At 35.8% G+C, this 109,356-nt stretch overlaps 13 protein-coding genes and 1 non-coding gene across 27 annotated transcripts; 9 read left to right on the top strand and 5 right to left on the bottom strand.

Moving 5' to 3' along the window:
* The first annotated feature begins 384 nt into the window (after window positions 1-384).
* Window positions 385-6,896, top strand: LOC147536580 (GPCR-type G protein 2). The gene is made up of 13 exons (XM_086640779.1): window positions 385-887; window positions 1,086-1,186; window positions 1,804-1,905; window positions 2,515-2,635; window positions 2,867-2,996; window positions 3,726-3,804; window positions 4,113-4,201; window positions 4,882-4,974; window positions 5,218-5,244; window positions 5,398-5,484; window positions 5,615-5,686; window positions 5,874-6,007; window positions 6,464-6,896. Exons 1-13 carry the CDS (start codon window positions 673-675, stop codon window positions 6,615-6,617), a joined length of 1,404 nt encoding a protein of 467 aa, XP_086496905.1. The 5' UTR covers window positions 385-672; the 3' UTR covers window positions 6,618-6,896.
* Window positions 6,897-7,703: 807 nt separating this feature from the next.
* Window positions 7,704-12,181, top strand: LOC147536581 (uncharacterized). The gene is made up of 5 exons (XM_086642439.1): window positions 7,704-8,083; window positions 8,757-8,852; window positions 8,957-9,005; window positions 9,270-9,401; window positions 10,590-12,181. Exons 1-4 carry the CDS (start codon window positions 7,739-7,741, stop codon window positions 9,362-9,364), a joined length of 585 nt encoding a protein of 194 aa, XP_086498565.1. The 5' UTR covers window positions 7,704-7,738; the 3' UTR covers window positions 9,365-9,401; window positions 10,590-12,181.
* On the bottom strand, window positions 9,542-11,228 carry LOC147536582 (Prefoldin chaperone subunit family protein). Its single transcript, XM_086642441.1, has 4 exons — window positions 11,103-11,228; window positions 10,948-11,001; window positions 9,923-9,992; window positions 9,542-9,814 (listed from the first exon to the last, which is right to left on the bottom strand). The coding sequence occupies exons 1-4, from the start codon at window positions 11,199-11,201 to the stop codon at window positions 9,765-9,767; spliced, it is 273 nt and encodes a 90-aa protein (XP_086498567.1). The 5' UTR covers window positions 11,202-11,228; the 3' UTR covers window positions 9,542-9,764.
* Window positions 11,464-12,181, top strand: PAM68 (PAM68-like protein (DUF3464)). Its single transcript, XM_086642438.1, has one exon. It carries the CDS (start codon window positions 11,464-11,466, stop codon window positions 12,052-12,054), a length of 591 nt encoding a protein of 196 aa, XP_086498564.1. The 3' UTR covers window positions 12,055-12,181.
* Window positions 12,182-18,464: 6,283 nt separating this feature from the next.
* Window positions 18,465-22,585, top strand: LOC147536584 (transcription factor MYB4-like). The gene is made up of 3 exons (XM_086644266.1): window positions 18,465-18,791; window positions 19,875-20,004; window positions 22,024-22,585. The coding sequence occupies exons 1-3, from the start codon at window positions 18,641-18,643 to the stop codon at window positions 22,529-22,531; spliced, it is 789 nt and encodes a 262-aa protein (XP_086500392.1). The 5' UTR covers window positions 18,465-18,640; the 3' UTR covers window positions 22,532-22,585.
* LOC147536585 (thioredoxin-like protein YLS8) lies at window positions 22,438-24,386 on the bottom strand. The gene is made up of 2 exons (XM_086644267.1): window positions 24,172-24,386; window positions 22,438-23,034 (listed from the first exon to the last, which is right to left on the bottom strand). The coding sequence occupies exons 1-2, from the start codon at window positions 24,289-24,291 to the stop codon at window positions 22,726-22,728; spliced, it is 429 nt and encodes a 142-aa protein (XP_086500393.1). The 5' UTR covers window positions 24,292-24,386; the 3' UTR covers window positions 22,438-22,725.
* Window positions 24,387-30,401: 6,015 nt separating this feature from the next.
* On the top strand, window positions 30,402-36,544 carry LOC147536586 (protein Brevis radix-like 1). The gene is made up of 7 exons (XM_086642659.1): window positions 30,402-30,761; window positions 31,304-31,436; window positions 32,140-32,288; window positions 34,429-34,817; window positions 34,913-35,042; window positions 35,138-35,514; window positions 36,204-36,544. The coding sequence occupies exons 3-7, from the start codon at window positions 32,187-32,189 to the stop codon at window positions 36,280-36,282; spliced, it is 1,077 nt and encodes a 358-aa protein (XP_086498785.1). The 5' UTR covers window positions 30,402-30,761; window positions 31,304-31,436; window positions 32,140-32,186; the 3' UTR covers window positions 36,283-36,544.
* A 1,589-nt stretch (window positions 36,545-38,133) lies between these two features.
* Window positions 38,134-42,469, bottom strand: LOC147536587 (Protein kinase superfamily protein). Its single transcript, XM_086641246.1, has 15 exons — window positions 41,889-42,469; window positions 41,728-41,806; window positions 41,554-41,622; window positions 41,383-41,472; window positions 41,134-41,272; window positions 40,607-40,709; window positions 40,480-40,532; window positions 40,319-40,385; window positions 40,050-40,158; window positions 39,820-39,885; window positions 39,337-39,405; window positions 39,156-39,219; window positions 38,922-39,041; window positions 38,697-38,816; window positions 38,134-38,618 (listed from the first exon to the last, which is right to left on the bottom strand). The coding sequence occupies exons 1-15, from the start codon at window positions 41,894-41,896 to the stop codon at window positions 38,371-38,373; spliced, it is 1,404 nt and encodes a 467-aa protein (XP_086497372.1). The 5' UTR covers window positions 41,897-42,469; the 3' UTR covers window positions 38,134-38,370.
* A 5,883-nt stretch (window positions 42,470-48,352) lies between these two features.
* On the top strand, window positions 48,353-55,570 carry LOC147536588 (phenylalanine--tRNA ligase alpha subunit, cytoplasmic-like). Its single transcript, XM_086641247.1, has 18 exons — window positions 48,353-49,402; window positions 49,553-49,675; window positions 49,856-49,948; window positions 50,453-50,509; window positions 50,677-50,732; window positions 51,269-51,361; window positions 51,764-51,854; window positions 52,252-52,289; window positions 52,391-52,429; window positions 52,578-52,654; window positions 52,748-52,832; window positions 52,904-53,000; window positions 54,011-54,107; window positions 54,356-54,427; window positions 54,624-54,690; window positions 54,839-54,964; window positions 55,160-55,214; window positions 55,302-55,570. Exons 1-18 carry the CDS (start codon window positions 49,256-49,258, stop codon window positions 55,353-55,355), a joined length of 1,467 nt encoding a protein of 488 aa, XP_086497373.1. The 5' UTR covers window positions 48,353-49,255; the 3' UTR covers window positions 55,356-55,570.
* A 1,674-nt stretch (window positions 55,571-57,244) lies between these two features.
* TRNAQ-CUG (transfer RNA glutamine (anticodon CUG)) lies at window positions 57,245-57,316 on the top strand. The gene has a single exon. It is a non-coding gene; the product is annotated as a tRNA-Gln (tRNA).
* Window positions 57,317-61,171: 3,855 nt separating this feature from the next.
* Window positions 61,172-61,729, top strand: LOC147536590 (uncharacterized). The gene has a single exon (XM_086642682.1). It carries the CDS (start codon window positions 61,172-61,174, stop codon window positions 61,727-61,729), a length of 558 nt encoding a protein of 185 aa, XP_086498808.1.
* A 1,519-nt stretch (window positions 61,730-63,248) lies between these two features.
* LOC147536591 (uncharacterized) lies at window positions 63,249-66,326 on the bottom strand. The gene is made up of 11 exons (XM_086642245.1): window positions 66,188-66,326; window positions 65,621-65,944; window positions 65,418-65,521; window positions 65,067-65,207; window positions 64,914-64,949; window positions 64,416-64,746; window positions 64,223-64,320; window positions 63,944-64,084; window positions 63,809-63,826; window positions 63,565-63,696; window positions 63,249-63,454 (listed from the first exon to the last, which is right to left on the bottom strand). Exons 2-11 carry the CDS (start codon window positions 65,913-65,915, stop codon window positions 63,449-63,451), a joined length of 1,302 nt encoding a protein of 433 aa, XP_086498371.1. The 5' UTR covers window positions 65,916-65,944; window positions 66,188-66,326; the 3' UTR covers window positions 63,249-63,448.
* Window positions 66,327-71,423: 5,097 nt separating this feature from the next.
* LOC147536592 (uncharacterized) lies at window positions 71,424-74,680 on the bottom strand. Of its 5 annotated transcripts, none has more exons than XM_086639244.1 (11): window positions 74,409-74,680; window positions 73,855-74,177; window positions 73,665-73,768; window positions 73,320-73,460; window positions 73,166-73,201; window positions 72,685-73,015; window positions 72,491-72,588; window positions 72,214-72,354; window positions 72,088-72,105; window positions 71,838-71,975; window positions 71,424-71,747 (listed from the first exon to the last, which is right to left on the bottom strand). In XM_086639244.1, the coding sequence occupies exons 2-11, from the start codon at window positions 74,147-74,149 to the stop codon at window positions 71,742-71,744; spliced, it is 1,308 nt and encodes a 435-aa protein (XP_086495370.1). In that variant the 5' UTR covers window positions 74,150-74,177; window positions 74,409-74,680; the 3' UTR covers window positions 71,424-71,741. The 5 variants fall into 5 exon arrangements, with proteins under 5 accessions (XP_086495370.1, XP_086495371.1, XP_086495369.1 ...); XM_086639245.1 differs by having other exon boundaries at window positions 72,515-72,588; window positions 74,409-74,640; XM_086639243.1 differs by having other exon boundaries at window positions 73,855-74,161; window positions 74,409-74,636.
* Window positions 74,681-92,279: 17,599 nt separating this feature from the next.
* On the top strand, window positions 92,280-104,475 carry LOC147536593 (uncharacterized). 10 transcript variants are annotated; one of them, XR_015224934.1, is made up of 13 exons: window positions 92,280-92,422; window positions 92,717-93,034; window positions 93,134-93,237; window positions 93,451-93,591; window positions 93,709-93,744; window positions 93,909-94,251; window positions 94,348-94,445; window positions 94,534-94,674; window positions 94,792-94,809; window positions 94,923-95,054; window positions 95,145-95,212; window positions 95,802-96,514; window positions 96,634-97,051. XR_015224934.1 is itself a non-coding variant. In XM_086639247.1 (11 exons), exons 2-11 carry the CDS (start codon window positions 92,737-92,739, stop codon window positions 95,148-95,150), a joined length of 1,317 nt encoding a protein of 438 aa, XP_086495373.1. In that variant the 5' UTR covers window positions 92,280-92,422; window positions 92,717-92,736; the 3' UTR covers window positions 95,151-95,339. The 10 variants fall into 10 exon arrangements, 5 of the variants coding, with proteins under 5 accessions (XP_086495373.1, XP_086495374.1, XP_086495375.1 ...); XR_015224937.1 differs by having other exon boundaries at window positions 92,720-93,034; XR_015224938.1 differs by having other exon boundaries at window positions 92,284-92,469.
* The last annotated feature ends 4,881 nt before the right edge of the window (window positions 104,476-109,356 follow it).

Consider the following 109,356-nt stretch of genomic DNA (forward strand, 5'->3'; position numbering starts at 1 on the left):
GGTTTTTAATATAACATGCTAACGTAATAAATGAAGATATATTTAAATTAAACACAAATTTTTCTTTTTCCAGACACCAAATTAGCAAGTCACACAAAAACGACAACATAGATGGATCATAAACTACCACACATACAAGTACCCACTATGTGCTATTAGTCACCATAGTAGACTTTCGATCCTTCATTCTCGAACACGAAAAGCCATCCGTGCTTGAAATCAACCATTTAATTTTTGTCCACCTCCACTTCACAACTTTCTTTTGACTCCCCGTCTGGCTTTCCCTCGTCCATCGCCACACTCTCTCTCCCTCTAATGATGTCTCTCTCCAATTGTAAGTCTATCTCTAACTACATTATTTACACTCAAGCGCGATAATTATGTATTGTGGAAACCGAGCTACTAGTTGTTGGCATAGCATTCGCTGTTTTGGCGGGCTCTAAGCGGTTTAAGAAGGCTAATCAGGGGCGCCTATAAAATTTCTAATTGCATCCATACCGCGAAACTCAAAAGGATTACAAAAAAAATCACCTGAAAAAACTGCAAAAAGAAAATGCTTCGATAGATCTGAGATTCTGAATTCCAACAATCTAGAGAGAGAGAGAGTGATTAGGTTTTATTGATCGATGATCTAGAGAGAGAGAGAAAATTCGAAGGGTGTTACAGTAGAAGATGGGATGGGGACGGACGATCTATGAAGGAGTAGTAGTATTAGGGTCTCTATGTTTACTTGGATGGGCAGGTCTATGGTTTCTCAATCGAAGATTATATAAAGAGTATGAAGAAAAAAGGGCTCTTGTTCAGATCCTTTTCAGTGTTGTTTTCGCATTTTCTTGTAATCTATTTCAGCTCGTCCTCTTTGAAATCATCCCTGTCTTATCCAAAGAGTAAGAAAAACCCCTAAATTCACTTTTTCTTGTGTTAATTGCTAATTGTTTCTAGGGTTTTCTTCCATATAGTAGGTTATGCTTCATTTCAATTTAAAATTCAGTTAACTCCTAGTTACTAAGTTTGAAATTTTTACTCCTTTAGGGTTCAGTTTGTTTTTTATTTACCTGAATATATTTCATTACTTTTGGTTTCAGGGCTAGATGGATAAATTGGAAGGTGGATTTGTTTTGTTTGATAATGTTGTTGGTGTTCATGTTACCATATTATCATTGCTATTTGATGTTACGAAATAGTGGTATGTCGTCTTTTCTTGAATTTTATTTTACGGTTGTGCATTTTACTGTAATTGTTAGTTGGCCTTGTTAAGAATGAGTGAAATGCATTTTGAACAACTTAAGGGATTTGTTGATTTTATAGATGAAGATATCAAATTGGGTATGTGATAAACACAAACTTAGGAAGGAAATATTGAAACGAGCGGTAGTAGAATAAAAACTATGGGAGATTCAATATTAAATAAAGTACGAAACTATTTTGGACCAAACTCATAATCTTCTGAATCAATTATAGGAACTCCTGATTAGAAAATTTGGACTTGGTTTGTATTATTTCATTCGCGACAAATTTTGAGGTTCATCTTAATAATGGGGATTTTTAACAATTTCTACTATTTGTGGAAGTAGCATATATTGTTTTTTTTTTTTCCATGTGAATATATGGTTGTATTTATGAACTCACCTTTACGTGTTGTTTTGTGCAAACAATTGATTGTAACCGAACTTTTATAGACAGCAACAGTAATTTGCAAATTATATTTTATTGTTCACTTGTTTGGGACCAAATTGTTCGAATTAATGCAATTCGAAACTCCAATATGAACATTATTAGCAACCTCACGTGTTTATATTGCAGGAGTAAGACGGGAACGAGCTGCACTAGGAGCTATTTTGTTCTTGTTGGCGTTTCTCTATGCTTTTTGGCGGATGGGCATTCACTTTCCTATGCCTGATAAAGGTCTGGTAGTACTCTTATCCTGCTTTACTCCATTAAATGAAGCATATTGGGGCCTTCTGTAGGAATACAAAATTCGTTGTATAAGAACCCATTATTTTTTAAAAATTTAGATTTTTGTTTGACTTTTTCTTAAAATGAGTTGGAGTGGAACCTCGAGCGCTCTTGTTTATGGGTTTTAGTCGTCTTCCATTTGTGTGGTTTCATTGATTTGTCATTTGTGTATTGTGTTGGTCAAAGAGGTTTAACTTCGCCATGCTCTTTGATGTAGTTTTGTGAACCATTATAGCTTCTTTATTGGTCTTCTTATTTCGTGATGGTGATAGTATTGTTTTATGTCTTTAGTCTCATTTCTGTACTGATAATATGGAGCCGCAGTTATTTTCCGCAGTCGACAAGGCTGTAATAATGTCTGCAGTTTTCGCATGTAAATGAGATCCGTACCTTTGGAAGCCTTACACTATCCTTTTCCTTTCACTTGTATTTTAATATCCATGTTGACATATCCTTATTTTGTTACTAATCTATAGTTTATTTGAATATCCATATTGACATATCCTTTTTTTGTTACTAATCTGTAGTTGGTCAGTTTCGACCTTTTCCTCTTCTCAGGCTTTTTCACCATGGCTCAGTTGGTTAGCAGAATTGGAGTAATAGGTGTCACTGTAATGGCTGTGCTATCTGGTTTTGGTGCCGTTAATCTGCCATATAGTTATCTATCTCTCTTCATCAGGTAGGAAATATTGGAAATATAATCTTCGGCACTAAACACTGGCGGGGTGCAGTTAAATGCACATGAACACGTAGCTCTTTTAAGATATGCTGCATTACCTTGTTAAGTTAGTTGAGTGGCTTATTAATTGATTCAGAATAGAAGATGGTTTTTTCATATGCACACGTGAAAGAGAGTTGATCCTGATATGCTTAACGAGAAAAATATAATTTGTCTATTTGCATGATGTAGGGAAATTGAAGAAACAGATATAAAGGCTTTGGAAAGACAACTGATGCAATCAATTGAGACTTGTATTGCGAAGAAAAAGAAGATCATTCTGTCTCAAATGGAAATGGAGCGAATTCAAGAATCGGAAGAGGTATTACAATTGAAGTATTGTTCTTTTCCATATGCTCCTTTGTGATGGCTTCTACGTCTTTGATATGATAAAAGGTTAAATAACAGTTTAGTTAGTTTCCTTTTAATTTCACAGTGAATGTTTTGATAATTTGGTGAACTTGGGTCTCATGTGTTGGACGCTAAGCTCTTTTTGCTAGTGTTTTCTTCTTGTACAAACCTCTGTCAGTTTCATTGTTACTCCTGCACATCGATTTTTCTAGATAACTGTGTTTCTCTTATAAATACTTTTTGACTTCTGAAAGCAATTCTCCTTTAGTGGTTTGTTACACTCAGTTGTAAAATTGAATATAAATCAGAAAATCAGCATAGTTGCTGAGAGTTTTGGAACCCAATTGTAATCCGTGAATCTGAGCCAAGAATTATAGTTTTCAAATCGATAACCTAGAAATTACTTATGAGAACTAGAATGTGGAACAAAGCGTAGGCCAAGATTCCGTGGGCAAGGGAGAAGGATCAATCATCAATATGTGATCGGCAGTTCTTGTTTTTCGGAAACTTTGGAGTCATGTCAGCATTGTTCACATTAAAAACGACCATCTGAGTACAACAAAAAGATTTAATTGTTTAACAAAATATATATATTAGTGCATGTGTGTGTGTATATGTAGACTGAATTTCTACAGTAGATTTTGTACCAAATAAGTTTTAGTCTTTTAGGTATAGCTTATACAAACTTGCTTGTTTGCAGAAGACGAAATCTAAATCTTTTCTGAAGCGGTTTGTTGGGACAGTTGTTCGTTCGGTGCAGGAGGACAAGAAAGAGCAGGGTGCGTCTTTTATACTGGTTATCTTATTACATTAGTTAGTTAATAGATTTCCTTTTGATGGCGTTAATGGGAGATATGGGCATGCTAACTATCTTATTACATTGTATTGTTTTCATGGGTCAGCTTTGTTGATTTATCTATATAACTGCGATGTTTGCATTGGGTACAAATTGTACCAGACCTATACAATTTTTGTTGTATTGTCAGGAAAGAGAAGTTATTCTTCAGCATAAGCATCTTAATTTGCAGCTATATATAGATATGCTTCTCTTTCTTTCACCTCTGATCTGTCTCTCAATATTACAAAGATATTAAGAACATGGAAGCAGAGGTACAAGCATTAGAAGAACTCTCAAAGCAGCTATTCTTGGAGATTTATGAGCTCAGACAAGCTAAGGTTTGTACCTACTGAATAAACGAACTATTACGAGTCTCTTTTGCTAATCTCATGCAGCTAGTTGGTGTATATTTTACATGCAATGAAGTCATCATAATGACTAGAAATAGAGAGTTCTAAACTTACAGGACATCCCCTAGGTTTGCTGTCGTAATGGCAAGCCCTGTAAACAAGTATATTATTCCAAACCAATATCAACTAACCAAGAGAGTCCTAAATTCAGGGACTCAAATAAACGTCTCATCCACTTGCCTAAATACGTTTAAACTTATAATACATCGAAGAAGTGAGCTCCGAAGTACTTAACTCAGAGGATAATTGATTGTAGATAGTAAAACACTCAGGATGAAAAATAATATATCCGTTGGCTTCTTATAATGGTGCTTTGAGTCATGGTTTCTTTCATACGCCAAATATCGCCCTTCGTGTGTTATTCACACATCAATTCAAGATTTCTCCCGAGTCAGAGGAATAGGGTGTATGAACTTACATTTTTCAAAGATGGGTAATCATTGGAAAAGAGGAACAATATTTGAAAGTTGTTATTTGTACTGGCTCAAAACTATAACTTTATTATGGAATGATATATTTAATTAGTTGCACGCGGTAATGTTATATGAAACTAGGCAAAGTGTTCCATAATAAGTTTACTGTCTAACTGATTATGTACACTTCTCCAGGAAGCTGCTGCATATTCTCGAACCTGGAAGGGTCACCTGCAGAATCTGCTAGGTTATGCTTGTTCTATTTATTGTGTGTATAAAATGATAAAGGTACTCTGCCCTTCTGTCTACACAATAATATTGTTATATTAGAATAGCGGGTACATTAGTTGACCAGCTCCCCCAAATTTTGCAACATAGTGGCTTGCAATGTTTATTCGTGTTGCTATGACATAGTTCGATTTTGGTAATTTATCCGTAAAACAGTTTCTTTTAACATGAAATCATTTTGATCTTGGTTAATAGTTAGTGAATATAATATAGGTATCTAACTGGAGTTGTTGTTTTTTGCAGTCTTTGCAGAGTGTTGTTTTCAAAGAGGTATGGTTTCTCTTAATAAACCTCTACGTCGAATTACTAGATTATGGTAACTTGAAAATGTTTTTCAGATCATCATATGTTGGCAATACAAACTTTCACCTTGACGCTGTCGTATCTTACCTAAGTACTTTGAATTTCGCTCTTGTTTGTCAGGCTGGTTCAGTTGATCCTGTGACAAGGACTATCAGCATTTCCTTGCAGTTCTTTGATATTGGCATCAATGTTTCCTTGTTATCACAAGTAAGTTCTTATGACACTATCATATTGCATGTTTATGTGTTGAAAGGTGGAACTCTATCCTCTCTTTCTACCCGAGTTCAATGAGTGATAGTCCTCTTCTCTTATTTGTTTTTATATTTCTTATGTGCAGTATATCTCTTTGTTATTCATTGGGATGTTGGTTGTGATATCTGTTCGAGGTTTCTTGACAAATCTAATGAAGGTAGCGAACATTTTCTTTTATATTTGTCTATACTTCTTGAGCTTAGTCTTTAAATAGGTTACGGGTAGTGGGTGAACAGAATTTGAAAGTCGAACGGACAAACTACTGAATACTAACGGAAAAAACTAGCTGCTTCTGCTAATTGCTTCGTTCCATTGTTGACCTTCTACGTTTTCCTCTTTTGCAGTTCTTCTTTGCAGTTTCCCGAGTTGGGAGTGGAGGATCGTCAACCAATGTCGTACTCTTTCTGTCTGAGATAATGGGAATGTATTTCATTGCATCCATTCTGTTGATAAGGAAGAGCCTAGCAACGGAATACAGGTACTCTCTTCATTACTAAGATTTCCATTCATATGCTTGAGTAAGTTATCTTCGTAGCATTCCAAAAGTAACTAAAAACAACAAAGCATTCTGAAAATAGGAAATTAAGTTTCCGGGTGTTTCTCAGTGCAATAAAGTAACGTATTCGTTGTTACATCGGGTTTGATGGTGATGTTTCGACATAACTAGGTTATATAAGGGTATGTTAAAGCTAGGCACTGTTTTGATATAACCAGAGTACACTTACAATGGGACAGCCATTACAAGTGATGTATAACAGTATAAATATGACTAGGTTATACAACGGTTTGGTAAAGTTAGATATTATTTTGATACAACAGTACACTTTCTTGCACTCCACGACACAGCTTGTATCTGCGAAGTGCAGGTTTTGCTTAGTATCAAGCTTTTCCTTTCATCTTGATATAGACAACTTATTAAGCGTTCTTTTTACAGGATAATCATCACAGATGTTTTGGGCGGTGAGATTCAGTTTGATTTCTACCACCGATGGTTCGATGCTATATTTGTGGCGAGTGCTTTCCTTTCTGTGCTTTCACTTTCCGTTCATTACACGACGCGACAGGCTGACAAACACCCCATTGATTGATCTGTTTAAATCTTTGCATTTCTTCATATATAATTTTTGTAACACAACAAAGCAATCTATTCATCATCTTCTTCTTCTTTTTGAGTGCCATTGTTGTTATTGGCAAATTTGAGAGCCCTTGTGTGTTTAGCTTATGGGGTCAATACCATGTTGGAGAGTATGGGTGGCATGAGTCATTTCTTAGTTACTTCTATGTAATAGACAAAATATAGAATTTAAGACATTACATTGTCAAAAGTTCAAGAGAGATTGGAAATGTAAATTTTTTTTTGTTTCTTATATTTTATCCGCTCACTGTCTAATATTTACCCGTTGTTATGTTACAGTATATAGTGACGTATCTTTCTCATTCATGTTTTGATTATCGGACGTCGAAGTTTAGTCACATCAATGAACATGTCGGATGTAATTTTTATCTAAATAATCTCGAACTGAACAAATAAGTTATCTTCTAAAGTTGAACACCTCCTTGTATGTTTATATGCTGTCATAATTTGTGTAATAGTCTTATCAATTGAAAAATGATATACGTATCGCTTATCAATCATGGAGAATGCTGCTACTATCTCCTAATATGTAAGATATACAAAGAAGTGTTACTCTTGATGCTCACTTTTCCTTACCAATCTCAATATTTTGAATCCATGGTTCACAAGATTCCACCGGAGGTGATGTCCGATCCTTTCAATGTAATCTAACTTGTCTAACTACACTCAGAATCATCCTGAAGGTGAGTCAAATGAGTCAGACGACGCGAGTCAATAAAATTAAACATTCTGAAATCTGAGTCAATACAATATATAACTTGAATCAGAGTTCAGATATTTGGTGATGTATCACTCTTCTGAATGGATTTTGGGGCCATTTAATTTGAAAGAATTAGATGGAAGCAATGAGAAAAACACAAACCCGTTAGCCTGTGAGAAGCATTTTCCACTCTACTTTCATTTATCTGGCACTTAAGTCTCTAATATAAAGGCAACCGAAACCCATCATCAAGTAATCACGGGCATTCTGGTCATTTCACTTCAACGTTTCAAAACAAACCTCTATAAATAGTGAAGTCCTTCGGGGAAAAGAAAAGTTTGATTTCGTTTCAGTTTCCCTCGCAAAATCAAAAGATGAAGAAGAGACCAACAACAACGAAATCAAAGGCAAATCTTCTAGTTTCTCCAATCTTACTTGGAACTCCAAATCTCTCTCCTCAAAAGTTCGATTTCAATCTCAATGGATTCAATAATTCATCATCTCCTTCCTTCAAGAAGAAGAAAACAATCGCTTCTTCATCTAAACTCGTTCGATCAAGTAACAGATCTCCTTCTCTGATAACTCCAGTAACTATTTCAGATCTGAAGGATCAAGTTTCTTCATACTCTGATTCAATTAAACGGAATCTCGATCTTTCTCATTCTGAAATTATTAAGGAATTTGAAGCTTATCAGTCGAGACTTTCTAAAAGATTCAAGGTAATTTGAATGTCTTAATTTCTTCTTTTTTATTTTCGTTGATTCTATGGTTTAAATAAGATTTTAGTTGATTTGTTCTGTAAAATCATTATCTGAAAGGATTTTCCTGGATCTGATCTTCTAATCTGACTGTGAATTCTGTTATTTTGTTTACCGATCACTTTTTCAGATTCTGGTTACTATTAGGTTTCACTTGTGGTTTTTCTCGATCTCACTTTGCATCTGCTTGATGATTTTAACGATATCTTGATCTTACTCGTATTGTTTTTCCTCATTTAGGTTTCCTCCTAGTTTCTGATGACAATAATTGCATTGATAGTGAGACGATTGGTCATCTTTCTAGGATTCAATATAAAGTACTTCACGAGAGTTTACTATTCTGTTTTGATGATTCTGGTGGTTTTCATGATTTACTTGTACAAAATTGATCAATCGCCTCACTGTTTATGTACTATGATAATTTGGATCTGATTTTGTTATGGCGATGTGGTTCTGTTAAACACTAGGTTAGGTTTATGAATTGCTTCTGGTACGTGTATTTGTTGATCTTACTTCGTTATGATCTATAACTTGACTATTTTCACAATTACTTGCCAATTTCTTAGTGATTTTGGAAGAATAGTTACTGATTTTAGAACATTGAACTGGTCTGTTTTATTTATATTTGAAACAGATTCACACACAGACATGCCAGCAAGTGATAAATGAATCAGAGAAAGAGAATAAGAAGTTGTCTGATCGAATCAGTGAAAGCGTTGATGCAATGATGGTAAGTGCAATGTTTACTCGTTCATCCTGTAAAAAAATTTAAACATTCAATAACTAAATTGAATGTTTATCACTAATACTTGATTTTGTTTCGTTATGTTTTAGGCTTCATATTCAGAGTTCATCAAAGAATCGCAGGCCTCAGCAGCTCGAGGTATATTACTTTTAACTACCACAAACTGGTTCGAAGATTGTTCACTTGCATATTTAATGAAATAAGAAGAATAAGCTACATATCACTAACATAACTTCAATCTTCAAATAATCAATTCTTTTAATCATTTAGAAGAATTTTCACGTGCAGTACTCTAGACAAAATAAAGATCTATAACTTCAATTCTGAGCTCCGAATCTACAGATTACAGAAACTGTTAGTTAGCTTGATAATATTGGTTTAATGGTTTGTCACTGTTACCAGTTTGCAAGACTTCAATTCCTGAGCTTACACAGTCTATGGAGAAATCTATTGAAGGTTTACGAAGTCGTTATGGGATCTCATCAAACTCAAAATAAGAATGCTATCCTTCTTAATCACTGTCAGTAATACTCAGTGAGTTGCAGTTTTCACTTAAACCCTTATTGTTTTTCCTGCTGAGTATGAAATTCACTTTTCAACATTTGTGTAGTCTATACATCAATTAGTTAGCCATTCGAGCATGCATGATATAATAACCTTCATCATCACCATGGTTTCTAGTGGGAACCGATAAACCTTATAACATTTACTATGACCGAAGAAGTAACTACTCACAACGACAAAAAAGAATTAGTTAATAAAATCAACAAGCAGATGAGTTAACTATTTATACATTTCTGCTCAATATCCTAACTTGATAGTATCAAATTTGACCCCTTTCACATTCACTAACACAATGACAATAAATCAATAATTGAGAAATAGCTTTCAAGAGTCTTAGTTTGTATCGAGTTGTTGTATTTTAGCCTTAGTCAGAGCAAGTAGTCCTGTTACACGAAAATATAACATAAGAAGAGCGATATGAAAATGACGCTTAATAAGAAACCAATAAATTTCTAGGAATTAGGATGCCCTGGAATTAGAAGATATCTTACGTTGTTCATTTGCCACTGCTTTCTGGATACTAGTACGAAAGAAAATATTTCCATTCTTTTGGTAGACGCCCTGTCAAAATAACTAAACTTTTTAAGTACAAACTGACAAGGTAAGTAGGATAACTCGCCATTAAACTAGTTACTAAGCTGTTGGGGGCGGAATCTCACAGGGGTCAATCTCCATGATCTGAGCCAAGTAACTTGACCTAGTTGTCATTAGCTCTTATACCTTAGGCCACAGGCTACAGTCTTAACAACAAAAATTGAACTCCAAATAAAAGTTTCATGAATAACAACTAACTTCAGGGTTCAACACGAGATCTGCTTGGGCAGTCGGGCTAGCCCCAATCCGCTCACTAAGTTACTCGTGTGGATTGATCGATCCCAACTATTTCGACCAGTTAAGAGATTCTAATTCGTAAACAATGTTAAATTAACATGGCATGTTAAGGGAAAAAAAACTATCGCAAACATAAACTTCAGCTGAGCTACAGCTTATTCATTTAGATGTCTTTTCTTCATGATCCCTGCTTTTTTAAACTGTTAATCTTATATCTTGGAACAATTATCTTTAATTTAGATTTAAAGCCCAGATTAAGGGTAAATTTTTTAGCTTATTTATGATTCAAATTGGTTTTTCTGAAATCATATTCATCATTGTTTATAGGAACAAGATTTTGGGGAAGAGAGATACAACCATATGGAGGTTCTACACTTGCTGCTATATAAGAACTGCTGCTAATAAACTCCAATTGTCTTCGAAAATATGCCCAATTGGATATGAACTAATTACTGAGGTCAATTTACTTGACTTCTTCATTTCTTTACTTCAATTTTAGGAGATATATGTTTTTCTCTTACTGTTTCCGTGTTCAGGAATAAATAGTATAGTAGTTTTAATCAAGCGTTTTCTATCATTATTCTATCTCCCTCTTTAGCTATCTCAGAGAGCAGTAAACCCTAATATAGTTCTTATAACAGTAAACCCTAATTTAGTTCTAGTAGGATTGATGAGGTAGACTTACACGAGAAGAGGAGAGACTATTCAATTCAGCAATAGATACCTCATGACTTCTCATCTGAAACAAAAATAATCACAAAATAATCCTATTTAATAAAGAAAAAGTAGAAGCAAAGATTGCAGTTAATGAAGCTACGTTAATTGTAATAAGTATAAAACCTGTTTAAGAAGCTCGTATTTGGAGTCCCCCACACCACCACCACTAGTGGCGGAGGAAGAGGAAGGAGGGACGGCGGCGGTGGAACCAGAACTAGCCATCTATTTCTTTTGTTTTCGCGAATGGGCGAGAGGACTTGAACTCATGCCCTCAAATTTATTTTTCAAGACCTTGGCTGCCTTTATCTGATAACGGAGTGTCGATAGTAAATGGGTTATATTGGTAAATTCAACCATCAATCTTGAACAAGATAACGTTTTCCTATCTTGAACAAGATACCTAAAACAAATGGAAGGCAGAAAAAACTAACAGAGAATTCCCCCCCTCTTCCTTTCACCATCTTTCTTTCTCTCTCTGACATCAATGGAATCCTGCTCTTTCTCAAGCAGTCCAATCTTTACATCTCCATCTTCTTTCTCTCTCAAACACAAACTACTCATTAAAACAACATCTCATAGTTTCTCACCACCAAATTTAACCATCTCATCAGCTCTGAAAAGTGGAAAAGGATTTGGCCCAACTCCAAAGAAGACAATAAAGAAGAGTATCAAGAATGAAAGCAAGAAGATAAGTAAGAAATTGAATAAAGAAGATAGTGATGATGTTGATGATGAAGAAGATGAAGATGGAGATGAAGGTGTAATACCAGAGATAGTAACAAACAGGATGATAAGTAGGATGGGATTATCAGTGGGAATTCCTTTGTTCATTGGGTTATTGTTTTTCCCATTCTTTTATTACTTAAAAGTTGGGTTAAAAATTGATGTACCAACATGGGTACCATTTATTGTGTCTTTTATTTTCTTTGGTTCTGCTTTGTTAGGTGTTAGTTATGGGATTGTTTCAGCAAGTTGGGATCCAATGAGAGAAGGTTCTTTGTTGGGGTGGACTGAAGCAAAGAAGAATTGGCCTGTTTTTTGGCAATCTCTAAGGGGTAGATCAACAAAAAACTAGTTAGAGAGAGAGAGAGAGAGAGAGAGAGAGAGATTTGATGTATTTTTTTACTTCAAATTGGATGATTAAGGATTTTTTTTGTATTAGTTTTAGTTTTTCATCTACTTAATTACCTATTTAATTAAAATTTACTCCTCTACTAGTATAAAAGAGTGTGAAAGCTTATTAGGTCTAATTCTCCTCGAAAATGAGTTTGCATTGCTTGGCAAAGAAATAATTGTCTAAGGTTTGTTTACTTTACCATTTTAATGATAGCAAAATTCACATCAAAGAAGATAGTAAGATACTTTGGAGTTTGCAACCATGTTTGTGTAGGGGTGTACTCGAGTCGAGCCGAGTAGTAAGATGTTCAAGCTCGGTTCATGTATTTGACTGTCGAGCTCGAGCTCGTTCGAGTAATTGTCCACTTGTTCAAGCTCGGTTCGTACAAGTTTGAAAGAGCTCGAGTTCGAACTCGAGCTCGCATTTTTTTAAGCTCGTTTATCAAAATACTTCAAATGAAAACTTTCTAAATTATCAAAATACTTCAATGATCATTTGTCACATACAATAATAATGATTAATGATTCATATTCCGATAATTTTTTAACGGTTGATATTTCATGTACAAGTTTCAATACTAATACGTAATTATGTACTACAATATTATAAGAGTATGTTAAACGAGTTGTTCACGAGTAGCTCGTGATACACTAAAGAATGATCACGCTCGGCTCATTTACATAAACGAGCATGATTTTGGACTCCTGTTAAGCTCGTGCTCGTTAATATTCAAGTCGAGCACGAGCAATAGTCGAGTTGAGCTCGAGCAGCTCGTTAAGAGCTCGGCTCGTGTACACCCTTATGTCTGTGTGGTTGAGTGTTTTTAGCAAAAAAGAATCTCCCTAAAATCTTTGGGCGGTATTTGATTGGCTTTTTTTCAGGCAGAGAGTATGTTATTCTAAAGAAAAATGTCAGAGAAAAAAAAGTTGGCCGACTGTAGATACTTATTTAGTATACCATGATTCGTGTTTTTTATGATTTTGACCCACTCAACTCACAATAAACTACACTGGACTTCTGCCCAGAGTTATGTGACTTTTTTATGATTGTAGTTATTTCCCATTTGGTAGCTTTTCAAGAGAAAATACCTCAATTACCGAAAACTTTATAGCTTAGAGCCTCTAGCTTCCAACTTCAAGCTCTTTACTTTGTTAATTTGAACGGATTTTGGTACGTGTCCTCCACTTCACTCGGGTACCCCATTGATCATTGTCAAAGGCTTTCGGGTACCTTCTAGTCTTCAACACAAATTTAAGGGTGCTTGTACCAAAACTATGCCTTGGACAAACTGGAGGTGTCTATAGACATTTCCTTAAACAGTGAACAAGAGAAAGATAAGCCCAGTATCAGAGCTAATACGTAATTGAGGGCAACCCTTTTTTTACATGGAGATGTCTAACTCTCGGAGGAGACTTAAAAAGGAAAATTGTTATATACACTTTTTTTTACCCCATAACAAATAGCAAAGAAGAACACTCCAGGATAATTTTGATAAGTTTTTGTGGATAAGATGAAACCGTTGTTATACTCAAACTGTCGAAAAGATGAAACCAGTGTGTAACATAAGACATCGTTACAGTCCTACAGAAAAATAACATAACAACATTTGAAGAGAATTTGATAAATTTTTCATCGCTAAGATAAAACTGACCTGTTACATTACATATCGGTATCTTCTTGTCTACCTATAATGCAATCTTTCGGGCTGAGACCTGTGGTAGGTTACCTTTATCACGTGCGCCCCAATTTCTTGCTATTGGCCAAAATTTGTGAAAGGTTTATCAATTTATACTCAAGAAAGGATGATAACAATAAAGTGGGCGCCTATGTTCCAATGATTAAAACATGTAGAAGAACGAACTAGTATGAGTTTACATATTAAGAAAAGGCTAAATGTATGAGAAGATACTTCGTTCAAACTTTTACTTAGTAATGTTACAGATTTTAAGAGTAAAATAGTAAGACAACATTTCTACGTACTCTTTTACGTTTGTGGCAGATAAAATTTGTAAACATTTAAGTAAACTTGACTTCGGTAGTTATAGTAGTCGGCTGTTCACTTACCATGAAAACACAAGAAAGAGATCGTGATTAATTCAGAACAAGTGAATAAAACGTGTCTATGATGAGTTGATATTTTAACGCCTTTCCGCTATTTAACTTTAGAAATTTAGTAATCGTAACAAATTAAAACTTTAGAATCCAGTCACAGACTTTATAGTTATGAATTCAAATTTTAGACAAAAGCCTGTTAAACTCTGGAAGGGCTTAAAAGTATTCAAGAAAAAGTTGAAGGGCAGAGGGTCGATCTGCATGATATTGTTTGTGGGGTTGTAAGAAGAAAATTGGTTTGATTTTTGCTTCTTCTTTTTATGGTCAAGCTTTGTACTGACTGTTGAAGGGTCTCTTTTCCACCCTTAATTTAGAACTATTGTTTTCTTTTTTATGTGTACTATTTTAAGCCCATAATGCTATTGTCATGAAAATGTTCGGCGAAACCATTCATACAGCTTTAAAATAATGGTCCAGTTCGATTTCATTCAGTGTAAAATGATAACTAAAAAATGGGCGTCTAAAGTAGGCGAGCCAGTAGTTTGATGCCGACATGAATGGATCTTCGATGCAACTATCTAGTACTTCCTAGTTAGCTAGCTAGTACTTGCTTCAAAAATTGTTGTTTAAATCGTTTTTGGTAATGACGTGACTCAGAAAAATAGGTTTGACCCACCTTTCGTGTCACAGCCCAACAAGTTGATGGATGCTTTTAATTCGAAAATTAGACTTGGGCAGACCCTTCTGTGACATGGATGTTTGTGAGTGAAATAACTTCCTCTCCCTAAATCTTGCCAAGCCAGAAGATAGAGCGGATATTCTATCAGTTTTGTTGGTTGGTTAATTGGTCAAAATTTATTCATGAAATGAATTGGATTGGTATTATTTCCAACTCCGTTCACTTACCAACTTGCATTTTTTTTTCTCGAATCCTTTACTTAGTTGCTTGTACTTGTAACTAGAGTGTCTTCGAAAAAAGAAAAAACTAGTTCACTCACAAAATTCTAATTATTATTCTATTAATACTAGATTATTGTTACATGATCTTTACTCTTTATGATTTCCATTAATACAATATGTTATCAGAGTAGAGGACCAGAGAGAGAGAGGGAGACTAATCTGTTCATCATGTTCCATGTGTAAAGGGAAAAAAGAGGACCATTACCCTATGCACAGAAATTGAGGAAGACAATGAAGACTAGAAAAAGCTTTCTTACTTTTCTTCTTTATTCTGAATCATATAAAGACAATGACCAAAAAGTTAATAGTAGATGATCATTTTAGAGAGAGAGAGAGAGAGAGAGAGAGTATGAATCATAACATGCATATCACTCTACTCTCTAGAGATCACTATATCCCTTTCTTCTAGACGGACTGACTACTGGAAAAAAAAAGGTGCAGCTAAAGGCCTCCGCCGAAAATACTGTAAGCCTCTAGATTAAACATAAATTGTGAGAGGTCCCATGTGTAATTCGAGGATTTAACAACATTTCCGCCAAGGGCTTTAGCCCCTCCAAGAAAAACTATAAAGATCACTTAACCTAGCTAAGTACATAGTAGGTGATGATTTTAGAATGTCAAATTTTACTTCAATTTTTCTTTGTGTTGATGGCTTGGGCGAAATCTGATCTTCCACTTAGGATTCTAGTCTGATCTCTAACCTGTTTTTTCAAACATCCTATCACCATGGGTATACTGTATGCATGTATAGGCTGTTTTACGTGCATTATCTTTGCAGCATAAATACATGATGAAATGATGCATGAGGATGAATTGTATAACCTAAAAATACATATATGACTTTCTGGATTTATAAGGACCCAACCAAACAATTGCTTGACGATATTTCAACTATCTATTTATTATAGTATTGCCTATCTATAAGACATTATTGAGCACTTTTTTATTTTTGATAATAATGATTCCATAGATAAAACAAAAAAAAAAATTATCCCTCCATTTCCGTCCCTCCCCCAGCCCTCCGCCGATGTGGCAACATATTACTTGATTATATGTTCTCACAATTCTCTCTCCAATTGCTCCACACTCAAGTGATAGGTTGCCACATTGACAGAGAGTTGGGTGAGGGACCGAAGTGGAGGGATGAATAGAGTTTCTCTTGATAAAATGGTGACAAATGTCATCTAAACGTTTACAAAAGAAGCTATCCCGTGGAAAGATGACATTGACGTAGAAATTAAAGTCTGCCAATTAAATACCAAATCAAAAAACAGAGTTGTTCTCTTCCAATCCATTGCTGTACTCCAAAAGAAAATTAAACCTTCAAGGAACACTATAAGACTGTGATCTGTGATCGTATCCATTCCAATCAAGTTTGGCATGTTACAGTCTCATGTTGAGATAACTATAACATGACAAACCCTACCAAGGTTGGATGATGTTTAAACCATAGTAGTAGCCAATATAAAACTAGACTACTGATGGGCAACAAGTGAACGTTCCAAGTGTTGCCGGTCTAATTCAAAAAGACACTCGGCCATAATTAAAGTTAAAAAAAATATAGATATACTTTTTGTTCTTAGAATTATGGTTGTATGATGGTGGTTTATTGGTTAGTCTTGTGTAATTTGAATTTTGTAGTAAATGGCCCAACGCCTCCCTATATTCTATCTTTGGGGAAGCTTCAAAAAAACAACTTAGGTGTTACGTATTTTTTTGTTAAACTGGACTCCAATAGTCGTTACATTCACATAGGGGTGAGCTGAAATCGACCAATCAGCCGAACCGCACCGATCAGTTTTTGGACCCAACTAATCACTATTCGATTCGGTTTGATCAGAAAACCGAACAACCCAAACAAGTTTGGTTTGGGTTTCTAGAAACTGCTAGAGTCGAACCGATCGAACCCTAAGATTCTTTTCAAAGTGATCGGTTCGGCTTCGGCTGACAATTTAATCAAACTGTCATTTAGTGGTTCGACTTCGACTGGAACCAAAAACGAAAAAAACCGACCCCCGTACTTTTACATGTGATTGTTAAATTAGGACCTCCTGGACTTAAGAAGAGACGTCCCACCCCCTCCAACATTGAGTACTGGACAATTTTGGTGTTTTGAAACTTGGGAAAGTTTGGTGACTTAGTTTTTTATGTTTCTAGAAGAAAAAAGGAGCCGACTTCTCCAATCCCATCGACACGCGTTCTGATTGAAAACAACAGAAAGTTACAACAACTTACTACAATAATCGATAATGCACCCCACTCTAAGAAATTGGACTATAGTTTTTAGAGAGAGAAAGTTTAATTGTCACAAATGCATGGTTGGTTAATGCCCTAATTCTATTAAGCAAATTGATTCCTCATCAACATCACAAAAGAAAATCCCACACAACCCTTGTTCCTCTCTCTCTAGCAACCTCGTTAGGTGGGATTTTTTATCTTACTCTCATAATTTGAATGGTGGTTGTAAATTCTCTTTTCCAACTTTCTCTTACCCTTTTACCCCCTTCACTCTTTTTTTTTTTTTGATGAAGGTACCCCCTTCACTCTATAAGTACCAAAATAGTATTCAAACATGAAAAATCATGTGCAGGAATAGCCTCTAATTTAGAGGTAATTCTATTGATGTTTGTCATTATCTTGATCACCCACCATCATGGAAATAGTATTTAGAGGTGAATGATTAGAAAAAAACAATATTAAAAATAAGTGGGAGTAGGATCACAATTATAGATGGGTTATGAACTAGTCATATAATTGTTAATTATGTAAAAGTTTGTTAATTACCAACTCGAACCTAATAAAAAAATAAGTGGACATGACCTAGATATTATATCCAATATTTGAAAACATACCCAAAATTTGAACGGAGCTATTCTCACAAAGTTTGAACGAAAATATACCCAATATTCGATATTTATGACAAGGATGATAGATAATCACAAACCCTAGTTATTTACGTGGTATCATCTATCATCTTATATATATATATCGCGCCCAAATTCTCTTTGCTTCACTTGTATCAAACATAATTTATTTGATTAGTTTTTTTAAAATGCAAGGAGGACTTTTTTTTTTTTTTTCTTTAGAAATGTCAGCATATTTTAAAGATTATAATTCCATGTTTTGAACCCTTAAGATAGAAGGTGGAAACCAACTTGATAACAACTCCAACCAAAATGTTAACGAGTGGCCATACTCTCTTTACTAGTTTACCACAAGAGAAGTTAAAACGTGGAAGTTTGAAAGGGTATGGGGCTTACAAAGTTTGATGTGCCTTGGTGGAGCAAAGTTAGTTGGTTCCTATGTACCAGCCATTCTCTTGTACAATTACCAAGAGGTAGGGAGAGAGAAAGAAAGACTATAAAAAGGGAATGTGATGGTGGGCTGGCTGGATGAACTGAGGAGGGTGCTTAACTAATCATATAGAGAAGAAAGAGAATATATAGTGACACAATCAAAAAAGATATATATATATATATATATATATATATATATAGAGAGAGAGAGAGAGAGAGAGTTGTGAGTAGAAAAGATGAAAGGTGGCAGTAGTAGTAAGGGAGGAATATCAAAGATTAAGAAGAAGATAAACAAGGGAGCTTGGAGTGCTGAAGAAGATAAAAAGCTCTCTGATTTTGTTAATACTTATGGTGACAAAAGATGGAGATCTCTCCCTCTTGAAGCTGGTATGGTATCTACTCCCACCTCTCTCTCTCTCTCTCTCTCTCTCTCTCTCTCTCTCTCTCTCTCTCTCTCTCTCTCTCTCTCTCTCTCTCTCTCTCTCTCTCTCTCTATCTCTCACACACCTTTCTCTATCTCTCATGCTATATTTGGATCATGAAAAAAGAATCTAAGAGAATATACAAAGTGATCATGTTAGGGTTATACTAATTCTCTCACTTGGAATATTTATTAAGATAGCATTATTCAAATTTCAATGTCAACAACCCCCACATGAAATTCACCATCACTAACAAGAATTCCTTTTAGTATAACTCAAGATTAATTTCACAAAATTCTTAGATCTCCTAAACTAATCTCTAACTTCTTAGGGATACATGGTTATATTTACTTTTTTAAATTAAATTAGATTCATTACATTATACACATTCACTATAATTTACAGCATTTTAAAATTAAATTAGATTCTTGGTCACTCTATTAGGTTGTTCAAATGTAACAAATAAGTAGAAGAATGAGAATTCGTCCTCCCAAATTAATTAAGCCCAATGAATCATTACAAATAAATCTAGATGCTACGTATATGGAGAAAATGGTTCTTTTTGTACATCTGAATTGCTCACACGATAGTATAGCTCGTTCGTTTGGTTGGACATAATAAGGGTGAAAGAGGTATTCAAGTCAAATATTCCTACCCAAGAAGTTCAAAGGAAATATTCTCATATATATCTCCAAGATATGAATATATTAGAATTGTGATTATTCCTATATCTACGTTATTTATTTCCATCCATTGTAATTCTCTTCTAATATAAATAAATATGGAGGTATATGGTTTTCCTCAAACCAAAACCTAAATCTTTTAGGACAAGTTCTAGTCTAACCAAACGAACGAGCTATATATCTGTATTTAGGTCATCCATTTGTACAACTATATCATCTCTAGTTATCACTTTTTTTTTTCTCTTAATATTTTCCTTAATTGGTATTAATTTTATAACTATTTGTTCATTGATGTCATTGTCTTAGCTTCATTTAGTAGTTTATTTTATCAAGCTAAGATTTGTTTTTTCTAATTAATTAATCAGGACTGAATAGATGTGGAAAGAGTTGCAGATTAAGATGGTTAAATTATTTAAGACCTGGAATCAAAAGGGGCAATATCACTGAAGATGAAGAAGACCTAATTATTAGACTCCACAATTTACTTGGTAACAGGTATATACTTAAATTAAAAATTTCCTCTCTCCCATTACAAATTAAATTAGAAAATAATCATGCATACAAATATATAATCTTTGTCATTTGGAATGAATATATCCACCAATACTTTGTTGTCCAATAAGAATCCTGGCAATTGTTTTAAGGGTAAACCCTAGATAAGATTCAACATAAGGAAATTATTGAGATGAAAATACAAATTAGTTAGAATTTAGGGTTAAAAGCATTTCAAGTGTGTTGTCTTTTGGATCTTTCTAGGGTTTAATAATTGATAGATATGCCTATAAAGTAGTACGCACTCCATCAAATAGTAATTGATGTGATGAAAATGTTTATATATCAACTCATTTGAAAGTCTATATTCAATGATCCCAGCTAAGAATGAAGAAATATGAACTTTGATTATCTCTCTTAACTCTTTTTTTGATTGTCAATTGAGGAAAGACAACAGTATCAAACAGTATGTTTATTCAAGAATCCAGATGTGATTTTTTTTTCGATAACACCATAAGCACAAACAATATCAACACAAAATTTACAAATCTGAATTTCGGGATTCACACCATTTTTGCATTAACACTTTGTTTTGTGGTTCACTAAATAAATCATTTTTGCATGACACCGTTATCTTACTGCATTGAACTTAAAATAAATGACCTTAACCTTTTCAGTGTCTAATTTCATGCAACTTAGTTTGCCTTGCGTAAAAAAAGAATTTGTTCGTAGACAAATCTATACCTTCACTTAACAATTAACATATGAGAGAAAATAGACATGTTTGGACACAAATTTACACCTGAACAATTAATACATCAGTGATATGTTCGTATATTTGCATGAGAAAAAAACTCAAGGGATTCAGATAAATGAGTTTATTACCTATTCAAGAATAGGGGGTCTTGGCCAAATTTTCTGTTCTTTTTTTTTTTTTTTTTTGGAAGTCGACTACGATCTTCGTATGTCGTTACATTTGGCACTTAATACATCATAGATGTGATAAGCTCGATAACCGCCCACTCAAACACTAACAGAACCGGGCCTATAGCCCAACAAGACATGGCCTAAAGCCCAACAACATTATTTACACCCTAATAATCCCAATTCAAATAACCAAATATTCCACCTTCTCTGAGATTCGAACCTGGGACCTCCAGGGCTTTCTGGAGTTTATGTCAACACCTTGGAACCACTTGGGCTACCAACTGTTGACCTGTTCTTTTATTAACTTTGGATCTTTAATCCATCGTATAATTTTGGACATGTTGCCCACCAACCCTAAACAATATAGTAGATTGTCCTTCAATTATTTTATTTTTTTTGTTGAGATTGTCCTTCAATTATTTTATTTTTTTTGTTGAGATTGTCCTTCAATTATTTAGTTTTCTCCAATTATTTTTACATAAAAGCACTGTTCTTGCAGCCAAAATATATAATTTGTTTTCCTTCAATTATTTTATGATATTTGATTTGATCTTTTCTTTATTATTTTGTTTTTGTCAATATTACCTATTTTTTCTTTTTTGAAAAGGTAAGATTCAAGTCATGGTCTATTCAGTAAAACGATTTACACATGTTTTTTGTTTCTGAAATCGATATTTTTCTAAAAACAATTTTTAAATACTAATCAAATATCGTATTGTTAACAAGAAAGTTACCTAATTCAGATTTGATTAGTAGTTCTTGATATCCATACTTATAATATCCACCAGAGACATCACTATAATCGTATTTTTATCTGTTATTAAAACGACGATTAAGCGTGTGTAACTCTATAGGCTATAGCCATTCCATATATTTTCTTAAGAAGTATGAGGTGATAAATGGTATAATTCTTGAAATAAGCTTGGAAGTCCTTATCAACTTTTACACCAAAGAAGTAATAACTTATCAAAAAAGTGTTTTTTAACAGCTTTTTTCGACTGTTTCTTTCTCTCTCCCCCCTTCATCACAATTGCAATTTCAAATTGAGGTGATAGTTAGTCAATGTTTCTCAATATTTCATTTCTTTTACTGCAGATGGTCTCTAATAGCTGGAAGATTACCGGGTAGAACAGATAACGAGATTAAGAATCATTGGAATACCCATTTGAGCAAAAAATCTCTAACAATCGATGAACTTAATCTCAAATTAAACAAAAAACTTGAATCAAATATCAACTCTAATTTTCATGTTACGACAAACGTAGATGGGGTTGGTAGTACACAACCTGATGATAAATGGATGTCGAAGCAAATGAATGAATTCTTCGAAGAAGAAATAGACATTAATGGGTTCTTCAATTTTTCAGTTGCGTCTTTCTTGCCAGAGTCTAAACTACATGTTGGTAGCTCTGAATCAAGAATAACAGAAGATAGTAACTTACAAGGTGAAGAGAATTATCACAAGGTATTCGATTCAGATATGATATTAAACGGAAGTAGCCTTGGAAGTTTAGATGATCAATTACGATATGATAATTATGATTTTGAGCAATTATTGTATTTTGACGATGACAATATATTTCCCTCTTTCTCTTCAACTTAAAAATGTAATAATACATTCATTAATAAATTGATCTTGGCTTCTTTGTTAAGCAAAGATTCATGGCATGCACATGAATGGGAGAAACTACAGTTCTAACCAAGAAACAGTCGTTACAACAATTATAGTTGAAGACAATTTCCGGAAAAACAAACGCTACTTGCCAAATAGTAAGAACTGAGGAACAGTAAAAGGTTCTAGTACCGATACTTGGTGGAGTAATCTTTGGGAGCAATGACTAACCCTCGGCCTTTCCTGGCTCCACGAAAAACAGTTTCAATGATATCGATGAATTCTTGCTTATCTTTAAGAGCCCAATTGATCTTGTTGTTGTTGCCAGTACCAAGATCGATCATTATGTGTTTGTTTCGGAAAAAGAACATGACTGTTGAAGGATCATAGAGTTCGTACATAGTGTTGAAGTCTGGAACCTCTGTAATGTCCACAAGATAGATCACAGCGTAGTTCTTTATACTTTCTGCAACCGAAGACAATACTTCATCCATCTGCAGTAATTCATACAAAACCATACCCGTTAATGCCCGAACAAAATTATTTAGAATAGCTCATATTGGAAGTGATGACATTAAGATCGAAAAACGGAACAGAGAGGCAGTAATAGAGGTTAGTAGAAACTCCTATGGCTATTCACATAATTCACAGATGAATATGGTTTTTTATCAACCATGAAAGGAAATTGAAGGCTTTAGTGTCTTGAATAAAAAATTGAGGATTCAATATTGTGCTTTTCGTTCCAATAAGAGTGTCAGTAGGACAATTAAAAGAGATAAAGGAAATGAAGGCCGAAACGTCGGTGTTTAGCCACAAAAAATATCTACAATTAAACTGAATAGTGCCAGTCTAGTGACTTTTCACGTGCAGCAATCACATCGGTGAAGGTAAGCTAAACGAGAGCAGGCCAGAAGAATATTAGAATAATTATACGTAGACGGTACTACTTGCTAATTGTTTTACACCTAGGCTATGTTTGGGGCACTGGAGAGCAATTCAATTAGCAAGAATTGAAATCCAATAATGTGATTCCTAGTAACTACAATACCTTCATCGTTTATTTTTGCCAGGAGTAGGATTTGGTAGAGATTGATTTTGTCTGTAGATTATTTGTTAACGATTCCAACGTTATTGCAAACCCACCCACCCCTAGATTTGGGATTCCCCCTCTGCTGGAGATGTGATTCCTAAATGCATTTCTGTGTACCAAACACCATACTGGAATGTGATTCCCGGGTAATCGCATTTGATTCCCGCGCAAAGATGACGTTACTGATCTAGGTTCCCAAAAAAGTGAGACAAACAAAATCATTGAAAAATGGTACTTCCTAAAATTAATAAAATGCTAATAAATTACTGTATAACCCCTAACTAAACATTGATATATATGTGAACTGAACCAAGGGTTCTTATCTTACTCAAGGAAGTGAGTCTAAGGATTGAGTCACATGACTAACTCAATAGTAGTTTAAATTACACATTTAGGTCAAATTCTAGAGTTGTGAGAAGCATCAAATTATCATGGATGTATAAACATAAGCATCGATAACTATCGTGGAATTAAAAAAAACCCATCTTAAAACCATGAGAAGAAAACCAAAGGACATAACAATTAGGGTAAGAAAGAATACCTGCATACAGGTTTCATCCCAGTCATGACCAAACCGAATGACGACGAGACGTTCTTCCTCGGCAAGGATAGCCTGATCGACCGCCCAACCAGAATGCAAGTGAGGAAGAAGGTAAGACATCCTCTTTCACTTCCTCTCTTGAAACCCTAGATTCTTCTTAGGTCTAAACTTCAACTTGTAGAGTCAAGAGAGAGAGAAAAATCCCCAATTTGGAGAAAGAGTCCTAAGAATCTGGTATATATAGTTTTCGGCTCGAGGGAAAATTCTACAAGCACCGCCTTTTCTTTTTCTTGGGGTTATTAAGGGATGAGACTTGGAGTAGTGGTTGCCTATAGAAAACTGAACAGGCATGGGTCAACTAATGGGCGGCATACAGATAATGGGTATTTGGCCCATGAACTTGCATCCGCTCCTAAGCATCTAAAGTCTCAAGTTCGAGTCTTGGTAAAAGTAGTTTATCCTCAAGATTTATTCTGTATAATAGGCACTAAATGAAGTAGCGGTTGTCTTGATGGGTTGTAAGGCCCCTTAATATGACATGTAAGGGTCTTTATATGGGCTTTTAAGGGTCCAACTTTCAATTATGGTGGTGTATATGCGTGCTCATCCAACCCTCGTGTTGTATTGTCAAATATTGTAACATTATGATGTAATTAATGTTATATGATGAATGCAAGGGCTCTTGGAAGTCCTTCGCCAGGAGAAAAAACATTTGGGCCTACACTTATGTTTTGGGCTTAAGTGTGCTCTATATCGGACTTTGAATTGAAATAGATAGCCAGTATTCTATAGACGGTACTTCTAGTCAATTTTTGTTAAAGGTGTATTTAGCAAAACAGAACGTCTTTTGGATTTCGCATCAAGTGGTGTGAAGGTTGGTTAGCAAGTAAAACTAATGGTGCTTAAAGATCATGTTATCTTTACCTAAATAGTTTAAAAGCACGACCTCGACCTAAAATCATTTCATAAGGACACTACTTTACCGGATAATATAGTCTTTTATGCTAACCCACCTTACCCCTCCCGGATAACACAACATTAAACTGCACGATATTCACTATAAACTATAAGACATTCAAATGTACATATATGAAACAAAGAAAGAAGTACCTTTTGGTGATAAATATTTAAAAAATAGGGCACATTATGAGGTGAAGACCATAAAAATAAAGAAAGAATTGAGGGAGGCAAAATCAAAGTAATCAAACCTTGGAAACAGAGAAAAGAGAAGGGGGGAAGGAATTGAGATCTTAAAACCTGAATGATGATTGCTTTTATCATCTTTTTTTTTAGTACATTTTAAATTACACTCCTTAACCCTAAAAAGAACCTTCTTAACCAAATCTAATCCCCACAAAAGCCTTTCCCAAATTCTAAATTGATCCATTCCTAAAAACATCACCTTTATTTAATCAAGAGTTTATGGTTTCACCATATATTTAGTTAGTTAGTTTTGATTGAACAAAATATCAAACTATTTGTATAATATAGAAACCATGACCCGATCACTTTAAGATAAAAAAAAAAAGTATTGTAATCTACGGAAGTATACGATTGATTGGAACTAGAGGTGGGAATTGTACTCGAGCATCCAATACCCATGATGGGAGTCGGGGTCAGAGAAAGTCCGTGGGCGCTCACACCCAAAGATGGATAGTCCCCGTCCAGCCCGATAGAATCTAGTGGACAGGCTCGGGTTGAAAGGCCTACCATGCATCCTGTCCCCACGTGAACCAAGTGGCACAGTCCCGACGGGCAGAAGGTACCTATATACCCGCCTGAAGTAAAATGTGTGAAATGTTAGATAGAATTTATATGCCTTAGTTAGATTTAGGGGTGGTCTCTTTAGGTTGTCTTATTTACAATGTGCAAGTTCTAATTGTTTATTCTACGATGTAAAAACGTCATTAATCTGATGAGACTCTTAGAAAACTAAAATAAAGATTGGTTTCTTAAGATACTAAAGTAGCAAAAATGATTACTGACGTTTCGAATTAACTGTAAAGAATCTAAGATCAAAATGAAATGTTGTAGTACAATCGAAACAAACCTTAGACAAAAAGGAATTACATGAAAATAAGAAAGCTTAAAAGAAAGGGGAATTTTGAATTTGCTTGTAAGGGCTAAACTAAAGAAATGGACTTTGGGTCTTTGACTATGCCTTTCTTTGCTAACAAGATCTATACAGTAGTATATATAATTAGATCAAAAGAAAAAGTTTAACCGTTTAGATCTTTACACGTGTCATATATGAATACTGAATTTGTCTCTCTATTCCAAACTTTGCTTTAAATAAGACAACCAGCCCCAACGAATAAAGCTTAAGGGAACAATAGTATCTAAAGTTAAAGCTCTCTCTCTCTCTCTTAACTCACTTTCTCTCTCTAGAATTCATTCAGCCGGAAAACTTGTTCCCTTACCGTACTCATTCTGACCTAACACTGACCGGAAAACTTGGAAAGACAATTCCATTGAGGGATTAAGCAAAATTAGAATCTTTAGGAAACTTTGACAGTGATTCAAAATCTTGAATATATTCTTACTTCTACCTCATATTCTATTTTGATACGTTACTAGGGCATCGGGTTTAGATGTCTTTTATGCGTTTTTAGCCCTTGGATTTGTTTGTTAGGAATTAATTTGTTAATCTGATGAAAAATTGACGGTTTAGATGATTCTACTCGTCATCTCAAAAATGATAAAGATATTCTAAGTGTGTGGGACTGTATAAAAGATACTACTTGTGTGGAAATGTAATTTTGATGTCCTTGTACTTTTTTTTTTGTTGCAATGTCTTTGTACTTATTAGGCCATGCTTGAATTGACGATTCATATTTCTTTCCTTTTGTATATATGACAAATTCTTTAGGATATATCATTTACATACCAACAAGGGTATATAAGTTTGTCAACAAAAGAAAAAAAAACAAGGGTATAAGTTGTCTCTACGAAGTCTCTATAATCGCTATTGTTGGAGATAAATTTAGGGGGTTTAATTTTAACTATTGAACAAGTTTGGAGGATATAATTTTAATTTGTGGAAGTTTGAGAGACATAATTTTTGTATTTAGAGATAAGTTTGGAAGAAGTAATCTCAACCCTTTCAGATAAGTTTAGGAAGTAGTATCTTAACCATTGAAAAGAAAAATATATTCTCAAAAAATATTTTCTTCTCTTATTATATAGATTTAGCAAATTCATGATCATCTTAGCTAGTTGTGCACTCCTGTCGAACTAAGGAGACGTCGTGTGCTTGATCCAACAGATTTTATAGTTTATAAAAGATAGCGGGTACTATTTGGTTGAAAACTTTTTCCTATTCTACCGAAACAGATTCAAATTAAGTTTCATTCGATTATGTTTGATTTAGTTCAATTTGACATAATCTGTTCGTCCTACCAAATAAAATACTAATTATTCAAAAATTTATTGGATGTTTAGGAATACCATAGTTAGTTATATACCGCAAATTGAACTATGGAGAGGACATGTCCTCCGTGCCATAGGTTGTAGAGTTTACTAAAGACGGTGAGTATCGTTATGTTGATGATCATTTTTTATTTAAAGTGAAAATGAACCAATTAAGGTGTCACCCAATTACGTTTGGCTTAGTTTCATTTTACTCGGTCGCTTGGTCCTACCAAATTAAAACATTAATTATTTTAAAAGCAAGGGTTAATTCCGTTTTGGTCCCCAATTTGTGACTGGAGGCCAATGAGGTGGCGAGAAGATGAGGTGGCAGAGAGAGGTGATGAGATGGAGGAGAGAGAGTTGATGACTGGATAACAGTGTTATAACGGTAATTCGAAAAGGGAGTCATCTGGATATTTTTTATAAAACAGAGGGCTAGACAAGAAACCGGTCATAAAGTTGGGGCTATTTTGAAAATAACCATGAAATTATATTAGGAGAACAGTCATCCTTGGCTAGCCCAAGGCCCCAAGCCAAACACCCCAATCCATGGAAGTATCCAACATTGCTTAAAAATAGTGCAGTTCCATGATATATAGATATCTCGAGGTTATAACTTTTTTTTTTTTTTTTTTTTTTTTTTTTTTTTTTTGATTCAAAAAAAAAAAAAAAGTTATAACCTCGAGATATCTTTATACACACATGTATCAGAATCTAACGGTACAGATAGTTTGCTTTTGGACCCACTTAATCAAATCTGTTATCCTAAAATCGAGCCAGAAAACACAGTGGGACCCGAAACGTCATCTGATCAAATTCAAACAAAAGATATAAGCCGTTCGATCACTACATGGTAAGCTTTTGACTTTATTTAGAGCTTATTCTTTATCGTAGGACGGACCTATATGAAAGTAAGCAACTAGTACGGGATTCAGGAATAGTTATTTGCAAAGACATGTTTTATTATAGATTTTGAACAAGTACAAAATCTGCATCCCACAACACTCTTGTATGTTGAAGGTTAAATTATTATTGAGTTTTCGATCTGTATCAAAGAGTTTCTCCAAATTATTAGTACAACAAATTTGCAAAAGTACTGCAAGTTTCGTTTTCAGTTTGCTCAAATAACAATGAAATTTTAAGAAATCAAATAATGTAGTACTTATGTTACAAAGAAAATGAGTGATTTTGTTGTTCAAACAAAAAACATGCTCTTGCTGCGTTCAGTGTTTTTATTTTAGTTGGAGAAAGACCCTGAAGGCCGATGTTTAGATACTCTAATGAGCCCAATCCCGAGAGTGCTCGTGAATTTTAAACCAAAGTTGATATCACTTGATCAGTGCTCGTGAATTTTTAAACCAAACTTGATATCACTTGATCATACCCGAATGTATGAGTTGCCTTACTCTGATATAATATTTTGTTTGATAGACCCTTGGAACTTCCATGCCTAGCACACACGAGGTTCAAATTGAGTTTGGAACAATTTTTTTTGAGTATTACCTTAATTGGAATATATAGCATATACATATTGTAACGAAATAAATAAAATTATTTATCATGAAACTAATTTTACTTGAGTTGTAGTTGTTGTAAACCATCATAAATCGATGGTCAGTCGGAGTTCAATTCTCCTCATACAATATTAAGCACCCTTCCCTAGTCAGACCTTTTAAAATCCTGAGGTCTAGAAGACTAGAAGTCCCAAAGTGTACAATATCACTCCAAAACCAGAAATCTGATCCGCATCATCTTGTAACACGAATCTCAACACGATTCACTCTACTATGTTGTGGTATTGAGAGACTGTGTTGTAAACAATCTCACATCGATGGTGAGGTCGAGTGTTTTGTTCATTCTAACAGGTAAAACACCATTTCCTAATGAGACTTTTTAAAATCGTGAAGTTCATAAATACTAAAGAAGACAGTATCACTATAGGGGTGAACATCGGTTGGATAACCGACTCTTTCGGCCAATCCAAAGTCCAAACCGAAGGGTCGGTTTTTTCAAATCTAAATCCGAACCAATCCGTTCATGGTTCGGTTCGGTTACCGATCCGAACTATACATGAACGGTTTGGATCGGTTGGATAACCGAACCACCTGTGATATTTTACCATATATAAAATTTCGCACTTCCGACTTAAAAACGTGGAACTAACTTAACTGTTGAATTAAGCTACAACTCTCCACGCCATTTACTTATGTTACACATGCATTAAGCTACGATATTAACAAACATAGAACTAACTTAACTATTAAATCTCAACCGTTCATCATTCCTATCATTTATATTTATATATATAATATATAAAAAAAATAACAATAGATGGTTTGGTTCGGTTATCCGTCAACCAAATCCATAAACCGATCCAAACCACTCGGTTTTGCTATTTTAACATCCGAACCAATCCGGGATACTATTGGATCGGTATCCAAACCGTTGAAATCTATTTGGATCGGTCGGTTTGGATACTAAATGAACACTCCTATATTCACTAGCCGTCCATCCAGAAGACTAGTTTATATCATCGGAAGAATTCTTATTTGATTTATTAGAGAGACCAATGTTGGAGCTTTTCGGTTTCTCAATAGACTTCCACACCTAACTAGGTGGTGTTTTTGGTTAGTCTAAGACTATTAGGTACAAATTTTAAGAGTACATGGAAAATCCGCTGTATATTGTCGTTGTAACAGTAAAAACGATTCCGTACAAATATAAAATAACGTTACGATATTTGAACTAGAATTTAAAATAACGGTGTTACGTCATTGGGTTTGTTTTGTATAAATAAGAGAATGTGTTGAAATTGTAATGCGCTTTTTAAATTTCATCGTCCTCTTCCCCATTTTGGGTCACTGAAAGTAAAAGCCGGAGTTAACTCAGCTTTCCGTTTTCAAAACAAATCGAAATTTTCCCCCAAAATCCCGCTCAAAAAAAAAATATAAAGAAATTCGTCTTCCGGAAAGATTTCTTCTCCTTCTCTCTCTCTCTAAAATCATCTGTAATAAGAGATTTTTCCTTCTTCTTCTTCTACCGTTTGAAGAAGATATTAGGTTTTCTTCTGTTCCTCTGTTTCTGAAATGTTCGGAGCAATTTGTAAGTGATATTTGAAGATTTCTGACGGAATAGCTTCTTTTAGGCGGAGAAATCCATGAGAAAATCGATCGATCAAGGTAAAAAAAAAAATGAGTGCATTTCTTCTGTTTTTTGATGTTTTAGAGAGAGAAAGTGGAATGTGTTTACTCTCTGTTTTTTCTCTGTTGTTCTAGAGAGAGAAAGAGATCTATTGAGAGTTGAGACAGAGTCAATTATCAATGTTTCAAAGATCTTGAAGATTTCGAGTTGTTTGATTTTGTTCTGAACATTTTCATTTTTGTTGTCTTGGAAGAAGAATTTCAATCGTTTTACTTTGCGTGTTCATGGAGATTCTTCTAAAAAATCATGATCGTTCTTCACTTTTTTCATTGTCGTCATCGTTATGATTGCTTTTTTTCAATCTGATTTTCCTTTCTTTTCCCGTCATTTCAGTTGTTTTTATCAGAGATTTTCCTATTTTTAGCAAATATCTCTAAGTTTCTAAAAGTTTAAAACCTAGAGAGATATATAAGATTAGAGATGAAGATTGATAGAGAGAGAAACTAATTAACTTTTAGATTTCGTTTCAAATTCATTCATCTCCATTTAGCTTTATTATTCAGAATCAATTTTGAAACAGATCTAGTCATCAGCTGATCAGCTTGGATCAAATTCGGATCAGTTTTTAGAGAGAGAAAGTAACGTCAACATCATCATCAACAAGAAACAGAGTTGTTTTGGCTTTGGTCGTCTAATCAGTTATCATCACAAAGGTCAGCTTTCATGATCTTTCTTCAAAAACAAGCAGTACCAGTAGTAGTAATAGTATTAGAATACTTCAGATCTTCAATCTGTCTTAACTGAGCTCATTGATCAATCTGATTCCTCTCTTTTTTTCTTTCTTCTTCATCCTCTTTTGTCATTTCATTCATTCATACAGATTTCAGAGATCAGAACACCATATCCAGATTTCTAGAGAGAGAAAATCCAATTAATTTTGCTCTCATCATCCATTTTCTCTTTCTCTATGAAGATTGTGATTGAAAAAATCAAATCCATTTTCTTGATAAAATCTCTACTAAAAGCATTCAGTGAACTACAGACAGAACAGAAATTACTTAAAAATTCCCCCAAAAATAATGGATTTTTTATGCCAAATTTGCCCTTTGTATTTTCTCGTATTTGCGTTTCAAAAGGGGAATGTCACCTAGTCATTGTCGTTTTGAGCCTAATGAAATAACAGCTTAATTGTAGGGGTTGATTTGTCATTTTTCTATATTGATTTTTGAATTGCATTTTTCCCTAACCAGTATGAAATTCGCTCTTAAATTGCCATAATGGTTTGAGTTTGGGTAGCTAGTATGAAAATAGTACTAACCCGTTAAAATTAGAACTAGTGGCAAAATCGTGAATAAGTTACATTCTTGTGGGCATTTCTTAAACTGAATCTAATTTTGTTATTTTCTTGTGTTTCAGGAAGTATTAATTAATTAATTTAAAGAAGAAGAAGAAGAAAGGAGAAAATGTTAACATGTATAGCGTGTTCAAAGAAACTAGTAGAGGAAGATGAGGACACACGTGGCACTCCAAGTACGAAAGAGGCCGTCAAAAGCCTGACGTCTCAGGTTCGAACTTCTCTCTCTGTTTTTCTTTTATTATATATATTTTCCTTCTCTGTTCTATTCTACTAAATGCTTTCACTTTTAATACTCAATTAGTTATTTTCTCTCTATAACATTACTTTACTTGTCTTAAACACCATAGAGATCAGTGACCACATACCCTTTACTCTCTCTCTTATTGGGACCAGCTTTGATTTATTTTGATTTTCACTTTATAAAGCTAAAGAAAAAATGATTAATAAATCTCTTACATAATTGATCCTTTAACTAACCTTATGATACGGTATGGACCATATGTTAGAGCAAAGTATATACCTAGACTCTCAACGGCTCAACCTTATAATAAAACCGAGTTTAGGGTAAAAGTGTTTGTTACAATAAGGTTTATGGTAGGTAAGACGAGACAAAATTAATGCTTGAATAAATCACAAACAATCTTAGCTTGCGCCTGCCTACCTTCGCACACTTATGTTACACTTTAGGAGACATCCGCCTTATTAGATAAACTACTACTCACCTCACACTTGTTCCACCCCCGAATGATAGGTGTGGCAATCGGACATCCATTGACGAAAGAGTGGTATTTTAGGATCGTTTGAGAACACTAAGAGGGTTGTAGGCCAGTTGACACCGAATCGTGGCTAACTGCATCCATACCTAACCAGCAATTGTGAGAGGGTTGTATGTACATCTATGGAATTGAATGGTTGATAGGGATCAAATAAAAAGGCATTCTTTAAGTGATGGTCCTTTAGTCTTATATTATGATAAAGAATTACTAGTAAACCCTATTGATCTTGTAATACTACTTATTAATAGTACTCCTTACATATGATGTCTATAATTTCCTAGACCAGAATTTAATTAAAGGTGTCATTCACGTCAGCATTTATTATTTACTGTAAAGTGCAACTATATATAGCTAGTCATATTGTATAAAAAGTTCTTACAAAAGCTACAAGAGTTTTACTTTTTCAGAAGGGTAAAGTTTTTTAGCAGTAAAATAGAAATTTAGATGGGAGATTAATTTTTTCAGAAACTTGTTAGTTGGACTAGGCCTAGTATACTTCTTTAAAGTTTCTTTCCCCAATCTGCTTATGAGAGAGAAATTCTTTCTCTATGGTTTTAGGTCCTAGACAGGTACCCATATCACTTTTTCTTCTAGGGTCTCTTTTCAGAATTTAGATAATTTCATACTTTCATCAAAAAAAAAAATAATTTGTGGTTTTGTTAACCTATGTTATGGTGTGGGTGAAATCAAAATCCCCATAAGTGGGTGCCCATCTTTAGTCACTATAACACCTTGGTTTCCTCATATTAAAGCATGCATGCACCACTTGTCCCCCATACATAATTGAGGACAAAACATATAGATTATATACTATACATAATGTGTATGTGTATAGATATTATAAATGGTCTTCAAGCAAACTTGATCAAGTAGCAAACTTATTTCTTGTCTGTGATAAATATGTAGTAGGTCAATACCATCAATTATAAACAGTTGGTACTAAAGTGATTTACCTAAAAATTATAAAGAATTGAGTTGATTCTTGTTTTGTTTTGAAAATGATGGGAGTTCTTGACAAAAGACAAGAAGCATATTGAGAGGACAATCTTAGACTCTTGGTGGGAACCACCTTTAGAATTCTTGTCTTCCCTTCTTTGTTTACTTAGTTCTTTACAAGACAAGACTACATTTAAGTTCCTTTACAGCTTACTTGGAATTTAAGATAATACCTATAAATTCCATCAGTCAACAATTTTGAATCATAATAAAAAGTTAGTATTGGTTGTTGGTATATTATCACTTACATTTCAATGATTTCCCATTATCTTGATTTGTTAGGAATATAAGTAGATTTAGAAAAATGGAGCCATTTCTCACTAATCCTGTTACAAAATTACTAACTTTTAGCACGACTTAATTATTTTAACGTGAGAATGATTCACTTGGTGAGGGATCATCTTCCTGAAAAAAAAAAGAGCATATGGGCCATGGGGTCTTATAGTTTAGTGTAAACAGAGTGTAAGAATAAATTGGTAAAAACCATTTTGTAGTAGGTATATTCTAGCTGTTTTTATCTCAAAATGTTTCTTAATTTTAAATTTCTAAATGAATCTTCTGCGTATAATAATGTAGATCAAAGATATGGCATTAAAAGTTTCGGGTGCTTATCGACAATGCAAGCCTTCATCCAGCTCAAACAACAACAAGAAAGGGCATAAACCATATGCAGATTTTGATACTGTATCTGAAGGAGTTAATTACCCTTACTTAAGAGGAGGTGGAAGTTCTAGTTCGACACCTGCTTGGGATTTTCCTCCTATAAATAGAGACCATGCTTCTAGGTCTGACTCAAGATTCAAAACAATGTCAAGTGATGGTCAAACACCACGAGATGATGCAGGCAATGTTGTCGTTGACGAAGAGGAACCTAAAGAATGGATGGCTCAAGTTGAACCTGGTGTTCATATCACTTTTGTCTCTCTTCCTCAAGGAGGAAACGACTTAAAACGAATCCGTTTCAGGTAGATAATATATTATATTCGTATATATATGATAAGACAGTAGTTTTAAATTGACACTAATCTGATATTTTGGTTTCTGAAATATGGTTTTGAAGCCGAGAGATGTTTAACAAATGGCAAGCGCAACGATGGTGGGGAGAGAATTACGATCGAATTGTAGAACTTTACAATGTTCAAAGGTTTAGTAGACAAGCCCTTCATACTCCTCCGAGATCGGAGGATGAGGTATGTGTTTTTCATTAGTTGAAGCCTTTGTTATGGATGGAAAACTAAATCCAATGTGGGGATACTAAATATGTGTTTGTAATTCAAATTTACAGAGAGATTCGTCGTTTTCAAGGATGGAATCAGCAAGAGAAAGTCCTGTAGCACCGTCTTTGGGTAAAGAATGGACACCGAGGAATTATTACAGGCCTCCAGGAGGTGGTGGTGGTGGTGGTGTTGGCGCCGGTGGTGGTGGCCAATATTTTGGTGGTGCTGGGACCAGTCTTCATGGAACAGGAGGAGGTTTTAAGGGAGAAGCAACCTCATTTGATGCATCAAGAACAACAACTTCATCCAGAGATGAAGCTTCTGTTTCTATTAGTAATGCTAGTGATTTAGAATCTGAATGGGTTGAAGAAGATGAACCAGGGGTTTACATTACAATCAGACAATTACCTGATGGAACAAGAGAACTTCGGCGAGTCAGATTCAGGTAATGACTACTAACCTTCACTCTTATTTCTTATTTGTTAATCATCTTTTGCACTTTACCTGCACGAATTATCCACCTTATATTGCATCTATGTTAACCGTTTTACCTGCCAAGGGTAGGGTCCCAACTATATAGACCCATTACTGATTCAGCCGGACTTCCACCATCCTATCGGTCACAATTAACGGATCAATCTCAAATATCCACTTTTTAGAGTTGAATAACTCGTGAGTCCTCTCTAACTCTTACATTCACACGGGCATTTGTGACAGACACGCACCAACATACACGTTTGTGCACGCAGAAAGCTGGCGTGCACAAACGCGGCCACACACACAAACACCATAGACAGACACATAGGCAACAAACTCTACTGCAATAATTCAAATTAGGCACCAAATCACAAATTCAAACGTATGTGGAAACTAATGTGTTTGGCTCGTTATCGTTCCTGGTGGGATCGACGACAAATCTCCAATTCACTATGGTGGATAGACCGGCCCCGACTGCTCAGGGTTTTCATGACCTATGTCAAACATTGGTATATGGAATCGTGCGCTTAGTTAATAGCGAGTCGATGTATAAATACTAGTAGAGATCAGATAGACACTCTTTTTCGGGTCAAATTTGGGGTTTGTAGATAAGGGTTTGTGAAATGTTGTTTAACTGTGTCTGAATTTGATATGCAGCCGAGAAAGGTTTGGGGAGGTAAATGCAAAGCTATGGTGGGAAGAAAACAGAGAAAGAATACAAGCACAATATCTCTAGAAAACTTTAAAAAGAGTATCAAATTATTTTATTTACAAAAGAAAGAAGAATGAAAAAAAAATTACAATATTATTATTGACTTGAGAAAATTTTACAGGAACAGGTATCTCTCACTTCATCATTATATATATATATATATGAAGAATCCTTCATGATTTCACTTGAAATGAAGATTTGACCTATTATCAGTTTTTTTTTCATTCTTAATTATTTATTTATTTATTTAAGTACTGATATTTCAATTCAATTTTCATTGGGTACATTTATGTTTCTTTAATTTAATTTGGGTTTCAATCTCTTTCTATCTATTTGAAGGAGAAAAATAATTGAATCAGAATTTTCGAACTGCTTTACTGTGTTAAGCTATTAAAAAGTGAAGGATTCTAATTTACAAGATCAAATCTAGATAGATACAGGCATACAGCAGCACTAGTTCGAATTGTCAATTTTGATCTGACCTAATACTACCCGTACAACCAGTGAAGGTAACATATAGATAGATACTGCACCAATATCCGTGCAAACCCCACATAATATTGAGCGTGTAGAGAGAGAAAAAAGGTAACAACCCAAAAAACTCAGATTAGACCCAAAACTAGACTATGGTGTAACAGGTCTCTCTACTTTTTTTTTTTGATGAAAGTACAGGTCTCTCTACTTGGAATTACTAGTTACTATTCTTTGTTTTGACTAGTTTTCATAGAAAAACATGATCCACCGATCTATCAGTATAAGGTCCTCTCCAATTTCCTTTATTACTAATGCAAAATTCTACCTAGTCCAACAAAGAATACATAAAAAAGCTTATGATTTTGGTGATCATTGTAGATCAATGGTGCCTAGAGAGGTCAGAATTCGTGGAGTTCTTCGAAAGTGTAAGAATGGGTGAAGAGTGTAGAGCACCCATCTTTGACACATATATATATATATATATATCTCGAATCCCATGAAAGCATGGGCTATTCGAGCTGGACAATCATGTTAGATGAGTACAACACGTTCGTTGTAGCAGACGGAGACCAGTCTGGGACATTGTCACCCGACGTATAATCGGCTTGTGGGCATACAAGCTAATACCACCGGGATATCTATCAATCTATAGACAGACAAATAGATGATCTTACGCGCCAAATGATGGCCTTGTGGGCAGACAAGTTCAAGTCCAATAAAATAGTCAATATGTCTGAGATAATAAGGAGAGACAACTCAATAATGGAGTTAAGAGAAAGCAACTCCATAATGGAGTGGTATTACAAAATTAGTAAAAAAAGACCATCTCTATTATAGACTACTGTTTCTGTCTCATTTTCTTGCACGCTTGTAAATTAGGAGTCGTTTTCTATGAGAGTGGGTACTGGGAGACAAGAATTAACAAAATCATGATTTTACAACTACATTATTGGCCAAACCATTTTGTACTACTACTACATTATTATATGCCTCTTCCCCCATTGGAAGATTGGAACTTAAAAAGTCAGCTTCATGTCTGACTTCTTGTTTTGTCCCATTACATCTTTTTTACTTCTCTTTTTTGCCACTGTTTCGAGCTCTCTCTCTCTCTTGGTTAGGTCTTAATCAACTTTTCTAACAATGCCGCCGGCAAACACCTGAAGCCAGTTACGTTTAAAGGGGTAAGCAAACCCTAAAAAATAATTGAAAACGACATTCCCAAGCACTCTCCACTTTGGATGAGTAACACTAATACTGATGCACTACAAAATACAGATTATTAGAACCTAATCTTATTATGTTCTATAAAGACTCAAGTTTGACAGAAGAAATTTTGATTTGAAACATAGGTTTATTCAACGAACATATCTGAAAAATGAAGTGTTAATGAAAGAATCCAGATTACGGAAATGTCTTCCTTTTATATAAAACATAAAAACATTCATCAACCAGCCTTCGGTTTACAATTTATGCACTGTTGATATAACAAACCAAAATGAAAGCACACTAAAACAAGATTACCGAGACTGTTATAAACAGATACCCAGATAGTTCAGTCATTTCTGTAGAGGATTAATAAAAGATCAAACACCCACAATAAGCGGGCACCCATTGTCGTTATTCAGACTTATTTACTTACTATCCAGCAACCTTTCTTGAATGACTTCGGCCGGCAGGAATCTCACGAGGAGATCGTCCAATGAATCCGTCGCTGTTACCATGCCACCCTCCAGCCTTCATACGTGCTGGTGGTGGTGCCGCTGTTGCTTGTGGTAGTGTCGTTGCATGCCTTGGAGGACCAACCGCCTTTCCATTGCTCACTGTCATTTGTGCCAATTTCTCTGTTGCATCAGATACGCCACCTCGGATCGATTTGTTTACAGTTGCTGCAGAACCAAATTGTTTAGCAAATAGAACATATTGTTGTGATATTTGCATTTTATGAATCTAGTAAAGCCACTTACTTGGGCTGTTCCTTGCCGGTGGCCGATATCTTGGTTGTGGTGGTTGTTTGACACTGCTTTTCACGGATTTGTCGTTCTTAGTTGCTACCGGGTGTTCCATTTCCAATTTTCTCTGAGACACTACAGAGTTTTCATCGAGTAATTAGGAATTTAGACTAAACTCAGGGGATGGAGAAACTATTTAGATAATTGGAGGGAGAGAGGTCGGGGATATATATAAATTACCTGCAATGGAGGAAGTGTTTGCCTTTGGAGAAGAGAAGTTGCGAAAAGGTTTGGCATCAGAGAACGTTCCGGAATATCTCCTAATGCTTTTCTGTTCCACTGAAGTTGTTCTGGTTCCAACTGCAGAAAATTAACCGATGTTAATTTTTCAAATTATTTAATGGATTGAGAACAGGTAAAAAAATTTAAGCAATTGAAATCAAGTTTTGATTGATCAAATGAAGGGAGACAAACCAGCTGGAGGGGTTCTTGGCGCTGTAGTTCTTGGCCGAAGAGACGGTGGGACGTAAAAGCAACTCTGTCACAAGAAAAAATGGACGAATAAATTTCAGTGTTTGCTTATAAACCTCTCAAATTGGTATTAACTCATACCTTCAAGTTAAACAAGAAAGTGGATTATAATATAGAATATAACCTGGAAGAAAGGATGCTGTAGGACCTCCATAGCTGTGGGCCTCTTGTTAGGATCCCATGAACAAAGCGACTATTCAGAAGAAAAAAAAACATGCGAAAAAAAAAAAACAAATTCAGTTAACCAATCAAAAGTTTGGACTCGAATCACACTTTTTAGGTACGAGATAACAAAACGTGGTTAATTACAGCCTTGATAATTTTGCCCAGCCAATATCCCTGTAAGGTATGTCGCCAAACAGCACTTAGAGAGAAAGAAAGAAGAATTTCTCTCTTTAAGTCCTGCCTTGCCACATACACCCGGGATTCAGCAGGGCAAAGAATCATCTTTCAGTTAATTAGTCCAAGCCGATAATTTTTCAACTTTTCAGACGAGATACAGGAAAGGGACTACAAAGGAATTCATAGGGAACATCCAGAGTTGCAATCGTTTCTGATAATAATTAAACCAGAACACGAAATTCATGGAATTAAACTACAGACTTACTGTGATGAGATTGATTGCATCTTCACTAGCAGATGGTATCAGGACGGAGAGATGCACACCAGGAAACTGCAAATTCAAAATTTTCGAAAAATAAATAAATTCTGATTGCTACACGTCTGATTAATTCAAGACTTCACATCCTGGAGGAATGAAAACCGATCACAATCCGGTGGACCATACAGCTGTTTCTGAAACCACTAACCTAATGAAAATGTACATTCTTAGTTTACCTGAGGAAACTGATAGTTGATTGAATTTGCAAGTTCAAGCCCGTCAGCCCATGACTTCTGAGTAGGACTACCTATCACACTGCATATTTTGTATATCTCATCTGCTTCACTGTATCAGATAAGATAAAAACCAGTAAGTAGTGAAAATGGAATTTTGACTTAACATAATGCAATACTAATTAGAATTTAGGCCCCCTGATACGTTAACCTCATTGGGAAAAAGTTTCTCATGCAATTTTCAAAAAAAAAAAGTTTCTCATGAAATGTACCTTGAACCAGGAAAAAGAGGTCTGAGAGTAAATAGTTCAGCCATGATAGCACCCATTGCCCACATATCTGGTCGTGAAAAGGCAACAAGTTAACTGAATGAATCTAATCTTAGAAGTTAGAACCGATTTTGTAGATATTATTTAACCACATCATCACATACCAACTGCGGAGTTATATGAAGGTGACTGCAGCAGAACCTCTGGAGCTCGGTACCTATCATATGTAGAGGATTAGGATATGATGCACATTTGAAGGCAAAGATTGTCATAGTGGCTCTGCATACTAACCAGCGTGTAGAGACATATTCTGTGTAAGGTGGCTGGGAGCAGATTTCCCGAGCAAGGCCGAAGTCAGCTATCTTAATTAGGTCCTTTGTAACGAGCAAATTCTCTGCAAATTTTGATTACTTTATAAGTTCAAGTTTCAAAAACTACAGGTAATAGAAGTAGTCTCAAGTCCAAGAAATAACACTCACTTCAAAACATCAAATAACATTATATATATATATATATATATACACACACACATATAAGAGACGTGCAGTTCCAGCATTAGGAACAAGGTCTTATAAAGTATTCACAGAAACTAAAAATGTCAGTAAGTATCAAAACGAGAATACATGGAAGGGCATGAAAATGACAGAACCACATAGAATTTAGTAACCTATCAAAAGTTTTAATGCAAGATGTTCCGACTACCGGTAGAAAGATTTACACAAAAGGTTTCAAAGAGCTTGCAGCGTAATCCGAACTTCTAAGATCTTACTGTACTTGTACTGAAGATAATTAAGGAAATCACAAGTTTGTCTCCTTACCTGGCTTAAGGTCTCGATGAAAGTAGCCACGCTGGTGCATGTATGCAAGACCTTGAAAAACTTGAAAGCACCAATTACGTACTTCCGCCACTGGAAAAAGCTTGGTCTTGTCCTTAATAAGTTGATACAAGTTGCATTCCTGGAAAGACCAGCAGAGCAAGATATGCAGTCGCTAGTCAGTTGGTATTCACCAAATGGCGTGATTGCATTATAATAGATAAATTCTATCGGCAGATATATGTTACATACCATATATTCAAACACAAAATACAAGATGTCATTTTCTCTAATGACTTCCTTCAGCTTCACAACATTTGGGTGATTCATCTTTCGCAAGGACTGGCAAATAAGATGTAACAATTAATCAGGTAACCATACATTGAGTGAATAACTAAAACAGGAAAGGAATATCTTCATTACCTTGACTTCACGAAGATTGATGCACTCGTCCCACGAATAGTACTTTCTCTTCATTTTCTTAATTGCAACCTGATAAGTAACATTAAGATTAATCTAAAGTATTAAAGGAGTCTGGGTACCGTAGATACTAAACACCATCGACTCAAACAAAGGAAATATTATAAATAAACATACAATTTCACCAGTCTGCTTATTTAAAGCTCGCCAAACACTTCCAAATGTTCCATCACCAACTTCCTTAATTATCTTATACCTATAACGTCAAAAAATGGAAAATAAATTACGTAATGTATAGAGTCCATGAATTTTATTAGGTATAAAAGAAGCCGACTTACCGATCCATTATGACTGGAGAACACAACAGCAGCTCCAAAATTTGGATATCTTTCTTATTCAAGTGAAAAGAATGTTGAACTCGTCTTTCAAGTGACCGACAACATATCAACTATGCTACTAAAGGAAAACTACCAAATACACTAGAGTATAGACAACCTCTCAATCCAAATCCACCATTAGTTTCGCAAATGACGATGCAGAGCTACAAAAGCAGTAATGACTCCTGACGGATAGGCATAAATGACTTCTTCACATAGAGCTCTTGGGGCAAAGATCCGATCTACTTAATGAGATAAGATGGTAAATTTGGTTGAACATGTAAAGAACCTTCCTGAAAAATAAGGTAGCTGATTCCACCAGACGAGAAGAAACTGATTTGAAGCAATATGAACTCTGTAACGACAGCTATCCTCAGTTGAGTTTTTGAAAGGATCTTGAGTTCACCAATGAGATTTACCCTGACCCCAACTCATAGGCGCTATGAAAATGCTATGGCTAAGAAATACTAACTCGGCATTAAAAGGAGGTATGTACTGATGCTATGCAAAAAAAACTTCCAGTTCACTTGCAAACTTCAGCCCTTCAACAAGAAAATTTAAGAAAACATTAGTGTTATGTCCCCAAATAATGACGCTAATAAAGGTAAATTAAGATCCACAATAGTGTTACCATACCCCGCAGGCGCAGGATATTTCCTCGGTTATCTCAAGCGGAAATTGTGTTGGCAACGCGCTATCAACGGGCAGAATGTCAGAAAAAAAGATTTTAACAGCTTCTACTTGAAAGTAAAACAAAATATAGAATAAATAACTTACTCATAAAGCTGCAGTAGAGATATGACACCATTTTCAGAGAGTAATTGCATCAGGCCTTCTGTGGTGATCATTTGAGAGTGGGTCGAATCTAAGTGCAGTTAACAAAGGAAAGAAGATGGAATTCTCCAAGAACAAGAAACCGCCAGTCAAGGACTTCCTGGAAAAGCAAGGCTCGAAAGTGTGGGCAATTTGACCAGAGGTGCACTTGCTCCATACCTTAATAGGGATAATTATGTCCTTCAGATGAAAGTCTGGCGCAACCTACAAAAGATGCAGAAATCAAATTTCAATAAACTAAAGGACTTGAGCTAATTCAAAACCAACTTCAATACTTGGTAGTAATCCAATTCAAAACCAACCTCTGAACAACTCCAAGAACAATAGAACCGTAAAATAAAATGTTTGATAGTGGAATATTTTAGACATCAAACAGTATAGTTATTCATAAATCTCATGAAAGGAAAGGAGCATAACTTATTTAGAAAACAAGAATATCAACTACAGCGGGACAATGATGGCATTCTAGATGCAGGAGATTTACTCCTCCAACAGTATGCAAGTAAAAAAAATAACTAGTTGAATAAAGATTCGTGCATATAATAACAACAAGAAAATCACACTTGTATAAAGAACATAACTTAATAACTATAACATAATCATCATTGTCACTGATATACAAATAAAGTTTAAATATCGGGTGGAACAAATTCTTACCCTAATTAAAGCTAAGCAATCTCAATTTCTTAAACTTCCAATAAATAATTTTTTTTTTCCTATCAGAACCTGCAAAATGTCCAAAATTGAAGCTACGACGTCAATTCTGAAAAAAAGAAAGAAACCCTAACAAGAATGCTTAAGATGTATGCCACTTAAAACTCAATTATGAACAAAATACAAAAAGGTTATATCCAGCTAAACATGGGTGGCTCTAAGTGGGGCCGACCTTTAATTGTATAATTATATAAATTCAAAAATGATTTGGATTCTAATTACCTAAAGAACTCAGTAAAATTTCGTGGACGGCACTAATCTCTTAACAAGCAATTCATTCTATAATCATATGCAGATCAATTCAAACAATCAATAATAAAACCTAATCTAGAATTCCATGAATCGACAGGTTTACAATAAAACAAACGTCATTATTCAATCAGTAATCTCAAATCCATATAAACGGATCCATTAAAGCATCAATCGAAAAAGAAAACATAATCTACTTATATATTCAGATCAAATCACATCAATCCAGATTCAACGGTTAACGCAAAACGATTAACCTAAATTACCTTCAAATTTAATCAATTCCGAATTAGATTTAAGGCTAAACTCACATAGAACACAAATCAAATCCAAATCACAAATCATCAAATCAGTTTCATTCTCTGTCGAATCAGATCGAATCAAATAAAAAATGAGATATCAATAGAGAGAGATGCGAAGAGATTTAGAGAGAGAGAGTTAGAGAGAGAGAAGGAAGATGAGAGAGATTCGTTACCTCTACGCCTTCCGGCATAACCTTCCTGGCCACGAACGAAGAAAAGCCGACTCCAGAGCTAACAACCTCTTTGCAACAGAAAAACACACAAATTCTTCCTTTTTTTTAGGGCAAAACCTAGAGAGAGAGAAAGGAGAGAAAGACAGACTGAGAGAAAATAGAGCGAGAAGAGTAAGAAAAGAATATATATAAAATGAATATATATACTTCTTATAGTAAGACTTTTGATTCACTATATCAAAAAGGCCACGGCTTTGGGGAATAACAAAATATCTCCGGGGAATAAAGTTTTATGGATATATTTATCTTTTAGCCCTAAAATATACTAAATTGTCTATTGGCCCTTCATCTTCACCTCCCTCCACCTCAACTCAATCCCAACTTTCTGCAACTAAAAATTTCGGCCACTGTGACCACCACCACCACCACCTTCTTTATCCAGATTTCAACCATTGTCTCTTACCCCTTAACTTTCACGAAACCTCAACCCCACAACTCTAGGTAACTAAAAATTCCAGCAATTTTCATCTTCTCCCTCTCTTTCTCTCTCTAAAACTATCTTCTTAACTCATTTTCTGAGTTGAAGAAGAAAATAAAGGGAAAACAACCCCTTAATCATGGTTGTAGATGAGGGTGCTCGTGATGATTTTGAGTATAAAGATGAAGATATTGACAAGATCTAGGGTTTGCCATTCTATTTCTTCTTTATTTTACTTTAATCGTATTATTGTAATTAGTTTCTTTGTTTTGTAGAAAAACAAGGTCAAACCATATATGATAATCATTGTGTATTTTGATGATATAGTTGAGGAGTTATGATTTTGTTATTGCTAAATATGGTGTTTGAATTAGGGTTCTTCAATGGTACCCTTCTTTGCTTTATGTTGCTTTCATAAGAATATAAAATATAATGGAAACGGTTGATGGTGTTTGAATTAGGGTTCTTCAATGGTACCCTTTTTTTGCTTCATGTTGCTTTTATAAGAATGTAATGGAAACTGTTTATGGTTGATTAAATAAGTGATCTTTAATTTATAGTAAATTGCTTATGCCAGGAGTTAACTCTAGGGTTTGGCTTTTTTTCATGCTCTTGAAGATCCCAAGCTTGGACTTTTGATGAAGAGATGATATTACTAAGGCATTAGGTAGAAAAAATCGGAGATGAAGAAGGTGGTGTTGTGACAATGGCCGAAATTTTTAGTTGCCAGAAGTTCGGGATTGAGGTGAAGAAGAAGAATAGGGGGCAAGAGACAACTTAGTAACTTTTAGGGCCAAAAGATAAATATTCTCCTAAAACTTTATTCCCCGGAGACTTCTCTTTATTCCCCAAAGCCGCGGCCTATCAAAAACTATAATCTTATTTACCACCGTTAGATCATTATTTTGGTTGAACCGTTGATTAGTGCTGACAATGAAAAACAGCTAATTAAAGCCGTTGATTTTGAGATATCCATGTGGCGTATGTATTTTAATATGGTAGGTGTAGATATAGGAATGGATTATATGTGTGTGATTAAAGAGGTAGGATTGATGTGGTGATAATTAGGAAAGTGAGGTGGAGAGATATGGTCTTGTAGGGGTGGCGCCACGATTCCTCCTAACCTAACAACAAGTTAGCTGGAAGAGAGAGAAAGAATGAATGATTTTAGAGAGATAAAAAGAGAGAGAGAGAGAGAGAGAGAGGTTTTGGTGGGTCAAATAGGTCAACCCAAGATTGCCTTAGAGGAGAATGTAAGAATCTATGGAGTAATGGAAGTAACCATTTGAGTTGAAATTTGTTTTCATAAGATAAGATGTATGTATTTTACAAATGTTTAATGGACTTCAAAAAATAAAACAAAAAAATGTTTAATGGTGAATAGCTTGATTAAGATGTCTCGTGGAAATTGACAAGGTTTAGTTGATTAGTTCAACCTACGATAAAAATAAAACTTCATTAAAAAACTAGAGCTACTAAAATCTAAATCTTTGGCAAATAAGTGGAAATAACTTGAGAGGTCTCTATGTAAGAGCATCTCTAATAGGGCATTCAGACTCCAACGTTTAGAGTGCCACATATAATTTTTTAGAACTTTTGTTGAAAAATCTTTTTCAGTTGGACACTTTGTTAGACACTCTATCATGAGGTGGATGCATCAATTATATAGAGTCTCAAGAGGGATACTTTAAATTAAAATTAGAGTGTCTACTTAAATTTTTCTTGGTGCCACCTCATAACACTTACTTTAAAATCATCACCTTTATAGTGTATATGTTAGGGAAGGTTTTTTTTATTAGATTGTATACATTGGAGAAGGTTTTTTATTAGAGTGTCTCTAAATGGCCACATAGAATTTTAAAAAAGTGGCACACAGGAAATAAATATTTTATTTATTTTGAGAAATCGACTTCAATCTAGGCCAGTCGTTACAAGGCATTGATACATGTTGGCACCTAGGATTTAAAGAGTTTTTGTTGAGTGTCCAATTGGAGATGCTCTTAATAAAGTGTTCTCATAAGATATTTCTAATTGTCCACCACATCATTTTGATATATTAACATGTAAAATCAAGTCTTCATATATCTTCAAAATAACTAATTATTTATGTACAAATATAGTCATGAATAAACAAAACAATCTCCAAGATTTGAATCAAAGACACACAAATATTGAAAGATCTTCATTTTGCCACCTAAAATGAGAATCTCATATAAGACTTTACACATCTGGACAACTCAAGACCGATATTGAACCTAGGTGACCCAGGCGGCTCCGCGGCTAGCTGCTTAGGGCCTCCAAATTTAGGGGCATCCCAATTTATATAACATTTATATATAGATAATATTATTATGTGTATTATTTTATGCTATATCATGTCCGTTTAGGCAGTACCGCAGTAGAGTTGCTAAAATAGTTGGTTTGAGAAACTAAAGTCAAAGGTTTCGATTCTTGTGAGATACATCATTTGTTAAATAATTTTTTTCCTTTTATAAGGGGCACTAAATGAACAAAGTTTCAAATTGTACTAATATAGTGGTTTAGTGAAACCAATTAAAGTTTAAGAGTTAACACATCCTAATTAATAAGAAGTTTAAACGACAAAAATAAAATCATAACAAAGACTAAAATGTGGTGTAGGGGGCTCCAGCGGCCTATGGCCGACCAAAAGTCAGGCCGATACGATTACTAGACTTTACCTCTTCAAAATAACTCTGAACAGGGGCGGATCGAGGTTTGACCCCGTGGGGCACTTTCCCCCACGACCTCGAGTTAAACATTTACCTTGGTCCAAAATTTTCGCTAAAATAAAAGTAATTGTTAAGTTTAATCATATATCAATATTTGACTCAATGTTGTCAGGCTTAGTTGTTCGCCGTGTAAGTCATGGGTTCGAATCCCACCACCCTATTCTTTTAGGTTTATTTTGACTAATTCGTTTTGGGAAATTCAAAGACACTTCGATTTAGTGTTAAAACCTTCACAAACTTCCTCTCAAAGGAGGCGCCATTAACACTTACAAGTGGGGCTTCAAATTTCTCCATTTGTTTTTACCCTTCTTTTTTTGTCGTTATGTACTTGGCACCTCAAATTTTCTTACGAACTCTTAATTTCCGTTAAAAAATGTCATTCGCTCCTATTCATTTGTAAATTCAAGTTTGACCTTTTTTTTTTTCTGCTAAAATTCATCCAACCTCTGGTAGAGTTATTTGCATCTCCATATTTCGCTTATGCCTTCTTCATCCTTCAATTTTCTGTATATTTTCTAACAATATTATTTGAAATTCACTTTTATCTCTCTTCCGCCTCTTCCTTAACTGCTTTACAGGATATGGATTACGAGAATTTTTTTGCAAGATAAAGATTATCTTATTTTTTTTAACATATAATTTGTACATATTAGTTCAGAGTGTTGTTTAACATATAAATGTCATTGGTTTGAACGACACATAATATCTTTTTAGCAATTCATATTTATAACTAATTTGGGTAGAGGTTCGTAATGAAGCTCCGTGATTCGTCATAGATGATGGTATTCTTTTTTGTTGTTTAATGTAATTGTGCCCCCACAAAGTAAATTTTCTAGGCCCGCCACTAACTATGACAACCACAATTCACACTTACTACCACCACCTCCATTTCCCCTTTAACTACCACAATTTCTTAAACCCTCGTGACAATGGAAGAGAGAAAAATATGATTTTTCCATGTGTTGTAAAATTCTAGTGAGGTGCGGTTTTTAGAGTAGGTGATAGAGAAAAAGCATACGCTGGAAGAGAGTTTGACAATCGAAGTAATTTAGTGAACTATAATGGTCGTTGATGTTAGTTAGGGACGAGACACTGGTGATGGTGGGCGTCAATTGGCTTCTGTAAGTAAGACTTGACTTGGTCACAATAATTTGGTCAAGATTACTGAAAGTGTGTGCATTAAAGTTTTCCATTGATTAGGATGAATGGAGTGCCCGACTATAGGATTGACACATCTTCACCACTACAACAATCAACAACTGTCACCACTACTGTTATCACTGATTACCACCATCACTCTTGCCATCTCTGCCCTCTAACTCTCTCACCACCACCATCTATCTCATCTAACCACCCCACTCTCTCTCTCTCACAACCACCGTCCCTAACTAATAATAGTAATTTGTAAGCTAAAATTGTCCAAATTTTGCAACGGTTGTGGTGTCCGTCGCTAAGTTGTTTTTTTCTTTTTGAATTGTTCAATGTGTGCCACGAGCCCTTGACTTCTAAAGTGGAAGATTATACCTCTTAGCACTCCAACCAAGGGTTGTTGGCCCGTTGCTAAGTTGTTTCCAATGGTTTAAGTGTTTAACCCAAGGTTTGGAACTGCCTTTTTCGTTACAAGTAAAGGGCAAACTGTGTTGCGAATTAATAACAACAGTTTTCAAGCGTCATAAATAAAAAACGAATAACTAAACAAAAGTGTGAATAGATCTAGCCCGTCCAATTAACCCACAAAGATTTATTCATCTGGGAGAAGAAGGAAATCAGGATTTCCTTTCGTTTCAGAAACAGTCGAGAGGAAGAAGGTAGCCACCGTTAGAAGAAAATGGCGGAAAAAACCATACTCGAGCATTTAGCTTCCAAGGAGGAAATACCTGATTCCGGCGAGTTCTCTGCCGCCGTCGGTTTTGAGCACAATGAGATCTGTAATATCATCAAGAGTCTCCACGGTTTCCGACTTGTCGACGCTCAGGTACTCTCTCTCTCTCTCTATACCTTCTTCTACTACTAAAAACTTTATCTTCTTACTGAATCGAATATAGTTAGTAGTATCGAAGTGTTTGATTTGAACTAATAAGTCAAGTAATAATCTGCTGTTGTTGGATTTGAATGCGATTTGCAGGAAATTAAGAAAGAGAAATGGGTGCTCAACGAAGAAGGAGAATCATACACTGTTTTAGGCTCACCTGAAGTTCAACTATTTTTAGCTGTTCCTCCTGAAGGCATCTCCCGTGAAGAACTTCAGGTATAAACTCTAAAACCCTTGTCCAAGAACAAGGAATTTTTTTCTGTGTTTCTTTGTTAGAACTAGTATTATATCTAGATTGGGTATACTTGAGTTTCTTTTTCTTTTATAAATCTTAATGGTTTGGGTTTGATTAGTTGAGAGATGTGTGAATTGACACTTGTTATGGTATTGATGCAGAAAAAGTTTGATTCCGCTGTTTACAAAATTGGTAGCTCAAATGCGCTAAAGAATGGATGGGTTGAAACAGGGAAGCAACTTGTATCGAGAAAGGTAATGTAGTATGTCTTTTAACAATGTACTTTGGTGTAAATCATATAATTAGCCAAATATTGTCGAGAAATTTTGTTGTTCATGTCCCTAAAGCTAGTGATACACAAAAAATTTCATCATTATGCCAGTTTTGATAAAATGTAACTTAGATATATCATTCTTATATTTCTTATTTGAGTAGTATAGTGGGAATACTTAATTATACTTGTGATATCTTGCGATCCTGTTCTAATTCTTTAAAAAATTTAACCATTTATTTTGGTTTGGGGTTACTTGCATTTAGGATCTTCTTTATGTTTGTTCAAAATATTCTTCATGTAAATTACTTCTCTCGGGCTTAGAGTGTATATTGTTTATAATTTTTTTTTCCTAAAAGGTATTATAAGATAGATAAGGCTATATTGTTTTCACAATTTTCATTTATATATAAGTGACCTTGAACACACAGTTGTGGTTATATATTACCCACCTTATGTAGTTCTCATGTTCATTTGTTGGTTGTAGGTTCAACATGTGGAGGATCAAGTTAAGGATTTGCTTCTACAAATAAAAGATGGGAAGGTGTGTTTTGGGTGACATTTTTTTTTTCCATTTTGTGTTTGACGAAGACTTTCAATTTTGTGTGTAAATTTTAGTTTGTTAAATTTGCGCGAGTATGTTGTCTAAATAACTTATTGTCGGTATCTAACTTCAATGTTAATAATGTTTGTTTTCATTACTCATTCCAGGTCGTAGGATCTGAAGACATCAAAATGCTGAAGAAAAGAAAGCTGATTGTTCAACGGTAATAATCATCTTATCATGTTATCTGTTAAATCTTATGTTCCATTTGATTCACAATCCAAAAGACTTGTTTTAAGAATCTAATTTGTATTTACCATACTTTACATTTTGTATATCACTTCCACGTTTGCTTTTCAACTTTTTTTTTTTTTATATAAATTTTTATACGACTTTATTGGAAAAAAAAGAAGACATATTTTTTGTTTTCGAGTTTTTCTGTTTGATTATTTTCATAAGTCTATGAAAACAAAACCCACTCAAACATCTGCGAGGAAGATATCGGTATGCCAAAAGTTGGTTTTGGATAACAAGTGTTCGAATTGCAATCGACACCTCAGTTTTGTTGTCAATTCTTTTATCTGTGGCTTTGTGGCTTGTTGTCTTCAGCTGCCCATTTTGCTGGGTTGAGTAGCCGATTCTTGGAGCTGAGAATCGGTTTATCTTGTCAGAGAAAGAGTCTTATGCATTAAACTTATCAATATCTTTGTATGCTCCTCGAGTCCTTGTGCTAACGATTTCATTTGCTGCTTTATGAAGGACTTGGAGTGGATACTCACTTAAAAAGGGCCCTAACTTCGCTCTGGAGAGAAAGAAGCTTGTTACTGATTTGACTCGTGATCATCTGCAGAGGTATTTAGTGTTCAATTATTGTCGAGATATGAGAAAGATGCCATTTCGTATCACATACATTATCTTGCTCACATATTTTCACACTGCCAAAATGTTAACTTTTAATTAAAACCCTTAAATGTATATTAGTGCGTGAACGCATTTAGTTTATACAGTGTGAACCAATCAATTGAAGTGCTGAAGTGTAAGTTCCAAAATGATTCTAAAAGAGAATCCACGCAGACACTGAACACCCTTAATTTCTTTTTGGAATTGTCAGCGTGCCTCAAGTGATGATTTACTTAATGCTTTTTATAATTTGGCGGTTGTCTTGGAGAGAAACTAATGAAAAAAAATTGAGTGTCTTAGTCACACCCATTTTTATCGCATTGACAGTTTTCATTTGATGCATGTGGTTTAAAGGGGCGATTGGAAGAAACTAGAGTTTAAGGAGTATAACTTCAATGCCAAAAACTTGACCATACAAGGCGGACATCTTCACCCTTTATTGAAGGCAAGAGTTTACCTTCTTATATGTTTATTATCTACAAACTACAAAGAATTGATGTTTGCTGAACGTTAAGCACCAAAATAAACTGTATTTATTAGATGTAGCAACTTTCTTTTGATGTAAGAATATATATTTCAGCAAATGCCAATGCTTTCTGCTAAATTGTTAGTTTTCTTCGAGGTTTATAACTTGAAATCTCATTGTCTTGTATTAATTACACTACCATATGAATTAATTCAGCACATTCAGTCAAAATCATGTACACAAATCATCATCTGCTGCACTTGCTTGATGTGATCATTACAAATCATGTAACATCAATTTTTTTGTTGCATATTGCTTTTAAGAACTTCAACATGTTCAATGCTTCTAATTTATCTACTCGTGTAATCGTGTTTAGGTACGGGCGCAATTCAGGAATATCTTCATTGAAATGGGGTAAAACTACTTTATCTAGTGATATCACTATTATGTATATGTATATATAATGAGTTATCTTCTGATATGATTGTGGTTTTGGATGTTGGCTATTGTTGCAGTTTTGAGGAGATGCCAACAAATAATTATGTTGAGAGCAGGTAACATATTACGCTATCCTATGCCTTTACACTTGTCAGATCAACAAATAGCTACCATATAATTCATATTAGTGCATTAAGATATTTAATTTAAGCTTTCAATCTTGGATTTGTGTAGTGCCTTGCTAAAATGTTATGTTCCTTGCAGCTTCTGGAATTTCGATGCACTGTTCCAACCACAGCAACATCCCGCTCGTGATTCACATGATACCTTCTTTTTAAGTGGTTAGTTACCTTAGCACTTAGTAGAACTTGGAAAATCTTCCACCCTCTGTATCATGTTAATCAATTAATTACCATTAATGCGTAAATTTTCAGTCCCTTCCACTACAAAGACTCTTCCAGAAGATTATGTTAAGAGGGTGAAAAAAGTTCACGAAGAAGGAGATTATGGATCCAAAGGGTAAGTATTTTAGTTAATGGGTTGCAGTTTCACATTAAGAAGTATTGAAGCGAAGTTATTCCTGTATGCAGATATTTATATGACTGGAAACGGGAGGAAGCAAATAAAAATGTGCTCCGAACCCATACTACTGCTGTCTCCGCTAGGATGCTTTACAAGCTTGCGCAGGTATTATAGTAATTGAAGTATTAATTAGGTTTTGAAAGTTGCTCTTTTTATAACCACTTATTTGCTAACACTTCTCGGTGTAAAGCCAGGAGATTGGGCTGAAGCCTCAGTTTTAAGTTTTTTTAAGTTTAAAAGACACGTTATAATTTGTTTGGTTTAAAATCCAAATATATGTATTTGTTAAAAACCTAATATTTTTTGCAACCCTTTTGCAAGCAGTTGCAACCCTTTTGCAAGCAGTTGCAACCCTTTTGCAAGCAGTTGCAATCAGTTGGAACCCTCTTACTAGCAGTTGCAAACCTCTTGCAATCAGTTGCAACCCTCTTGCAAGCAGTTGTAAATTCGGAAAAAACTTAGGGAGTTGAAGACTAGAAAAAATTGAGTGATCATTTTTCACCAAAACAAAACGTTTATAGGGAGTTTGACCAAATTTTCCGTTTAAAGATATACATAGTGGCTGGTATCTTTGAGAGATAAATGCTATTCAATGAATTTTGTGAAATCTTTGGTGGTACCTCACAGGCTCACACTACTCTGAAAGCATGAATTTGGGTTGCACCAACTTTATTGCCTTGTGTGATTCTTGCATCATGCAGAGCTAATACCATTTTCAGTATATGCATTTTTTTTTACCTCCTATAGGTCTTTTTCCTTGGTGTCCAATATGGCTGTCTCTATGTGGCCGTAACTCTTGTTTGTCAAATAAGAAACAAAAATGATACTCTGCCCAATACTTTACCTGTCTGAATCCCGACCGGCTTAGGTGGACGCGCAAGATTTAGATATCACTCTCTAGATCTTGCTTGTCCACCTAAGTCGGTCGGGATTCCACCGGCTTAAGTATCAGGCCGAGTATTAGTGCTCGAGTGCTCGTCATATGGCCCCAATCCAGTGTTAAGTGATACCACAGGTCTTTTGAGTTTTCTCTTCCTTTTCATATCCGTGTTTAAGTTTTTTGTTTTTGCCCTGTTATTCTATATTTGATAAGAGTCTTGGTTTGATGTGATCAGAAACCTTTTATGCCAAAAAGATACTTCTCTATAGATCGTGTTTTTCGAAATGAAGCTGTCGATCGAACTCATCTTGCAGAATTCCATCAAATCGAGGGTATCTCTTCCTATTTTCTGCTATTAAATTTTCTTTTGCAAAACTTTATAATATTTGTTAGGCATTTTTTTAGTCACGAGCCATAGAAGCTGAGCTGTAAGCAAGACGCTTTTCCTTGTGAATTATCTTGTAGCTCAATTGCTTATACTTAGTATAACCCCGAGCTTGTTTTTCCCAACTTATTTGAAACGATGAATTTGTTATGCTTGTTATGAATCATAATACTTGAATTCCTTTATTTTGTCTAGGTGTTGTATGTGATCGAGGTCTCACTCTTGGTGACATGATGGGAGTCTTGCACGACTTCTTTACGAGGCTGGGTAACATACTGAATTTGATCCCTTTTCTTTTAACTAAAAAGTACATCCATAACCAGCCAATTTGCTGATGTATACGTCTGTTCAGTTAAATTAATGCTGATCCTGGTTGAAATTTTGTAATTTAAAGTTCATAACAAGTTGTAGCTTAATTTAGTTTTGATTTTTTATTTAATCTGCTTCATTTCTATTTCTTCAGGTATGTCGAAGATAAAATTCAAACCTGCTTATAATCCATATACGGAACCCAGCATGGAAATATTTAGGTAAACAAAATCCCGGTGCTCATTTTTATGCATGTTCATAGTTTTATTTGTTCACCAAGTTCCTCAGCTCGTGTCATCCATGGAAAAAGTCTATGGTCAGAGACGATTCAGTTTGTGAAACTGACATATACTTGTTTTCATTGGTCAGCTATCACGAAGGCTTCAAGAAATGGGTCGAGGTAGGAAATTCGGGAATGTTCAGGCCCGAAATGTTGCTACCAATGGGCCTCCCTGAAGATGTTACTGCAATCGCATGGGGACTGTCCCTCGAAAGGTAAAAATTCTACAACTGATATTTTGAAAAATGAGGATAAAGAAACATTAGGAAATATGTGGAAGAGATTAAGAATCTCGGGTATTCCCACGATCACACTTAATGAATATAATCCTAGTGTTATTTCTTTTCATTTTAATAGTTCAAATGTTTCGTTCATCTTTGTTGATTTGTTTCATATCTTCTGCAAATCAGACCTACCATGATATTATACGGAATTGATAACATCCGGGACCTCTTCGGACCAAAGGTACGGTTATCATTCCTTCATTTTAACATGCATACAATAAAACAGGGTTCTTTTTTCTAACTTTCAAATCATTTTCTTGTAAAATAGGTTGATTTAAGTCTGATCAAGAGAAACCCAATCTGTCGCCTCGGAGTTCAGTAGATTTTGAGGCTCCTTTCATCTTGGACAATCATTCTCAATTTTACTCATTTTTCAATTGACTCGGCTTCAAAATTAATCTAAGTTTGTATTGGGGTTGATAATGGTGTTTTTGATCGCTCATGCTTTGTCACTTCTCGAAGATTGTTTATGGTTTAGAACAGTTATGGTACAAAAAGAAGGACTTCAGTTGGCTATGAATTCAATTTGTTGGGTCAGTTGATTACTTGATTATGGCTAAGACTGGCTTCAAAATTTATATGGTGGGAGGAATGCTACTTGACTTAAAGTTAACTTAAAACTTCGAGTTGATGGTGAGACAGTTTCCTTCAACATAAAACAAGTCTTGTGGAGATTCGCGAAGAGAAGTAAATATTGTATCTATGCCAAAAAAAAATACCACATCCAGTCAAAACATTCCGGCTCGTGGGTAGCTTGACCTGGTCCACCTGGCCCTTCCATCTAGAGAAAGATTAAGAGTAACATAAGAAAAAAACATAACATATAAGAAAACAATTGCGATAGTAGCAACATAAAGATGTTGAAGATTCGCTTGTCCAACGGATTTGTCCGATGAGAGAAGAGGAGAGAGACTAGGGTCAATTTTTCACGCTTAAGAATCACAAATGCCATAATGGGCATCTGTAAATTTTTTCCAAACAATGTATACATTGAGAACCACATTTTCAAAGAAATTCGTGTAATAACCTCTGAATTTATGAAGAAATTTCCTGGATCTTGGAATAGCACGAAATTCAGACAGTTATGTAAAATGACTTCGCTGTAAAGATCCATGACTTTGCATTGGAATGTTTACTTGTAAGGTCAAATACCATTGTTTATACACTCGAACCCTCATTTTGAAGAAATTTTATGTGCTATAGCCTTTGTTTTTGAAGGAACACTTGCTTAACAGACACACAATCTGTTCACTTCATTTAAAAAGATTTTCCAATCGAGATCTGTAACTTTTCCATGGAACCCCAAATTCTATTGTTCATACATTTGAAACCGCATTGTAATTTTTTTTTTTCAAAACCGGATGAAATTTCAGACTGCTCATGTAAAATGACTTCCCGATAAATACCTATAGCTTTGCCATGGATTTTATCTTGTGAGGCCGAATTCTATTGTTATACAGTGTAAAATAAATAACTTTTCCATGAAATTTTAACTTCTAAGGTTGAATTAGGTTGTTTATAATTCAGAACTGAATTTCAAGTTAATTGTACCCTTTTCAACAACAGCAACAAAAGAAAAAGTTAATTGCACCCTAATAATACAAAATCACCAAGTGATGGATATCCACACCCACCAAATTTGAAATATGTGAGTCTATTTCTTTTGGTGGAGTGGTTGGACACTCACTCTTAAGTCCATGAAGTCTTGGGATCGAGTATGCTGGAAACAATTTATCATTAAGATTTATCCCACGTAATTTAGACAATAAATAAAATAGATCTAGGAACAGATAGACTTTCAGACCTCTTAGGATGGCCCTAAGGGTCTTTATACGACCTTTAGGGCCCAAGATGTCGTATTTAGAAGTTATAGTGCTCATCTAACTTTACGATGTATTATATTATTATATTCACGATATATTTTATTCATGATGTATTACATATTATATTCATGATGTATCAATGGTATTCAAATGTAACGACTGTTGGAGTCCAAACAAAAAAAAATAGAACCGGATTGGGTGACTTCCAAGTTTTATGAATGAATGCAACCAATTGAAGAAACACTTGTTTGCATAGGCATCTAACAAGACATTGACCTCAACAAAAAAAAAAAAAAAAAAAAGTCTAACAAGACATTGTATTGAACCCATAAACATAAGTGGGGATAGTAATAACTTGAAAATAATATGTTGAAAAATAGGCAGCGACGGTCCCATGGTCTAGTGGTTAGGACATTGGACTCTGAATCCAGTAACCCGAGTTCAAGTCTCGGTGGGACCTTCCCTTTTATTATTTCTCATCTGTTTTTTCCAAATCTGACCCAACAAAACTTCACTGAACTCAATATAACTACAGAAACTAAAGATATTGCTTGAAATACTTCACTTATCTCACGCAAATTCTTCACATTCTTTTTCCATGTTGACATAATTCCATACCCATAGACGTTCAAAATCAGATCCACAATTCGAACAAAACGACCCGTTACAACTTCTGCTGCGGCAAACATCGATCTCTTCAAACAATGTCATGCCATATTAACCTTTGTTAAAATTATTTATCTTCTTTCATGTCTACCGAAGAAAATATCGTTGAATTCTCCAGTCTCCAGGCAGACACCAATGGCTACAATCTTGCCTGTGAAGTGGTGCAGGCTCAATCTTAGATGTGGGAGGGCCCTTATCGATGTTGATTGAGAAATAAACATCTGCCCATTTTGGAGCTAAGATGAGTTTTTCATTATCCCCATGTTGGCCAAAAGTTAGGTGATGTGAAACATTGGTAAAATACTAGCTAAGATATGTTCAAAGATTTAAGACTAATTTTGGTTATTTGTGTACTTGAAACCAGTTTATCACAAATTCCTCTCACAATGTGGAATCAGTGACTGTGGGTACAAAACTGAAGCATTTTTACAAACTAATTTACACTAGCCAAACAATTCCAAAAAGAGAAGGAAAGCTTGAGGCATACCGGATCAATGCTTATACTTCTATCTTCTAGTATCGTTTCGCCAAAGTAAAGCATAATTGAGTCACAGAGATGAATCGCTAATTTGTCAATATTGTTGCGTGGCTCTAACAATCAAAAACAAAAAGAAATGATAAATCTAAAGCGAAATCCATTGTCAATTCATAAACAAGCAATGAGAACAAAAATGAAACCTTAGACCATACCATTTAAAGTGGTGAACCACCTGAATATACGGTTACCAACGGAGCACTCATTCCACGATCTAAAGCTGCAAACTCTTGAGCTGTTGTCCATTGGGAGATAAGTAGAGAGACACCTTCCTCAAAGAGAGACATACAAAACTCTTCTTCTGTCGTAAATGGCTTTATCAAACCAACAATTCATCTCCTCTAACAGAATTTGCAGAAACTTTATCTGTGATTCTCCTCTAACAGAATTTCATCCCGTGTAACTTTCAAATAATGTCTTACTACTATTTTATCTGTAATTCTCTCTTCCTCAAGGTCTTCACAGTAAGGAGATTATTTGGTGCGGTACTAAGATGAATGGGTTATAGATAGGATCATCTCGTGCTAAAGATGATTAAATTTGTTTATTGTGGCATCGGCAGTTGGGACACCCTTCTTTCCGACTGAAGCATTTATTTCCAAATTATTTCATGACCCATTGACCCTTATGTTTCATAGTTTACTTGTGATACTTGCATTTTGGCAAAGATTCATTGCGCTACTTATCTTCTAAGTTTTCGAAGTCTCAGTTTTGTTTCCTTTGGTCCATTCAGATGTGTTGGGACCTTCTCCAGTTTGATTTATCTCTGGTTATTGTTGGTTTGTAATTTTAGTGGGAGACTGCACTCATGTGACCCGACTATATATACTTGACAAAACACATGAGTGACATATATGAATGTTTTCTTGTTTTTCTTAAAAAATGGTCAAATGTCTACTACAATAAGATTTCTTTGTTTTTGAAAATGGTGGCGAGTTTGTTAGTCACATGTTGCATACTCTTTCTTCGAATTTCACGGAGTTAATCATAAAACTACATTGCCATATACACCACGGCAAAAATGGTATTACAACACAGGAAAGTAGTCATCTGCTCGAAAGGACAAGTGTTAATCCGAACAGCTCTCACACGCAACCACCTTAATGTGTGGCATGCCGAAACATTGCTTAGCACACTAGTATTAAAATACAACAAGTTTGAAGTGCTTTCAACACAAAAAAAAAAACAAGTATGAAGTGTTATATCAACCTTATTCAATCATAATTTCAAACATCCCCATCTGTTGCCCTAGCTTCTTCAGTTTTTGCTTTGGTGTATATGCCTGAAGTAATAATGAATGAAGAAAGAGAAGGAATATATCCAGTGTGATTACTTATGGAAAGTTTACAGTAAATAATGAAGATCGAACCAGACAGAAGAAATACCTGAAATGGTTCATTTGATTAAGATGCCTTCTTTATCACCAGGTTGTATTGAGAAGAAACTGAACCGTTGCCGTGATCAAGTGATTTGTGATAATGATCAATTGCCTGTCACTGCCTGGTTACCCTGCTGCAAGTTTCATGAAGATACCAATTATGCCCTAGACTGTGCTACTACGTACTCCAGTTGTAAGAGTAAGACCACCCAAATTCAAACCCCCCACACAAGTCTAAATCATTGATGATCAAGTTTTCCTTCTCTCTACAAAATTAGTCTTTGTGGTTACTTATATAAAGTTTTGCAGCAAATATTACACTAAAATGATGATCAAAGTATAAATGTTACCCTAATCTAATTCTACTCTGTGAAAACTACTCTACTCTCTGAAATTTGATTTCACCTAATAAGGAGAATGGTAAGGGCAAGACCACCCAAATTCAAAGGGCTGAGACAACTTTTTTTTTTTCTTTGAATTTTGTACTGTGACATACCAAGTGTGGATTTAGACAAAATGTGACCCCAAAGAGTAACATCTCTGTTAAAATTAATATAAAAATATTAGAAAATGCAAATACCACCACTACCATAACTCCATCATCCCATTTGTTATCAAAAGAGTAGGAACGTAAAAGAAAATATTCAAATATTTTTGTTGATTGGTATTTGTTATTGGGGTTTGATTCCATTTTAGTTGTACTCGTGATAAGAAAAACAACTAATTTGAATCACCATTTTCATCACTTTAAAAACTAAAAGAGAGAAATAATTAGAACCTTAGACAACAACACTTTTTCCTCAACCTTTTGGAAATCTTTAAAAGGAACATGAAGTAGTTGTTAAAATACAAACAACAAACTAGGTCTTGCTATTGAGATTCTTACAAGTAACCCGTCCAAATAGTACTTATGTTATCCTAAACAAAGAGTCCATCTAGAAACTACTACTACTACTACAAATAATAATATTTATATTAATATATGAAGACAATACTAGTTAGTAGATGTACTAATAATATGTTGTAATAGTGATACTAGTGTCTTCATTTCATTTCATTTCAATCTTCTTCATCTTCATCTTCATCTTCATCTTCCTCTTCGTCATCGTTATCGTCTTCATCTTCCTCTTCATCTTCCTCTTCATCCTCGTCCCCGTATCTTCTATTACTAGTCACTTCATCCTCGTCATCTTTCTTCTCTGGTGATTCAAAAATATTATTATCAGTTATAGCAGAAACATCATAACTGTGGTTTTCTTCTTCTTCTTCTTCTTCTTCTTCTTCTTCTTCTTCTTCTTCTTGTTGTTCTTCTTCTTCTTGTTCTTGTTCTTGTTCTTCTTCTTCTTCTTGTTCTTGTTCTTCTTCTACTTCAACTACTACTTCTATAACATTAGTGTATTCTCTTCTTCGAGGTCCTTCACTTAGCTTGGGAGGAGTAGGAGGAACAGGAGGAAGATCAGCCATTTGAAAAGTTTTTGGATATTTGATGATATAATAATTTAGGATAGATTGATTGTGTATTGTGTTGTGTTGCGCAAGGAGGGAGGAAACAACTTCCTATTTATAAAGAAAAATGCTCTTTATGTTTTTAAGGAGTGGGCTTGCCATGTGTACAAAACCAAAGGTCCTCCACTTTTTATTCAATTCTTTCTTTTCTTGAAGAAATTTTACACTTGCAAATAGAGGGTTATTTAGGTCTTTTTAAGTAGAACTACTCTACTAAGGTTTTACCTATGATGATTATTGATCAGATTTACAGCACTCCTACTCTCCAGAAGGCTCAGCCTATCTCTCAACCCACGGATCGGAACACCCAGTGGTCCCCACCACAGGCGCCTTTTATCAAGATCAATGTTGATGCTTCGTTTGTGGATGGCAAAGAATTCGCAGGTATAAGCAACGTAGTGTATGATGATCAAGCATGTTTTCTAGCGGCGTCAACTTGTAACTTTAGAGGACAAAATGCTGAAGAATGTGAATGCTGGGCAATCGTCTACGCGCTGCAATGGTCGGCTTCAAAGAACATCGCTTACATCCATATTGAAAGCGATAACAGTAACATTGTGCAGAGGCTCAATAATCATCAAGCTGAGATTGGATGGCAAACGTTGAAACTCTTCGAACGAATTCGCCAGCTTGAAGGAAACTTCAAAGGAATAATTTACACCCACATCAATAGGGAAGGAAATTCTAGAGCAGATCAGTTGGCCAAATGGAGTCGTCTAAATGGGGGCAAATGGATCTGGCTTGCTCAATCGGACCTTCCGGTTTCTTTACAGTCTTCTTTTGTGTAGTTCTTGTTGGTTGTTCTCCTCAACAAAAAAAAAAAAAAAAAAAAGTAGAACTACTTTCATTAACTATCATTTTTCAATTGTTTGGGAGGGGGGGGGGGGGGGGGGGGGGGGGGAGGGGGGTCAGAATACCCATTAAAAGCTTTTTTTTGTTAAGGAAAATACCCATTAAAAGCTGGTAATTCAAGAAAGTGTCGTCCAAACTAAAATGGTTGGCCGACTTTTCCCAGTTTTCTCTAACATATCTTATATTGTTGAGTTGGCTGATAAGAAAAAGGAAAATTTACTTTTTTCACAGTATGAAAACACTGTGAAAAGTGTAACATGCCCCTTGTCCTATTAGAGGGAGTACATCACAAAGTGTACAGGGAGCTCCGGATTATCCAAACTTTACCTATTAAAATGGCGGTTGCCCGTAACATTTTTGTTTTGTATTGAACTCATGAAGACTTGATAAGGCCCAAAAAAATGTCCAACCACCAATTTTTTTTTTTTTTTTTTTTTTTTTGCGAAATCAACTACGATCTACATTAGTCGTTATAAGACATTGATACATCATTAAAATGTGATAAATACGATAACCACATAAGTTAAACTAAAAATTAAAGAAGCCTAAAGCCCGATAACAAAGAGCCTATAGTCTGACAACATCTACCTTATTTAGTGGTTAAATTACATGAAATAATTCTCGATGATAAACTGCTCCCAGCGAGACTCAATCCCAAGACCTCACGGGCACCAAAACCCTCTTGTAGTTTGACTTGCTTAATGATTTAGTTAACATGCGACCACATTTCGTTTATCTCTAAATCTAAAATATTTGATTGAATTGGTCGAATCATTTGACAAGTCAGAATATTTGTCGTTCAATCTAAATTACTGAGTTTGAACTAACCCCTTTTTTTTTTGAATCCAAGTGAAACCATTTCATTTCATAAGTGATAAAATCACATTGTTACATGGATGATAATTTGAACTCAGAGGAGAGAAATAAGTTTGAACTAACTTATACCTACGAAATAGTACAAAATAAATTTGATGATAAATGTACAAAATAAATCCCTACAACCAAAATTCAACAAAATAAATTTGTTGTTCAATTAAGCCCTACCGCAAAATTGCCATTACAAACGTTTAGGTCCTCCAAAGAAAAGTAAGGTATTTTCATTGCTCATCCAAACCCTGCAAACTTGGACTCTTCCCACATGTTCTTCATGAGAAACATAGTGATTTTTAAAGTGCAAAAAACTACTAAAAAGATAAAATAACAGTAAGAGAATATACTGTGTTTTTTTTTTGTTTCTTTTTTCCAATGTTCTTCATAGTTTGGATTAATTTTAGGACTGACTCAGATGTGTCATAAAAATCAAACAAAAGGTAAGATGTGTGGACAAGACATGGGACTATGCTCAAGGAAATATTAGTTCAAATGGCGATAAGTTTCTTCAACGTAATTCAAATTCCTCCTAGTCTTTCAATAGTTTGTCCCTAGTAGGCAATTAACTAAAGTGAATCCATGATACCACCAAAGAGCTGTATAAGCTTCCGTAGCTATTGTCACTTTATCTTATAGCTAACAAAAGTTTTAACAACTAAAGTTCATGGCAGGTGCCAACTTAATCGAGGAGGTATGATTTGCAACTAGTAAAAGAAAAAATCACCAAAACCGAAGATCTTGTATATGCAGGAAAATATTGTCATTTTTACTTCATTCGAACGACTTCAAACCTGAAAAACAGTAGAAGCATATGTCAGGGAAGAAGGTAAGACCTAAGTGCATAAAGCATTGAAACCTAAGAAAATATTTTCATTCTTATTGAATCAAGAACAGATGGTACCTCCATTGGGACTTCATTTATTTTCTTCTTCTTCCTTTTCGACACTTTCTTGGACTGAGACCCTTTTTTCATGGTTTCTCCCTTTCTTATTTTCATGGACTTCGGCTTTATCTTCCAAAGCTTATAGTTTACCTACATGTTTCGAAGAAAAAAGAAAAACCCAATTTTCAATACGTCTTTATTTTTATCGGGCATAAGTAATTAAAAGGGTGAATCAAGAAAAAAGAAAAAAGGAATATCATACCTCTCTCGAAGTCCTCTTCTGCAGAATCCAATTGACAAATTAGCAAACTCAGAAAATAGTCGTTCAAGCAACCTTATAATTTAATGACATTATTCATAGCATTGATATGATACTGAGATGATAGCGGTAAATTACCCAAATGCTCGGAGGGAGTAGTCTTGCTCCATTGTAGGGTGATTGCCTTAGTTTTTCAACTGTCTCCCTTAATTTCACATTATTTGCATCGCACTTCCCCATCAAGAATTCTTTGTAGAGGTTCATTAGTCGAGCTGCAGTCTATAAAGCATCAAGATAGAAATATTATTAATTAAATAAAACCGATACTATTATACAAAAAAAAAGCAAGAATAGTTATTGCCAATTGCAGTTGTGCAAACTAACTTCGCCTAGACGTAAGGAAAAAAAACCCCTTACCTCAATAACATTTGTAAAATCTACCATCGCCAATTTAAAGTAATGCAAAATTAGGTCGCAGAGAAACTTTTCCAATTCTTTAACATTGTCACGGGGTTCTGACAATAACAGAGACATGAATCTAAATAAAGATCCCGAAAAGTCTATTTATAAACTAATAAGGAAAATAAAGTTTAAAACATTGAAATTATACCATTTGATTTGGTGAACCAATCGAAGATGTTAGCTGCAAATTTGTCTTCTTCTTCAGACTGGACTCTCCAAAGGCGAGTTCTGACATAAAGGCACATATTGCGTGGACTTAATCCACAAGTTAGTGATGCCATCTCCTGAAATACTGTCCATTGGGAGATAATAAGAGAGATGCCTTCTGAAAAGAGTGACACACACCACTCTTCTTCGGTCACCAATGCCTTCGATGGCTGTATTTCCATAATATTATTACCAGCTCCTATTCTAATGGAGTTCTTGAAAGTTTCTTCAAGCCCCTGTTCTAGCAACATACTCGCCCCCTCTTGGTGGTTCTGAGAAGGACAAAAAAATCAACATGACCTTTATGCTTATATCGAGAAGTAGTAGATAATTAAATAATATATACTTATAGGTTTGCTCTAAAACAGTTCTCTTCAAGTTGGTCTAGAATATCTCGCTATTTGAAGACTACATTCAAAAGAAACAGCACAAATATTACCTTGTTGAAGTTGTCTTGCTCGATCATGTGATTTTTCTGAAAATCAAAGAAACAGATTAGCAAACTCGAAAGGCACCATTCCACCAATCAATATAATTAAAAGATTTGTGTTGCTCATAAAGTAGTTTCTTGGGAATAATCTCATTGAATTACCCAAATGCTAGGATCGACAAGTTTTGCCCCATTGTACGCCGATTGCCTTAGTTTTTCAATTGTATGTCTTAGTTTTTCCACATTAGACTCAGACTTCCCTTGCAAGTACTCTCTGTGTATATTTATTAACCGATCTGCAGTCTAAAGTGAGTACCAGAAAGAATGTATTAGCCTTAAGCTTTAACAATTATGAAGGTTACCAACTCTTCCATTATGAGTATTAAGTAAACATGATCCATACAAATCAAACCGGCATACCAATACGAATATAATTGCCAACAATGTAGTTATTTGAAACTAAGTTACACGAGCCAAACAATTTCAAAAAGAAACTGAGAGCTTGAGGCATACCGGATCAATGCTTATACTTCTATCTTCTAGTATTGTTTCGCCAAAGAAAAGCATAATGGAGTCACATAGATGAATCGCTAATTTGTCAATATTGTTGCATGGCTCTAACAATGAAAAACAAAAAGAAAGGATAAATCAACATTTTCAACAACTGTCAATCCATAAAGAAGCAATGAGAACAAAAACGAAACCTTAGACCATACCATTTGATGTGGTGAACCACCTGAATATACGGTTAGCGAGTTGGTCTAGTTTTTTAGACTCAACTCTCCATCGGCAAGTTCTCACGTACGTTTTTACCAACGGAGGACTCATTCCACGATCTAACGCTGCAAACTCCTGAGCTGTTGTCCATTGAGAGATAAGTAGAGAGACCCCTTCCTCAAAGAGACACATACACAACTCTTCTTCGGTCTTCAATGGCTTTATGGATCCAACAATATCTTCTCCTCTACCAGAATTAGCGGAAACTTTACCAGGGTTGTGCTCTAACTCCATACTCCCTTCCTCTTCACTCGAACTTCTACCTATCCATTACTAGGACTATTAATACTGTATATCAAAGAATTTTCATAAAAATGCTTAAAACTATATTTATCAAAATGCGTCCCAATTAGGCATGATAATCAAAATTCTATAAGTTGTTTATATCTGCAAATCCAGGCATAAATGTTGAACTAATATGATACTCCAATTTTGTGGTTGCTTCTAGCTCAGTTACAAGAGTGTTAAAACACTACTAATGAAGAAGAAGATGATGATGATAGTACCTTTGCTCCGCTGATTGAAGTTCTCCCGGCGGCAAAGACAACAAACACAGAAATGCTCGCTTGATTTCAGACTCACTGGATCTCTCTGTCCGTCGCTCTCTCTCTCTATCTCTAAGAAACCCTCAACAGCACCACCGCTCTAGCTTTCTTTCTCTCTCTCTCTCTAAGAAACCCTCAAAAGCACGATGGGCGTGACTCGTGAGTAAACCACGCCACCCAACTTTATAATGGAACTTTCTAAACAGAGACTGTAAGAAGATTCCCGCTTAATTAACCCAACCTTCAGACATCATGACTAAGTCCATTGACTTGGACCAAGTACTTGTCCTACACCACAGGCTAGATGTTTAAGGCCCACAACCCAATTTCCACGCCACCACCTCCGAGCACCACCACAATTTTTCGCAAACACAAGAATTTTTTTCACGGTACAATATTTATATGGAAATTGAGAATTCCGTCAGATTCTTTTGGGATACAAAATGTTAAAGAGAAATTGTAAGCTTTCTCGGATTTTCTAGGGTAACAATACTTCTTATTCATCATCATACCTGACTATCCATTTCTTGCCATCGCCTCTGGCCACAATTACAATTTCTCTCCTCTATATCTCTCAATCTCTCTCTTCCCCCTTCGTTCTTTCTTTTTTCATCCCCCCACCACTTATACTGTCTCCCTCTCTCTTTGCCTTCTATCTCTCATGTTCTCTCTCCCTCTCTCTATTCTGGCGAGGGCTGGTCCCCCTCGCCCTTGATCCATCTCTCGTTTGGGGATTTCTCCAAAATCGAATCGAGTACTGGTTTATGAGACCTCCCATACCAATAAGCATACACGTTTTGGGGGACCCCCAAACAAAAAAGTGTGTAGTTATTTGTGGAGTCTCCCAAATCAGGCCGGGATCCCAATGAAGGAAACCCTCCCCTTCACTGTGTTATCAAAAGAGTAGGAACAAATAACCATTCCAATAGTACTTATGTTATCCTAAACGTACAAAGATTCCATCTAGAAACTGACCACTACTAATGTTATCCTAAACAAAGATTCCATCAAGAAACTGACCACGACCACGACCACGACCACCACTACTAATATTAATATATGAAAACAATACTCGTCAATAGAAATACTAATAATATGTTGTAATAGTAAATGTTGTCTTCATTTCATTTCAATCTTCTTCATCTTCATCTTCCACCTCGTTTTCATTCTCGTTATCGTCTTCCTCTTCATCTTCATCCTCATTCTCGTCCTCGTATCTTCTCTTACTAGCCACCTCATCCTCGACATCCTTCTTCTTTGGTGATTCAAAATAATTATAAGTTATATCAGAAACATCACCATCGTGGTTTTATTGTTCTTCTACTTCGACTACTACTTCTATAACATTAGTATATTCTCTCCTCCGGAGTCCCTCGCTTAGCTTGGGAGTAGGAGGAACAGGAGAAAGATCATCCATTTGAAAAATTATTGGATATTTGGTGATAGAATAGCTGAGAATATATTAATTGTGTGTTATGTTGCTACTTTGGTGAAAGGAGAGAGGAAACAACTTTCAATTGCAATAGATGGTTATCTACATTTTAAGTAGAACTACTTTTGTAGTCCCGGTATCATTTTCAATTGGGTCTGATTACTCAAACCGCCTATTTAAACCCTCAATTGAACTGTCCAAGAGAGAAACCCATGTTTCTCTGTCCACGCGAGCAAACACGTGAGAGAAGAGAGAAACATGGGTTTCTCTCTTGGGCCCCTGATCATAATCTCGGCAAGGGTACGTGGTCGGGCCATATATAGAAAGAGAGAATTAAACACAATTGGTATGAACCCCGTCTACCGAACCAAAATATGTGCACAATCTCAAAGATCGTTTTTGTTATTTCTTCTTTTTTTGTTGAGATGCAACTAGGAAAGAAATATGACTATGTGCCCGACCATATTTCCGGTCGGGGTATGTGATCGGCCAGATATAGAAAGAGAAAATAACCACTACCGGTCTGAAGCCCGTCTACGGAACCGAAATATGTGCACAATTTCAAAGCATCTTGACATTACCTACCTGGACCCATCACTACCTAAACCATTTTATCTTCCCATATCATTGTCAAAGGTAGTTCTGCTCTTTTAACTTCTGATTTTGCAAACAGTAACGGTTGGATTATTAATTTGGAGCTACAAATCATATGACATATACCGCGCTATTTTATCACATAAGAGCTGGTGTACCTCTTAGTTCTAGTATTACTAATGTTAACGGCGTGTCAGCTCTTGTTACTAGTTCACTCACTGTAAATTTCACACCGTCTTTGCCCCTAGAAAGAGTAACGCTAATAGGCCTAAAAAATGGGGCCGTCCACAGGCCCAATGGCAATGTGGCTGGCTCCTATTGGACGGACCATTTCTATCTCATTAGGCCCGTCCAATGGGAGCCAGCCACATTGTCGTTCGGACTGTGGTCAGCCCCATTTTTCCGGCCAATCATATTTTCAACTCAGTGTAACTGTCAAATAATGTCTTATATGTTCTCGAAGTTTGAGAGTAGTCGTCAACAACCCTTGGTTGGAGTGGTAAGAGACTAAGGTGCTGTTTGTTTTTTGAAAAAATTCAGATCTGAAATCTGAATTGATCCCAATTCAGATTTCAGATGTTTGTTTTTCTTATTTAAGAAAATCTGAATGGTTGACTGAAAAAAGTCCATGTCTGAAATTGCTGAAAATAGTCCCCAATTTTCAGACTTCCATACAAGTCTGAAACAAAGTGCATCATCTGAAATGAGTCAAAATGACCTTCATGCCCACCATTTATTAGAAATCTTCTCTCAAGTATTTAACCACACCACCAACACAAGCACAAACCAACGCCAGCTCCGCCGCCCATACCACTACCACCACCACAAACCAATGCCGGCTCCACCGCCCATACCGACCAACAACAACAACCATCAAATCACCACCACCAACAACAACAACAACCATACAATCACCACCACCACCAACTATACAGTCATCACCACCGTTAACTATACAGTCACCACCACCAGAAATCCCCAACACAATCAGAAAATAGGCCACCACATGAGGAAGATCAGGGTTGTTATTGATAAGATTGGGAGATTTTTCTTGATTAATCAAGAGGGTTTTTTACTTGAAATTATTGATGTTTTGCCACAACTGAGAAGACCCATCACCACAAGGTGTTGTTGATGATGAAAGAAGAGGTACACCACCACCGATTACCAATGCGGTGGCGTAAGTTGAAGAGTTGTTGCCGGAATTGTTAATTGACTGGTGGTTCTGGTCAGAAATGAATGGATCATGATGAAGATGGTGAAATGAAGAAGCAGGGGCGACAAATAGTACGTCGCTCCGAAGACCTACCATACCCATTTCGTGTAAAACTGGAAGGTTGTAGTTAATTGATCGAAATGAAGATGACTAAATACCATAGCCGCCACCACCACCGCCACCACCACCGCCACCACCACTTACTACTATTCATCGATCTACAGTTAGAGAGAGAAGGCAAGACGAAACCCTTACCAATCAACTGTTAGAGAGAGAGAAATAGAGATCGAAATAGAGAAATAGAGATCTACTTGCCGAACTGTTCTGTAGAGATTGAGTGCAGTTTGTAGAGATGGAGAAAGAGGAACTTTTAGGGTTTTCTTTTCTGTGATAGAGTTGGAGAAAGAGGGGGAGAGGGATTAGGGTTTTTTATGTGGGAGAAGGAGTAAATAGAGATTAGGATTTTGTTTGTCCAAAATATCAAATAGGGTTATAAATGTCAAATTTTTATTTCAGACCTAATATTTCAGATGAAAAAACAAACATGCTAACTTGTAAAATTGTTCAGCGTATTCAGATTCAGCAAATTCAGTTCAGCAAATTCAGATTCAGCAAATTCAGATTCAGACACAAGAAAAAAAACAAACAGCACCTAAGAGGTATAATCTTCCATCCTAGAGGTCAAGAGTTCGAGACACGCTGAACAATTCAGAAAAAAGAAGTTTGAGAGTTGTCAAACTACATACTACTATTTTATCTGTAATTCTCTCTTCTTCAACGTCTTCACAGTAATAAGATTACTTGGTGTGGTACTAAGATGAATGGGTTATATATAGGATCATCTCATGCTAAAGATAATTAATTTTGTTTGTTGTGGCATCTGCCGTTGGGACACGCTTCTTTCCGACTAAAACATTTATTTCCCAAATTATTTCATGACCCTGATATTTCATAGTTTACTTGTGATACTTGCATTTTGGCAAAAATTCATTGCACTACTTATCTTCTAAGTTTTCCAAGTCTCATTTTTGTTTGCTTTGGTCCATTCAAATGTGATGGGACCTTCTCCAATTTCATTTATCTCTGGTTATCGATGGTTTGTAATTTTAGTGGGAGACTGACTGCACTCACATGACCTGACTATACTTGACAAAACACACTGAGTGACGTATATGAATGTTTTCTTGTTTTTCTTAAGAATGGTATAATGTCTACTACAATAAGATTTTTTTGTTTTTGATATGGTGGCGAGTTTGTGAGTCATATGTTGCATACTCTTTCTTTGGATATCATGGAGTTATTCGTAAACTACATTTCCATATACACCACGACAAAAATGGTATTACATAACAGGAAAATAGTCATCTGCTCAAAACGACATTTGTTAATCCGAACAGTTCTCACACGCAACCACCTTAATATGTGGCATGCCGAAACATTGCTTAGCACACTAGGATTAAAATACAACAAGTATGAAGTGTTATATAAACCTTATTCAATCATAATTTCTTTATTCGCAACATATTGTCCCGTTCGTAAGTGGAATTTTAGAAGTCTAAGTGTATCTTCAAGCCTGTCTGGGTCCCGAATACAGTCTACAAAAAGTTTAGAGCCTCCCAAACTAAGATAGGACAGTAGGAGCCCCATGGGACTTGTTTTTAGAGATGCCTTCCCCCAATCTCTCATGGTCTTGTGACTAACTTGGCAACAGGCCTAAAACTTCCATATGCAACTTCTCCTGTGTGAAGTCCTTAAGTATATTTGAACCTTACCGCCAAAATAGCGATTACAAACGTTTAGGCTTTTTGTTACTTCAGGATTGCGATTACTAACCTTTAGTATACTGTGGTTTTTTTTTTGTTTCTTTATTTTAGGTCTGACTCAGATGTGTCATAAAAATTAAACAAAAGGTAAGATGTGTGGACAGACATGGGACACTTTTAAGCTCAAGGAAATATTGAAAAGTTTAAATCCACATTAGCTTCCTCCCTGTATTCAAATTTCTCAGTCTTTCAATAGTTCGTACCTAGTAGGCTATTAACTAAAGTGAAACCATGATACCACGAACGAGCTTTATAAGCTTCTAGTTCAATAGCTATCGTTACTTCATCTTATAGCTAACAAAAGTTTTAAAAACTAAAGTTCATACTTCATAGCAGGTCCGACCTAATCGAGGGGGTTTGATTTGAAACTAGTAAAAGAAAAAATCACCTAAACTGAAGATCTTGTATTTGCAGGAAAATATGAACACCTTTTACTTCATTCGAACGACTTCAAACCTGAAAAATAGTAGAAGCATTTGTCAGAGAAGAAGGTAAGATCTAATAACATATTCTCATTCTGATAAAATCATCAAGAACAGATGATACCTCCTCCATTGGGACCTCATTTATTTTCTTCTTCTTCTTCATTTTCCGCACTTTCTTGGAGTGAGACCCTTTTTTCTTGGTCTCTCCCTTTCTTACTTTCATGGACTTCGGCTTTTTGTTCGAAAGGTTATAATTTACCTGCATGTTTTGAAGAAAAAAAACCAAACCAATTTTCAAAACGTCTCTATATTTATTGGGGCATAAGTAACTAAAAGGTTGAGAATCAAAAAATCAAAAAGGACCAACATACCTTCCTCGAAGTCCTCTTCTGCAAAATTCAATTGACAATTCAGAAAACTATCGTTCAAGCATCCTTATAATTGAATGTCATTATTCACAGCATTGATAAGATACTGAGATGATATCAGTAACTTACCCAAATGCTCGGAGGGAGAAGTCTTGCTCCATTGTAGGGTGATTGCCTTAGTTTTTCAACTGTCTCCCTTAATTTCACATTATTTGAATCACATTTCCCCATCAAGAATTCTTTGTAGAGGTTCATTAATCGATTTGCAGTCTATAAAGCATCAAGATAGAAATTGTATTAATTAAAATAAACCGATACAATTATACAAAAAACAAAACAAGAATAGTTACTGCCAATTGCAGTTGGCCAAATTTACTTTGCTTTGATGTAAGAAAAAACCCCTTACCTCAATGACATTTGTTAACCCTACCATTGTCAAGTTAAAGAAACGCTTCACTAGGTCACAGAGGAACTTTTCCAACTCTTTTACATTGTTACGGGGTTCTGACAATAACAGAGAAATGAAAATCTAAATCAACATCGGGAAGGTGTATTTATAAACCAGTAAAGAAAACAAAGTTAAAAACATTGAAATTATACCATTTGATTCAGTGAACCAAGTGAAGATGTTAGCTGCAAATTGGTCTGCTTCTTCTGACTGAACTCTCCAAAGGCGAGTTCTGACAAAATCTACCATATTCCGTGGAGTTAATCCACAAGTTAGTGCTGCCATCTCCTGCAAATCTATCCATTGGGAGAGAATAAGAGAGATGCCTTCTGCAAAGAGAGACACACACCACTCTTCTTCAGTCACCAACGCCTTCGATGGCTGTATTTCCATAATACTATCACTGGCTCCTATTCTGATGGAGTTCTTGAAAGTTTCTTCAAGCCCCTTTTCTAGCAGCATACCCACTCCCTCTTGGCAGTTCTGGTAAGTCCAATTGAAAAGGACAAAAAACCAACACGGTCTTTATGCTTATATCGAGAAGTAGTAGATAATAAGATAATATATACATATAGGTCTAGAATATCTCGCTATATGAAGATTACATACAAAATGAAACAGCACAAATATTACCTTGTTGAAGTTCTCTTGTTCGATCATGTGGTTTTTCTGAAAATAGACGAAACAGATTAGCAAACTTCAAAGGCACCATTCCAGCAACCATATAATTAAAAGTAATTTATGTTGTTCATAGAGTAGTTTCTTGAGAATAATCTCACTGAATTACCCAAATGCTAGGAAAGACAAGTTTTGCCCCATTGTACGCCGATTGCCTTAGTTTTTCAATTGTATGTCTTAGTTTTACCACATTAGACTCAGACTTCCCCTGCAAGTACTCTCTGTGCAGATTTATTAACCGATCTGCAGTCTAAAGTGAGTACCAGAAAGAATGTATCAGCGTCAAGCTTGAACGACTATAAGAGTCTTACAAACTCTTCCACTATGACTATTAAGTAAATATGGTCGATAAAAATCAAACCGGCATATTAATACGAATATAATTGCTAGTTATTTGAGACTAAGTTACACAAGCCAAACAATTTAAAAAAGAAAAGGAGAGCTTGAGGCATACCGGATCAATGCTTATACTTCTATCTTCTAGTATCGTTTTGCCAAAGAAAAGCATAATTGAGTCACAGAGATGAATCGCTAATTTGTCAATATTGTCGCATGGCTCTAACAATGTAAAACAAAAAGAAAGGATAAATCCATTGTCAATCCATAAACAAGCAATGAGAAAAAAACGAAACCGTAAACCATACCATTTGAAGTGGTGAACCAACTGAATATACGGTTAGCGAGTTTGTCTAGTTTTTTAGATTCAACTCTCCATTGGCAAGTTCTCACATACGTTTTTACCAACGGAGCACTCATTCCACGATCTAACGCTGCAAATTCCTGAGCTGTTGTCCATTGGGAGATAAGTAGAGAGACCCCTTCCTCAAAGAGAGACATACAAAACTCTTCTTCGGTCTTTAATGGCTTTATCGCACCAACAATTTTATCTCCTTTAACAGAATTTGTGGAAACTTTATCAAGACTATGGGCTAACTCCATACTGGCTTCCTCCTTACTGGAACTTGTACTTAAAATCATAACACCAAAGAACAATCTTAAACCCATTAACTAGGACTACTGAGAAAGGCAAAAATTATAACAAAAGGATATAATATTTCAAACCAAAAACTATAGAATCAAAATGCATCCATATTAGGCATGATAATAAAAAAAAAAAATCTAAAGTTATTTATATGTTAGAATTCTTATGGTATAAATGTTGAACTAAAATATCTAATGAATAAGACGATCATAGTACCTTTGCTCTGGTTGATTGAAGTTCTTATGGTGGCAAAGACAACGGACACAGAAATGCTCGCTCGCTGAGCCTGAATCTCTCTCTCTCTCTCTCTCTCTCTCTCTCACTCTCCCTAAGAAAACCCTCAACAGGACAATGGCCGTGAGTAAATCACGCCAACATTTTAATGCAACTTTCTAAAGAGAGATTATAAAGAGGAGATTTCCCATTTAACCCAACCTCCACCCATGTTGACTAAACCGGCGTTTTGACCCCCAATTGTGTCTAGTAATCTGTTTTAGTCATAAAAAATTTATTTAGTTCTCAATTTTTGTCAAACTTACAACGGTTGCCATTTTTTTTTCCTAAATTGTTTCTCACCGAACTCTAAAGGCTTTCTATCTCCTCTTCTTCTCCATTGGTCGACGTCTTTTCTGTTTGTCTTCTCTTTCACCAAAAATCTTCTTTCTGGAATCAAGAGTGTTCGAGTCCAGACAAAAGAGAAGAGAAGAAGAAAAAAAAAGAAAAAAAATTGTTAGCCAACACCTTCAACCAGGTACTTGTTGTTACAGATGAAGAGATGGTAGATGTGGAAGAGATGGTATGGAAGAGAAAAGAGAAAAAAACAACAAAAAGACAAAAATGAAATATTTACAAACGGTTGGACATAATTGGAGGCCACAATGGCCAATCAATCACTAATTATTGTCCTCTTAAAGTGTGACCAATCTATGTAACCTCCTAAATGAAGGAAAACACGAGATTACCTTATTTTTGTTTCAGTCCTCAAATTTTTTTTTTTTGTAAACAATCTGATATCTATGGCGAGACGGAAGATATTTAACACTTCGATACTTGATTGTAATCAAAGTTTTGGCGTGTAATCAAAGTTTTAGGTTTAATTATATATGACATTTTTTTTGCAACAAAAAAGGAAGATCTTTAACCCTTGGATACTTGTGTATTCTGTTTTTTCACTTATATCATTTTATATTTTTGATAGTAAGCTTCTTAACAGTACATAATAACTATACCAAGAGATCTTTAAGTTTGGATACTATGTTTTTTTGAACTTATATCATTTAATATTTTTATACTCCAGTTTCATAACTAACCCGACTGTTTTTTCGCTTATATCATTTAATATCTTTTTGGGTTATTTCTTAAATAGCTCCCAACTTTATGACCAGTTTTCTGCCTAGCTCTCTACTTTATCAAAAAACCCAGATGACCCTCTTTTCAGTCACCGTTATATGTCTGTTAACTAGTTAACACCTCTCTCCTCCATCTTATAACCTCTCTCTCACACCTCATCCCCTCGCCACCTCATCGTCTTCACCGGTGAAGATCGTCGACCGACCAATTTTTCGGTCGGCAGCCTTGAAACATAAAAAAAAACTTTTTGGTCTCTCTCTTCTTCTTCCTTTCCTTTCCTCTCATCTCTCTCTCCATCTCTTATCTCAAAAAAGCCTTGCTCCACAGGAACGTGAATGAAAATCGAAAGAAAACTGATACCTTAAACAAAAATCCATCCCCACTTTGAATTTAGAATTACAATTGGAATTCGGATCGGAATCGAATCAAATCAAGACAATACTAATAACTAATAAGTAGTTGGCCCAACTAATCTTTTATAGGGAAGTTTTATAGGGCCTGTCCAATTTTGTTAAAAGGCCTCCCCACGAATCAGAAAAATAAACACAAATGAAGTACTTCGTTCAAAAGAAAGTGAGAATCAACAATTCACTAAGTTCAGACATAAACATGTAAAACTAACAATGGGGTAAAAATTTCACCTATTCGAAAAATTTGTTAACAAGTATGATGGAAATCCAGATAAACGACAAAAAAGGAAATAAAGTCCATGACTTAAAAAACTTCTCTACTCGGAGCAAGAGTAATAGTATAACGTCTTACCCTTCAAATCTTCATAGCGCTCTCCCCTTCGAGGTCTCATTCCTTGTGTTGTTTCTCAACATACCTTTCTTCAATTTTCATCGAGATACTGCCACAGTAGTGTTAGACATCTTCTGAAAAAGGTCCACACAATTCTTATTAGAGATCTTCAACTTAGAGTACTTGGCCTCCGACTCCTCATAAAGCCCTTGTCATCATACAACACTATCAGGAAAGTCTCACACGATATACGAGTACAGAACATTCTAAACAAAGAACACGTACAAAATAGAAATGCGTTCAAAATAAAGACTCTTACAAAACATGAACGAGTACAGCTGAGCCGCACTATGTTGAGGTATCTTTTGTACTATCTAAGGGTTGAATAATGTTCTTTCACTTATAATCATGTACGTTTCTCTAGTCAATTGACGATATCTATATGTAAGCGTCTGATATCGGAAGTCAAGGTACGCACACAAAACACCTACTAGAGGTTTGTACACGCATCTTCTTTACAAATTTACGTGTACACCCACGCGTACTACAAGTTTACGTACACACTTACGGGCATTAAAACTTTACGTGCACACCTACGCGCACTAGAAGTTTACTTGCAAACCTATGCGTACTACGTACGCACCTGCGCGTACTACGTGCGCACCTGCGCGTACCAAGCGTACTACTTACACACATGCGCGTACTACAAATTTACATGGAAACCTGCGCTTACTACAAGTTTACGTGCACACCTGCGCGTATTATAAGTGTACTTACACACCTACAGATACTACGAGTTTACGTGCACACTTATATGTACTATCAGTTTACGTGCACACCTACGCGTACTAGAGTTTACGTGTACATCTACGCGTATTACGAGTTTACGTCCACACTTACTCGTATTATAAAGACTACGAATTTACATATGTGCTTGTCGGGCCAAACCCTGAAGTCCGTTAGTGGGTTCTTGTCGACTAAACTCCTAAAACTCATGTCGAAGCCCAAACACGTGCAAAGAGTTTCCACGTCTACAAAACCCCACGTGTTGGAATCTCTACGCATCTAGAGCTCGACACGTCTAAATTTCTACGTTCCACGTGGAACAAATCATTTAATGAAGAAATCTTCTACGTGTCACTTACACCAAAAACGACAAGGATCTCAGACTTAGTCAACACGCCTACAGAGATAAATATTCTCTTTATAGTTTCCAATGTGATTAGTTATAGAAAGTTTTGTAGTAAATAATGAAGATTGAATCTCACATAAGAAATAACTCTAATGGCTCAATCGATTAAAAAACTGAAGCGTTTGTCGTGGTTTTTTGTTGATTATCTATGGACTTCTTTAAAATGAAAAGATTTACGTTTCTCCACTTCTCATTCTATCTGTTAATCTTTTTTCTTAGTGTTAAATTTTCTCCTTCTTTCTTTATTGATGGCGGACACACATGGATTGAGATTATCTAGTAAGATAACTCAACAAAGCAGGTATCACACATACAAAGCTGTCTTTTGTGGTCGGCCTGTAAAAATCCAGGAGAGCACTCATGAAACCCAAGAATGTTCGTATGAACATATGTTAAAATTTTTATGTTACACTTTCATAGGTCCCAACGTTATGTAATGTATGAAACCTATACTATGTCTTTAGAAGCGTACACCATCCTGCATCCCATCACTTTAATGATTGAAGGTTATCTTTCGTAATTTCTACTATCAATATTTGAAGTTATAGTAAATATTTTATCCCTTTTGAATCGTTCAGGTTGGATTCACGGAAATTTGGCTTTATGCAACGTTGTTCTTAAAAAGAGTGATAATAGTTTTACCCCCAAAAATTATGGGAATAAAATTTATCAAATACAAGAAACCTGTTCGTATGACTGATGTTTGTGGGAACTACAAGAGCGACTTTGAAGATATGGTCTCTATATTCACTAAGTTTCTTTCTTCCCCTTGAGCCCCAAAAGCCATAGATCTACTCACCAAAAGATTTTTGGTATCCGAAAAATATGACACAAAACTCAAATTCTGTTCGAAAGAGTATTATGCTACACCCAGCATTTTATAATAGTGAAAAACTTTTGATGTTTTTTCGTCGATATAGTGTATTCTACACAGGCATAGAAGGAGATCTAAATGAAATACAAGGAGGGATACTTAATTTAGTACACAGAAAGGCCGTAATCAAGTTTACAAAGGCTATAAATGAGTTGTCTGACAGTTACCAAGGTTGGGGAGAATGATTAAGGGTAGTTGAGGGATTATACGAAAAGTGTATTGAGGATCTTGATAGAAGGGAAATCTATGATAGGTTCACTTTCTTTAACTCGGGACCAAATTTGGTCAAATATATGCAAAATCTACTTTCGCATTATTGCCAAATTGAAAAGAGCGAGCCTTTGCATCTTTTATACATGACAGTTTTCCGAACCTCGCTATGGAGTTGTACGAGATATATCTAAATGTTAAAGATTTGAAAACTATTGACGATCTTTTCTTTTTAAATCCTTTTTTTTATGATGTAATGAATCAAATGGTGCCTTTATGTAATCAATTGCCCGTTATGTAATGAATCGGCTATCATTTTTCAGTCACTAAAAAAAGATTGGTTAATGGTTAAGACCTGTCTAAAATCAAAAGTCATATGATCTGTAGCACCAGAACAATTATCCAAGTATTATTCGAAACATGTGTAGACATATTTAAAATTTTGCCTACATTACCTGTAGTGGCTACCGTCGATGAACTTTTTTCTAATTTTACTAGTACTTAATATCTTACTAGTTTCTAATAGTTTATGCTAATATATTTACAAGTTCCTAATATCTTACTAGTTTCTAATATTTGATATTTCTAAATATCTCAACATAGGAACAATATTATATGGTATATCTTAACATATAGAAAGATATTTCAATAGTAGAAATACTAATAATTTGTTGTAAGAGTAACATAAGTGTCTTCATTTCATTTCAATCTTCTACATCTTCATATTCCTTCTCGTCCTCGTTATAATCTTCATATCCGTCTTCCTCATCCTCTTCACCTCCGTCTTCATTCTCGTATCCATATCTTCTCTTACTGACCACCTCATCCCGTCATCACCCTTCTTGGTGATTCAAGAATGTTATTATCAGTGATAGCAGAAACATCACAAATGTGGTCATCCTCGTTATCCTTCTTCTTCTTCTTCTTCTTCTTCTTCTATAACATTAGTATGTTCACTTCTTCGGGGTCCCTCACTTAGCTTGGGAGGAGTAGGAGGAAGATCAACCATTTGAAAAGTTTTTGGATATTTGGTGATAGAATAGCTGGGGATAGATTAATTGTGTGTTGTGTAGCTACTTTGGTGAAAGGAGAGAGAACACAACTTCCTACCTGTAAAGAAAATGCACTGATGCATTCAAAGAGTTTTTGTGTTTGACACGTGTGAGTTGTATGAGTATTGAATTTTTAATATTAATTACCCAGAGCAATGCTAGAAGAGACACAAGTCAAAGTCTACTCTAGACCTATACAAAATCAATGATTTGATGATATTTTTTACTCGCAATATACGATTATCTACTAATGTTATAAGAGAAGAAGGATGAAGAAGAACAAGAAGAAGAAGGATGATGAAGAAGAAGAAGAAGGATGACGAGGATGACAACTGTGTTGACCAAAAAATACACCAGGATCCTGAACGGTAAAATGTCCATCCGGTGGCTCTCAAGCCTTCACAAGTTTGTTTGTGTATGTTTGTCTTCTTTTGCAAGTTTCTTCTAGACGTTACAGGTGCCCCATCAATCGATATCTCGACGTTTGGAATTCTAAAAAGCGTTCACACTTTCGACCTTTTGACTTCTGACCCGTAGACTTCCTACCATCTACAATTTGGCGCCCACCGTGGGGCATCAACAACTAACAACAGAGACGATCGGCCAAATGAAAGAGAACATGACATCTGCTCCTTTTGACATTTCATCTTTTCACTCTCCCTTTTAATACTCGACTAACTTGAGCGTCGGAGGGTCAACGGGTCTTCCATTGACCACTTGGTTCTTCTTTCATTGGAAAACGAGGACACCTCTTGCCCGAAAGATAACACAACCTAAGTCCGTCACAAGGTTCAGTAGTCCACTTATACTGGGGGGGCACTGAGGAGAAACTTTCACAAAACAAGCAGAGATGGAAAACTTTAAGAGCAAATGGAGCAAAAAAGCGAGCCCAAACAACGAAATAACAAAGTGCACTTAAAACATGTGAATAATCGACATATGAAGAAGCAATAAAAGCATACGAAGAAATGACAGAAACCACGTGCGAACTGATAACGGACCCGACTACAAGCAACCCGATTGTCTCTCTTCCTCTACTTGCATTCGCAAGTATCGACAGAATAGCATCCCGAATTCCTCCTCTCAACTTGTACATGGAAACCTACGTCCTCTCAACTTGTACACGACAATCTGATTGCCTCCTATCAAGTTGTACTTGGCAACCCGGTTGTCCATTTTTACGTGCACCTGCGCGTATTACGTACACAACCGCGCGTACTACGTGCACCCCGCGCGTACTACAGGTTTACGTGCACCCTGCGCGTACTACAAGTTTACGTGCTGCGCTTACTACAAGTTTACTTGCATACCTACACGTAGTACAAGTTTACGTGCACACCTACTCGTATTACGAGTTTACGTGTACGCTTACTACGACTTTATGTCTACACGTACTACAAGTTTACGTGCACACTTATGCGTATTACCAATTTACGTGCACGCCTATGCTTACTACGAGTTTATGTGCACATCTATGCGTAATACGAGTTTACGTCCACACCTACACGTACTATAAAGGTTACGAATTTACATATATTATTACTAGTACTAGTTTGCTTGTAACCTAGAATAACTAGCAGTTTGCGTGTATATATATATATATATATATATATATATATATATATATATATATATATATGCATGAGAAATGTCGTGTACATGTCAAGATCTAAAAGCGCTAGTATGAACAAACATGCAGGACCGGCGCCATGCCCCTATGGCAGGTAGAGTCGACCTCCATGCTGCCCGACAACAAGAGAAAGTTCTCCACGTAACCCAACAGCGTGAGGAAGCTCTGCATGCTGCCACACAGCGTGGATGACACCCCCACGATGCCTGGCAACCCAGAGGTTTTCTCTCCGATACCAAACCACATGGGAAGGCATCCTCCGAACGATCCCTCTCCACCATTTTGTAACGAAGAGGGCACTGTTGGACTCAGCCGGCTAAAGACTGTCCCGAAACTTTCCGTTAAAACAAGACTAGTGTCGATTTTAACTTAGGCCATGCAACTAACATGAGAGTTATCCGACTCAAAGAGATCGCTCTCACCATCTATTTGGAAACTCATTTACTCTCCAAGAAAATAAAATATTCACTTAGAGAGCGGGGGACAAATTGTGTTGACCAAAAACTACACCAGGATTCTCAACGGTAAAATGTCCATTGAGACATCAAACCCAACTTGACACACTTGTTCTTGTCGGGCAAAGCACTGAAGTCTGTCAGTGGGTTCTTGTCGACTAAACCCCTAAAACTCATGTCGAAGCCCAAACACGTGCAAAGAGTTTCCACGTGCACAAAATTCCACGTGTTGGAATCTCTAAACGTCTAGAACTCGAAACGTCTAAATCTCCACGCTCCACGTGGAGCAGATCATTTAATGAAAAAATCCTCTACGTGTCACATGCACCTGAAACGACAGAGATCTCAGACTTGGTCAACACGCCTACAAAGGCAAATATTCTCTTCATTGATGACATTTGTAGCGTGGCAACGTCTCACACGTGGGTGAGATCGTGTACACGCACACTCAGAGTAGTTACAAGATAACACACATAACCGTTATGCATGTACAACCAGTGTACACGTCACCCTATCCCAAGTATCACGCCATGCATTTACTCTGTAACGGTTAACCATTACTCCTCCTAACGGACTGCTCGTGCCTATATAACGAGGAACACCTCCATTTCTCAAGGCATCGAAAGAAGAACAAAGTAACTCCTATCTTCATCTTACCCACTCGCTCTCTGTTCTTTGACTGTTCTTGAGACGTTTGCATACGAGTTACATGGTTCCTAGACGCTTTATCTCCTTTACTTTACATGTTCATCTGGTTCTGGTCATTGACATTAGTACTAGTCCGCAAGGGTGTTGAAGCTATCTTCTTGCTCGACGCTTTCAGAGATCCTCAAGGAGATCAAAGCATCTCGACGCTTCTGGTAACATCTAACACTCACACTTCTGATCATGTCACTCCTGTGTACTCGAGCTACGACCACTTACGAGCCTAGCCATTCTTCGATTACACGTCAACAGTGACATCTCCAACATTTCATCTATTATTTCTTATTACAGTTTACTGACTTGACCATCGGAGGCCCCTTGGCAGGCACCATCCCGGTGTCCCCCAAGCCTCCACGGGTTTGTTTGTGTTTGTTCGTCTTCTTTTGCAGGTTTCTTCTAGACGTCGTTGGTGCCTCATCAACCGATTTCTCGACGTTTGGAATTCTAGAAGGCATTCACACTTTCAATCTTCTGACTTCCGACCTATAGACTTCCTACCGTCTACAACCGCAGTTGTGATGTTTCTGCTATCACTGATAATAATATTTTTGAATCACCAAAGGAGGACGACGAAGATGAAGTGATCACTAAGAGAAGAGACAGGGACGAGAATGAAGACAAAGATGAATAGGAAGACGAAGATGAAGATTATAACGAGGACGAGGAAGAAGATGATGATGAAGAAGATTCAAATAAAATGAAGACACTTATATTATTATTACAACATATTATTAGTATTTCTACTAACTAGTATTGTCTTCATATATTGATATTGCTAGTAGTGGTTAGTTTCTAGATGGAATCTCTGTTTAGGATATTGTAAGTACTATTTGGATGGTTATTTGTTAGAATTTCAATAACAACGCCTAGTTTGTTGTTTATATTTTAACAACTACTACATGTTCCTTTTAAGGATTTCCTACGGGTTGAGGAAAACAATGTTGTCGAAGGTTTTAATTATTTTTCTCTTTAAGGTGATGAAAATGGTGATTCAAAATAGTTGTTTTATTTTTTATGAGTACAACTAAAATGGAATCAAACCCCTAATAACAACTACCAATCAACAAAAATATTTGAGCAGTCTCCTTTCAATTTGTTCCTACTCTTTTGATAACACAAGATGATGAAGTTATGGTAGTGGTCGAGTTGGCATTTTCTAATATTTTTATGTTAAATTTAACAGAGATGTTACTCTTTAGGGACACAATTTTGTCTGAACCCACACTAGTATGTGATAAGACCAAATTTAATGTAAAAATTATTTGTCTAACATCATATTTTGGTCGTAATTCACATACTGTTTAACTAAACACTACTCATACAACGATTTGTTGTTTATCATAGCCAGTGGTTTAGGGTTCTCGAGGACTTACTCTTATCATTGGCCTTAGGTGACATCAAATTTCCCACAGTAGAGAAGTTTCAAAGTGACGCGAGCAAAGAAAGATTCGCACGGGTTAAGAAGTAGATTAGGGTAATATTTCATCATCATTTTCAATTGAGTAGTAGCACAAATGGACATTCAGGGACGTATCTACATATGGGCTAGGAGGGGCCATGGCCCCCCTGACCCTTAATGTTTATACCACCCTATATGTTAAAAGGAGATAAACTTCCCCTTTAAATTATGTTGGCCCCATTTTTCCAATCCAATACCCAATGCATACTTAAACCTAACCCCAATCCTAGTCATAAGTTAATGATCTGATCTAAACTACCCCAGTTCCCACTTCCCACCTCGCACTGTCAACAATTATTTTCTACAATAACCCAAGGAAAAACAATTTAGCTTCCACCCCCATATCTATGGTTGCCCTAAATTTTCTTACTGTTTTCGAACTAATTAAATTTATATCTTTAATTGCGAGCTTCTATTTATTTCAAGTTTCAATTATTAACTTATTTTAATTTCTTTTCTATTTGTTAATTTATATCGATTGCAATTGTAAAGAGAAATCAATTTAGCTCATCAAAACTTTGATGATCTCATTAGCCAAAATCTATTCTGATTAGCCCTTGTTTTATTAGACTACTCTGTTCTTACGTTTTACGATTAGTAGCATCCGAAAGTTTAGCACATAATATATCATAGATGGTTTTAGAGATTTGAAAAAACGACGAATTTCTGTTTTGATGCTTTAAAGAAAAAAAAGATCTATTTGGTGCAGTATTCCCATGTCATTTTTTTTTATTTGCGTTCTTTAGTCTCATGACATAATTGATATTTTTAAGTGGTCATTTTTAATGGAATTGCTATATCTTTCAATAGAATAGTTCGGCCCCCCTCTAACAAAAATTCTGGTTCCGTCCCTGTGGACATTGTAGTTATGGCATAAATGAGAGTTCATAAAACTTGCAAGAACCCACTGAAAGGCAATTGATTATGACAATCACTGGGTTCAAGAAATCAACTAATACAAGATATAGTCTGTAGGGAATTAAGCATAGGAGATACTCAATAGAAGATCACAACAAACGATTCAATTTCTTAAGCGATTGAACAATTAGAGGTATTTCTTCAGTGATTCAATCTTCATTATTTACTGCAAAAACTTTCAATAACTAATCAAACTGCAAACATTTCTTCTCTTTTTTCATTGATTATTACGTACTTCAGGCATATGCAACTCGCCAAAGAAAGAAATTGATAATATAAGGTAAACCAGAAAAATATAACCATGAATATAATATATAACATATGGTCGGGGCGAGTTTTATTATGTAACATCAAACATGTCTCGAAATCGATAAACTTCCTCTCATCTGACTCGCCCAATAAAGGGTTCGGTAAAGTCCTCCCATTAGGGGCGGGTTTGGGTGAAAAATGTCGGGTCAGACCAAATTGCTACCCCTATACATCATATTCAATTTTGCTTCGTCCGACATACAACTTTGGGGCGACAACACTCTACCTTGAAAAATCATTTTTAAGTTACACTTTTGGGGGTCTGAGTCCAAATATTGGCCCTAAGAGCATTTCGAATGCAAAACTAAAAAAACTCTAATTAGCTTATGTGTCAAATCTCAATTGAGATTCTCTTTCCTATATGGAATAATTGAGTGTCTCTAATTCAAGTCCTTTTCCAATGCAACACTCTAAAAACTCTAATAGTTACACATGTCACACATACATTTAATAGGAAAAGTAGTTGAGAGAGAAACTTGTTCTATTGGCCCTAAAATAAAATTTGATGACTTGGACACAGACTCTAAAGAGAGATCTCAAAAATGGAGTTTCTAATTGAGACATCTTAAAATTAATTGCTTCCACATCATCTTAAGATCTTAATTGAGTTTTGCATTGAAGAGTTTTTTCCTTTAAAAAACTCTAAAATCCTAAGTGTCACTTAAAATTTTAAGATTGAGTCTTGTATTGGAGATGCCCTAATGGTAGATTAGGTCCAACCCTAACCCAATAAAAGAAGTTAGTACAAGAAAACAGATAGAGATTAGGTCTAAAATACTAATCTCTAAGTACAAAAACCAATCTTTAGGAATCCGTTTTTCGTTCAATCCCAAATTAATCTTTACAAATCTTAAAAACTCCAATGCATAATCAGTAAAACTTTTCATCTTTCATCTTCTTTCGTTCTTGATTTCAACTGGTTACTCATTCCCAACTAAATTTCGCCACCATTACCGAGCTTCATCATCATTGCATTGTTTCAGTATGAAGTTCATCATCTTCATCGTCTCCTTCATTCTTGTTTTCTGGTTTAAAACTAAATAATTTTTTTTTCTTGGTTGTTTTGCACTAATAATGATTTCTTTTTCTGTTTTATTGGTTGTTTTTCCATTGATAATGGTTGTTCTTTTTCATTGTTTATCTCGAAGTGCAATTGAAATCATGAACTGGCGTTCATCATTGTTTGGATTAAATTTTATTTGTTTCTTGTTTTTGATGGGTTCCCAAAATACTTACTTAATAGATTTAAGTTTGTTGGATTGAGATTTACAGTTTTTTAAATACGAAAAGAAGTACAAGTTCGGAACATTTTCTTGTTTTTTCTCTCATCAAATTTATGGTGTGTTTGGATGAGGGAATCATGAACCCGCAGATTCATGAGTCCTTGGGATTCATGAATCCAAGTAATATCTTTTGGTTTGTTTGACAACTAATAAAAACTCTATGATTTATTATTATTTGAGTACTTTTAAATCCTTCTTTAGAAAAAATATTGAATAAACCTTGTTCTCAAAAGTCTTTTTTTCAAATATCGTTTCGTTTGAGGAAATATCAGATTTTGGGAAAAAATGATTTTTTGAAAAAAAATGATTTTCGGGGGAAAAAGGACTTTCGGAGAAAAAACTGATTTTTCGGGAAAAAAATGATTTTCGGGGAAAAAACTAATTTTTGGGAAAAATAATGATTTTTGAAAAAAATTATATTTTGTTGAAAGAAATATTTGTTTTGTTGATTTTAAGTTTGAAATTTGGATAAATTAATCCAAAATCTTAGGGGGTAGGGTGGGATTTTTGGTCCAAATACAAATTTTGGAATTGGGAATCCTTAGGATTCAAGAGTCCTAGGATTCTTGGTAACCAAACAGACCAAGGATTCATGATTCCTACCAAATCTCACTTTTGATAAGAACTCTACTTAGGAATCCTGCAACCAAACACACCATTAGTTTTTTCAGCTGCCATCATTTTTGACTATCATATTGTTTCCTGGCGAGAACAATATATACTTTGGTTCTCACGATAGATGTGTTGTTTTCTGCAAAATGTATGTTTAAAATACCATGTTTTTCTTCTCTAGATATTTTGGTGATCGAGATTTTATCAAATTGCTTAACTCGGACTGTTACTTTTTTTTTTTCAGTACTATATGAGGTCGACTATTACCGCCTCATACATTTCTCAAAACTTAATTCACAACAAGTTGGGAGTCTTTCAACAAAAAAAAAAAAAAGTTGGGAGTCCTTAAAGACCTCATGTTTGTTAGTTTCTTTTGTAGGCCAACTGAAGCCTTGCTAGCAGAGCTTCATATCCAAATTTGTTGTTTGTTTGTGACAGCGCTTACTCGGGTCCACTTCTCTGCTTGCTTTTAGTCATGGCAGCATTTCAAGTGCCTTGGAGACTTGTGCGGTCTCATAATAATCTGGTGGGGTCAGGTGGCAAAGCTCTTTCTGGCAAAGCTCTTTCTAACCAACCTCTCTGTTAGTCTCATCAAAGAACTACTCGTGTGCCATATTGGGATCTGACATGTTCTTGCCAGATTAATATCCAGAGTTCTTGAATGATTAAGGATTACAAATATCTAGATCAATAAGGATCCTTAAAATAAGGATGGTTAATTTTAATCTTCAAGTTGCGACAAAATTCGGTTGTGTTGTTGTTAATGTTCTTACATCGAGCACTGTTGCAACGGTTGAACAAGGAATTGCTCTTCCCTCTTCTTGCTTCAGTGGCTTATAGTGTAGCTCAATACCTCAATCTCATACTTCAATGTAATATGGTCAATTGTCTAATTAATTGTTGCTTGTTATTTTTTTCGTTCTGAGTATTAGTCAGGGAGAAAATTTGTTAATAACTTTTGGACTTGTAGTCCGAAAAACAACACCTAAACTCACATTTAGTCCACCATAATATTAATATAGGTTTTTAAGCCAAAATAATAATCATAATGGAAATATAATCTAAATGTTCCCGTCTTCGTACAAAACACAAATCCCTATGATATATATGTTTTCCTAATACCCTTTATAACGTCCCATATATAGAGGTCAAATCCCAAAATAAATCTTTTTATTTATTTCTCTCATTTTCTCTCTTCTTCTAACTGATTAGTCTATCTTCTCTCCCTAAAACCTTTTTTCTCAATATAGCAACCCTAAACTAAAAAGAAAGAAATACCGCTCATGTTCTTTATTCATCATCTTCATCTTTTTTATTCATCATCTTCATCTTCTTCGCATCATCACGGTTTTCATCAAAAGATTTTTAGCCGAGCTCTCTACTTTTTCTTCTATAATTTTCAAGGGTATACCATCATGGTTTTCATCATCTTCTTAAGTTTTCAGGTAACTTTACAGAATCTATGTATTTTTTTCCTCTTATTCACCATCATCATCATCTTTTAAATCTAAAATCCATTATCATACATGAGTTTTGTTTATTTCTCAAATAAAGCATAACGTTTTTTCATTAAAATTTATCATTAACCTTTATGCCCATAATAATCTCTATGTCCAGTTTTTTTCTCAATCTCTTTATCATATTATTCCTTCTTTCCATCTCTGCTAAGATATTTTTTGATGTCAGAGATACTAACAGATTTTGAAGCGTAACATATTTATGATACAAACATATTTTGTATCGAACAAAACATATTTTGAATAAAAAAAATGTATTTTGTAAATAACAAAATGCATTTTGTTCTCCATCATCGTATTCCATGTCTGTTTAAATCTTTTGATAACTATTGATGTCAGATCTACAAAAAATTACACTTCTTAACAAATTTATGATAAACAACACTTGTTGTTTCATAAAAAAACACTTATTTATTTTCAATCATTTCTGACTAACATTTTAATGTATGTTTTATACATAACACATTTTGTATTAACAATATTATATCTTTCGTATCATAAATACAATTAACACAGTTCATTTTGTTTAGCAAAAAATAGTGTGTTTAACATAAACTTTGGATAATTCATTCAATATTTCCCATATTGTATCATACATATATCATTTTCCATTCATCATAATGCTTTATGTTATCATAATAATTCATTTTCATACTGTCAGCTACAATAGTGCTCATTATCTCACAAATCATCAAACTTAGTAGAGAAGACGACTCTCAAATCTGAGGGTTGCGATAAAATTTTCACTCACGTTGGTCGGCTGTTCTCTAGAGTGTGAAGGCATTTGGGTTCGTCATTCGTCAATAAAGTATAAATACGGGTCATGATTTTAAGTTTGTGAAAAATGATTTAAAGTGTGTTACTGCAGTTTGCCATATAGAAGACTGCAATTGGCGAGGTCATGGTTGGACACCGTTGAAATGAAAATTCATGGTTGTGCACCATTGAAATGCAGAAATTTTTTATTATTGTTATAGTAAAATACACTACGTTCCAACTTATTCTCATTATTGTGTATATTTTATATAACTTTCAGTAATCAATATATGTTTGGCAGATGAAAACATAACTAGAAATCTCGTTTTGTAAATCACAATATGGAAAATCATAATACAAAACATAATATGAAACAACATGTTTATGAACAAAAAATATATGAAATGGATGATACAAAATATATTTTGTGATAAACAATTCGTGAAATACTACAGATGCTGAAACATAAGTTTGAAGATGAAACCCTAAAGAAAAGATGATGATGAAACGCAACCTTGAAAATGAAACAGTACAAATGAAAGCAAAAAAGAAAGCAAGAAGATGAAGCTTCAAGATTATCGAAAACTTCTCATGAGCATTACCAAACCTTAAAACATTACCAATCGTTAATGGAGCTTGAAGATGAAGAAGAAGCCTAAAGATGAATCATTCATGGTGTTTTGAATCTGACTTTTAGGGTCCCAGATGTGTTGTACAATGTAAAGCGTATTAGAGAGAGAGAGACGATTCGAGTTTATAGAAAGTTGGTTTGAAGAATTTTTAGGGTTTTTTGTGTTGGAGAAGCTCGATTTCTGAAGAGAGAGAAAATGACCCAAAATTTTCTAGTTTTTGAAGAGAGATAGGAAGTGACCAAACTATTTTATGATTTTTGGTTGATAAAAGATGCTTTTACGAAATTTGGGCGGGAATGGAGGAAGGATTTGGATGGAACATGTTTCATCTATAAGAGGGCAATAGGGTCCAAAAGAGAAAAGAACTGAAATCCTATTTTTCTGGGGAGATAGGACCTTATTCCCTTTTAGGATTTTATTTTGGAACTAAAATCCATGGACCCATTCGATATATCTGAAGCTAACTGTTCACTTTTTTGATCTGATTCATTTGAACATAACTAAATGTAAAGGTGGTGATGCTCTCCCCAAATTATTTAACAACGAGTATTAGTTATTCTTAACACACCTCCTCTTAATGGGCCATAATGATAGTTGTTGTAGTCGACACTTGCTTGCCCAAGTGGTTGAAAGTGTTGACATAAACTCTAAAATTCTGGAAGTCCCAAGTTCGATTCCTAGAGGAGGCGGAATCCATGGTTTCGAGCTTTAGGCCTCTTTCATGTTGTTGGGCTTCATGCCTCTTTCATTAATGGCTCAACTGAGGCGGTTATTTTGCTTATCACATCTTTATTAATATCAATGCATTGTAACGACTAACGTAGATCTTAGTCGATTTCTGAAAAAAAACAAAGAAAAGGAGAAGGATGAGAACTCGATGTCATCTCTTGATTTTTTTCAACTCCAATGTCGGGCTCTCAACATGGCCTCCCAAATCCAAATTATGTATATGATGTAAGTGTGCAGGCTTTTGATTTCAATTTTCAACTATGAAATAATTGGCTCTAAAAATTAAATTTTGAATTTCAATTTTACCAATATTTTGGAAGGAATTTGAATTTCAAATTTTGATGGAAGTGTTCCAGAACCAATGTCTGTTAGGTGAGAAATTGCCGAAGAAATGTTTGCTCGTCTTGGCCAAGTTAAAAGCACATAAATTCATACACAATTAATGGTAGATCTTATAGAAGAACACTTGTGGAATACCAAAAATTACAACGACGACTGACATATCTTTTTATCGTTTATTTACTTGTCTTTATGTATTTCAGTTTATATGCATTATATTACTACGTATTTGGTTTTTTTCAATCAATGAAATATCTACTAAAAAAATTTACAGTAAAAAAGAAAAAGAAATTAAACTTGTCTAAAATTTTAAACAATATTTTTTCTTCATAAAAAAAGAAAGAAAAAGAAAATGACCCACTTCGAAAGGCTACTGGGAGTTCCCAATAGCAGGTGGGAACCCCGGCGGCTTTGTTTGGGGGCTGGGAGCCCCCCAACCCCACCCGAGAGCCAAGCCTCGGGACTCCCGGGTTAGAGCACCCAATGTCTCTGGGCTGGGGCTTCCAAATTCAAATTTAGGAGCCCCAACTCATGCACATTGGAAATGCTCTTACATAAATGACAAACTAAAAAACTGAAAAAGATTTCAATAAAACAGGTTTGAACTTTTCTTCTCAAACTTAACACCTTCAAGCTAAACAAGTCATGATCCAAAACACACAATTCACAACAAGTTAACTTCCAAAGTATTGACATGAACGAGAAAAAGACATATAAGTTGAAAACACATGGGTATCAAGCAATATTAAGTAAGGTATTCTTTGACACATTAGAACCAACAATGACATGGCTCAACATAGTTTGGTATGGTCGTTAATAGAACTATTGATCTGACACTCCTAATCCAACATGATACCTAAGATGTTGGATGCAACCTTATACTTGGTGAATTTCAAACCATTTTACTTGGTAAATTATCATTGAGGGGGGGCCTTTTAACAAAAATGAGGGGGCCCTATAAAATCTCCCTACACACAAATTATCGAGCAGATTATCAGGCGACCCATTAACTGACGATAATTGGGCGATCTAAAGGGGTGAGTTTTCGGACGGATTTCACCGGGCTGTTATTGATCGGGTATAACAGATCGGGACTCGGGTAAAAGGCCTTACCCAAATCCCGACTGTTTCGCCCCGTTTTGACGCCTCTAGTAAGCCTGGTTCGGGCTGCCGGCAGGCCCTTCGTGGTCCGGGCGGTCACCTTCGGGTCGCGGGTATTTAGTCCGTTTTCACAGCCCTAAGCACATCATGTACTTGGTCTAAGTCAATGGACTTAGTCAAGGGCTGGAGGTTGGGTTAAAACGGAAATATCCTTGTAATCCCTGTTTAGAAGACAGTTGCATTAAAAAGTTGGCGTGGTTTACTCACGGCGATCGTGCTGTTGAGGGTTTGTTTTTAGAGAGAGAAAACGAGAGCGAGGGACAGAGATCGGTGACTGCTGGAAAAACTTCAATCAACCGAGCAAAGGTTCTACCATCATCTCCTTCATTACTGTTTAACTTTCTGTTAACTGGGTTAGTATTTTGATTATCATGCCTAATTGAGACGCATTTTGATTGTATAGTTTTCAGCAATTTTATAATAAATTTACTTCCTTTTTATATAATTCTTGTCTTTCTCATTAGTCTTGTGAGAATAGTCCCATATATGAGAAAAATGATAAAGTAACCAAAAATATAATGTCTACGTTATCGCATCCTGGTAAATGGGTTTAAGAAGATTGTTCTTTGTTATTAATGTTTTTAACGTTTTAATGGGTAGAAGTTCAAGTGAAGAGGAAGATGAGTATGGAGTTAGAGCACAATCCTGGTAAAGTTTCCGCAAATTCTGTTAGAGGAAATGATAACGGTTCGATAAAGCCATTAAAGACCGAAGAAGAGTTTTGTATGTCTCTCTTTGAGGAAGGGATCTCTCTACTTATCTCCCAATGGACAACAGCTCAGGAATTTGCAGCGTTAGATCGTGGAATGAGTGCTCCGCTGGTAAAAACGTATGTGAGAACTTGCCAATGGAGAGTTGAGTCTAAAAAACTAGACAAACTCACTAACCGTGTATTCGGGTGGTTCACCACATCAAAAGGTATGGTTTACTGTTTCGTTTTTCTTCTCATTGCTTGTTTATGGATTGACAATGGATTTTGGTTTAGATTTATCGTTTTATTTTGTTTTTCATCGTTAGAGCCATGCGACAATATTGACAAATTAGCAATTCATCTATGTGACTCAATTATGCTTTACTTTGGCGAAACGATACTAGAAGATAGAAGTATAAGCATTGATCCGGTATGCATCGAGCTCTCCTTTTCTTTTTTAAATTTGTTTGGCTCGTGTAACTTAGTTTCAAATAACTACATTGTTGGCAATTATATTCGTATTGATATGCCGGTTTGATTTTTATCGACCATATTTACTTAATAGTCATAGTGGAAGAGTTTGTAAGACTTTTATAGTCGTTCAAGCTTGACGCTGATACATTCTTTCTGGTACTCTCTTTAGACTGCAGATCGGTTAATAAATCTGCACAGAGAGTACTTGCAGGGGAAATCTGAGTCTAATGTGGAAAAACTAAGACATACAATTGAAAAACTAAGGCAATCGGCGTACAATGGGGCTAAACTTGTCGATCCTAGCATTTGGGTAATTCAATGAGATTATTCCCAAGAAACTACTTTATGAGCAACACAAATCTTTTAATTATATTGGTTGGTGGAATGGTGCCTTTCGAGTTTGCTAATCTGTTTCTTTGATTTTCAGAAAAATCACATGATCGAGCAAGACAACTTCAACAAGGTAATATTTGTGCTGCTTCATTTTGTATGTAATCTTCATGTAGAGAGATATTCTAGACCAACTTGAAGAGAACTGTTTTAGAGCAAACCTATAAATATATATTATATAAGTATTTCTTGATATAAGCATAAGACCATGTTGGTTTTTTTGTCCTTCTCAATTAGACTTACCAGAACTGCCAAGAGGGGGCGGCGGGTATGCTGCTAGAAAAAGGGCTTGAAGAAGCTTTCAAGAACTCCGTTAGAATAGGAGCCGGTGATAGTATTATGGAAATACAGCCATCGAAGGCATTGGTAACCGAAGAAGAGTGGTGCGTGTCACTCTTTACAGAAGGCATCTCTCTTATTCTCTCCCAATGGACAGTATTTCAGGAGATGGCAGCACTAACTTGTGGATTAAGTGAACGCAATATGGCACATTATGTCAGAACTCGCCTTTGGAGAGTTCAGTCAGAAGAAGAAGACCAATTTACAGCTAACATCTTCACTTGGTTCACTGAATCAAATGGTATAATTTCAATGTTTTTAACTTTGTTTTCTTTACCAGTTTATAAATAAACCTTCCGGATGTTGATTTAGATTTTCATTTCGCTGTTATTGTCAGAACCCCGTGAGAATGTTAAAGAATTGGAAAAGTTCCTCTGTGACCTAGTTAAGCGTTTCTTTAAATTGAAGATGATAAGGTTTGCAAATGTTATTGAGGTAAGGCTTTTTTTTTCTTACATCGAAGCAAAGTAAATTTGCCCAACTACAATTGGCAGTAACAATTCTTGTTTTGTTTTTTGTATAGACTGCAAATCGATTAATGAACCTCTACAAAGAATTCTTGATGGGGAAGTGCGATTCAAATAATGTGAAATTAAGGGAGACAGTTGAAAAACTAAGGCAATCACCCTACAATGGAGCAAGACTTCTCCCTCCGAGCATTTGGGTAAGTTACCGATATCATCTCAGTATCCTATCAATGCTATGAATAATGTCATTAAATTATAAGGTTGCTTGAACGATAGTTTTCTGAGTTTGCTAATTTGTCATTTGGATTTTGCAGAAGAGGACTTCGAGGAAGGTATGTTATTACTATTTCATTTTTTGATTCTCAACCATTTAGTTACTTATGCCCCAACATATATAGAGACGTTTTGAAACTTGGTTTGGTCTTTTTTTCTTCAAAACATGCAGGTAAATTATAAATTTTCGAAGGAAATGCCGAGGTCCATGAAAGTAAGAAAGGAAGAGACCAAGAAAAAAGGGTCTCACTCAAAGAAAGGGCCGCAAATGAAGAAACAAATAAATGAGGTCCCAATGGAGGAGGTATCATCTGTTCTTGATGATTTTATCAGAATGAGAATATGTTATTAGATCTTACTTTCTTCTCTGACAAATGCTTCTACTGTTTATCAGGTTTGAAGTCGTTCGAATGAAGTAAAAGGTGTTCATATTTTCCTGCAAATACAAGATCTTCAGTTTAGGTGATTTTTTCTTTTACTAGTTTCAAATCATATACGCACCCTGATTAGGTCGGACCTGCTATGAACTTTAGTTGTTAAAATTTTTGTTAGCTATTAAACTAGAAGCTTATAACGCTTGTTCGTGGTACCATGGATTCACTTACCTTTTGTTTGATTTTTATGACACATCTGAGTCAGACCTAAAATAAAGCCAAGCTATGAGGAACATTGGAAAAAAGAAACAAGTCCCATGGGGCTCCTATCTTAGTTTAGGAGGCTCTAAATTATTTGTAGCTTCTCGGATTTCCAACTTTAAAAGAGGTTTCCATATGGAGGACTTCTAACTCAAATTTAATTTGTTTTGTGGGTATGTCAGGATTATTAATTCTAAATTTTAACTGTTAAATTATTCAACAAGGCTACACAACCCGCCTCTAGGGACTTCCACTTGAACCGCATGTGAGAGAAACAAGAGTTTCTCTCTCATCTCACATGTTTAGTCACGTGGAGAGAGAAACAAGGTGCGGTTCAAGTGGGAGTCCTGGAGGCGGGCTGAGTATACTTTTTGTAAATTATTGGCTCTAAATTCGTTTGGTTTTCTCATTATAAGATTCCATTGGGGTTCCCAAAGTAGCGGTTGTAAGGGCCAAAGGAGAGGCTGGGAGCCCAGCCGAGGGGCTCTGCTGTTGGACAAGTTGGAATGGAAGCTGGTTCCCAAATACAAAAAACTGGAAGTCCAATTGGTGTGTCTATAGGCACCTCTCAAAATGCCATATGCGCCTCCCATCTACAGTCGCACCCGTACTGCCCACCTTTATAAATTTTATCTTCAAATCAGTCTATACATAAATGTGAAAAATTAGCTATAGATCTATTACAGCTTACCAGATTACCAGATTTATTAAAGCATCACATTGAGCTACATTATTAGCCATTGAACCAAGAAGAGCAACCTCCATGTTCAACAGCTGCAATAGTGTTCGATATAGGAACATTAACAACAAGACAACCAAGTTCAGTTGCAGCTTGAAGATTAACATTATCGAAATATCCCCGTTGATCCAAAAAGCTTGGTCACCCTTGACCCTTCAAGAAGTCTGGAGATTAAACCTGGGTGGCACGTGTCGGATCCCCACATGACATTATTGGTGGTCCTTTGATAAGGCCAATACAGAGGTGGACCAGAAAGAGCTCTGTCACCTGAACCCACAAGATTATTAGGAGGCCGACACGAGTCCCCTTGGCACTTGAATTTTTTCATGACATGATGATGAGTAAAAACTGGGCCCGAGTAAACCCTACCAACTGAGCCTTGGATCGGGGGTCGACGAAAGTAAGCTCGGGACTTTTGAACTTTGCTACATGGAAAATATGGCGGTTAGCAGAGAGCTAAATATATAGCATCGAATATCTGCTTTCTATATGTGAAGGTAAGATAGGAGCGTGCGACAATGATCAGAAAGATTTGATTAATGATCTCGCCACGTGACTCTCGTCAAACCGGTGTCTTACCACCGCCATACAAACATATATAAACGACACTGGTTTGTACTGAAAATGGACTTGATCCTTAACCATTGAGAATTTAGAAACTCTTAACTTGCATATATAATTGATTAGGTGTCGGAGTGTCTTTACAACCCCCACCCATTAAGTTATCAACACGAACGAAGCAGTGGATTCAAATGTAATTAGAATGGTTTCCTACAGATACCCTGTAACGCAGGACATCTGAGAAAGCCTTCACGAGGGGACCCAGAGAGACACTTGAAGATACACTTGACTTCTAAAATTCCACTTACAGGACAATATGTTGTGAATAAAGAGATTATGATTGAATAAAGTTTATATAATACTTCATACTTGTCGTATTTTAGTAACGTTTCAGCATGCTACATATTGAGGTGGTTGCATGTGAGCACTGTTCGGATTAACACATGTCGTTTCTGAGTAGATGACATTTTCCTACGGTGTAATACCATTTTTGCCGTGGTGTATATGACAATGCATTTTTTATGAATAACTCCATGATATCCGAAAGAGTACGCAACATATGACTCACAAACTCGCCACCATTATTAAAAACAAAGAAATCTTATCGTAGTAGACATTTGACCATTTTTAAGAAAAACAAGAAAACATTCATATACGTCACTCATGTTTTTTGTCAAGCATAGCCAGGTCATGTGAGTGCAGTCTCCCACTAAAATTACAACCCAACAATATCTAGAGATAAATAAAACTGGAGAAGGTCCGAACATTAGTAATGCGAGAACGAAAAGGCACACTAGCTCTTATGTAATAAATTAGAATGGTACATGTCATATGATTTGTAGCTCCAAAATTAATAATCCAACCATCATAGTTTGCAAAATCAGAAGTTAATAGAGCAGAACTACCTTTGACAATGATATGGGAAGATAAAATGGTTTGGGTAATGGGTCCGGGTAGCTAACGTCAAGATGGTTTGAAATTGTGCACATGATCATACTGTTGGGGTCTCTCTTGAAGAGACATCATACCTCAACTGTTGTATGCAACCTTATACAATAGGTTATCGAGCGGATTATCCGGCGACCAATTAACAAATGCTAATTGGGCAGTCTAAAGGGGTGAGTTCTCGGACGGATTTCACGGTACGTTATTGATCGGGTATAACGGATAGGGACTCGGATAGAAAGCCTTACCCGAATCCCGACTGCTTCACCCTGTTTTGACGGCCCTCGTAAGCCCTACTTGGTCCAAGTCAATGGACTTAGTCAAGATGGGTGGTGGTTGGGTAAAAACGGAAATCTCCTTGTAATTCCTGTTTAGGTAGTTGCATTAAAAAATTGGCGTGGTTAACTCTCGCCCACCGTGCTGTTGAGGGTTTCTTTCAGAGAGAGAGAGAACGAGAGCGAGGGAAAGAGATCGGCGAGTGTGAAATCAAACGAGCAAAGGTACTATAATCTTCTTCTTCATTACTGTTTTACCTTTCTTGAAACTGGGTTAGTATTTTGATTATCATGCCTAATTGGGACGCATTTTGATTGTATAGTTTTCAGCAATTTTACAACAATTATTTGATATATTTGTTTCTTTTTATATAATTCTTGACTTTCTATCTTGATGCTTTATAGACTGCAGCTCGATTAATGAACCTCTACAAAGAATTCTTGATGGGGAGGTGCGATTCAAATAATGTGAAATTAAGGGAGACAGTTGAAAAACTAAGGCAATCACCCTACAAAGGAGCAAGACTTCTTCCTCCGAGCATTTGGGTAATTTATCGACATCATCTCAGTATCATATCAATGTTGAAAATGGTGATGAGATAAAGCTACTTTGTTTGAAGCTTTAGGTGGCATCAACCAAGCTCTTGGTGTCAACTACCATGTGAGGTGTCAAGCAACATGAACAATCTATTCTAAATGAGACATCTCACCTTGGTGATAAGTCTCTTATCATTTGAGGTGGCAATTTATCAAGTAGACACCATGAGTTGGTGAGACACCTCATTTGTTGAGGTGTCCACACCATATTTCTCCTCCAACACTATAAAAGGAGATGAAGAACTTCAATTGGAGATCATCCCATTCTCATCCCATCTATCCCATCTCATAAGCAAGCCAAGTGAAGAGAAAGTGAGTTAGTATTAGAAAGAGAGTTTAGTTTCTTCTAAATACTTGTCTTTCCTTTGGTAAAGAGAGTTGATAGTACATCTCCTAGAATAAGAGAGAGGTTGTTCATAATTGTTATCTCCTTATTTAGAGAGAAGAAGTTGTAAGTAATTCATCTTTAAGTATAAATCTATCTACAAAGTTGTTCATCTTCGTGTTATTCGATATTCGACTTTAGTTGCAATTGAGTGTCTAAGACTCACAACCTTTCTAACAGTGGTATCAGAGCCCAGGTTCTTGTCGGTTTGGTTAGTGGAAGAAGACACCAAAATAATGGCGGCAAAGTACGATATAGAAAAATTCAATGGGAATAATTTCTCATTATGAAAAATGAAGATGAAGGCAATTTTGAGAAAAGATAATTGTCTAGCGGCAATTGAAGATAGGCGGGTTGATATGCTTGATGACGCTAAGTGGAACGAGATAGATGGCAATGCTATTGCAAATCTACACCTAGCACTAGCCGATGGAGTATTATCAAGTGTAGCTGAGAAGACGTCAGCAAAAGAAATATGGGATACTTTAACAAAGTTGTACGAGACCAAATCACTACACAACAAAATCTTCTTGAAGAGACGACTCTACACTCTTAGAATGATGGAGTCAACAACGGTAACAAACCACATCAACACCCTTAATACTCTATTCTCTCAACTTACATCAATAGGGCATAACATGGACACGGTTGAACGTGGGGAAATTCTACTTCAAAGTCTACCGGATTCATATGATCAACTCATCATCAATATTACCACCAATATAGAAGTTCTGTCCTTTGATGATATTGCTGCTGCAGTTCTTGAAGAAGAAAATCGACGCAAAAACAAAGAAGATAGACAAGAAAGCTCACAACATGCTGAAGCTTTGACGATGATGAGAGGGCGATCAATGGAACGTGGCTCAAGTGGGAGTCAAAAGCAGAGTAGATCAAAATCAAGGAGTAAGAAGAATGTGAAGTGTCACTATTGTGGAAAGAAAGGGCATTACAAAAGGGAGTGTTGGAATCTCAAGAAGAAAGAAGGAAAAAGTCCTGAGTTGTCAAACGCTCAGGTTTGTGTAGCAGGTACCTCGGATGAAGGCGAAATTTTATACAGCGAGGCAACAACAGTTCATGAAGGCAGAAGAAATTTTGCTGAAGTTTGGCTAATGGATTCAGGAGGCACATGGCATATGACCCCTCAGAGAGAATGGTTCCATCAATATGAACCCACCTCTGGAGGATCTGTGTACATGGGAGATGATCATGTTGTGGAGATTGCTGGTATTGGGAGCATCAAACTGAAGATGTATGATGGTACCGTTCGCACTATCCAGGAGGTACGACATGTTAAAGGTTTGAAGAAAAATCTATTGTCTGTAGGACAATTAGATAGTCTCGGGTGTAAAACCCATATTGAAGGTGGGAAAATGAAGGTGATCAAAGGTGCGCTTGTGATCATGAAAGCAGAAAAGATAGCTGCTAATATGTACATGCTTCAAGGAGAAACACAACAAGAGGGAGAAGTTTCAGTTGCATCAACAAGTTCGATAGAAGAGTCAACAAATCTTTGGCACCAAAAACTCGGTCACATATCAGAACAAGGTATGAAGATTCTCGTCGAACAAAACCTTCTTCCAGGGCTAAAAAATGTTTCCTTACCATTTTGTGAGCATTGTGTTACTAGTAAGCAACACAGATTGAAGTTCAGTAGTTCAAATGCTAGAAGCAAGACTATCTTAGAACTTGTTCACTCTGATGTATGGCAATCACCGGTTATATCCCTAGGAGGTGCAAGATACTTTGTATCTTTTATTGATGACTACTCCAGGAGATGTTGGGTGTTTCCAATCAAAAGGAAGGCAGATGTATTTCCAGTTTTCAAAAATTTCAAAGCGCAAATAGAGCTTGAATCTGAGAAGAAGATCAAGTGTCTAAGGTCAGACAATGGAGGAGAATATACTGGTATTGAGTTTGATACCTTTTGTCAAGAAGAAGGCATCAAAAGGCAGTTCACAGTGGCGTACACTCCACAACAAAATGGAGTAGCAGAGCGGATGAACAGAACCTTGTTAGAAAGAACAAGAGCAATGTTGAGAGCTGCTGGAATGGACAAATCTTTTTGGGCGGAAGCAGTCAAGACCGCGTGCTATGTGATCAATCGGTCTCCATCAACCGCAATTGATCTAAAGACGCCAATGCAAATGTGGACAGGTAAACCAGCTGACTATTCTCGCTTACATATGTTTGGAAGCCCGGTGTACGTGATGTAGAACACCCAAGAAACATCAAAGCTAGATTCGAAATCCAGAAGATGTATTTTCTTAGGGTATGCTGATGGAGTGAAGGGGTACCGCCTGTGGGATCCCACTGCCCACAAGGTAATAATCAGCAGGGACGTGATATTTACAGAAGACAAAGTACATACAAATGATAGCACTTCAAAGGAGAAACCAGAGACTAGTACAGTTCATGTTAGAAATGAACAAGAAGATCAAAATTCTTCTGAAGCGGAACTAGAGCACGAAGAACAAGAAGAAGCTGAGACTGAAACTCCACTAATTCGACAGTCAACTCGGGAGCGGAGAGAACCAGCTTGGCACTCAGATTATTTTATGGAAGGGAATATTGCATACTGTCTGCTAACGGAAGATGGAGAACCTTCAACTTATCATGAGGCTATAAAAGGTCAAGAAGCTTCTCTATGGGTGACGGCAATGCAAGAAGAAATAGAAGCTCTCCATAAAAATAATACATGGGATCTTGTTCATCTACCACATGGAAGGAAAGCTATCGGAAACAAATGGGTCTTCAAGATCAAACGGGATAGCAATGACCAAGTGGAACGGTATCGTGCTAGACTAATAGTGAAAGGGTTCGCTCAGAAAGAAGGTATTGACTTCAAAGAAATATTCTCACCTGTTGTACGACTTACAACAGTTCGGGTAGTCTTGACGATGTGCGCTACATATGACTTGTACTTGGAGCAGTTAGATGTGAAAACTGCATTTCTTCATGGAGAACTTGAAGAAGAAATTTATATGCTCCAACCAGAAGGTTTTGAAGAAAAAGAGAACTTGGTTTGCAGGTTGAACAAATCTCTATACGGTCTCAAACAGGCGCCGAGATGTTGGTATAAGAGATTTGATTCCTTCATTACGAGCCTAGGATACAACAGACTTAATGCAGATCCTTGTACTTACAACAAGAGATTTGGTGATGGTGATTTTATAATTTTGCTATTGTATGTAGACGACATGTTGGTTGCAGGCCCCAGCAAAGATCGTATTGAAAATTTGAAGGCTCAAATGGCTAGGGAATTTGAAATGAAGGACTTGGGACCAGCAAACAAGATTCTAGGGATGCAAATTCACCGAGACAGAAGTAATAGGAAGATTTGGCTTTCTCAAGAAAACTACTTGAAGAAAATCTTGCGACGCTTCAATATGAAAGATAGTAAGTCACTCTCTACCCCTCTTCCTATTACTTTCAAGTTATCTTCAAGTATGTGTCCTAGCAGTGTAGCAGAGAAGATGGAGATGTCTCGAGTACCGTATGCATCAGCAGTGGGTAGCCTAATGTTTGCCATGGTATGTACAAGACCAGACATTGCACAAGCAGTGGGAGCGGTTAGTCGGTACATGGCAAATCCTGGTAGAGAGCATTGGAATACGGTGAAGAGGATCCTGAGATATCTCAAGGGTACCTCAAATGCTGCATTATGTTATGGAGGACCAGACTTTCTTGTTAGAGGCTATGTTGATTCGGATTATGCAGGTGATCTTGATAAAAGCAAATCCTCCACAAGGTATGTGTTTACTCTTGCTAGAGGAGCAGTAAGTTGGGTTTCGAAACTGCAGTCTATCGTGGCTACTTCTACGACGGAAGCAGAATACGTGGCAGCTACACAATCTAGCAAAGAGGCAATCTGGTTGCAAATGTTATTGGAAGAGCTTGGACACAAACAAGAGAAGGTAACTCTGTTTCGTGATAGTCAGAGCGCTTTACACTTGGCAAAGAATCCAGCATTTCACTCAAGGACAAAACACATACGAGTTCAATATCACTTTGTTCGTGAGAAGGTGGAAGAAGGAAGCATTAGTATGGAGAAAATTCATACAAAAAAGAACCTAGCAGACATATTAACAAAGCCAGTAGACAGTAACAAGTTTATATGGTGTCGATTCTCCGTCGGCCTAGCAGAAAACGTGAGCAGCATAAGAGCAAAGTAGATAGGATGGAGAAGTTACAAACAAAAGTAACTTTAAGTAGGAGAATGTTGAAAATGGTGATGAGATAAAGCTACTTTGTTTGAAGCTTTAGGTGGCATCAACCAAGCTCTTGGTGTCAACTACCATGTGAGGTGTCAAGCAACATGAACAATCTATTCTAAATGAGACATCTCACCTTGGTGATAAGTCTCTTATCATTTGAGGTGGCAATTTATCAAGTAGACACCATGAGTTGGTGAGACACCTCATTTGTTTAGGTGTCCACACCATATTTCTCCTCCAACACTATAAAAGGAGATGAAGAACTTCAATTGGAGATCATCCCATTCTCATCCCATCTATTCCATCTCATAAGCAAGCCAAGTGAGGAGAAAGTGAGTTAGTATTAGAAAGAGAGTTTAGTTTCTTCTAAATACTTGTCTTTCCTTTGGTAAAGAGAGAGTTGATAGTACATCTCCTAGAATAAGAGAGAGGTTGTCCATAATTGTTATCTCCTTATTTAGAGAGAAGAAGTTGTAAGTAATTCATCTTTAAGTATAAATCTATCTACAAAGTTGTTCATCTTCGTGTTATTCGATATTCGACTTTAGTTGCAATTGAGTGTATAAGACTCACAACCTTTCTAACAATCAATGCTTTGAATAATGTCATTGAATTATAAGGTTGCTTGAAAGATACTACTTTTCTGAGTTTGCTAATTTGTCAATCGGATTTTGCAGAAGAGGACTTCTAAGAAGGTATGTTATTCCTTTGTCTTTTTTTTATTCACCCTTTTAGTTACTTATGCTCGATAAATATGGTGACATTTTGAAAATTGGGTTGGTCTTTTTCTTCTAAACATGTAGGTAAATTATAACCTTAGGAAGATAAAGCCGAAGTCCATGAAAGTAAGAAAGGGAGAAACCATGAAAAAAAGGGTCCTCTTCCAAGAAAGTTCGAAAAATGAAGAAGAAGAAGAAGAAGAAGAAAATAAATGAAGTCCCAATGGAGGAGGTATCATCTGTTCTTGATTCAATCAGAATGAGAATATGTTCTTAGGTTTAATGCTATATATAGTTAGGTCTTACCTTCTTCCCTGACAAATACTTCTACTGTTTTTCAGGTTTGAAGTCGGTCGAGTGAAGTAAAAGGTGTTCATATTTTCCTGCAAATACTAGATGTTTAGTTTATGTTGGTTTTTTCTTTACTTGTTTCAAATCCTATCCCCTAGATTAGGTTGACTCCTATGAATTTTAGTTGTTTAAACTTTTGGTAGCTATAAGATGAAGTGACTATAGCTATTGAACTAGAAGCTTATACAGCTCTTTGGTGGTATCATGGATTCATTTTAGTTAATAGCCTACTAGGTACAAACTACTGAAAGACTGAGAAATCTGAATTACAGGGAAGAAACTAATCTGGATTTGAACTTTTCAATGTTCCCTTGAGCTTAAAAGTTTCCCATGTCTGTCCACATAACTTACTTTTGTTTGATTTTTATGACACATCTGAGTCCGACCTAAAATAAAAGCAGAAAGAATGCATGAAAAATCTAAAATCTGGGCAAGTAAGGAAAAAGATCCTGTCGAAAACATATATAATATGTTGTTATTTATGTTGACAACATATATGATTGTGTTGACAAACTGTTAGACAACATATGTAATAACGTCTTAACTTGGCGACTACATATATAATTATGTTGTTAACAGTATATATAATGCATTACCCAAAATATTATTTATCCGTTAAAGAGTTTGTCAAATACAAATGATAATCTGTATAACATTTTAATTTTTACAAAAGACAAATTAAAACATGCATTAGTCTAAATGTTTCTGTCAAAAGCAAAACAAAAAATGCGAAAACCATTTATTTCTTCACAAGACAAATCGAAAAATGATGTAGCCAAAATGTTAGTGTCATTCTATTTTGTCACGTACAAAAGAGAAAATGTAAAACATTTTTTTTTTAGCAAAAACGAATTTGTTGAGAAACTTACAAAATTTGTGAGAGCAAACTAAGATTTATTTAGATTTCAAAATATTTTTCACGTTTTAAAACATTTGGGCAAAACAATTTTTTTGCAAAAATGAAGTTGTTTAGAAATTTACAAAATTTGTGAGAGCAAACTAAGATTTATTTAGATTTCAAAAATATTTTTCACATTGATATTGGAGGTAAAGTTGTATCTTTACAAAATAGATTTTTTTTCCAATATTGTTCCAAATTGGGTATGGTTTCCTGTTATTCCCAAACCTGGGTGAGCCAAAAGATTGGTCATCCTTATTACCATTAGAGAAGTAGGATAACATAACTATGAAATATCAGGTTCATACAATAACTTCGGAAATAAATGTTTGAGTCGGAAGGACGCATGCCCCAACTGCTCTGAAACTTAAAAAACAAATAAACATTATTTGATAGTTCTGAGTCGAAAGTATAATTGGTCTGGGGACGACGACAAACCGAACGCTAATGTGGGCGGCTCCCATTGGACGGCCCCTAACGTGAGAGAAATGGTATCTCCAATGGGGGCCAAACACACTGCCATTCCGCCCCAAATTTCAGGCCAATTAGCATTTCTCTTCCTAGGGACAAAGACGGTGTGAAATTTACTGTGCCTGAGCTAGTAACAGGAGCTGACATGCCATTAACATTAGTGATACGAGAATAAAAAGGTACACTCTTATGTGATAAAATAGTATGGTATGCGTCATATGATTTGAATGACTACAGGCCGATAAGCTTAGTGGGGGGTTCGTATAAGATCATATCCAAGGTTTTGGCGAATCGGCTCAAGACGGTTCTGGAATCTATCATATCTCCTAATCAAGGGGCTTTTATTAGCGATAGACAAATTCTCGACGGGGTTTTGATTGCTAACGAATTGTTGGACTCCAAGATGAAATCTAAGTCTTCGGGTATTATGGTAAAGGTCGATTTGGAGAAAGCTTACGACAAAATCAGTTGGGATTTCCTCTACGACAGCATGACTAAGATGGGTTTCAAGTATAAATGGAGAACTTGGATTTTTAATTGCATCTCATCGGTTTCTTTCTCGGCTTTGATCAACGGTACCACTTCTTCGGTTTTCATGAATTCCAAGGGGATCCGACAAGGAGACCCTTTGTCGCCTCTCTTATTCCTGCTCGTGGCGGAAGTTCTTAGCTGCATGGTTAAAAGAGGGGAAGAGATTCAGTGGTTTGATGGTTTCAGGGTTTCTGACAATGGAACGCCTATTACTTACCTCCAGTTTGCGGACGACACTCTATTTTTCATTAAAGATGACATCAACCAAATCCGCAAGCTAAAAGACACTCTCATCTGGTTTGAAGCAGCTTCTGGTCTTAAGGTCAACTTTGGTAAAAGCCAAGTGATTGAAGTTGGGAGGGTGGAGGGTTTAGATGTCTTGGCTTCGATTTTTGGATGTGTTAAAGCTTCTCTTCCTATTTCTTACTTGGGTCTGCTGTTGGGGTTCTCCTATAGATCTAAACACCTTTGGGATCCAGTCATCGAGAAGGTGGTTAGGCGTCTGTCTTCATGGAAGGCAAGGCTTTTGTCAAGAGGGGGAAATTGACTCTGATTAAGGCGGTTTTATCGGCTCTTCCTATTTATTTTTTATCTCTTTTCTCGGCTCCGATTTCGATTTGTAATGAATTGGAAAGAAAGTTCAAGGATTTCTTTTGGGATGGTGAGATGGTAACAATAGAATTCATTGGGTGGCGTGGGAGATTCTTTGTAGGCCGATCTCTCAAGGGGGTTTGGAAATCAAAAGTCTGAGGAGGATGAATGATGCGCTATTATCTAAGTGGTTATGGAGATTCGGCAAGGAAAAGAACCTTCTGTGGAGGAAAATCATTAAGGAAAAATACGGGGAAGAGGAGTTAGGGTGGATGTCGAAACCCCCAAAAAAAGCTTACGGGGTCTCGGTTTGGAGGGGGATTTATAGTAGGTGGCATAAGTTCCATTCCATGTCCAAGATTAAGGTCGGGGACGGAAAAAATACGAGTTTTTGGGGTGATATCTGGGCTAAGGACAGATCCCTTAAAGAAGCTTACTCGAATCTCTTTTTGCTTTCCGATTCGAAGGACGGGACTGTTAGTGATTTCTTTGACATTAAGTCGAAGTTTTGGAGGGTGGATTTTAGAAGAGGGCTCTTTGATTGGGAGTTGGAGGAGGCAAATAGCCTGATGAACGACATAGCCCATACTGCCTCAACAACCAACCAGACGTTAGGGTGTGGATAGCAAATCCGAATCCGGAGAAGGTAGAGTTATCAGTGAGTGAGATGTTTTCGCTTTTGTCAAACCAGGATAGGGAGTCTAAACCGGTTTTTAGAGATATTTGGAGAAAGAATATACCCATGAGGGTGAGCGTGTTTTTATGGGCTGTGATTTGGGAGAGGATTCCAACCATGGACAATTTGAGGAAACGGGGTTTCATCTCGCCGAATCGCTGCGGTCTCTGTGGGAAAGATGAAGAATCCTGCTCTCATATATTCCTTCATTGTGACATGGCGAGGGATGTGTGGAACAGGCTCATGAGTAGTATCGGGATTGTCTAGTGTACTCCTAGTTCCATTACAGAACTCTTGTTGGCTTGGAAAGGTATCAAAGGTAGTAAACACAAGAAGGCTATTCTCAACATTATTCCAAAAGCAATCATCTGGGCAATCTGGGCTGCTAGAAACGTTGGAATTTTCAGAGACAAACCACGATCAATAGAGCACATCTTTTTCGCGGCTAAATGTCTTATTTACCACTGGAGCAGATCGTACACGTGGGCCAAACTGTATTCTTTTAACTGTATGGTTGAATCATGCGATGGTTTCTTATGTTCTTTTTCATGTGTAGTCTTTTGTCGGCGGTCGTGGTGGTTTTTTTCCAGGATGGGGTGGTGTGTCGGGGGGGGGGGGGGGGTGGTCTGTGGAGTGGTCCTGGTGCTTTTGTTTTTGTTTTGTGTCTCCAAGGCCTAATTAGCCTTGTGTTTCTTTCTTGTTATCTCTTTTGCTTATTAATTAAATCAAAGTATTCAAAAAAAAAAAAAAAAATCATTTGCAAAATCAAAATGGTTTGAAATGTGCACATATTTTGGTTTGGTATATGAGCTTCAGACTTGAAGTGTTTAGCCTTCTCTTTATCTGGTCCGGATTATGGCCGGGCATAAAGTCATATTTCCTTCCTAATTGCATCTCAAAAAAAATAAATAAGAGAAGATATTTCAAACAAGTATAAAGAATACTAAACCTTAGAAATCAAATAAATATATGTCCGTTTGATACGCGAGAAAATATATGGGTAAGAAAACGATTTTCTTTCCCATTAGAAAGAAAAAAGATTTCTTACCTCAAAGTCAAATTTTAGGTGTTTGATAAGAAGGTAAGACAAAAAAGTGGCTTTAGACAAATGTTTATTAATGAGGTTTTATTTATTAATTGGGCCTTTAACCAATATATAAATTAGGCATTTAAAGGTTGCCTTTAGAATTTAAGGGTGCCTTTAGACAAATGTTTATAAATTAGGTTTTATTTATTAATTGGACCTTTAACCAATATATAAATGTTAGGCATTTAAAGGGTGCCTTTAGAATTTAAGGGGAGGGTGCTTTTAGAATTTCAGCTTATTTATTAATTCGGTTTTATTTATTAACTGAAGAGAGAGAGAGTTACGGTAGCGGAGATAATAGAGAGAGAAAGTTACGGACGAAAGAGTTATGGGAGGAGGGAGAGAGAGAGAGTGAGAAACCAACTTTCCTATCTAAAAGGTGGGGAAAAAAATTAGACCATTTGTACATTTTTCTTTTCTTACGAAAGCGATTTTCTTACCCAAAGTGGGCAACCAAACAACGGAAAACTGTTAATTTTTTTGGAAAAACGACTTTCTTACTCACATTTTCACACGTATCAAACGGTTAGTATTATGTTTGAGTTTCCCACCACCTCATGAAGTTGGAAGTCCCATCCCCAATTATAGAGTTTGTCTGTCTATACGCGCGCCTCCGGAAAGTGCTATAGGCGCTTCCCTTATGTAGTCGCACCCGTACAACCCACCTTTATAATTTTTATCTTCAAATCAGTCAATACATAAATGTGAAAAATTACTAAATTTTCTCTTTCTGACTGATAAATAATAATCATGATTAACAATAATGAATTAGAAAGTTTACCAGATTTCACTCAAGCATCACATTGAGCTATATTATGAGCCATTGAACCAAGAAGAGCAACTCTATGTTCAGCAGCTGCAATAGTGTTCGATGTAGGAACATTAACAACAAGACAACCAAGTTCAGTTGCAGCTTGAAGATTAGCATTAT

This window comes from Eschscholzia californica, unplaced genomic scaffold (assembly GCF_041429995.1).
Source record: "Eschscholzia californica isolate CP2 unplaced genomic scaffold, dmEscCali1.0.p SCAF_5, whole genome shotgun sequence".
In the NCBI taxonomy this organism is placed as follows: domain Eukaryota; kingdom Viridiplantae; phylum Streptophyta; class Magnoliopsida; order Ranunculales; family Papaveraceae; genus Eschscholzia; species Eschscholzia californica.

Coding starts and splice junctions, on each gene's coding strand:
- LOC147536592 (XM_086639242.1), bottom strand. CDS start 74,149: ATGGAGTTAGCCCATAGTCTTGATAAAGTTTCCACAAATTCTGTTAAA. Junction 73,025..73,165: donor AACAAGAGAACTTCAACAAG/GTAATATTTGTG, acceptor CTTTTCAATTGG/ACTTACCAGAACTGCCAAGA. Junction 72,589..72,684: donor TTGGTTCACTGAATCAAATG/GTATAATTTCAA, acceptor TGTTATTGTCAG/AACCCCGTAACAATGTAAAA.
- LOC147536586 (XM_086642659.1), top strand. CDS start 32,187: ATGTTAACATGTATAGCGTGTTCAAAGAAACTAGTAGAGGAAGATGAG. Junction 34,818..34,912: donor TTAAAACGAATCCGTTTCAG/GTAGATAATATA, acceptor ATGGTTTTGAAG/CCGAGAGATGTTTAACAAAT. Junction 35,515..36,203: donor CTTCGGCGAGTCAGATTCAG/GTAATGACTACT, acceptor TTTGATATGCAG/CCGAGAAAGGTTTGGGGAGG.
- LOC147536591 (XM_086642245.1), bottom strand. CDS start 65,915: ATGGAGTTAGAGCACAACCCTGGTAAAGTTTCCGCTAATTCTGGTAGA. Junction 65,208..65,417: donor GAAGTATAAGCATTGATCCG/GTATGCCTCAAG, acceptor TACTCACTTTAG/ACTGCAGATCGGTTAATAAA. Junction 64,747..64,913: donor AGCAAGACAACTTCAACAAG/GTAATATTTGTG, acceptor TGTCCTTCTCAG/AACCACCAAGAGGGGGCGAG.
- LOC147536580 (XM_086640779.1), top strand. CDS start 673: ATGGGATGGGGACGGACGATCTATGAAGGAGTAGTAGTATTAGGGTCT. Junction 2,636..2,866: donor TATCTATCTCTCTTCATCAG/GTAGGAAATATT, acceptor TGCATGATGTAG/GGAAATTGAAGAAACAGATA. Junction 5,485..5,614: donor ATGTTTCCTTGTTATCACAA/GTAAGTTCTTAT, acceptor TCTTATGTGCAG/TATATCTCTTTGTTATTCAT.
- LOC147536582 (XM_086642441.1), bottom strand. CDS start 11,201: ATGGCTAGTTCTGGTTCCACCGCCGCCGTCCCTCCTTCCTCTTCCTCC. Junction 11,002..11,102: donor AATACGAGCTTCTTAAACAG/GTTTTATACTTA, acceptor TTTTTGTTTCAG/ATGAGAAGTCATGAGGTATC. Junction 9,815..9,922: donor AGCAGTGGCAAATGAACAAC/GTAAGATATCTT, acceptor TTCGTGTAACAG/GACTACTTGCTCTGACTAAG.
- PAM68 (XM_086642438.1), top strand. CDS start 11,464: ATGGAATCCTGCTCTTTCTCAAGCAGTCCAATCTTTACATCTCCATCT.
- LOC147536590 (XM_086642682.1), top strand. CDS start 61,172: ATGATTATTGATCAGATTTACAGCACTCCTACTCTCCAGAAGGCTCAG.
- LOC147536588 (XM_086641247.1), top strand. CDS start 49,256: ATGGCGGAAAAAACCATACTCGAGCATTTAGCTTCCAAGGAGGAAATA. Junction 51,362..51,763: donor ACTCGTGATCATCTGCAGAG/GTATTTAGTGTT, acceptor TGTGGTTTAAAG/GGGCGATTGGAAGAAACTAG. Junction 52,430..52,577: donor AATAATTATGTTGAGAGCAG/GTAACATATTAC, acceptor TGTTCCTTGCAG/CTTCTGGAATTTCGATGCAC.
- LOC147536584 (XM_086644266.1), top strand. CDS start 18,641: ATGAAAGGTGGCAGTAGTAGTAAGGGAGGAATATCAAAGATTAAGAAG. Junction 18,792..19,874: donor ATCTCTCCCTCTTGAAGCTG/GTATGGTATCTA, acceptor TTAATTAATCAG/GACTGAATAGATGTGGAAAG. Junction 20,005..22,023: donor CACAATTTACTTGGTAACAG/GTATATACTTAA, acceptor CTTTTACTGCAG/ATGGTCTCTAATAGCTGGAA.
- LOC147536581 (XM_086642439.1), top strand. CDS start 7,739: ATGAAGAAGAGACCAACAACAACGAAATCAAAGGCAAATCTTCTAGTT. Junction 8,084..8,756: donor GACTTTCTAAAAGATTCAAG/GTAATTTGAATG, acceptor TATTTGAAACAG/ATTCACACACAGACATGCCA. Junction 8,853..8,956: donor AAAGCGTTGATGCAATGATG/GTAAGTGCAATG, acceptor GTTATGTTTTAG/GCTTCATATTCAGAGTTCAT.
- LOC147536587 (XM_086641246.1), bottom strand. Junction 40,159..40,318: donor CCTCTTTTTCCTGGTTCAAG/GTACATTTCATG, acceptor TATCTGATACAG/TGAAGCAGATGAGATATACA. Junction 38,619..38,696: donor ACCGGCAAGGAACAGCCCAA/GTAAGTGGCTTT, acceptor TTGGTTCTGCAG/CAACTGTAAACAAATCGATC.
- LOC147536585 (XM_086644267.1), bottom strand. CDS start 24,291: ATGTCTTACCTTCTTCCTCACTTGCATTCTGGTTGGGCGGTCGATCAG. Junction 23,035..24,171: donor GGGATGAAACCTGTATGCAG/GTATTCTTTCTT, acceptor GAATTACTGCAG/ATGGATGAAGTATTGTCTTC.
- LOC147536593 (XM_086639247.1), top strand. CDS start 92,737: ATGAGTATGGAGTTAGAGCACAATCCTGGTAAAGTTTCCGCAAATTCT. Junction 93,745..93,908: donor AGCAAGACAACTTCAACAAG/GTAATATTTGTG, acceptor CTTCTCAATTAG/ACTTACCAGAACTGCCAAGA. Junction 94,446..94,533: donor GGTTTGCAAATGTTATTGAG/GTAAGGCTTTTT, acceptor TTTTTTGTATAG/ACTGCAAATCGATTAATGAA.